At 42.5% G+C, this 121253-nt stretch overlaps 13 protein-coding genes and 1 pseudogene across 16 annotated transcripts in view; 7 read left to right on the forward strand and 7 right to left on the reverse strand.

The window, feature by feature from the left end:
* The window catches only part of LOC127784535 (protein ALP1-like), a 5295-nt gene extending 3045 nt beyond the window's left edge, over window positions 1–2250 (forward strand). For both annotated transcript variants that reach the window (XM_052311861.1, XM_052311862.1), the window contains 2 exons: window positions 1–169; window positions 245–2250. The exon at window positions 1–169 is cut by the window's left edge and continues 57 nt beyond it. In XM_052311861.1, the coding sequence (XP_052167821.1) occupies window positions 1–169; window positions 245–693 (618 nt within the window). In that variant the 3' untranslated portion in view covers window positions 694–2250. The remainder of the gene's footprint in view (window positions 170–244) is intronic.
* A 5442-nt stretch (window positions 2251–7692) lies between these two features.
* On the forward strand, window positions 7693–10121 carry LOC127784977 (uncharacterized). The gene is made up of 3 exons (XM_052312407.1): window positions 7693–8004; window positions 8499–9519; window positions 9633–10121. The coding sequence occupies exons 1-3, from the start codon at window positions 7914–7916 to the stop codon at window positions 9715–9717; spliced, it is 1197 nt and encodes a 398-aa protein (XP_052168367.1). The 5' UTR covers window positions 7693–7913; the 3' UTR covers window positions 9718–10121.
* Window positions 10122–11254: 1133 nt separating this feature from the next.
* On the forward strand, window positions 11255–12569 carry LOC127784336 (E3 ubiquitin-protein ligase RSL1-like). Its single transcript, XM_052311565.1, has 2 exons — window positions 11255–12178; window positions 12341–12569. Exons 1-2 carry the CDS (start codon window positions 11355–11357, stop codon window positions 12417–12419), a joined length of 903 nt encoding a protein of 300 aa, XP_052167525.1. The 5' UTR covers window positions 11255–11354; the 3' UTR covers window positions 12420–12569.
* A 15545-nt stretch (window positions 12570–28114) lies between these two features.
* LOC127784333 (E3 ubiquitin-protein ligase RSL1-like) lies at window positions 28115–29646 on the forward strand. The gene is made up of 3 exons (XM_052311563.1): window positions 28115–28412; window positions 28488–29097; window positions 29520–29646. The coding sequence occupies exons 1-3, from the start codon at window positions 28115–28117 to the stop codon at window positions 29596–29598; spliced, it is 987 nt and encodes a 328-aa protein (XP_052167523.1). The 3' UTR covers window positions 29599–29646.
* A 7258-nt stretch (window positions 29647–36904) lies between these two features.
* Window positions 36905–40199, reverse strand: LOC127784330 (uncharacterized; annotated as a pseudogene).
* A 3039-nt stretch (window positions 40200–43238) lies between these two features.
* Window positions 43239–46218, forward strand: LOC127784335 (uncharacterized). The gene is made up of 3 exons (XM_052311564.1): window positions 43239–43646; window positions 43731–44334; window positions 45614–46218. The coding sequence occupies exons 1-3, from the start codon at window positions 43376–43378 to the stop codon at window positions 45690–45692; spliced, it is 954 nt and encodes a 317-aa protein (XP_052167524.1). The 5' UTR covers window positions 43239–43375; the 3' UTR covers window positions 45693–46218.
* A 525-nt stretch (window positions 46219–46743) lies between these two features.
* LOC127784339 (uncharacterized) lies at window positions 46744–47043 on the forward strand. The gene has a single exon (XM_052311568.1). The coding sequence runs from the start codon at window positions 46752–46754 to the stop codon at window positions 47034–47036; it is 285 nt and encodes a 94-aa protein (XP_052167528.1). The 5' UTR covers window positions 46744–46751; the 3' UTR covers window positions 47037–47043.
* A 4623-nt stretch (window positions 47044–51666) lies between these two features.
* LOC127784332 (uncharacterized) lies at window positions 51667–56033 on the reverse strand. Its single transcript, XM_052311562.1, has 5 exons — window positions 55125–56033; window positions 53069–53126; window positions 52891–52974; window positions 52643–52784; window positions 51667–52409 (listed from the first exon to the last, which is right to left on the reverse strand). The coding sequence occupies exons 1-5, from the start codon at window positions 55654–55656 to the stop codon at window positions 51993–51995; spliced, it is 1233 nt and encodes a 410-aa protein (XP_052167522.1). The 5' UTR covers window positions 55657–56033; the 3' UTR covers window positions 51667–51992.
* Window positions 56034–61267: 5234 nt separating this feature from the next.
* On the reverse strand, window positions 61268–64498 carry LOC127784337 (uncharacterized). The gene is made up of 5 exons (XM_052311566.1): window positions 64300–64498; window positions 64131–64191; window positions 63189–63296; window positions 62189–62498; window positions 61268–61686 (listed from the first exon to the last, which is right to left on the reverse strand). Exons 1-5 carry the CDS (start codon window positions 64438–64440, stop codon window positions 61665–61667), a joined length of 642 nt encoding a protein of 213 aa, XP_052167526.1. The 5' UTR covers window positions 64441–64498; the 3' UTR covers window positions 61268–61664.
* Window positions 64499–68358: 3860 nt separating this feature from the next.
* LOC127784338 (ubiquitin-NEDD8-like protein RUB1) lies at window positions 68359–70335 on the forward strand. The gene is made up of 3 exons (XM_052311567.1): window positions 68359–68615; window positions 69652–69911; window positions 70055–70335. Exons 1-3 carry the CDS (start codon window positions 68523–68525, stop codon window positions 70161–70163), a joined length of 462 nt encoding a protein of 153 aa, XP_052167527.1. The 5' UTR covers window positions 68359–68522; the 3' UTR covers window positions 70164–70335.
* A 284-nt stretch (window positions 70336–70619) lies between these two features.
* LOC127784331 (BTB/POZ domain-containing protein NPY1) lies at window positions 70620–76379 on the reverse strand. The gene is made up of 4 exons (XM_052311561.1): window positions 75871–76379; window positions 73711–73780; window positions 71730–72896; window positions 70620–71493 (listed from the first exon to the last, which is right to left on the reverse strand). The coding sequence occupies exons 1-4, from the start codon at window positions 75930–75932 to the stop codon at window positions 70936–70938; spliced, it is 1857 nt and encodes a 618-aa protein (XP_052167521.1). The 5' UTR covers window positions 75933–76379; the 3' UTR covers window positions 70620–70935.
* A 19093-nt stretch (window positions 76380–95472) lies between these two features.
* LOC127784322 (deoxyhypusine synthase-like) lies at window positions 95473–99387 on the reverse strand. Its single transcript, XM_052311544.1, has 7 exons — window positions 99015–99387; window positions 98264–98431; window positions 97892–98110; window positions 97291–97374; window positions 96654–96759; window positions 96342–96577; window positions 95473–95871 (listed from the first exon to the last, which is right to left on the reverse strand). Exons 1-7 carry the CDS (start codon window positions 99258–99260, stop codon window positions 95785–95787), a joined length of 1146 nt encoding a protein of 381 aa, XP_052167504.1. The 5' UTR covers window positions 99261–99387; the 3' UTR covers window positions 95473–95784.
* A 344-nt stretch (window positions 99388–99731) lies between these two features.
* On the reverse strand, window positions 99732–113143 carry LOC127784321 (kinesin-like protein KIN-7I). 3 transcript variants are annotated; one of them, XM_052311540.1, is made up of 31 exons: window positions 112873–113143; window positions 112703–112792; window positions 112370–112488; window positions 111757–111870; window positions 111598–111679; window positions 111453–111520; window positions 111297–111371; window positions 111023–111168; window positions 110835–110937; window positions 110403–110483; window positions 110246–110314; window positions 110113–110172; window positions 109870–110031; window positions 109546–109602; window positions 108942–109166; window positions 108637–108810; window positions 108388–108495; window positions 108223–108288; window positions 107926–108075; window positions 106760–106873; window positions 106596–106682; window positions 106312–106515; window positions 105999–106166; window positions 105051–105257; window positions 104851–104940; window positions 104630–104767; window positions 103888–103982; window positions 102299–102371; window positions 101922–102041; window positions 101766–101837; window positions 99735–100344 (listed from the first exon to the last, which is right to left on the reverse strand). In XM_052311540.1, exons 1-31 carry the CDS (start codon window positions 112997–112999, stop codon window positions 100111–100113), a joined length of 3678 nt encoding a protein of 1225 aa, XP_052167500.1. In that variant the 5' UTR covers window positions 113000–113143; the 3' UTR covers window positions 99735–100110. The 3 variants fall into 3 exon arrangements, with proteins under 3 accessions (XP_052167501.1, XP_052167502.1, XP_052167500.1); XM_052311541.1 differs by lacking the exon at window positions 101922–102041 and having other exon boundaries at window positions 99732–100344; XM_052311542.1 differs by lacking the exon at window positions 101922–102041 and having other exon boundaries at window positions 99733–100344; window positions 108388–108492.
* An 896-nt stretch (window positions 113144–114039) lies between these two features.
* On the reverse strand, window positions 114040–118529 carry LOC127783925 (phospholipase D alpha 1-like). Its single transcript, XM_052311083.1, has 4 exons — window positions 117906–118529; window positions 117670–117817; window positions 114830–116729; window positions 114040–114750 (listed from the first exon to the last, which is right to left on the reverse strand). Exons 2-4 carry the CDS (start codon window positions 117772–117774, stop codon window positions 114302–114304), a joined length of 2454 nt encoding a protein of 817 aa, XP_052167043.1. The 5' UTR covers window positions 117775–117817; window positions 117906–118529; the 3' UTR covers window positions 114040–114301.
* Window positions 118530–121253: the final 2724 nt, after the last annotated feature.

The following is a 121253-nucleotide window of genomic DNA, read 5'->3' on the forward strand; positions in this document are numbered from 1 at the left end:
GAGCCTTCCTTTCGTGGTAGGAAGGATCATGCTACTCAAAATGTAATGGCAGCTATAGATTTTGACCTTAAGTTCACGTTTGTGTTGGCTGGTTGGGAGGGGACAGCACATGATGCTGTAGTTTTACGTGATGCTATAGAGCATACAGATGGCCTTCGTGTCCCACAAGGTAATGTAAGTCCAACTTGTGCATAGAAATATTATTGATAACAACACATTTCACCAACTTGTCCTTATATGTTAGGAAAATTCTACCTAGTTGATGCGGGATATGGAGCAAAACCTAGATTTTTACCCCCTTTTCGTGGTGTGAGGTATCACTTGAATGAGTGGGGGACTAATCCTGTACAGAATGAGAAGGAGCTATTTAATTTGAGGCACTCATCTCTTCGGGTGACCGTTGAGCATGCATTTGGGTCTCTCAAGAGGAGGTGGAAAATTTTAGATGATGCTACTCCATTTTTTCTCTATCCAACTCAAGTGGATATTGTGGTAGCTTGTTGTATTATTCAGAATTGGATTATAGAAGATGGTGGTGATGATTTTATCATATCAGAGGAAGAATGGATAGCCAACTACAATTATGCAACATCAAGAAGTGGGCAAGCTAGTGAGCATGCATACATGGTTCAGTTCAGGCAGGATACCGCATACCAAATGTGGGAAGATCGTCAAGCTCACCATGGAAATTGAAAATTTTAGATTTGTAGTCTATGTATTTGTATGGAACTCTAGGACTTATGTACTCCTTTTTAAGACTTATGTATTTGCTGACATGTATTTGCTTGCTGAAATTTATTGTTTGCTGAAATTTGTATGCTTGCTGATATTTTTAGTGGTTGCTGAAATTTATATGCAAGCTGAAATTTATATGTTTGCTAAAATTTTAGTGGTTGTTGAAATATATATATGCTTCCTGAAATTTGTATTGGTTGCTGAAATTTATATGCAAGCTAAAATTTATATGTTTGCTGAAATCAATTTCTTTATGCATGCTATGCAATGGAGGGAAGTGGACAAAGTGATAAGGGTAGACATGTTACATGGACATCTTCAATGTCTACCTACATGCTTGAATACCTCGAGGGTATTGTTGCTAGTGGGAACAAAACTTCCTCGGGGTTTAAGCAAGTCCACTTGAAGGCTTGTGCTAAAGCTCTGAATGATCACTTCAATATTAATTTGACTTCAGATCAGATTACTAATCACATTAGGACTTGGAAAAGGAAATATTCTAAGATAGCTGATCTGAGGAAATTGAGTGCTGCTCTTTGGGATGATGACAATTTTATCATATCACTTGATCATAAACATTATGCAGACCACATCAAGGTATGCTACAACCACACTTACACCATTTTATTCTTACCTGTAGTGGTTGCTGAAATTTATAGTGGTTGTTGAAATTTGTATTGGTTGCTAAAATTTGTAGTGGTTGCTGAAACTTATAGTGGTTGCTGAAATTTATAATGGTTGCTGAAACTTGTATTGGTTGCTGAAATTTTTATTAGTTGCTGAAACTAGTTTTATTATTAAACCATGTTGTAGGATCACAAGGCTGATGCTGAATATCTGAACAAACCTATTCACAATTATAGCAAAATGCTTGTCATATTTGGCAATAGCTTGGCTACAGGGAAATATGCAAAAGGATCAGGTGATCCTCTAGCCACTGAATCTATTCCCATTGATGATGATGAAGAAGAGGAAATTGGTATTGGAAGTGCTGCAGCAACTGGATCAGCTAGTAGAGTTCATGCCCTTAATGAGGAGAATGGTGCATCATCTTCAGCACCCAAACCCAAGAAAGCAAAGACTGCTGCTGCAATTGAAGAGGAAGGGCTGATAGGCGCATTTAAATCTGTTGGTGACAAGCTTGCTGGAGCAATAGTTGAAGTTGGAAAAGAGGCTACAAAATCTAACAATGAGCTGCCCGATAACCTGTATGAGAGTGTGCATAGCTGTCACGCCCAGAAATTCCCGAATAGAATTCCAAGCAAAATGTGCATTAAAATCCCCGTCCAGGACCGGCCGGGGTACACAAACGACAATGTTGACATTCAGATCCACGTCTTACAAACATCATAAAAGTCTTACATAAATGCAGCGGAAAAACGAAAGACAACAGGAGCTAAGCCTTGACTAGAACTGCAGCGGGAACACCACTCCAGGCATCCTCGACGGCACGGACGAAGCCTACTCCTCGGAGAAACCTCCATCTGACACATACTCGAACTCTGGGGTTGGGAAAAAAATAGAGCAATACTGAGTACTACCCACTGTACTCAGCAAGTCATACTGGAATAGGGGTATGATGCAGGGAATTATCAAAGGAGAGCTAGAGTGGTTCATTTGCATAAAGCGAGCATTTATAGACAGAAGTTGAAAGATTTAAACAGTTGTAATAATTAATTAATATTGATCATCCGCTGTCCAATGCTATCCCACGTTGCAACAGGCCCAAACATCCACCTATACTATCCAATTTCATTAGACTAAACTAGGGTGAGACTAATCATGGTGAATCTGGTTGACCGCCCATAACCGCGGGCATGGCTATTCGAATAGTTTTACTCTGATCAGAGGTGTACAACTGTACCCACAAGACACAGCCCCACGACACGTTTCCGTGTGCCGACATGCCACCATGACATACCGAAAAGAGGCCGTGACAGGACCCTTCGCATAACCCCCTCTAGCCAAGCACACCACACCTCAGGTTTCACCCCCGTCCCCAGCGGGCAACGGGTAGTCCCCTCTCGTGCCTAGGTGAATCCGGAAGCGACAGAGGCCGTCGCAGGGCCCGCCCCGCTCCATCACGCCCACCCTTGCCTGGATGCGTCGACTAGAGGAAAGCTACACTACAAGCCCAGCCGTTGCCCACGCTGGCTTGTGGTAAGTACGATAAGTTCTTCCAGGGCATCCCGCGAACCGGTCCTTAACTGCCATGGGTGCGACTAGCAAAACCATGCACCCACAGCCCACCATGTGATTCATTTTAATTAACCAACACCAAGACGGTGGTACTGAACCAAGCTTACCAATTGAACCTAAAGGCTATATTTTAGTGAGCTTTCCCCATTGTGTGCTAGTGGAACTAAGCATGGCTAAGCAATTCCTAGTCCAAAATCTATTCATGTTATAACCCAAGCTAACAAAGGAGCATGGTATCAAAATAGCATGGCTGTAACAATAGGTAATCACCCCGTAGTATCATTGCAAAACAAAATGCAGCATTTGAAAGAAAACATTAGGACATTTGCAATATAGGACCAACATGATCAAGTGACAAGCATGACTTGCCTTGCTCTGCTGCTGGAGGAACCTAGCGACATACAAGGCAAACATTGCAAACAGGCTATAAGACTACTGAAACAGAGAACAAAACCATTTTTAATGGATTCTACACATTTTTCTTGATTTACTGAGACTTGAATGGGCTTAAACGGAGCTCGGATGAATTAGTTATGAATTTTGGAAAATTCACTGTGTTTATTACTATAAAAGAAAAACCTTAATGAATTATTGCGCAATAAAGCCTTCCAGGGCTGACGTCATCAAGGAGGGGGGGGGGGGCGCCGACATGCGGGGCCCACCGGTCAGCGGCTCGGGGGAGGGAGGAGAGGGGCGCTGGCACGCGGGCCCACTCGGCAGCGGCTCAAAAGGGGGGGGTCCACCGTGGACCGGGACCATGTGGGTGGTCCATCGCCGGTCCATGGGACCGACGGCCCAGATCGCCCCCGGGGCTGATCGGACGGGCGGCGGCGACCCGGCTCGGCTCGGCTCAAGGCCGGCCGGCCGGCCACGGCGATGGCGTCGGCGCGCGCGCGCACGCGTTGCCGGCGACGGCAACCTGCGGCGGAGGCGGCGACGCGAAGGCGACGCGAGGGCGGCGGCGCTAAGCGGCGGCTAGGAAGGAGAGGGAGGGGAATAGAGGGGAGAGAGATGCCTCACCGAGAGTGGCCGGCGCGGAGGAAGACGACGGCGAACGGCGACGGCGACCACGGGAGGATGACGGCAACCGGCGGACGGGATTCGGGGTGCCCGTCGCACGGTGGGAACGGCGCTCCGGCGGCGAACCTCGACGAAGGAGGGGTGGACGGGGTGGGTCTCGGCCACGCGAACTCGACGGCGGTGACGGCGCGGTGCGGCGGCGAGCCTAGCGGCGGCTAGCGGCGGCCGGAGTGGCGGGAAAGGCAGCGGCGGGTGGATGCACGGTGCGGGAGCGATGGAGAGCTCGGGAGTGTTCGGCAAAATGGGGAAAAAGAGAGAGGGGGTGACGGCGGAGCTTAAATAGGGAGAGAGGGGGCCGGACGTGGCCGAGAGAGGCGAGAATCGCCAGCGAACGTGGGGGAGTGGGAGAGGAGAGAGAGAGGCGGGAATCGAAAACCGAATCCCGGCCATCTCGGGCGCGGGCGCGGCCGGGAGACGCGGGGAGAGGGGGCGGCGACGTGGCGTGGGCGCGGGCGACGCGGCGTGGGTGCGGGGAAAGCGGGGGAGGTGGGGCGCGGCGGCGACGGTTTCGGGGTTGGTGGCCGGCGCGGGCGGCGGGAGGTTGGGGGAGGACCCGACAGGTGGGCCCCACCTGTCGGCGACCCCGGGAGAGGAGTGAGGCGGGGCGGCCTGGCTGGGCCTCGGCCTGCGGCTGGCCCAGCGGGGAGGAGGGGGAGAAAAAGGAGAGAATGGGCCGGCGGCCCATTCGAAAAGAAAAAGGGGAAAAAGAAAAAGAAAAAGGAAGAAAAGGATTTTCCCTGGAATTAAAATATTGCATGCTCAATTTTAATTGGTTAAAATTATTTCTAGGGCTCTGAAAATTCCACTAAAAATCCTGTTAGTGAATTTCGACATGTAGAACTCAAGAAAAATTCCACATGCCAGATTCGATTATTATTTGTATTACTTTATTAAGGTTTTCTCTTGATTTACATAAGTATTTTCTTGAGACCATTTATAACTTCAATTTAGGCTTGGGAATGAACTTTGGGGTGTGACAATAGCATTCCAGGGTTTGAAGATGCACATCTTGCTCATTATCATGCACATCTAGTTGACAATCCTCCAACTGCAAGGGTGTTTGTTACCCTTGCATTTGCTCACAAGGTCACTTGGGTTGCAAGATATATTGCCACCACTTTTAATGGGTGAACTGTGTTGTGATGGTTGTGTGATGCTGTTGGTAGTTGCCCTGTGTTCAACCTTCTTTTGCATACTCAGACAATGAACTATGAGTATTGTGTGATGGTATATGTTAGATGGTAATAGGCCTGCATTCAACCTTCTTTTGCATACTCAGACATTAAACTATGAGTATTAAGTGTGATGGCATTTGGTAGATGGTAAATAGGCTTGTGTTAGCCTACTTTTGTCCCTAAACCAGTCACTTGTATGGGATGTATGGTTGATGGTAAAATTCAGATGTGGTGATGATGGTTAATTGATATATTTTTGCATATTTCATTTCTGGGAGCATATGGTGTGTTGTATGTGTGTGCTCCCCTCCTGTTATGTGTGCTAACTGGTAACACATATGCATGTTAAAAATTTCTGAAAAAAATTGTCTTGGGCTCATGATCCATGGACAAATATGCATACAAGTAACATGAACGCTCATGAGCATCTTGTTTAATTTTAATTTTCTGTTCTCAAGGTAGACAACAAATACGTTATGCATTTGATTATTTGTACATGCAACCATCCAATTTTCCAAAGTATACCAGATAGGAGGTATTCTCACCATTTCCATCCAAAAGGTGATGACAACACTCATCCATCCAACCAAACAAAAAATTGGCTCACCATATCCACCTTTTATCCATCCAACCAAACAAAAACTTGGCTCATCCCATCTATCCAACCAAACAAAAAAAACTGGATGGCCATATCCCTAAAAAACTGGATGGCCCAATCCCATCCACCCTTGACCACCATCCAAACACATCCTAAGTGACCAAACCATTTAACCATTTACTTTCTCAATGACATTTTATTAAGAATGTGCTGATAATTGAAAATTTAACATGCTAGTGGTCGAACTTGTATATGTTACCAGCTAAAAAGGTACCGAATTAATTCAAACAATCTAATCTTACCATTTTGTTGATTGCGGTAGTAGCAGATGAGCAAATGCATGGTGGGAAATTGATTCACGTTAGCTTAGCTGAGACCACCTTGGTTGCTACTCTACTACCTACTCGTCTCGTGATGCATGCGGTGACAGTAGTAGTACCAACTACTCCCTCTGTCCCAAAAAAGACAAATCCTGAATTTCCATGTCCAATTTTGATTATCCGTCTTATATGAATTTTTTTTATAATTCGTATTTTCATTGTTGTTAGATGGTAAAACATGATTAATATTTTATACGTGACTTGTCTTTTTAATTTTTTTCATAATTTTTTCAAATAAGACGGACGGTCAAATGTTGGACACGGAAACCAGGATTTGTCTTTTTTTGGGACGGAGGGAGTACGTTTTTACCTGATCGCATCACTAATCCAAGGGGTAGGTGGGGCCCCTACTTTTCCAGGGCTAGTGCGGTCGTCCTGCTGCCTACATCTCCTAGGGCTAGGCCTGATGAGCTCCGCCTCCACCTCTGTCGGGTAGCCGCGAGATCTGCATTTGTGGTGTGTGTCCTCCCGAAGCACCATCGCTTCCCAGCGCACCTATCCTCTACTGCCGCACCTCTCGGATCTAGGAAGGGAGAGTAGAAGGATGCTTGTGGTGTGAGTGAAGGGATTTGGGAAGAGAGAGATGGTGATAAGAGATGAGGTGAGCAAGGGAAGATGGGGAATTCTACTTGATCTTAGTGGTGCGGCCATCACCAGAAGTGTGTGAGAGAGATTTTGGCGAGCTCCTCGATCTCGAGCTTGAGGCAAATGTCGGTGGAGATGGAACTCAAGGAGGAGGTGGCAGCCGCGTTGAGGTAGAGCTTGAGGTCGAGCTCAAGCTCGCTTAGGGTGGCATATTTTTCCTTTGCCGAGCACATGGTGGTAGAGTAGGCGGTGGGGCTTGAGGAGATGACAATAGAGGCAAAGCTCGATAAGATGGTGGCGAAGGTGGAGCTCTAGGAGGAGATATTGCACGGAGACATACCTCGTCATATGCAACGAACTTGACGCTCAAGACAGCATAACCGATGATGATGGAAGGACGTGAATTTGGAGCTCAAGGTGACGCATTTATATTGTGCAACTCTAGAGAGTGATGTCGTGATGGCGGCTTGAGGAACTGGCAACGAGCTGATGGAGGAGGTGGGGCACAATGCTCGCGAATTGGAGGTAGTGGTGTTGACCTTACTCACCAAGATCGAGCTATCAGCAGCAATCGACAGGTGGCTAGTTTGATCTTGATGAGTGAGTGAGTGAAGATAAAGAGAAGGGAGAACCGTAAACAAGCGGCACATTAATTAACATGTGGGTTCAATGATTTTACCCAATTTTTTTTTACTTTTTGGTTCACTGGACTGCCACGTTACCATCAATGTACGCCAAAACCACTCCTATTTTGTTGTTCTCTCTTTTGGATTATTTGATGAGGGCTAAGATGGACTTATCCCCTCGCCGAAATAAGTACTAAACTTTTGGCCCATGTCTAACCTGATGACGGACCAGCCCAATTTCGCTGCCCGTCATGTGGCACGGGCCACCTTGCATTCCCCTCGAAATTGCGGCGTCCTTTCCCCGTTTCCTTCGACGCGTAGCGTAACCCAAAAATCTACCAAAAGCCAACACCGCCGCATCAACTCCGACGAAACCGGCCGCAGGTATCCCGATGGCCTACTAAGCCCCACGACGCTTCGGCGACCGGGACGACGACGCCGACGACGCCTCGTTCTCCTCCTCCTCCTCCTCTACGTCTCCCCCTCCGACTACTTCTTCCCCCCACGAGGCTCTCCCAGCTTGCGCGCGCGCACGATGGGATCGCCCATGTCGCGGCCGGCGACTGCGGATGGGAGCGCGCGCGGAGGAGGGCTAGCCTTGGCTATCGCGGACGAGCTCCCTCAAGGTACGTGTGCCGCTGCTTCGCTCGATCCCCGGCACGAACGAACTACTGTTCAGAGTTCAAACCCTAGGTACCCAGTTGATCAGTGTTGTAGTACTGATGATTGTTTTAATCTCTAAATTCGCATCCCTTAAACAGCTCTCCCTCCCAGCGAAACATCCTCGTTGCAATGCGACCAATGTGGGTAGAACGGTAGGTGCTAGGGACTGTACGAAACGTGCGACGTTGATCTCGGCGCCTGCACCGCTGTACGCACCATGTTCGATGAAATGCTTGCAAGGAGTTGTGTTAGCTATCAGTGCCAGTTGATTCCGTAGTGGAGTAGCAGCGGCAAGAACTTGGTTCCGCCTTGTTTTCTTGTAATTTTGACGCTTATTCAATATTCATATGGATTAGACAGAGATCATGGGTAACGATTAACGATGGCTGATTTGGTCTTGTAAACATGATTTGAAGTGAGACATGGCTTACTCTCCTCTTGTGTTTCTTTGCATCAGAGGCCGTTGCCAAGCCTGCCTTGATGAGTCAGGTCATGGCCGGGAACAGCTCTATGGTGGCAAAGATGGATGAGGTTTCCAGGGTAGCTGATGATCTGATGTTCGCTGAAGATCTGCAGCTGGAAGAGGTCATCCGGTTCTCAGCTCACTCAGCTGGACCGAACTGCGCGGTGTGCGGGCAGGCGACCCCGTCGGTGGATGCCTCATGGAAGCCTGACAACTGCGACCATGTCATGTGCATCACCTGCTTTGTCCAACTCGCCTCTGATTCTCACGCCGACGAGCTGCCCAAGTGCCCACTGGCATCTTGCCAATCCTCGCCGGACATCATCAGTGTCTCGAATGAAGAGACGGGCGGCGGCAAAGGGAAGGAGCTGGCGACATATGTCGTGCTTGAGGAGCACGGCGAATGCTCCCGTGGCGCGGCAGCCACGGCTAGCAGCAGTGCCAGCAGTGAGTTCTACTGCACCATCTGCATGGAGACGGTGGACGCCATAGAGCGGTTCGCCATCCCCGGGTGCACGCACGCCTTCTGCGCCAGCTGCGTGCGCCAGTACATCGCCGCCAAGGTGGAGGAGAACGTGCTGTCCATCGGCTGCCCCGACCCGGGGTGTAAGGACAGCGGCGGCGGCGCGCTGCACCCGGAGGCGTGCCGTGACGTGATCCCGCCGCAGCTGTTTCAGAGGTGGGGCGACGCGCTCTGCGACTCGGCGCTGTCGTCGCTCAAGTTCTACTGCCCCTTCAGCGACTGCTCGGCGCTGCTGGTGGACGACCCAGGCGACGGCGAGGAGGCGATCACGGACGCCGAGTGCCCGCACTGCAGCCGGATGTTCTGCGCCCAGTGCAAGGTGCCGTGGCACGGCGGCGCCACCTGCGCCGAGTTCCAGAAGCTCGGCAAGGACGAGCGCGGCCGGGACGACCTGCTGCTGAGGAAGGTGGCGAAGGACAGCAAGTGGCAGAGGTGCCCCAAGTGCAAGATGTACGTGGAGAGAGTCGAAGGCTGCGTGTTCATCATCTGCAGGTACATACAGCTACCTTTCTGCCTACTGCAATTCTTGCTAATCAGCTGAACTGTTCGATCGATCGATCACTGAGCGCAACAGCGCAAAATGACTTTTGCCAACTGATCTGCAGGTGTGGCCACTGCTTCTGCTACCTCTGTGCATCGCCAATGTCGAGGGACAACCACCATTGCAAGAAGTGCAAGCGAACGTGGTGAATGATCTGAAGCTGCAGAACTCTGATTGAGTCGAAGAAGTTACTTAAGTTCGTACTGTTAAAAATGGTCAATTACTGTCATTAACCTAGTTTCTACTTATTAGCCCGTGCCGTACTTAGCATTAATTAGCTCGTATATTACCACTCTGATGTCATTTGTCAATCAATATCAGTAGTATTACTCCAATATAAATATCAGCTCGTTGCAATGTCTATTATGTCAAGAAATGAAGAAGCTGACGGGTTTCTTGGGCAAGCAAAGCACACCGTGCATATGACCAAAAGAAAATTCCATGGGGAAACACAAGGACGGTCTTGTCTATCTTCTAGTTTTATGTATCTTTCGGTCAACACAAGTACGGTCTTGCCTGGTAAGTTAGCACCTGGTAACCTGCAATCAGTTTGTAGCTTCTTGCATATGACATGGACACCAAACATATGTTTACAGTTTAAGTTGTGATGTGGTCCTACGATGTGAATGGTTCAAAGGTAATCAAATCGAGGATTAATTAATACTATAATATATGAGGAGAAAGCATGGTAGAGGATTCTCTACCTTGTGAAAAATGTATTGAAAGGTTGTGGACAAACATAACTACATAAGCAGAATGCTCAAAGCTGACTGGATGAAGCTGAGAACACAGATTTAATTAGAACACATATTTGCGTTCCATTTGATAAGGGGAAGCTTGTAGAAGAATCCCTGAGTGATTAGAATCCTATTCTATGTTATGCTAAAATTAAATATGGTGCTACTTGGGGAAAACACTTTTAAACTTTTAATCACTTATGTCAACATCCACACATTTGTTGCATGTTTCAACTAAATAGTTATGAAAAAATTAATAAGATAGATTAATATGTGATATGTCACTTCATCAATATAGAAATTTAAATTCGACTTATACAAGTTATAACAAAAATAACAAACTAAACTCTATCATTATACAATATATTCACAGTTAAATTTGTTATTTTTATTACAAATTTATAGAAGTTAAATTTGACTTGTATATTCGTGGAGTGATATATTTCATATTAAATTATCTTCTCATTTTTTTTAACAAATTCATAGTATTGAGTTGACATGTATGGGTAGACATCTATGCCAGTAATTAGAATTCATCTCCGCCTACTTGAACGGTTGGACTGAGCTCACAGGCTCATAGCCAATGTTTTAAATAGCGGGCTAAATAGAGCTATAGCGATTAAATTGTACATGAGAGCAAATAGCTAGAACCCTTCTCAAACAGGTATAGCGGAGCGGGAGAATTAAAACCATGCTCACAGCTGACTGTCCTTCTGACTAGGAAAAATTAAAGTAACCGACCGATCGTGCCATAACGTGGAAATTTCGTTGATAGCTCGCTAGCTGCAAAAAGCAATAGGAGTAACTTGTACTAGTTCGACAAGATAACTAAAAAGAACAAAAAAGAAAAATAAGACTAGCAAACATGCGAATCCATTTCCACCTAGAAAACAACTTGTAGATGCCTTCATTTTTCTAGGAAATTAACTCTTCTTCCGATCTCCTTTCCTTTATAAGCATGATCATGCCATGATCAGATACACACTCTGGCTTGGCTTGTAGCTGCAACTCGATTAGTAGTTCTTCCATCTTAGAACAATTGATCAGGAATGGAGAATAAACGCGTTGACGTTGACGCCATGAACATTGACGACGCGTTGGCGGAGGAATTGCAATTGCAGGAAGCCATCCTCTTCTCTGCCTTCCAAGAAATGATCATCCAGGACACCGACGACGACGACTCCATCGGCAATCTGATTCTGATCGGCCAAGATCAGGGGCAAGAATCCAAGAAACCCTTTTCCGTTGCCGATCATGGCGAGTCCTCTTCGCCGTCGCCGTTGACGATGACGACGACTACCGGCGGCGGCGGCGCCGGCGAGTTCTACTGTTCCATCTGCATGGAGACGGTGCCCGGCGCTCTCAAGTTCAGCGTCAGCCCATGCCTCCACGCCTTCTGCGTGTGCTGCATCGGCCAGTACGTCGCGGCCAAGATCGGCGAGAACACCGCCGACGTCAGGTGCCCTGACCCCGGCTGCGGCGGCGGCGTCGAGCCGGAGAGCTGCCGCGGCGTCGTCCCCTCGGAGGTGCTCGACAGGTGGGGCCTCCTGCTGTGCGAGGCGGCGATCGTCGCGAGGAGGCTGCACTGCCCGTTCCGGGACTGCTCGGAGCCGCTCCTCGCCGACGCCGACGGCGAGGGCGGCGGCGTGGCGGAGGCCGAGTGCCCGAGCTGCCACCGGCTGTTCTGCGCGCGGTGTATGGTGCCGTGGCACGACGGCGTCGGGTGCGAGGAGTTCCAGGAGCTCGGGGAGGACGAGCGCGGCCGGGAGGACGTGATGGTGCGGCGGCTCGCCGGCAGGGAGCGGTGGCAGCGGTGCCCCCAGTGCAGGATGTACGTGGAGAAATCCGAGGGATGCATGTTCATGAAGTGCAGGTATGAGAAAAATGAGTCATAATCTTTGCTTCCTTTATTTGTGAAGTGCTTTCCGTTCCATTTCTCGATATTTCTCTATGGAAAATTTCGGTTTCTAGTCATGATTTTGATATTTTGATCTTGTGAAGGTCTTAGTTCTAGTGGTTTGATTTGTGTTTGTAGATGTGGATATTGCTTCTGCTACGCTTGCGCATCCCCAATGTCAAAGGAGCTCCATTATTGCAAGAGATGCAAGCGCTGATATCGTTGGCTAGGTTTTTTTTTTCGTTCAATTTGATGAACGCATATATGAGTGATATATGGAACCATGCTTTCACCATTACGTTTTCTATCTTTTTTTCCCCAGTTTCCGTCACATACCCTTTTATTTCCTCCTCCTTTGCTTTTCTTCTCCTCCCCATCGGCAAGCTTCAGGAGGCCGGTTCCGACGTGCATAGGGGTGGGGTGGCGTGGGGGGGTTGGGGGGGGGGGGGGGGGGGGGTCGATGACGATGACTACTCTTCCTCCTTTTCCCCCTCCGCCACCGCCGTTGTTCCTTCACGCATTGACGTGCTGCCGTCTGCAGGGCCGCAGGGGAGGGACCACCGGACATGAGCGCCAACGTCGACTTGGATGCCAAGAGGTTGGTACCGCTGAAGGCTTGGGGAAGATGCCGAGGTTGTTGGAGCTCGAGCTCAAGCTACCCGCGGAGTAAGATGGTGTGGCAGTGGCGGCAGCTCAGATCCTCATCGGCGAGCTTCTCAGAGTCACTGGGGAAGCTTCTCAGAGTCACTGGGGAGGCAGAGGTGGGCTTGGAGTTTTTTTTGGGGGGGGCGGGGGGGGGGGGGGGGGGGGGGGGGGGGGGGGGGGGGGATTAGAGGAGTTGGCATGGCCGGTGCCGGTAAAGTCCGCCCAAGCATTTCACGTGAATCTGGCCACCGGTGATCTAGGATTTGTGGAATGGTTGTTAGAGTGCGCAACCCGACCCACCAATCGTGGGCCACCCAGGTCATATTGGGTCTGCTCCACCACAATCCCAACCGGAGCCACAACTTTAGATTTTGGGTCTACACAACCTAAAAGACTAGTCTGATGGATGAGGACCGTCCCCACCTTTTAAGTCGTGCTCCCCATCATCAATTACCGATGTGAGACTAAACCCAACAATCTCCCCCGTCATATATCGGGCCCAACAATCTCTCCCGTCACACATTGGCAATGGTGGTCTAGTTTGGTCCAGATTGGTTGGGCTCAGGTGGTGGGCCAGAAAAAAAAAAGAAAAAGTGATTTGGTTTTTTTTTCTGGTTGGGCCAACAGCACATAACCATAAGGATCAATCTTTGAAGTGAGCGTGGGTTCACTAGTTGATGTCTGAGATCGGATCACAAGATGAGTCTGTGAAGACGAATACAGACTATATTGAGAAGGGCGAGTATTCTGGTGGCGATAGACCAGTTAGGTCGCGGGTTGGAAAGATGGCGCCGACAGGTATGAAATTTGATTTGGTGAAGTTTGACGGCTCCGGAAATTTTGGCTTGTGGCAAACCAAGGTCAAAGATTTGTTAGCTCAACAAGGAGTTTCAAAGGCTTTGAAGGGTGAAAAACCGGCCAAGATGGAGGATGACGATTGGGAGATGCAGTTGCAGGCGGCTGCGACAATAAGGCTATGTCTTTCAGATCAGGTCATGTACCATGTGATGGAGGAGACCTCACCAAAGATAATTTGGGAAATGTTGGAAGCTCAATTTATGTCCAAGACTCTGACCAATAAACTGTATCTGAAGCAGAAGTTGTATGGGCTAAAGATGCAGGAAGGGGCGGATCTGACAGCACATGTGAACGTTTTCAATCAACTAGTCACAGATTTTATGAAGATGGATGTGGAAGTTGACGATGAAGACAAGGCCATAGTTCTTTTGTGTTCGTTACCTGAATCGTATGAGCATGTGGTGACTACTTTGACATACGGCAAGGAGACCATCAAAACTAAAGATATCACTTCTGCGTTGCTGGCTCGTGATCAGATGAGAAAGAACAAAGAGGGTGAAACATCTCAAGCGGAGGGTTTGCTAGTCAAAGAAGATCATGTTGGGCATAAGGTAAAGAAGAACAAAAAGAAGAAGATGGTGCAGTGCTTCAGATGTGATGAGTGGGGGCATATAAGCAGGGAGTGTCCAACACTGAAGGGAAAAGCAAAGGCTAATACAGTGACTTCTTCAAATGACTTGGAAAGCGATGGTTGTGATCTTCTCACGATGTCCAGTGCACAGTCTAAGGATGCAGAAGCGTGGATATTGGATTTAGCTAGCTCGTTTCATGCGACGCCAAGGAAGGAGTAGTTCTCTTCATACAAGTCTGGTGAGTTTGGTTTTGTCTAGTTAGGCGATGACACAAGTTATCCGGCCGTGGGAGTACGTGAAGTCAATATCAAGCTAGAAGATGGAGGTGAACATGTTCTTCAGGGAGTCAGGCATGTACCAGGGCTAAAGAGGAATCTGATTTCGCTTGAAATCTTGCATGAAGAAGGGTTAATATTCCGCGGTAATCGGAATAGGAAGACCATGGAGATCATGAAGGGCAAGACAACTGTGATGACGGGAGAGAAGGTGGAGTCGCATCTTTACAAGCTGCGAGGGTGCACTGTTGCAGGTGGAGTCTAGGAGGGAGCGGTTGCTAGGATAGCAATTGTTTTTGGTGGCAGCGGGTCTGGCGCATACTCGTCGGGCGGCTTGCGGTGAAGCTGCAAAGATGACAACCCAAGTCTGGAGGACAGGTGGATCGGCATGGTGATTCCACTACTTCTAGGTGGCGTATATTCGTCAAGGTGGAGTTTGTTAGAATAGGTGTCGAATATGCTAGTCCTATTTGATTACAGTTGGACTTGGAGTTGTAATAGATGTTAGGGGGTTGAGTTAGAGTCGGACTCTGTGACCCGGCGTTTTCTCCTTCATAGTGCCTCCTCAATCCGCTGCACCTCCTGCTCAAACCAGCCAACAGGCCTTCTGCATGACTCCTTTCTGTCACATGTGCATGCATCTCACGCCCACCATTCATCATCATGCAATTAGTTAATTCTATAGGCAAACCTGAAATTAATCGAACTGCATATATGCCCGTGCGTGTGCATGGCTTGTATGACTTGCTCACTTCCGTGCGTACTGTACGCGTGTAGCACGTCCATACGTGTTGTCCGTGCCCTCGCACGCACCACAGTCACAGCCCTCGTGTTCACCGTCCACAGCACCATCGTCATCGGCCCTGCACGTCCGCCGCGCCACGCCACGCTCGCCGACTTCGCCCTTCCGTCACTAGCCTCCTTGCCATCGCGGATCCGCGATTGCTGCGTGCGTCTGGCACGCCATCCATGGCGTTACCCCTTCGATCTCCCCGGTCGCCTTCGGCCACGCCCGCGGTCACGTTCCGCCATCGCCGATCTGATCGCGAGCGAGATCGTCGCCTCCGCAACGTCCTCGTTGTCGCCATTGATCTCCTGTCGATGTGCGATCCCTACCTCATGTTTCGTCCTCCACATGTCTTCTTGATCCAATACTGAAACCTTCAGCTCTGATACCACTTGTTAGAGTGCGCAGCCCGGCCCACCAACTGTGGGCCACCCAGGTCATATTGGGCCTGCTCTACCACAGTCCCAACCGGAGCCACAACTTTAGGTTTTGGGCCTACACAACCCAAAAGACTAGTCTGGTGGGTGAGGACCGCCCCCACCTTTTAAGTCGTGCTCCCCCATCATCAATTACCGATGTGGGACTAAACCCAACAATCTCCCATGTCACACATCGGGCCCAACAATGGTAGACAATGGGGGGCATGCGCCGGCGCCGCCGCTTTTTGCCGTCCGTTCCGGCTCCGGCGAGAGGCTAGGGTTTTCGCCAACGGCCGGGAGGGATGGGCTTTTGTCCCTCCGGCGTTGACGCCCGGCTATCTGATCGAAAACCTAATATCGGATGGCTGGCATTGGATGGAACGAAACCGGCCCAAGTGGAGGCGCGTGCAGGGCGGCTTCCCCAGCCTAGGCCCAGATTGTGGCCCGAGGAGGGGGGAGCGCCTGCACGTGCGCATAAGAGGACGTGGGCCGACCGGCCAGGCCGGGAAAAAGTCTGTTCTAGGTCCTCGGCCGAAGAAAAGAACCAGCCAGGCCGGGAAAAAGTCTGTTCTAGGTCCCTCAACCGAAGAAAAGAAGTTTAATTTATATCTTAATCTTAACCAATTAAAAGATTTGTAACTTTTCGTTCGTCACAAGACGGACGAAGGCCAGAATTAAAAATAATAAACATTGAAATAATAATAGTGTAGAGTCATGGTCACCGCTGTCTTGGAAGGTAAGCGGACGGTCAGACGCGGCTGCTACCTACCGTGCTACGGTCGTTGATTGGTCTGAGGTTGCTCGTTGATTCGCTGGTCAACCGTGCTGCTGAGCCACCCGGTAGATCTACCCATATCTTTAGAGTCCATGTTGACTCGCACCGTGTAAAGGTGGAAATCAAACCGGCTTTTGTCTTTTTTTTTCTCTCCTTTTCTTCGGAACTATATTTCTCTCTATTATTTGAGACTTTTTCTAGCGAGCAAAAGTACTAAAGTAGTGTGAAAATAATTTTGGTTAAAAACAAATATTTTTAGTTTTAATACACTGTAGTGAAGCACGTGTATTTTGCTAGTTCCGCTCTCTTTTTGATTGAGTCATAGAGAGCTTGATATAGAACAAGCATAAATAAATGATCATATTCTTCTTTCTTTTGATGCAGAATGATCGTATTCCAGTACTACCTCCATATTTTAATGTATGACGCCGTTGACTTTTTGTCCAACGTTTGACCATTTGTCTTATTCAAAAAATTTATATAATTATCATTTATTTTATTATGACTTGATCCATCATTAAATGTTCTTTAAGTATGACATAAATATTTTCATACTTGCACAAAAATTTTGTATAAAACAAATGGTCAAACGTTGGTTGAAAAGTCAACGGCGTTATACATCTATTATATACTAAAAGTCCATTAATCTTCCTATAAACACTCCCAAGCTGCCACGTCGCACTCCTACAAACGCTCCTAGGTCGCCATGTGGCATAGTCTAATCTCACCGTCAATTTTTATTTAAATTGGTGGACCCGTTATTTTATACCGTTAAATTAGATTTATACATGACGTCGATTTTCGTTTAAATTAGTGGACCCACTATTTTACCTTTCTCCGTACTGTTTGCCGAAGGAATAGAACGTACGTACGTACATACGACAACCAAAATAAAACATATATGATTAGTACTATCAAAAAGCAAATATCTACAATATAAAGTTGAAATATATTGGCCCACAAATATACACATGCAGTTGAACTAATTTTAATGTTGATTTTCACTTAAATTGAGATGGATTCATTATTTTATCTATATGTGTTAATGATTTTCAAATTAGTGGACCTGTTATTTTGTACTATTAAATATGTAACAGATTTTTGTTAACGACCAAATTTAGTAATATCAGTATCAGAGATGAAGATTAGATTGAAGCGGGATCGATGTAACATCCTGAAAATTTCCAACAATAAAAATCACTAAAATTTCGAACTTTTTAAAACTTTTGCATCATGCTGGTTGTTATGATTGCTATTGCTTGCCAAACCGTAAATGATCACAAAGAAAGTAAAGAAAATATCTACATTTAAGGAATAGATATAATTTACGAGAATATGTTATTTATTATTAACCCTACAAATATTAGTGCACAAGAAAGCGAGCCAAATCAAGTATAAGTAAAATATTAATTTCTATTAAATCACAGATCAAATATTAAATATTTGCACCATGCTGATGGCTTGATGCCATGATTAGCTAAAAGAAATAGTAAAAATCAAATCTAATTCATTTGAATCCAATCTCACATGAAATATAAGAACACATGAAATGATGATCACCACTATAATGATCGTGTTTATAAATAAGTAATTCACCAGAATATATAGATTGATACTTAGAACATTTCACCGAGTTCCTCATAACATGAAAATCACTCATATAAAATAATGGTCATATAAATAAATTAAGCTTTATATATAAGTAAGAATATGTGAGTGTTTAATTAAACAATTAGATTAATGTTGTACTGAGTCTCAATTTATATTTATAGAATGAATAGACCCACGTAAAATGCATTGTTATACAAATAAGTTCATTCAATGTGCTATTGTAATAATAATGGCCACATTAGGATATTTTAATTAATTTTAGAACCCTCAAAGCCTCCAAAATTTTCTAGGTTAATTTTATAATTAGACCTCATTTAAATAATGCAATAGAAAAATATATATAAAAAAATATAAAATATGGGTAATATTAAAATTTGGTAAACTTTCATCTAAATTAAAACATATATTGGGTAAACTCCATTTGTGTGAAATCTAGAATTTATGGGACAAGTTTTAATAGGAAATAGGCCCTAAAATTGGATAAATAGGAAAAAGTCACTGTTCATTATGGCCTAGGTGCTCGATGTGGTTCCATAGCCCTGCCCCTCTTCTGCCGCGCGCCCCTAGCCACCCCGAGCCCCGCGCCAACGTCGCCGTCGCCGTCCTGTCGCCGCTGCTGCGTCGCGCACTGTCGCCATCACCGCTGCGCGTGCCGCCGCGCCCCCCGAGCCCTGTGCTGCCGCGTGCCGTCCCATTGCCGTCATGTCGCCGCCCACATCGCCGTCGCCATCATTGCGTCGCGTCGGCTCAAGCCCCTCCCCTCCGCGCGCGCTGTCGCCATCGCCCCCGCGTCGCTGCCGCCCGTCACCGTCACCCTCGCCGCGTCGCGCCGCGCCGTTGCCATCGCCCGTCGCGTCGCCGCTCCGAGCCCCGCGCCCCCACACCGAGTCGCGCGCGTGCGCCGCGCGAACATCACGTCGCCACGGCTGTCGTGCCGCCAACGCCATCGCGCCGCGCTAGCGTCCCGTCGCCATCTCGACCTCGCCTTAGCCCCGCCGTGCCTAAGCCCTAGCCCGGCTGGCGAGCTTATCCTCTCCGCCTCACCTATAAAAGGCCCCCAAGAGCCCCAAGCTCGTCCTCCCCTCTGAGCCTTTTCTACTCCCTCAAAAACATTTTGTCGAACACCTTGTGGGCGTGCTACACCTTCTTCTCCGTTCCACCACCGCAGCCGATCTTCGTCATTCTGCCATCTCTCGGTAATTCCTCGCTCCTGTGACATCTTACAGTTCCCTAGTATTTATTTTCCCCGTCAATTTCATCAATTAGGGCCATAACCATGCCAAGCCCGAGCTCCGAAGCTCTGCTCATGGAGCTCGCCGTGGGTAGATCACCTCGAGCGCTCTCCTTCCCACCTAGATAGTAAAACGGAATCCCCATACCCCGTAGATGCTCCCACGCCCATCAATTCGGTCAGAAATTATTGCTATCGCCCTAGCCTCATGTTGCCCGAGCTCGGCCATGGCGTGGCCGAGTTTAGCCACCTGTCCACACGCCGCCATGCGCCGTGGCAGCCTGCGGGTGGTCGCTGGAGTTCCTCCGAGCCTCCTCTGGTCGCCGCCGGGATGCCCTCGCCCGAGCTGGGCCGCACGCGCCGCGCCTCTGCTCCGCTCGATGGCCGGCGCGAGGAAGAAGACGACGGGAAAAGAAAGAACGAGAGAGAGAGCATCCGGGCCCACCTGTCAATGGTTCATAGGATTTGCTTTAGAAAAATAATCCGGTAGGAAAGCAAATACAATCCTAAACCCCACATGTCAGTCACTTGGAGTTTTGGATAAAGTTTAGGAATAAAAATAATTAATTAGGAACAGTACCTTTTTACAATTTCTCGGATTAATTCAAATTTGAATCTTTACACTAGCATAACTTATTCATTTTAACTCGGATTTGAGTGAAACTTGAACCTAAATTCATCTAAATTCATAAGCTTTCCAATGGTATATAATTCACTATTTAATAAAATATATTTATAATTATAAATTAATTAATATCAAATGATTAGATAATAGTTAACCTAAATAGTGTGCCAATAAATAAAAATGGATATTGTACAGTAGCATAATTATTTTTAATATGTTTTGTCACTGTAGCAACCACATAAATTAATTATAATCATTGTTTCAAATTAATTAAAGCATAGGAAATGCTAGTGCCATTTATTAGTATATGTCCATATATAATTATACCCATAACGTCCAAACTATATAAATAATGTTTAGCCTCATATTTTGTGACTAAAATATAAACACACGTTGATGAGTCTTTAACTTGTTTATGAGAAATAATAGCAGAGCTTGTATGATTAAATAACCAATGTGAAATTAATTAACGACATTTCCTATACAGTAGTATATGTTTAGGTTGGAAATCGACCCTTAAGTTGTATAGGCAGTAACTCACTCATAAATCCACTTAAAATCACATGTACTATATAGCTTAAAGTAAATAGCAGCTATTCAAATAAATGATTCAATATTAAGATATTGTGCACTCACATATACTGTACAGTCCATTATAGCTATACGTTGTAGTATTAAATCGCTTGATTGCATATATTAAAATTAAGGAGGATATATGACAAACATGTATAGTGGATAAATACTAATTATAAATCTTGGCCTCGTATAACTATAGTTCAATTGTAAATTAGGATTAATCATTGTAAAATTATGTGATGGGGTAATCTATAACCATAATATGATTAACCTAAACAACTCTAACATACAAAGCATGGATAATTATTAACCTTTTTTTTATTTATTGTGACAAGTAAAATATGTTCATAATTAAAGTAAAGCCTCCATCAATTAAATAATAATACAAATGATTTATTATTTGATTGACCCTAAATCCATCTAACAACAGAACCTCCAATATATAACCGACCTATTTAGATAAATGCATGTGTAGCCATAATCCTTCCATAGACATTAGCTAGACTAAACCACATATTAGCCCGATGTATATCTTATTTATACACTATTGGTTAACTCCTAAATAAACCACATTGACAATAGAAAGATTAAGAAACATTAGCCCCTAGCGTGATTGGAATCCATTAGCAGACACGAATAGTATGAGCAACCCTAGGTTCGACCCCGACATTTGTATTTTGGTTGTGCATATTTGCTTGTTGTTGAATATTGGTTTTTCTCACGTATTATAGAATTTGTGTATCGGTTAGTCGTGAGGCAACATATGCAGCTTTCAGGAGGTGAAGGTTGATCAAGATTATATCAATAATAAGGACGATTCTGAGCAGGCAAGTCATCACTATTCTTTGAACATGTTGATCCCAATTGCGAAATTGTTTTGTTTACAAATAAAATTGCATGCAATGATGAACATCCTACTTGTGATTATGCCATGCCTTGATTATTGTTTACCCCTTATTCCTTCGTAACCATGTTTACGTATGAGTCCCTAGTCAATTATGACAATTGCTTAGAAATGCTATTCTAGAATCATGCATACTCATATTTATCAAATGCTATATGCTTGGGCAATTACCTTTGGGGGAGGTAATTGAGATGCGGCATGTGGAGACATGAGCGCCACATTGCCACGAAATTGATGACATGATTTGTGAAAGAAAAATAAAGTGAAAACAACTGTTTTCGACTGGGGCGGACGGAGGATTTGGGTGGTATCTGGAAAAGGCTAGTACCGTCCCCGGTCAATTAAGGACCGAGCCATGAGTTAAGCATGAAACGACCCCCGTACAACCGCACTTCTCGTATGGGTATAGACCTAGCGGATTAGATAGCCGAACGGAGGCAGTATCCCTGCATAGATGGTTCAACCCTGAGTGAGGCAGGTGCGCTACGGTGGGACAGCCGTTGAGGTAGGGCCGAGAGGCGTGCCCTACATCGGTGTCGCCATTGGTAGGACTGCCATGAGTGTGTGTGAGAGAGAACTTAACTTGAACCATAATTTAATATGTGTGTGAGACTTCTCTTTCCCGGGAGCGCCAGAACTCCTCTCACTGCTAGAAACATGGACGCCTAGAGTATATGAGGATTTAAGTTCATGGAGCGGGTACTGCCAATGCGAGGTTATCGAAAAGCTTTGCCGTGACGCGTCCCATGTGTTGGGACGAGGCTCATGTGTTGGGCAGTCGCAGAGTGCGGGTAAAGTGTACATCCACTGCAGTGTGAGTAAACCAAATATATTCGAATAGCCGTGCTCGCGGTTATTGAGCACCGGGACGTGTATTACACTTGGCTAGACTCTAAATTCTTAACTTGTGTGGGATGGGATATTGCATAATGATTTTTATGCTGTTGGAGCCACTTCCTGAGAGGAGGGAAGGTGGACATCCTCAGAAAACCATGACGACTCAATGGCGGGAAGCTATCCTTGGGATCACAATGGATGGTGGACAGAACCGTCATTGTTTAATGTGAACATTGGTATTAAAACTTGATCAGTCTATGCTAGGTCTTAGGCTTGTGAAAAGATTTGCAAAACTTGCTTTGCGCAAAGGAACCTAAAGCCATTCCTTGAAATACCCTCTATCATATGCATCGTTGCTGTGGTGGCTTGCTGAGTACGATTGGTACTCACCCTTGCTGTTTATATATCTTTTAGGAGAGTGTTGAAGAGAAGCCCTTGTCGGTACGCTTGCGTATCCAACAAGATGATCGGAATGCGGTCTTGTTCTAGGTCTCGTCCCCCAGTCGACTGCCTGTGGCATGTTAACCAGGCCCTTATATTATTTTGTCTTCCGCTATTGTTCTCTGGTAGTTGTTAGCCTACCTGGCCCTAATGTAAGTATTTAACTCTTTTAGCCTGAATTCATTCGTGATATGTTGTGATCCAACTATGTATGTGTGTACCAACTATTGATCTAGGGATTGGTACGGATAAACATAGAAGATTTCCGATTTTCAAAATCGGGGGTCTACAATCGAAGATGAAGATTGTCGCGGAAACAGAGTAAGAATCGGCTGAAGTCTGGATCGGCTACGATTGGATCGGCTGAGTTGGAGTCAGACTTGGTTAGGTGATGCAGCCGATTCCAACAATACGACTTGGTGTACGACATCGGGTTGGGTTGAGGTGCTTCAAGATGATTGCCATGCATGGATAGAGTCCTGGGAAGGCAATTGTATCTATTAATTAAGACATTTTATGTAATTTCCTTAGAGATATGCTTGGGCAAAAGTCTGCCGTAAAGACTTGTGGTATCTTAGATTTTGTTAGAGATAATAATCATGTCTGGTATGGACATATCTTGTAATTCTCGGGTATAAATAGACCCTGAGCCCTATGTAATTAAACACACACGTTCAATACAATTTCGGTGCATCGCCACCTTTTTGCTTTAGTTTTATTTCGACGAGTTCTTGCTTTCGGGTTGAGCTGCATCGGTTTCGATCTTCAACAAGAGGTAAAACTTGTTATGATGGCTTGTGTTCTCGGGATTAGTGCTTCCATCTTTATGATACTCTAATCTTGTTTACGTAATTCGTCGAGTTATCATATATCGTGCATATTCTCTGGCAATATCACTATCTAACCTACAATCGGCTAACATCTGTTAGTAGAGGGCAGCCGATTAGGTTAGATTTTGATGTTGATTTAGATTATATAAGATATCTACCACTCTATGAAACTTCCAGCGGCTTGATTGTCTAGATATTGTTCTTCTCTTCATACTTAATGTTGCATCAGTTGAGTTTGATATATTAAGTCGTGCTTAGAATATCAATCTCTAGCCTGCCTTCTGGTTGCCAATTAGGGTAGTATCGGAGTTTCAACCGATCTTATCTGATTTAACCATATTCGCTCTATATGCTTCAGTGACATGTTAAATCTGCCCTTTATGTCAAGATCTTATTGTATTTAAGTATATTAAGCTTTTGTTTGATATATTATACTTGTTTTAATATCCTGATATAGAGTAGTATCGGAGTATTAGACGATACATGCTAGATCTATATGATCGGCTATGCTATAAACATATATAGTCTTGTTATTAATATATATTTCGATCCAAGTGATTTATACTGTCTCGGCATAGCGACCAATCTATCCCAATCACTTGATTTAAATATATATCGATATAAGAACTATATATTGGTAATATCTACAGCCGATCGAGTAGGTTTAGTTCTTTATTATCTATTTATAGTCGCCGATCGATTCACATATGACATCGGCTCAAAGATAAATGATATGTCATCGGCACTTAAGCGATCGGCTATCATTTATAGATTTAACCGCGATCTCTTTGTTTCTATTTCTTGTTGATTGCAGGATCAAATCAACTGGCATGCTAACACACTCGAAGGCGAGCTTTGGACCTGTACTGGAGTTAAGCAAATCTCCCAGGCCTCGTGTTTTACGTCAACACTTTCTCATGTACATAATATTTGCCGGAAGAAAAAAAATGCACGTACTTACTATAAAGATAGAGCCAAAGTAAAACATAAGTACTTAGTACCATCTGAAAAAATCGATGGCCTTTAAAATAGAACTATCTACAATATAAAGATGAAATATATTGCATGTAGTGTTAAACTAGATCTATAATATAAGTATCAAATATCAAATCAACCATCTATAAATGTTCATCTTTTAAAATTATTTTAAAATTATATATCTAATTTGTGATCCTACAAACACTTCTAAGTCGCCATATGGAGCTCTTACATATGCTCTTAGGCCGCCACGTGGTACTATATAGTCTCACTCTCGATTTTCATTTAAATTGGTACACCTGTTTAGACCATTAGATTAGATGTATACATAGTAACTGTTAAAAAAACAGTAGGATTGAAAAGGAAATAAAGTTTCGGTAGTACTGTCCGCAGCAAGAAAAAAATATTATATACTAATAGTCTACTAAACTACCTAAAAAAAATTCTAAGTTGCTATGCGGTGCTCCTACAAATGCTCTTAGGTCGTCATGTGGCACTATATAATCTCACTGCCAATTTTTATTTAAATTGGTGGATCACGTAGCATACAAATGGCTAAGTTGAGGTGGCCCAAGTATGTTATAGTACTCTATGAGGATGTTATAGTAAATTATACATTAAAATTGTGCTTCATGCTGATCTTGAGAGGACACAGCTACATCGATAAGGTACCCAACTTTCAAGGTAATAGATCACCCATTAGTGAGGCATTCATGTTTAACTTAAAGGTTGTTATCCTATTAGTCGGTGGAAAGTGATACTTTATAATATTTATATGTGGATTTGGAAATAAGTGAGACATGAAGACTTAGCTAAGTAGTGCATTAATGATATATTAGGCTTATTTTATTTGCACATATGCAATTTCATCTATTAATAGGTAATCAACTTTTATAATAGTGATAATGAGTTGTTACGATAAATGGAGAATTTATATGTGATCGGAACAAAGTGTTTTTTCACTAAAAGTCCATTAAACTTCATACAAATACTCCTAAGCCACCACATGGCACTCCTACAAATGCTTCTATACCGTCACGTGACACTTTCCTTTAAATCGGTAGACCCAATATTTTAAATTATTAGATTATTAATTTTCACCATTAAATTTTATCTTCCAAAAAAAATCTGTACGTTCCCCCTCTCCGAACACAAGTTCACGTAATACGTTTTAAAACGAAAAAAAAATGCGCACATGTATGTACGTACTCCCTCTCTCCCCGTCTAACCCTCCCCTTCCATCTTTCCAATTTTCTGGCTAACAACCAAATGTATAAAAATTAATTAGATAGCTAAATAATCTCTTGGTACATATATTTTTATATAAAAATTATAATACGTAACTTGGATGTATATACCCTTAATTTTCAGGGGCGAACTCAAAAATAAAATTATCAAGACATTACTTGGATATATACCCTTTGTTTTCAGTGGTGAACCCATAAAAAGATTATCAGGACACTGCACACACAAATTATTTAATTATTGATTGATATATTAATTAATAGGACATGAATTATCTATTATTATATATTAAAAGTCCATTATATGTCCTACAAATTCTCTTAAGCTATCACGTAGCTTCCTATAAACATTCCTAAATCACTATATGACGCTCTAATATATCTTAATATAAAAATTTTTGAGAAAAAGAAATCATCTTACCCAAACCAGTGGACCTTATTTTAAAATGTTAGATCTATATGTTAAAAATAAAACTTATCGATCGACCAGGCCGTTAAAATCCGTATGTACAATGCACATATCCACTTCCCTCCTCACAGATGAGACGAACCCACCGACTCTCGCCTCCTTTTTTTTCCCTTATGGCAATTAAATTAACCACCGGATAAAAGAAAATCCTAAAAATTATCCCTAAAAAAATCCACCTTAATCTTTTAATAAAAATGGTGGACTCAGTACTTCATATTTTTTTAATAAAAATGGTGGACTCATTACTTTATTATATAGTATTAGACATCTAACGACTTCTACTAACTTAATTACATCTCTCAACATATATACGAGGTCTATTTACCTATACAAATATGTAAAGCTAAATCAATCTACAAACGTACAAATAAATCTATAAATCCGTATATGAATGAAGCTCTTTTTAATTACTATGTCCATCCTATATTGAATCCTAAAATTTTATAGGAATTAAGGAAGAATGAAAAAAATATACTAAGATTCCCCTCTCTAAATAGGACTCATTAAATATGAGTTATGTGCAGAGTTAGAAGATAGTTAGAGTACTGTTGGATAAAAGTTGAATAATGGATGGTTGGATGGGACGAGTAGTATTAAAATCCTCTATATCTTAGGATAAAAATTGAATCCTTTAATTTATGGATGGAGGTAGTACAAGCAAAATGAAGTATGTAATTATGTTTTTAATTAGATAAAGAAGTCATATTACCATTTTTTTAATATGAAATTTCTTAACTTAATATATCCTAAAATCTATTAATACATCTTTAGTATAAAACAAAAAGTATTACTTAAAAGTTTAAATTAAGATGCTAAAATTTTTTTAAAAAGAAACACATGTAGTATAAATGATAGCTTCATATGAACCGGATCCATTGTTGCGACATTTTTGTTATAAATTTAAGATGACATGATTCAAGTAATTTTAGTTTACAATTTGTAACAACCCGTTCTCCAGAACAACACATCCCAGCCCATTCAACCGGCACGCCCACTTACAAATATCACCCACACTTACACTTTCATTCTCGCTTCATGTAAAATAGTCAACATGAAAATAATATGGTTAGAAGGGCAGTGCCTTACAAGTTGGTTGCACTCTTGCTTAACTAGCAAGACGATACTACTGAAGTGCACACAACGCTTATAGACAACACATATCACATTCTTTCAATAAAATATAGGCCATATCCTAATCGAACTAGGATGTCACAGACATCCCTCAAAGGACCTGACGTCCCCGTCGATCCAACATGTGTATAGACAAATGTCACAGACACCCCCTTAAAGGACCTGACATCCCCGTTGGTCCAACATGCATATAGACAAATATCCAGAAACATGACCCTTTTAGCACACGTTTGTTCGTCCAATGATTGAAACTAACTTAAAACATTCCCAAACAAATTATTGATATACACATATTTAGAAGAGAATTTTTTTAAAAAAAATCATATATACATAAACATTCATAACAAAATTTTAAACACCACTAAATAAGATGCTCGCACTGCTGATGCGCGGGCTACCTTCCTAGTTAAAATTAAAATACGGAGGGAGTACTACACAGCTAACTAAATTTGTAAAGGGAATTAAACTACGGATACGTTTTATCACAGCAAAGGCGAGACACGCGCTCATATTTCAAAACTGAAACCTTCCAAACAATTCAATCTGCAAAGATAATTGAAAAGTAAACTTGTTGACAGACGGAATCCAGCCCGTTACCTCTCCCACTACCACCGAATCCTACCCATACACGTGTCCCCAAAATCAATCTCTCCCCATCCCTAAAACGGCGGCATCTCCATCCTGGAACCAGACAGAACGCCGCCATGGAGAACTCCGCCGCCGACGCCGCCGCCGCTGCGGGTGGTGCCGACGTGATCTACATCTCCTCCGACGATGAGGACGAAGAAATCCGCATCCTCTCCGCCGATCCTTACAGTCCCGAGGAGATCCAAATACAGGAGGTCATCCTCCTCTCGCTCGACTACTCCCGCGCCGCCGCCGCCGACGCCGACACCGCCCAGTCCTCCGCCTCCTCCTCTCGCCCCTCCGCCGCCGCCTCCACCTTCGGTGAACCCTCCTCCCTCCCCGACCGTAAGGGCAAGAGCAAGCTATTATCGGAAGGTATGCCTAATCCCTGTGTAGATGCGATGTGGGTGCCGATTTGAGTTTGCTAAGAATCTATCGGTTGCAACGCAGATGGCCCGAGCGAATCGACGACGACGAGGCGGTGGCGGAAGCGCGGCTTCACGTGCATCATCTGCATGGACAAGGTCCAGGCCTCGGAGGAGTTCCTCGTCAGCGTCTGCTCCCACGCCTTCTGCAAGAGCTGCATCGGGGGCTACGTCGCCGCCAAGGTCTCCGACAACGTGGCCGCGATCGGGTGCCCCGACCCCGGGTGCGAGGAGGGGTCCGTCGAGATCGGCCAGTGCAGGGACATCGTCCCGCCGGAGCTGTTCGGCCGGTGGAGCGTCTCGCTGTGGGAGTCCTCGATGGGGGAGACGACGAAGTGCTACTGCCCGTTCAAGGATTGCTCGGCGATGCTGATCAACGACAACGGCGACGGCGGCGACGCGGAGGAGATCGCGGAGACGGAGTGCCCCCACTGCCACCGGATGTTCTGCGCGAGCTGCCGCGTGCCTTGGCATGATGGGATCGACTGCAAGGAGTTCAGGAAGCTGGGCAACGACGAGAAGGGTAAGGAGGATCTGATGTTGAAGAAGCTGGCTGGGAAGAAGAAATGGCAGAGGTGTCCTCAGTGTAGGATGTACGTGGAGAAATCAGCGGGATGCACGTTCATGAGGTGCAGGTAAAATAATATAAATATTATATTATATATATACTAGAAAAAATGTTCGTGCGTTACAACTGGTGACGGCTATATATTTTTATAATCTTATTATTGTTATATTGTTTAGTTAAGGTGGAATTCACCGGGGAAATTCGCTTGAATATATATTTTTTTAAGAAAATCATGAGCTGTAGATAAGAGTTCTTTCGTCTCAAATTGGTAAGTGATTTTTTTAAAGAGATTTCTTATACGACTCCTTTTGTATTTTTAAAAGTGAACGGAATTAAAAACCGACTTATAAATTAGTAGTAGTAATCTTGCTTCCTTTATGAAATGCTTGCCGCTCCATTTCTTGTTTAAATCTCCGTGAAGATGCTTTTCTTTACATGAATTTGATTGTGTGAAGTTCTTAATTTTCGCTGTTTGATTTGGATTTGCAGGTGTGGATTTTTCTTCTGCTACAACTGCGCAGCTCCCATGACCAAATTAGTGCATTACTGCAAGAAATGCAACCGTTGAATTCATGAATTTGACGAGCACGTACGCATCAGTCCAAGGTCGTAAAATCAGGTGTGGAATACTATAGGCATAGAAAAGATCTAAGAACTTGTTTACAAAATAAAATACATATAAGCTTTCATGCTGATGTCGTGCTAAATCTATGTGCCGGATCAAACTAGAATGTGAAGTTCTCTATAAATATATAGGTGACTCCGAATCTATGCCGGGTCTGGCGGCGATGGTGGCAGCACTCTCCCCTCCTCTCATACATGGCCATCGGTGATGAGATGGCGGTGACTTGTTTGGCAGGTGCTACCGGGACCGGAGGGATTGTTTGCTGCGGTGGTGGCTGCCCTCCCTCTCATGCATTGTGTCCGGCTGACGATGGAGAGGTGTATGGTGGCTTGGTGGAGTGGCGATGGCCCTTGCGGAGGAGCATGGCAACTTGGTGGTCGATGGCATCATGGCAGCAAGGTACAACCTAGCACTGGTGGAGAAACCCTTTGTAGTCCCGGTTCGTAACCCCCCTTTAGTCTCGGTTTTCAAACCAGGACTAAAGATCGAGCTGACCTTTTTTTTTTGCATGGCCCTGTTGCTGCATGGTTTATATATATATAAACCATGTTTCAGTACATATATGCATATATATATTATATTATATTTATATATGTTTCAATACATATGTACATGCATAATAATATATATATATGTATTTATACATATATATGTTATGCAAATGCATATATATATATATATATATATATATATATATATATGACCAAAATATATTTACATTATAGAAAATGTGTACACATGCATATAGAAACATATGTAGTCATGTATTAATTACAATCCATTATATGTCCTAGCTAGCTACGATTTCGACGTAGTAGTAGTCGCTAGCTCAGAAGCTAAGAACCTATGAATTATGTTTCCGTCGTAGTAGAATTCACCCTTGGGATCAAGGATTTGTTCGTTGATGAATCCCATGAGTTGTTCTTGAACCGCCGCGATAAATTCCTTGTGCGTGGTCAGGTTATCCCTCATGCTAACTATATGAATGTATGAAATTGATTAGTAATTAAACAAGAAATCGATACGTAATGAAATTTTGAATTTATTTGTACGTACATTGAGCTCTCTTGTGGTGATGATTTGGTCTGCAAGGCAGTGGCAATACTCGCACACGTAATAGCCGCACAAGTTAGTTCCCTTCTTTTGCTTTGCGCACTACAAATAAATGACAAACAACGAGAGATCTAATTAATATACACTTGTATGTATTTGAATCGGAGAAATATAAATGTAGAGCATGTGTACTCACAGGAAATTTGAATTTCCGCCTAAGTCTTTCTCTCCATTTGCCGCGGACCAAATGACGGAACCGATACCAAGCCCTAAATGGAGTTTAAAGCTATGATTCGTAGTAGCAATTAACATAACAAGATTTTCTTAATTAACAGAGGAACTTATGACGGTACCTGTCTATAAGTTCGAAAACCTTGTCAAACGTAGACTCTTTTTTATCCATTGAGTCATATACGTTGACGGTGCAAGCCGACAGGTCGAAGAGTAAAAGCACCCAGTGGAATCTGCAATGTGCGTGGGATGCATTACATATGAAACACTTAGCAAGTTCGTACGGGAATGAAATTTGGTATAGGAAGACAGTAAAATTAAACTAACTCTATGTTGTACGGCAACAGTATGAATGTCTTGTAATGCTGCGCCTTCAGGAGATGGACGAGATTGTCCTCTGTGGCTTGCGGATATTGGTCGAGCATTGCGACGTTTACTTTCCGAGGGTCGATGAATCCAGTATCGAACCCCCCCCTGCCGTCGGGCCCTTTGAATCTCCATTCTACAACGATAAAAGGGAGTATATTATTTTCTATAGTCTACTTATATACAAGGACCTAATTAATTAAAGGAGACGTAGTAAGAAATCTAACTGAACGATATACTTACAAAATCCAGCAACTCATAATAGAGACGTTGAGGGCGTCCAGCTGGTATAGTTCATAGATTCCCTTGAAATTGATCCAGAGAATGTCATCTCCTTGCAAGAAGTCCGTGTCCTTGATCCTCGCTCCGATCATCTCTCTACCGGTGGCGCTCATCTCCATGTACAGCTGATGGAACTTGTACATTTGTGTGGGTAGGGACTGCAGCAGCTCAGGCTTGACAAGCGGTTTACCGAGTTCGTACATGTATTTCACTTCCGCCTTTTCGATTGGTGCGACTCCTAGCAATTGATCCATAGTTAGACCGGTGTCAGTAATAAATTCTTCTATCGTCATTTCTTTACCGGTCACCAACACCTCGATCTCCTGGTTTGGTTGCTCTCCAAGCTGAGGGACTGGTTTGGACTTTCCAGAAGATGCTTTCTTCAGCGTTCGCTCATAGTCCGATAGCTTATGGCCTCCTTGGCAGGTGCAGACATACCCCTGAAGAAGTTCATGACACTCGGGTCTATTGGAATCTTCTTTTCTGGACTTCGAGGCTTGAATTGTCTCTTGACTTCTGATGCCATGTAAGCGTCAAGCTCCTCTTGCGTGCAATCGTACCCCGGGTCCTTGTTCTTGACGGCGTCAATTTTCGCCTTCTTTGTTGCCCTTCTGTGGGCAGGCAGTGGAGCTTGGGGGGCCCTTGACTTTGAAGGTGCCGGAAGAGGAGCTTGCGGAGGAGTCGGTGTAGGAGACCGAGGAGGAGTCGGTGCAGGAGCCTGAGGTGGAGACGGTGCTAGAGCATGAGGAGGAGACGGTGTAGGATCCTGAGGAGGAGACGGTGCAGGATCCTGAGGAGGAGATGGCGGAGCCGGAGGAGATGGTGCACGAGACGCCGCTTGTCGCCCAGGGAGGATGATGTACCGCCTGCGCCATAGAATAATGGCATGGCTTGTGTCTCGTAGATGCGTCTCACCGTCTCCTCCAGGGTAATCCAGCTCGAGGTCCTCGTACGCGCCTTCGACCAACTCAACTTCGACCTTGGAGTATCCTGCTGGAATCGGCCTGCAGTGGTAAGTATCTGAAGGGTCCGTTGGGATGGCCATGCCCGACGCCACCTTCATGTGGTGAGAGGTTATTTATTAGTAATTAACATATATAAGCAGCAACTAGCGGAATGGGCAAATCTAAAATATATAAACTACGAGCTTACCTTTATTGATAAGTTCTTGAAAGGAATATGCAGCTCACATGGTGTCCGCTGAGTGATTTCATCAACGGGGTAGGTGTATTCGTCCTGGGTTTGCATGGCGTCTATGCTCTATGATCCTACCTGCCCCGTCGAGGCGCAACTGCTACGGTTTCCTGACGGGCTCACCATTGCAGGAGGAATGGTCGGCTGGGGATCATTGGACCGATGTACGGCCATGCGTTCATCAACCTTCCTTGCCACCTCCTCTTGCATGCTGAGCTCGTAGCTCGATACCCTGAACTCAAGATCTGCAATCTTCGCCTCGGTATCTCTCTTGCTCCTCATCCGACTCCTGTACGTGTGGATGTCCTCCTTGAACCCAATCTTCCAAGGAATCACCCCTTTCCCTTGTGTTCGTCCTGGATGCTCTGGAGTCTGCAGGGCGAGTGACAGCTCGTCCCTCTCTCTATCCGGTCGGAACGTGCCCTGAGAAAAGGCTTCCACTGCGTCTGTTAGTCGACGCGCAGCCTCTCGTATCTGATCGCCGAAGACTAGTGAGCCATCAGCTGGGTTGAGCGTTCCACCGTGAGCATAGTACCAGAACTTCGATCGTTCTGGCCAATTAGCGGTGGCCGGTTCGATACCCCTCTCAAGCAAGCTAGCCTCCATCTCCTCCCACTTCGGCATCGCGATGCTATAGCCACCTGACCCCAAGTGGTGATGGTACTTCTTCTTGGCGGCATTTTCTTTGTTTCTTTCCATCATCGCCTGCCCTTGTTCACCTGTCATATATGCAACGAACTCGTCCCAGTGATCCCTTAGCTTTGGGAATGTGTCGAAGTTCGGTGTCTGCCCCTTCAGGATATATTTCTTGTACAACTCTTCCTTGAAGTTCTGAAACTGTTCTGCCATTTTCTTCAGAGTCCACCTTTTCACTTTGTCCTCTGTACCCGCGGTAAGGGTGAATGTCTCGAGCATTGTGGTCCACAGCATCTCTTTCTCCGAATCTGGGACAAAGCTCTCATGATCTCCGCGTGCCCTTGTTCTTCGCCAGTACACCGTACTGATAGCCACGTTATCCCGCACAACCCAACCGCTGTGACGTACATAGTTCTTGGCGGCTTCTGCCGGGGCACTAGGTCGTCCATCTTCTTCCACTTCCGTTATGATGTGCCGATCCTCAAGCTTCTTCGCGGCACCTCGTTGCCCACGTGCCCTCTTCTGTCCAACGGAGGGTTGACTTCCACTAGCCTCCTCCTCCTGGTTCCCCTCCACATCCCTTTCCACGTGCCCCTCCTGGTTCCCCTCCGCATCCCTCTCCACGTTCCCTTCCTCGTTCAAATACTGGTTTGGATCCTCGTTCCCCTCTTCTTCGTTCCAATATTGGCTGCTTCCCTCCGCGATTGTATCGTATAATATCTGTTCCTCATCGCGATCAGCCATCTGTTCATACAGGAAACATCTGCTAAGTCATGAGACATTTATGTTTTAACAATCTTATATTAAAACTCAAATAATCTTATATGCTAAGACTAAACGAACAGTCATGTATGCTAAGTGTAACTGTCATATATTAGAACCCTACACAACCTTAGAAGCTAAGTCTAATTACAAATCTAATATTCTTATACTAAACTCAAATAGTGATGATATATGCTAAGACTAGGTGACGTATATTATAGGACCCTAGCTAGTCAATAATTATATACTAAGTCTAATTACAAATATAATAATCTTATATTAAAACTCAAATAATCTTATATGCTAAGACTAAAATAGTCATGTATGCTAAGTGTAACTGTCATATATTAGAACCCTACACAATCTTACATGCTAAGTCTAATTACAAATCTAATAATCTTATAATAAAACTCAAATAGTGATGATATATGCTAAGTCTAGGTGACGTATATTATAGGACTCTAGCTAGTCAATAATTATATACTAAGTCTAATGACAAATATAATAATCTTATATTAAAACTCAAAAAATCTTATATGCTAAGACAAAAATAGCCATGTATGCTAAGCGTAACTGTCGTATATTAGAATCCTACACAATCTTACATGCTAAGTCTAATTACAAATCTAATAATCTTATACTAAAACTCAAATAGTGATATATATGCTAAGTCTAGGGGACGTATATTATAGGACCCTAGCTAGTCAATAATTATATACTAAATCTAATTACAAATATAATAATCTTATATTAAAACTCCAATAATCTTATACTAAAACTCAAATAGTCATGTATTCTAAGTGTAACTGTCGTATATTAGAACACTATACAATCTTATATGCTAGTTAAGTCTAATTACAAATCTAATAATCTTAATTGCATTACAAATATAACAATCATATATATATAATTACGTCACTTGCCTGGGCGAATTCCTTCGAGGGCTAGCTCTACCACTCCGGCTTGAGGGACGACTCCGACAACGTCTTTTCTGCAAGATACAAAAAGATGTATTAGGATAAACGCGAAGTAACATATATTGCATTTGACGTTCACGTTTCGTTCACGATATCGTTCACGTTCGCGTTCTCGTTAAGGTCACGTTTCATTCACCTACGTTTGTTCGTTCACGTTCATTAACCTGCCTATAATTGCATTTCACGTTCACGTTCGTTGGCTCATTCACGTTCGTCCGACAACGTTCTCGTTCACGTTCATTCCCCTTGTTCTCGTTCACGTTCGTTCTCTCGTTCTCATTCACGTTCGTTGGCTCGTTCACGTTCGTTCGCTCATTCTCGTTCACGCTCATTCACCTTGTTCTCGTTCACGTTCGTTCGCTCGTTCTCATTCACGTTCGTTCGCTCGTTCACGTTCTCGGTGTGGCGGCAGCGGGACGGCGGTGTGGCGGCAGCGGAGCGGCGGCGGGGCGGCGCGGTGGCGGCGTGGCGCCGCGCGCGGCATCGGCGTGGCGCGGCGGCGGCGTGCGGCGTCGTGGCGTCTCATGGCGCGGCGTCGTGACGAGGTCGGCGTCGGCGTCTGAAACTCGGCGGCCAGCGACAACCGAGAGGGAGAGAGAGAGATCGAGATCGGAGAGAGAGATCGAGAGGGAGGCGGCGCGTGGCGGCTCTCACCCCAGAGATGCGGCGGCGGCGGCGGAGGAGGCGGCGGCGATGACGACGAGCACGAGACGACGACGAGATACGGCGGCGGCGTCGGTGCGGGGATGCCCTAGGCAGTGGCAGCGAAGGAGAAGCCGAGAGAGATCGATCGGGCAAAAACTTCTAAGTGTTGGTGGAGAAGACGAGGGCGCGCATCGGGAATATATATAGCCCTAGATCTTTAGTCCCGGTTGATGAGAACAACCGGGAGTAAAGATCATCAATCGGGACTAAAGATATTTTCCCGCTATTTCCAAATTCTTTTTAAACCCGGTTAGGGTTAAGAACCGGGACTACTGATAAGCGCACTGAATATTATTTTCCATTACATATGTGTTTCTAAAATAGAAGATAATGCATTACAATTATTTAAAGTACAAAGATTAATGACAAATACTTCGAAAAATTATTGTTATCTGTAATAAATTAAGTGGATAAAACGTAATAAGCAAATATATAATTTAAAATTAATAAAAATTCTAATAATCATATATACTTAGCATATGAATGATATTATTAAATTGGTAAAAACTCTAATTAACATATGTATATACATACGGCATGATTTAAAATTAATAAAAATTGTAATCATCATATATACTTAGCATAGGAATTATATTAAATTAAATTGTGAAAAACTCTAATTAACATATGTAAATGCCACATGCATGATTTAAAAATTTTAAAAATTCGAATAGTCATATATAATTAGCATATGAATGATAGTAAATTAAATTGTGAAAAACTCTAATTAACATATGTAAATGCCACATGCATGATTTGAAACTTTTAAAAATTCTCTAGTCAATTATAATTAGCATATGAATAATAGTAAATTAAATGTTAAAAACTCTAATTAATATGAAATTGCCACCTGCGTGATTTAAAACTTTTAAAAATTGTAAGTATCGCATATAACTAGCATATACATGATTTAAACTTGTTAAAACCTCTAATACTCGTGCGTAATTAACATATGCTATACATCAATTGATTTATATGGATAATCAATATATCCAAAATAGTTTACATCGTGTACACAATAATTACGGCAATACATCGGCGGTGACGGTTGACCGCACGTACTTTCTCCTTACTATTGTTCCCTCCTTGTGATCGCTACGTGAGTAAGGGGTGTCTTCATTTGATAGGAGGATGCTAGGGTCAATCGTCACCATGAAAGGGGGTTGTCCATCCAACTTATCGTAATCCTCGTCAGTCTTGTCCTCAACTCCGACGATTTTTCTTTTGCCTGGGAGAACCACGTGACGCTTAGGCTCGTCAGGCCCTCTGCCCTTCTTTCCTTTGCTAGACATGTCCTTCACGAAAAAGACTTGCGTTACATCATTGGCAAGGACAAAAGGTTTGTCCGAGTATCCAACCTTGTTAAGGTCAACAGTTGTCATACCACTGTCATCAATCATTACGCCTCCACCAGTCAACCTAACCCATTGGCACCGGAACAGAGGAACCTTGAGAGGACCATAGTCAAGTTCCCATATATCCTCGATGGCACCGTAATACGTGGCAGTTGTTCCATCGTGTCCCATGGCATCGACACGAACAGCGCTGTTTTGGTTCGTGCTCTTCGTGTCTTGGGCTCTCGTGTAGAATGTGTACCATTGATCTCATATCCCTGGAATGTCGCGATCGACCCAGACGGTCCCCTCGCCAGGAAGGCAAGTTGTTGGTTGATCGACTCGTTACCCATGAGATGTTGTCGTAGCCACGTGGGGAAAGTATCAATGTGATGCCGTGTAATCCATGCATCGGACTTACCGATGTTCCTGGCGCGAACTAGAGCCAAGTGCTCCTCGATGTAAGGAGCTACCAATGAAGAGTGTTGCAGAACAGTGAAATGGGCTTTACGGAATAAATTTTTGTCTACCGTCATTATTGCTTTCCTTCCGAGAGTTCCCTTTCCCCGTAGTCTCCCTTCATGGCGTGATTCAGGTACCCCGATTGGGCGAAGGTCTTCGATAAATTCTACGCAAAATTCGATGACCTCCTCTGTTCCATAACCCTTGGCGATGCTTGCCTCTGGGCGAGCACGGTTACGAACATACTTCTTTAGAACGCCCATGTACCTCTCAAAAGGAAACATGTTGTGTAGGTACACAGGCCCGAGAATACTGATCTCTTTCACAAGGTGACAAAGCAGATGCGTCATTATATTGAAAAATGAAGGTGGAAATATCAACTCAAAACTGACGAGACATTGCACCACATCATTCTGAAGGGCTTCTAATCTATCCGGATCGATGACCTTCTGCGAAATTGCGTTCATGAATGCACATAGCTTTGTTATTGTTGCCCGGACATTGTCTGGAAGGATACCCCTTATTACAACTGGTAGCAGTTGTGTCATCAACACGTGACAGTCATGAGACTTTAGGTTTGTGAACTTCTTCTCCTTCGTGCTTATTATTCGCTTGATATTCGTGGAGTATCCAGACGGTACCTTTATGCTCTCCAAGCATTCAAACATACTTTCCTTCTCTGCCTTGCTAAGAGTGTAGCTGGCTGGACTCAAGTAATGGCTTCCTTTCTCCTTTGGTTCCGGGTGAAGGTCGCCGCGTTGTTCCATATGCTTCAGATCATTACGTGCTTCCAGTGTATCTTTCGACTTTCCGTATACACCTAGGAAGCCAAGAAGGTTTACGCAAAGGTTCTTAGTGAGGTGCATCACGTCGATTGCGTGGCGTACGTCCAAGAATTCCCAATAGGGTAACTCCCAAAATATAGAGTTCTTTTTCCACATTGCCGCGTGACCATCTTCGCTCTCTATAGGCTGGCTTCCAGGCCCCTTTCCGAACACTACTTTAAGATCTTTAACCATAGCAAACACTGTTTTCCCGTTGCGATGTTTAGGCTTCGTACGGTGGTCAGCCTTATGTTCGAAGTGCTTGCCTTTCTTCCGTACCGGGTGGTTTGCTGCAAGGAATCGACGATGACCCATGTATACAACCTTCCTACAGTGCTTAAGATACATACTTTCTGTTTCATCCATACAGTGAGTGCAAGCCTTGTACCCCTTGTTGGACTGTCCGGATAGGTTGCTAAGTGCAGGCCAATCGTTGATGGTTACGAACAACAGTGCTCGTATGTTAAACTCCTCCTGTTTGTCCTCGTCCCACACGGGGACACCTTCCTTCTTCCACAACAGCTTAAGATCTTCGACCAGTGGTCTTAGGTACACATCGATGTCGTTACCAGGTTGCTTGGGGCCTTGAATAATAATCGGCATCATTATGTACTTCCTCTTCATGCATAGCCAGGGGGGAGGTTGTAGATACACATCGTAACGGGCCAAGTGCTATGGCCGCTGCTCATCTCTCTAAAAGGATTCATGCCATCCGTACTCAAACCAAACCGTATGTTTCGTGCGTCATTTCCAAATTCTTTAAATTTTCTGTCTATGTTTCGCCACTGCGAACCATCGGCGGGGTGTCTCAGCATCCCGTCCTGTTGACGCTCTTCAGCGTGCCATCGCATCATTCTAGCATTCCCCTTGTTCCTGAACAAACGCCTTATCCGTGGTATTATAGGGAAATACCACATCACCTTAGCAGGAATTCTCTTCTTTGTTAGCTGCCCGTCAACTTCTCCTGGATCGTCTCGTCTAATCTTGTATCGTAGTGCTTTGCAAACAGGGCATGCTTCTAGGTTCTTATACTCCTCACCGCGATATAGGATACAATCATTCGGACATGCGTGAATCTTCTGAACTTCCAGTCCTAGCGGGCAGACTATCTTCTTAGTCTCGTACGTTGTCTCGGGCAATTTGTTTCCCTCCGGAAGAATGTTCTTGACAAGTTTCAATAAATCGCCAAATGCCTTGTCACTAACCCCATTTTTTGCCTTCCATTGCAAGAACTCCACAGTGGTATCCAACTTTTTGTGCCCCTGCTCGCAACCTGGGTACAACGAAGTTCTGTGGTCCTCTAACATCTTGTCCAATTTATGGGCTCCCTTTTCACTTTCGCAGTCCTCCTTGGCGTCCTGCAACATCTGACCAAGATCATCCGCAACATCGTTACCATCAGCATCCCTTTCCTCCTCGCCCGTTTGATTTCCTTCAAATCCAATGTACTGAGCAAAGTCCGGAATATTGTCGTCTTCCACTTCATCTTCTTCCATTTCAACACCTTGCTCTCCGTGGGATGTCCAACAATTATAGCTTGGCATGAACCCCGACTCAAACAAGTGGAAATGAATAGTCCTGGATGCAGAATACTCCTTCTGATTCTTACACTTATTGCATGGACAACAAATAAAACCCCTTTGCCTGTTAGCTTCGGCCACTCTCAAAAAATAGTGCACGCCGTCAATAAACTCTTTGGACCGCCGGTCAGCGTACATCCATTGCCGATCCATCTACATGAGTCGAAAAAAAATCGTATAAAAATAATTATTCTTACAATAATGACAGTCATACAATAATTATAAGATAATTACAAACTGTTTCAACAGTCATACAATAATGACATATCTTTATTCATACAAAAATGATAAAATATTACACCAAATAATTCTTATTTACTATTTCTAAAGTTTTAAACTAATTTTAATGTGTTTTACTTCTTTTAATTTTCATTTTAGTTTGTTTTCTAGTATTCAAGATTAACTTTCACTATAGTTTTCCTTCTCAACTATTTTATAAAACCTTCTTTAGCAAATCAACTAAATTTCTATATATTCTTTCTTCCCCACACAAATTTTCTCCCTTATCAACTTACAACTAAATTTTGGAGACAAAAAAGTGTGCAAAACATAGCTACAAATGTAATATGACAAAAAAAACATTGGAGGATGAAGTTGCAAACCTTTTAGGCACCTCCGATTTGTATGTAATCACCAAAATAAATTCACTAGAAATTTTGGCATGACCTCCCCTCTTTTTTGAAGAAATTTTGAAGCTTGCTCGGGCAACTGGAGGAGGAAGAAGACATATATATAGGGGTGGGACTTTAGTCCTGGTTGGTAAGATCCCCGAGATCTTTAGTCCCAGTTGATATTACAAACTGGGACTAAAGTTACGATCTTTAGTCCCGGTTGGTGTTACCAACCGGGACTAAAGATCCCGGGGGGCCTGACAGGCCCTGACAGCATTTGAACCGGGACTAAAGATTAAATATGCCCGTTACCCTTTTTAACCGGGACTAAAGATCATCTTTAGCCCCGGTTTTTATTGCATCCAGGACTATTGTGGAATTCGGCCGACCGACGAAAGATGGTTTCTCCACCAGTGTAGGGGAGGGCGGGGTGCTCGCCCTTGCGGTGATATGGTCTCGTGGAGATAATGGCGGGCCCATATCCATGATGGTAACGTGCGAAGAGCTACTTGGTTGCCATGCTTGCATGCGGAGGTTAGTGGATAGGCACCAGTCTACACACTCGTGGCGGGCTTGATGTTGGTGGGCAACGGGGGTGGCTAGGCGGCAGGTGAAAGCTTCGCGGGGTAGCTTGCTATGTAGCCAACGATGACATTTTTGAGTGTGTGATCCCTCTCGAGGGTGTTGCCTAGACGCCTCGCTGTTCCCCTAGTGGTGAACACCTGGTGAAAACCGTGTCCATTTTCCCTGTACAGGTGATGGCGGCACATTGGCATCACGTCGTCCATGGAGATGTTGCCAAAGAGACTTTGTTTCTGCCTTCGACACCTTAAGATGCCTCTGGATGGCGGCTTTTCTATATGAGGGACGAGTGGATCTTCTACTCTCTCGCCCACTTTACGACCCTTCTCGTTAGTGGTCCATAATGGCGCTCGGCCTCGCATTGCATTGGTCGGTGCGGTGCTACTTCATGGGTGGGTGTTAGCGTTGTCAGTGTGTGCTGGGTTTTTTTTTACCGTTTTCTTTTCTTGTTTGTAGCCTCTCAAGTCTGTAGTTTTGTAATTTTTCCTGTTATATTAATATGAAACATCACACTATTTGATGTTATTCCTCTAAAAAAAAGCATTGATAATGCTGAAGGAATGCATGCTAGGTCTACCCATAACTATCTTATATTGTACATTAGTATGGGGGCCGTAATGCGCGAATAATCACATGACTAAGCCATCGTGAATGCAATTTGATAAGCCCACGTGCCTTCGTAGCCGCCCTTACCTATGTTCTCTTCTTTTTTTTCCCTCTTCCCTTGTCAGCCAAATTGAGCGCATTGTTGGTTCCTCTCTTGTTGACTAAATTGAGTTCCTCTTTTTTCGTTGACCTAATCGAGTGAATGTAAGCATGACAGCCTCCCTTCAACGAGTTCTATCTGCCCTCTCTCGAACGAGCTCCTTTCGCTCTCCACCCGACGAGCTCATCCTCACAACAAAAGCTATGCCTCCTCCTTGGCCCCTACCATCTCTCCCACCTCCGGTGGCCAGCGGCGCCACCCTCTACCCCGCCCAACCTAACTGATTGGCAACCGTTTCCTCCACCATCCCCATCCTCTCATGTCTCTATGGCTTCAGCGTTAGCACGCTAAATCACCCACCCGTGTCATCACACACCACCGGTCCGTCCCTTCCCCAGCCGTCCCTCTAAGCCTAGAATCCTAATCCCATGCCTCTCCCAGCATTTCCCTCCCTCCCAACACAACCCTAGACGCTAATCCGTATGCTCGGTGTCACATCATGACATGATTGGAATCCGTTCGCGTGAATTATAGGTGCGTGTCCGTTTGCGAATTAGGTTTTTTGCATTAGTATTTTATATTGCTTCTCTATTTGGTTACAATAACTTTGTAGATGGTCTTAAAAAATGGAAATGCTAGCACACAAACTTGTGTACATCCATGGCACACGAATGCATTAGTCAATATCACATTTTTTTTTTATAACTATGCATATTTTGCCTTGAATGGAAAGTCTAATCATACGCGACTCTTCCGCAATGCCGGAGAAATAAGAGATCAAATAGGAACTTACAAAGATATAAGAGGTACTATATAAATCTCGAAAACATAGTAGGCATGATATGAAATTTAGGAAAACATAGACGATGGACCCTAATCCACGGAGGCACGTGTAAATATTCTCGAATTAATTAGGGTATCATATTATTCTCATATGAAAAATAAGATCATCTATATATATTTCATGACATGAGATCGTTTATATGCGCATGTAGAAAACATGTATAAACATTATTATTTATACACGTCTCACAGTAATTTGGAGGAAAGAAAGTAAACACACATGCCGAGTTTAGTTCCAAATTTTTCTTCAAACTTACAACTTTTTCATCACATCAAAGCTTTCATATACACACATCGTTCCAATTTCAACCAAACTTACAATTTTGACGTGAACTAGACACACCCACAGTCTAGGCCATTTTAGAACTTTCCAAACAATTCAATCTGCCAAAACTGAAATTTTGACCTTGTTTTACAGATACTCCAGCTCATTCACTCTCCCACTTGCACCACGGAATCTCACCCATCCACGTGTCCCCAGATCTCATCCCCATCCTCAAACAACGCCGTCCCCATCCTGAAGCAACGCCCAGCCAACCGCCGCCGCCGCCGAGCACCACTCGTCGCCGGCCATGGAGACCTCCGCCGCCGCGGGTGGCGCACACTTGATCTACGTATCCTCCGACGACGAGGAGGACGAAACACGCGTCCTCCTTGCCGAATCCTACAGCGCTGAGGAGATCCAGATCCAGCAGGCCATCCTCCTCTCGCTCGACCCCTCCAGCGACGCGGACGCCGCCCATTCCTCCGCCTCCTCCTCCCGCCCCTCCGGCGCCGCCTCCACCTCCGACGAACCCTCCTCCCTTCCCGACCGCAAGGGCAAGCGCAAGCTATCATCGGAAGGTACCCGCCATTTGCAATTCTCCTTGATGCGCGCCGATTTGTGGTTGCTCCTTGCCTAATTTGTTCCGATCTGTCGCAATGCAGAAGATGGCCCTATCGAATCCACGAGGAAGAAGCGGCGGAAGCGCGGCCGATTCAAGTGCAGCGTCTGCATGGAGAAGGTACAGGTCTCGGAGCAGTTCACCGTGAGCTTCTGTGCCCACGCGTTCTGCAACAGCTGCATTGGCCGCTACGTCGCCGCCAAGATCTCCGAGAACGTAGCCGTGATCGGGTGCCCTGACCCCGGGTGCGAGGAGGGTTTCGTCGAGATGGACACTTGCAGGGATATCATCCCGCCGGAGTTGTTTGATCGGTGGAGCGTCTCGCTGTGCGAGTTGGCACTGGGTGAGAAGAAGTACTACTGTCCGTTCAAGGATTGCTCGGCGTTGCTGATCAATGACAACGACGGCGCGGAGAAGAAGATCAGGGAGACGGAGTGCCCCCACTGCCACCGGATGTTTTGTGCAAGGTGTCGTGTGCCTTGGCATGATGGGATCAAATGTAAGGAGTTCAGGAAGCTAGGCGATGATGAGAAGGGGGAGGAGGATCTGATGTTCAAGAAGCTGGCTGGGAAGAAGAAATGGCAGAGGTGCCCAAATTGTAAGATGTTTGTCTCGAGGATTGATGGTTGTTTACAGATAAAATGCAGGTAATCTGTTTATGTAACTCCATATTTTGGTTTGTGTCCCTCCTAAAATTAAGAGAATGGATGACACCAGGACAAAAAGGCTGAATAGAGTTACAAATTGGTGTCCTCTGTTCATGTACACTGAAGAGATGAGGCAGTCTTTTCGCTATTATAGTGGTTAGAAAAAGAATAATGGCTCAAGCATAATGATTGCAGAATATATTAGAATCTTTGCTATACTTTACACATGTCAAATCAAATTTTGTGAATAACTTCCATTTCTCCATCTTTAGATAGTTTTGTTGGTGACGTTGATGTTAGCTAATTGGCAGTACATGTTTAAAGAGTTCACGTAAGTCATAGTGCACCATCATTACATATTTGGAAGAGTACATAGTACCTTTGGAGTGTTATAATGGAAATAGCAAGTCTGTAGCTTTGCTTAGGTTTAGTAGTGTTTTGGTGAATGCTATCTACTGGGTCAGGATTTTACTGGTATGGTTAGTAGCAGTTTTGGTTACTGACCTTATGCTCAAGATTTTTCTTAATAATTGCTGTTCTCATAGGTCAATGCCGGGATATACTCCCAGCCATTGTAGGTTTTAACCATGCAGACACTTCAAAACTGCCGTCAATTCAACAGCAAAATAGGGAAATGATTGAGCGCATGTTTGGTTTGTTGGCTGAATCAACCTTACAGATTTTGACAATGCCAAATTTTGGTGTTACCAAAATTTGGTAAGGTTAAAATGGTAGAATTGTTTGGTTTGTGACCTTATCAAATTTTGGCTTAGTTTTCTGAATGGAAGATTCCAGAATCACCAAATTTTGGTAGAGTTAGGCAATGTAAGGTTGTGATGGTAAGAGTTTGTTAGGTTCGTTACCCTACCAAAATTTGTTACCTTACCTAAATTTGATAAAGTTTATTTCAGTAACAAACTAACGGCCCTAAATTTCCCCCTTGTATGGGCATGAAACTGTTGACTACAGCCAGCAGTTTTTGTTTTTGTTGTGCATAAATTTTGTTTTTTTCATAGTTCCAACTAGAAGCTTGTGGTTTTGGTTTGGTTATCAGTAGATTTCTGCTGCACAGTTTGCTGCACCATTCTTTTCACTATGAATCTGGAAATTTGGTCTACCTGCCATTTCTGGTTTCTTAGATATGTCACAAAACTTAAGGGAAAATATTTTACCTTATTTGTCTCGTAAACACTGAATTCTAAAGATGTACTGTATAATGTTATTTATGCATTTTCAGTCTTCGTCATTTCACTAACACGTTTTCATGTTTGTCTTGAAGGTGTAAACAGTATTTCTGTTACTACTGTGCTGCCCCAATGAAGAAAGATAGTCACTACTGTAAGAGTTGCCATCGTTAGTGAAGGGTCTTATCTAAACACAGACTTTGTACATAGGTATAGGTAACATGTAATAAATATAAGTATGGTATCATCTCCTTGAAGTGGAAATACATTTTGTACAATGTTAATGATCTTAATGACCTGAAGAGCAGGTCACTGATCCAAGTCTCAGTGTCATCTTTTTATTAATCAATTTTGCGTGAACTTTGGATGGAATATCCACACTATGTAGCTAATAGCAATTCTGTAATGGTTGCATGGTTGAGGTTCTCACTTGTCTTTTTGAGCAGATAAGCGTTGCTGCATTGGGGATTCATGTTTACTGTTAATGTGCAACCTGAAATGATACAAACAATACTTTGTATGGCTTGATTGGCAATTTAAAGAGCCGCTCCTTTTTTGGACTAAAGGGAAATAAAAGGAAAGGAAGATCCTATTTTGGCTGGAAATTTTGCTTGCTTTACACTGTCACATATTATTGACTTATTGTTGCTTTCTCTTAAATTTAACTGGCTAAATTTCCTTCAATTGCCTAGGGCTAAAATGGAATTATCAATGTGTACGAACTGATAAACAACTCTGTCTCTATTTCTTAAAATTCCTACACAGTTGCAATATGTTCTCGCGATGTAGGTTTTTCTCTTTTTTTTTTCCTGATTAACATTGTAATAATTTAAGCTCTGAGAGCCAACTTAAAATGCATTATTTCACGGACAACGGCACGAAGAACTTTGGAGCCTTTTGAAGGCATCTAATTCGTCCTTGATTGGATTGCTTCATGGACTAGAGCAGTTCTTGCATGGAAGGAATGATCCGTTTAAATTATATATCCCTTTCCTCAGAATGCAAGCTTCTGATAATTACCTCCGTACATTAACCATTTCCTTCTCTATAAATACCCAATTCACTTATAACTCTTCTCAATATCAGAGTCCCAATCTAACTATAATCACTCGATCATCTCATTACAACTACATCGATTAGCATCAGCAAGCTGCAATGGCTGCTTCTGCTGCTCTGAAGATGGCTGCCCTGTGCGTGCTGGTTCTGTGCAGCATTGGGTCACAGTCACAGGCGATGATAGCCCACGCGTCATCGACTGCTAAGCATGACGCAGCCGCCGGCGCGCTGCTGCGTGAGCTTGTGCGGAACGTCGTCGCCGAGGAGCTAGGCCTCTCCGGCGGCGGCGCCGGCGGCGCCGGCGGCCGTGGCAACGTCGGCGACGCCTGCCCGGCGGCGTGCCAGAACTGCCTGATCCTCTGCGCGATCAAGTGCGTCCTGAAGCCCACCCCGGTCGCCTGCTACGCCGACTGCATTAGCAAGGACGCCTGCTTCAATGCTGGTGAGGTGGCTGAGTCATGAGACATGAGTTTACATGAATTTTACCCAGTTTAAATTATTGTGTCAACAAGTGTACTACTCCCTCCGTTTCACAATGTAAGTCATTCTAGCATTTCTCACATTCATATTGATGTTAATGAATTAGACATATATATATATGTCTAGATTCATTAACATCAATATAAATGCAGGAATGTCTAGATTCATTAACATAAATATGAATGTGGGAAATGCTAGAATGACTTACATTGTATGTCTAGATTTATTAACATCAATATGAATGTGGGAAATGCTAGAATGACTTACATTGTGAAATGGAGGAAGTACTAGCTGTATGCATATTTCGTTGGTACAAACATTATGTGTCGTCTACTTGTCTGTTTGTTTGTCTAATGTATTGTGTCGCGTACTGAAAAATAAAACTCCAGGATATGCAAGTGATCTGTGCCTAATAATCCATTCGGTCAGGCAGGGATTATGGATGATTAGTTTCCCTAATGACCTGAAAGATTGGGCATAATCCACGAGCTTTTGCAACTGCAAAGAACCAAATTCATCTATATACATGTCGTCATCTCTACACAAATCAACATACATAGTGTACTATTTGTGAATATATATATACCATTGGGATCGATCTTGATCTCTCCGAAGTTGTGTATATTTCATTGAACTCGGCTATAATCACGCTCATTCCTAAGAAGGAATCGCCAACCCTACTCAAGGACTACAGGCCGATCAGCCTGGTGCATAGCTTCTCCAAGCTGGCTGCGAAAGTAATGGCGTAGCGTCTGTCGACGAAGCTGGATGTCCTCATTCCCTGCTCCCAAACTACCTTCATCAAAGGGCGTTGCATTCATGAGAATTTTGTTTTTGTCAAGGGCCTTGTGCAGCAATTCCACCGGCAAAAGAAGGCAATGATGCTATTGAAGCTGGACATTTCCAAAGCATTTGATACTGTCTCGTGGGGTTTTCTATTGTCCACGTTGGAGTTAAGGGGATTTGGCCCGAATTGGAGACGATGGATCTCGGCTGTCCTCCTGACTGAAGAAACAAGCATTCTGATAAATGGGGTGCTCTCTGATCCAATTAAACCAGCAAGGGGACTGAGACAGGGTGACCCTTTGTCTCCATTGCTCTTTGTGTTAGTAATGGATGCCCTACAAGCCATGGTGAATCGAGCGAAGCAGGCAGGGCTGTTGTCGCCACTGAACGCAAGAAGGCAAATACCCCCCATCTCGGTGTACGCAGACGATGCAGTCCTGTTCTTTAGGCCAACGGCCGGTGAAGCAAGCACGATCAAAAGACTGCTGACGCTGTTCGGTGAGGCAACGGGACTCAAAACGAATTTCTGCAAGAGCGCGATCACACCGATACAATGCAACGATCAGCAGCTGGCGATGGTTGAGGCCATCATTTCCTGTCATGTGGAAGATTTACCCATCACCTACCTAGGCCTCCCACTAGGAACAAGGAAACCAACAAAAGCTGAAGTACAGCCCATCCTTGACAAATTAGCAAAGAAAGTTGCTGACTGGAAACCAAAGATGCTATCCATCGACGGCAGACTTTGTTTGATCAAATCAGTACTCATGGCCCTACCTGTTCACTACATGTCGGTCCTGCAATTCCCGAGATGGGCAATCAAATACATAGAGCGAAAATGCCGAGGATTACTTTGGAAGGGGCAGGAAGAGGTGAGCGGCGGACATTGTCTGGTCTCGTGGCGAAAGGTATGCTCTCTAGTGGAGAAAGGTGGTCTCGGTGTGAAGGACATGAATTTCTTTGGTCAGGCCCTAAGGTTGAAGTGGCATGCGAAATCACTGGAATAGAAGGATAGGCCCTGGATGATGGCGACTTTCAGGCCTGGGAATGATGTAGAGATCATCTTTCGCTCAGTGGCAAAGTACTCGGCAATGGGGAGAACACTGACTTATGGACAGCAAACTAGACCGGGAAGGGATGTTTTGCTTGGCGATGGCCGATCCTGCACTCTTATGCGGGGCGCACCAGGCTTTCGGTCGACAAAGCCCTGTGCAACAATCGATGCAGAATGGAGGTGACAGGACCCTCCAGGTGAAAACCGAGTCTAGCTGAATGGTAACGTTGACGTCTAAGACGCCATGGCCTTTGTCAAGGTGTTGTTTAGGAGATCCTATTCCTTGTCTTCGTTGCCTTCTCTCTGTTTGGTCGTCGGCAGTTTTAGGTTGTTTTCATTAGGTTGGGGCGAGGGATGAGTGGATCTCCTTCTCTCTCGCCCTCTCCCTCTTCTCAACCCCTCCACATGAGGATAACCGAAAGCTTTTTGATGCCCTTCTATGTTGAGTCGGTGTTTGGTGGGGCTTTTGCAACCCCTGGTTGCCCTAATGGCGATCAATCACACTTAGCGGTGGTCGGCTTGGTGCTAGTTTCCTCTCCAGGGTGTGGTGCGAGGAACTGCCAGCTCTCGGTGGCGGTGTGTTTGTTTTCCCTGTTACGATCTCCTAGAGTTGTAATCTTGTAATTTTTTTTCTGCTATTTCAATATCAATACGAACTTCGCATTGTCTGTGCAGTAATCCCGAGGCAATTATGCAATGGATCGAATATATAGTGAGCTGGGTGAGATGGACCATCTGGTATGGCAATATGGCATCCCATTACCTTTGGAATTGAGTCGGAAAAATGTTTTTATTTTTTGAGAGACATCTTATCATTTTTAAATATCAGATAGAGTAATTCTCCTTCCGTTTTAAACTACTTGCCATTTTAAATTTGTCCTAAATCAAATATATAAACTGTTGACTATTAATTCCTATAAGCTCATATAGTTTAATGTCTTGGGATTTATATTTTTAAATTCATCATGGAAAGTACTTTTATAATATATAATTCATAAGTTGTTAAACTATACAAAATTTTAAAAAGAGTGAATTGCATATTGGGTCACCATTTCTTACCAAACTTTCACTTTAGACCACCCCTTATCCTATGTTTTCACTTTGGACTAGCTAATATTTCCTATTGTTGCACTTTGGACCTCCATCTCTTTCACTCCGGTCTATCAAATTGCAGTGTGCTCGTGTATATGGGGTCGCTCAAGCTTCAGTAGCAGCGGGGCTTGGCAAGCTAGCTACCACTTGTCAGCTCAGTGCCTGAATAGAGGAAGCAAGGCAAGGTAAAAGGCTCTTGACTCTTGGTGGCAAATGGCGACAAGGGCAGTGGAAATCAAGGTGCCAATAAAATTCCTCTTTCGCTGCCTCCAATTGTTTTCTTGCTTGATTTCTCTACCATGTCCATTTCGAGTTCTCTCTGCAAATTAAATCCCCATCCTGTAATTCATCGAGCTCGAGCACATGAGCACATCATGGCTGCAGGGGCAGAAATCAAGCTTGTTGCACAAGCTTTACAGCTTTACCTCCACTACACCTATCCTTTCCAGCATATACATCGAACTGATTTAAGCTTGGCCGTTCTAAGTGAAAATATGTACTAATACCTGATCCATTGTGAAACTTAGATAAGAAAACCTAGCCCAAAATGCAATTCACTCTTTTAAAAACTAATAGTTAAAGATATACATGTTTGACGTAAAACAAATCCAGAATTACAAATAATTTAAAACGGAGGGAGTACGAGTATATCATACCATAAATATGTAAGTTAAATTCGACTTCAACAAGCTGTAACAAAATAAAAAATAAAAAAATATATAGTGAAGGTATGTAAACTAGTTTCGGTTTTTTTTATATAATTTGTAGGTGTCGAATTTAAACTTGTATATTTGTGGAGGGATTTATCTCATATTAATATATTTTATCTTTTTTTAGAAAATAACTATTTAGGTGATAAGAGAAGAGGATAATTCCTCGTGAGTTGAAAATCCATTTCCAAATAGTGTATAGCGCCGTGTGCTACTTCTTTTAATGAGTCCAGCCAAATTGGGTTTTTAGGCCGTGAGCTTAACGAGACAGCTTGTGAGCTACTTGTTTAATTCGTTAGTATAATAGATCACCATATTTTCATATACTTAGTGTTTTAAACTATTATTTAGTTTTTAGTTACAGCCAAACTATCTGTATTTAATGAGTTTTTTATTAGTTACATCCAAACTATTATTTAGTTTTTTAGAACTGATTAGGCTACCTGATGTTTAGTTTCTTCCTGTTTCCTCTGACTTGCAATAAATTTGAACTCCTGAGATGTAGAATACTTGAACTATGAAAATAAATACGCCCTTATCAGGGCATAATAATCCTCTCTCTTTCTTTTGGGTACAAAACTGGAAAGGTAGGATTGCGTGATAGCTGATTCTCCTAAAAAAATGTCCTGTTTGTTGGGGGTTTGTTACGGGTTTGGGAAGTAGCTAGGTACCCTAGAAGCTATACCCTAAGGAGTAAGGATAATGTGCCCTTGGCATGTAGACATTGTTCCAATGATTGGCAACATCACTGACCCATTCCAAAAGCATTAAGAGATTAGTAATTTAGCATAAATAAGTCTTGCCATTGTCCTTGCTCTCTTGTGCTCTATATTGCTTCCATAATTCCAAAGTCATGAGAGCGACGATGCAACAACCCAAAGCCTTTACCAGCATGGTTTAAGATATTCAGTCTCTGTTTGCTGTCACATCTGAGATCTGACAAAAGCCGGATAATCAGACTTTTTTATGGTTCTGTGCGTGTATCAGTTGATCAATTAGATAACACCAACATTGCAACTTTACATGATCTGCAGCCGGTAAGGTGATCAAATCGTCTGAAACTTTTTTTTTTTGGCTACCTATGTATGTATCTTTCTCTGAACCCACACAGTTCAAGCAAAGCACATATCACCCAAACCTCAAATGAACAATCATATACACAATTTCACAAACCCAATCTCTGACACGCCAAGAAAAACGGAGGCCACTGCAGCAAACTCACTCACTCTATACAGTGAACAAACTGTGAAGCTCCTACTGGATCAGTCGCCATTGCCGCCGTCGATTGAGCGAATGCTAGGAGATGCTGAGCACGGTGGTGGCTCTAGCTCTCGACGGCTCCAAGCTGACGCACTCGACCAATCCACAGATCATGTTCACCTCCTGATCTTTCACCATGCTCTTGCTGTGATTGTCAGCGCCATCCATGGCGGCGGCGGCAGGAGCTTCAGTGCTGCTGCTGCAGCTGCAGCACTCGCCGAAGCGGTAGCAGGTGACGAGGTGGTCGTTGGCCATGCCGACGGCCTGCATGAAGGCGTAGATCACCGTCGGCCCGACGCCGAGGAAGCCTCGCCGGAGCAGGTCCTGGCTCATGGCGTCGGCCTTCGGCGTCTTCATCGGCACCTCCCGCGGGTGCCGGAATCTGCCAACCATCGGCTTGCTGTTCAGGAAGCCCCAGCAGTAGTTGTCAAATGATCCAAACTCCTCTATGACCTATGAACAGCAACCAGAAAAGTTCAGAGTTCAGACATGTAATGCATGATTTTCAGAAAGAGGCAGCCATTAAGCATGCTGCATGAATGATTCAGACAGGCATTGCATGATTGCGAGAAAGAAGCAGATGTGTCATTAAGTGTAAGAGCAAATGATGGTTGCCAGGGCTGTTCAGGCTAATCATCAGGGTTAAGATGTGGACAGATCGATATCTAGATTGTCAGCTTACTTACCTTTAGGACCTCCTGTGCATTTTCAATGATTATACGCAGCCTATGCTCTGACAGGAGAGACCTTGCAGGGCTGCATGGCCCCAGAATTTTCCTCTCACTTAGCTTTGCTACCAATAGAGGATCAAAGTCCATGAAAACCTCCCTGTTGAATTAATTCATTAGTTTTAAGAAGTTTATAATTGTTAGATGTGATCAGTGAATGCAATTCTTCAGACAGTTCAGTGGGTAAAAGAAGGAGTAATACTTACTTGAATGTTTCCCTCTTGCTGAGAATTGCAGGCCATGTCATTTCAGCCAATGCACCAGACAGGACTAGCATCTCAAACAATTTCCTGCAGGTTCAGGGCTGAAAATTGTAACTTTATAATTTATCTGACTAGAATTCTAAGTAAAACTTGTATCTAATTTGATTGGGTTTAGACGTACTTGTCATCATGCACCGGGACTCCCCATTCATGGTCATGGAAGGCAGCATAGCATGGATCTGTTACAATGTCATGATCAGGGATTACCTCACGGTCAGATGAAAGCAATCGGTGAATCAAAGAAAACTTTGACAAAACTTGCAACGTTTTTAGGATCAAACACAATACTGATTTAAGATTTGATAGAGTGCTTCGGACTTCAGATTACAAGCAGAATGTTTTTGTCCATAAAGAGACAGAAGGGCCCCAACTAAACAGTTAATTAGGTGTAAGGTCAGCAGGCAGCAGGTAGGACTGACTGATGAGCAGAGCCAAGAACACAAGAAACTGAAGAGTGATGAGCCTCCTAGATCCTGCTTTGACGTTTCAAATAGTTGTTTTTTTATGGTTGACGTATACTAATACAGTATGTGGAACTGAATGATACTAGTTTTCAATAGTTGCTGTACTACAGTATGTGAAGCTAGAATAGCAGAACTCACTGCTACAACTAAGAAAAAGCAGCTAATAATTAATACCAATAAGAAAATGAGAATTAATACTAGAGCATCAGAGAGATTAAATATAGTGGTCATGGCTTCCAGCTGCCTACTGCACTGCAAAAAAGATGCAAAGTGCAGTTGTACGTACTTGCATAAACTAAAGAACAACAATGATAGGCATATCTTCGCAGCCAGCAAAAGGAAAATAAAAGAGAAAGATAGCCTGGGTCACCATTGTGGTATACACAATGCAACATAATATGATAATCCATGTCAAGGTAATTAAGCCTGTGTAGTGGAATTGGTTAATTACTTTTGGAGTACTAAAGAATTTTACTAGCCAGTATATGATCCGAAATTAGATATATATGTATGGGTGATCTGGTTTAACCACTGCAAAGTTATTAGGGTACTATTGCCACTTGATTCTTCAATTCAGTTGAGAGATTATTGGCTACAATTAGAGGCTTTTGATGAACTCCATTTGCATAAACTTTGCATTGCCGACAAGTTAGTGGGTAATGGAATCCTTTTGCAAGATAAAATTGACAAGTACTTGCTAGATAACAGACCTGCCAACAAACATTTGAGTGCATCTTTTATTGTACTTCTATACCACCTACCATATGTGTGATGTCATATGATCTAATTAATAATCATCACCCCCCAGGGTTGATTTGCCATAAAATTTACAAGTTGTAATTTTCCTTTAACAAGATGGAGGCAAAAATTTTGTTTCAGTACTTGGATAATATCTGCTTTGCTGAAGGCACTGTGCTAGTGTGCTAGCTGAAGAGAGTGAAGACTGGTGTTTGGAAGCTTTTGTCAATGCAGCAACAGCATTATTTGAGACAGTTATGTTACAGAATAATCAGGCTTGTTTGGATGCGAGCCACTGTTCGATGGCGACTATGTTGTTCTCCTTTCTGATGTACAGTGCAATACGCATGAAGTACAGAAGCACAAATGAGTGTGTCCAATTTGGTTAATTTTAATGGTAATTTTTTTTAGCGTATATGCATCAATGAAAACTTTAGAATACCTACTGATATGGAGTACGTTATTTAGCAAGACAACATATTTATGTATGGTGTGCCAAAACTCATCTTCTATGCATTATCAGTAAACTAGGATTCCTATATGTACTATATCTGATCCTGTAGTATAACTTAACCTGTATCTGAGTAAATAATGCCAACTTTTTTTTTTTTGGAAATTTCAGTGTATCGTCGTATCAAGCAGATGTTTCAAATTTTAGCAAGGTTAAACGGTCGCTTTTTGTAACACATTTTTTTTTGTAAAAAAAATAACATAAAACCTCAACTCCAAAAGAAGTCCTAGATTTTTCATGTACAATTGTCCCTACAAGATTACAAGAAGTCTAATCTATATATAAACACATGTTTTTAATTATTTCTGTATTAATAGTTATTTTATATAACGATGATCTGTATTGGCAGTTATAAAGAAAAAGTATATGCAAATTAAGAACGAACTCGTTATCAACTTAAACCAATTCATAATTAATCACCAAGTAGCTAGAGCAGGTTTGAATTGTGTGAAACTGAAACTTACCAGTGTTAGGAGTGACCCAGGGGCACCTCGGCGGCCCCGTCAACGCCGGCGCGGCCTCGCCGTTCGCCACGGCGATCAGCGACGCCGCGACGTCCGGCGCAACGCTGGCCGCCGCCTTCCGGGCCACCGGGCGAGCGGCGGGCGGCCCCGCCGACCCGGCCGCCCTCCGCCGGGCGTGCGCGGCGCCGACGCCGGGCGGGCCCACCGGCCGGCGCCCGATCCTGCCGGTGGACGCCCGGCTGCAGAACGAGTCGTTTGACGCCTCCGACGCGCACGACACGTTCAGCGACCGCGGCCCGCCGCCGCCGCCCGCCGCACGGCGCAGCAGCATGGACGGCACCCCCGGCTCCCTTGCGCCGGACGACGACGGCGGGTGCTGCTGCTGGTACAGCCTCCTCCTCATCATGGTAGTAGCGTCCTTGTCCCTGACGACGCTGCTTCCAGCAGCCGGCCTCGGGCCAGGAGACGGGGACGACCTCCGCGCGGCGCCGGCGCCGGCGGCCACCCTGGACGACGCCACCGGCGACGACATCACGGCACGGTACACGTGTAGCTAGCGAGCTAGCGAGGCGGACGAGCACTACTGTGTGAGCCTGTGAGGTGTGTGTGACGAGCTAGCTAGCTATAGGTAGAGTCGTTGGGGAGCGTGGCCGGCGCGGCGTCGTTATAAGAGAGGCTCTTTTGGGGGCAAGGTATGCGTATTACGTAGGTACGCCGCGCGCGAACGCGGACGGTGGGTGGCTGGTGGCGCGCGCGCGCGCGCTATATGCTACGGCAACACGTACGATCGAGCAAGGTTGGGTTCGCGCGGCGCGAGCGCTCGCGTGGGCGCGCGGTTGGTGCCGCGTCGTGGGAGGGAGTAGTGACCTCGTCGTCGTCCGCTTTTTCCTCGTGAGATCGCGGGGGGCGCGCGCGCGGCGGGCGGCAGCGAGACCGATCGATCACGATCGGCCGATCCGGAGTCCGGAGCGGGGCGACCGGGCGGGAGGCTCGTGATGGAAGTCGTACGTGAGGGCGACGAGACAGCGAGCGAGACGGCGGGCGAGGTGGGCAGGTGGGGGCATGCAAGAGGTGGACTACTACTGGCGAGAGCGCGCGGGGTAAGGTGTGGGTGAGTACACACACACGTACGCAACATGCCACGTTGGTCGTGTCGATCTTGATCGTCCGCGGCACGGCGTCACGCGGTGCTAATGGAGTCGGAAGAAGGAAGGCGAGCGAGACCGAAAGAGGTGCACGTACGGTGTCACGTACGAGGTGCTGAAGGCTTTGACAGCCAAATTTAGCAACTAAATTTCACACTGCCCTGTCCTCACACAAAGACCAGTCTTAACCGCCGGTATCAGAGAGGTCGGACTAGAGCATTTAACTGCGGGTTTGGGTGGTCTGACCCTTATTCCATCCCATCTTGATTTTTTTTAGATTTTAGTAAAAAAAAATTGCCTCCAACAGATCATTTATCTAGATCCTAATTTTTTTTGGAAATCCCTCCCCCTGTATCCTTCATTTTCTTCATTTGAGGAATAGCGACGATGCGTCTGCTGCCCCCAATCTCTCATTCGCGTGGGATTTTTCTCAGCGGGAGCGCTAGCAGCGCGCGAGGGAGGAAAACGGGGAAATCTGGTATCCTATATATCTATACAAGTCATTCCCACTAAGTACGATTTTCTGAGCTGTGGTACAGCCACATCATTATTTAGTTCTCAGCCGTTCGATTACATCTCGAGGATCCTCATTGCGTCTCCGTAGCGCCCTCGGAGCGACCAATGCCACAGGTGGATCCTGCCTCACGGCCGCATCGCCTCCCGTGGCCCCGGCGCTGTAGTTGCCACTTCCCCTTCTCCCCGCGATGTCGCACCCCTGTGCCACAGCTGCCTTCCCGTGCCCCCATCACCCGCCTCCCAACCTCTTCGCCTCCTAGGTGTGTCCGCGTGTGCATGAAGAAACGGAAGCGTCAGTTGGCGCACAGAGCAAGAAACTGAATTAAACTGCCCGAAGAAATTAGTCTCGTCTATTCATCTTCAATTCTTCATGTTTTCAAACGGTCGCTTGCATTACTCCAGCCTTTCTTTCCCATCTTATTTATGTATGATGATATACACAGCAGCTGGATCGATCTTCTCGGCCAACAAGCAGGTGCTGCTTCTCCTCCATACAAGAACGTCCCTGGATGGATCTGCTCGGCCAGCAAGAAGCTTCTCCTCCATACACAGATCCCTGGATTGATCTGCTCGGCCAACAAAGGGGTTGTTCCACTTCCACTGCTTGCTGATCTCAGATGTTTCAGTGTAGGTTCTTTCCCCATTCAGCTATAAATCTTTTTATAATACATCTTGATTGATGCTAATTGAGTAGTCACACTAATTTCTTCGATTCAATTATATATCAATTTTCAACCGAATTCAGTATCCCAAATCAGTCCCTTTCTATTTTCCCTGTACAACAGTATATGCACTAAATGACTACAAATAATTCTTATCACTAAGCAACATTTAGTGAATCAATGAGAATACACAGGCAACTGTATGATTCAGTGAAGCAATGACCTAGATGGAGATTTTTTTTATCATATATGCAACACAGTGCTCTCATTCAGAGTTCTTTTTGTGTGATTCTTCAGGCTCTGGCAATTTTTTCTACAACCATCAATGATGCAAGTAGCAGCAACAGTTTGTATGGGCCCTGTCTCCTTTTATTTTATTTACCAAATATTTACCTGACATCCTGACCTGAGTTTACAATTTAAGTAATATAATAGTATGATCTCAAAATTCTTAAATTAACTTCAATAAGTTGTTGTTTATGACCTCAAGCTTCTATTGATTCATCTATCATGTTTATCTTCCTCATGTGTTGAGAAAGGGCATAATTAATCAACTATTCATGAATCCCATTTCCTCATATGGGAGGTAACATCAGGTCAGCCACTCAATTTGCATAACGTTAGTCCGGAATCTTTGTATTTTAGGTGACTCCTGTTTATTTTTAGATATGATAGTAATCTCCAAACTTCCATCAATAAAACACATGAAAGATAAGGACTGTGTCAAGTATTTTCAGTATTGTTCTTCTCCTTGCCCCATAGATTTGGAAGTTAGCTTTTGATCAATAATAAACTGAGTTTCGGAATAGCAAGCTACAGTATTTGAGAAAAAAAAAACATTAAAAACCATTCAACTCTTGCCTCTGCAACAGGTAATAAGCTTGCTCTTTGCCATTAACCTTATCCTATTTTGTTCATCGTGCTTAAATATGATCCTATTTTCTGTCAAGCACTATGGTGGTGTTTTATATGAGATCTGAAACTCTCAATGTACTGAAAGTGAAGCATTGCTATTATTATATTCCTTGCAAAAGTTGCTACAGTATCATCCAGAATTTTAGACTGCAGTCTCTGTTGCGTCTGTTTCCCTTCTTTTCTTACTATTTTTTTTATCATGCAAAGTGTACTTGAATTTTTAAATTTTATTTTAATACAAATATTCCGCAGCAACGCGGGGTATCATCTAGTTAGTTTAACATAAGGGCCCATTTTTAATTTTGGGGATAAAATTTAGGGTTTATCTTGCATATATCAGTTTTTTTGTACCTATTTTCAGTTTAGGAAATTCAAAAACAAATTTTTGAGGAAGATTATATGTAATTTCTTGATGATGCTCTAAGTTACTGTGGTGTTTGAATGGTTTCACCGATAAATTCGGAGTCAATTTGACTCTTTACATATTCCATTATTTAGAGGCTGATGTTTGCCAAATGCCCAAGTTCTAATGCATCTTTAAGTCTAAAGGGACGTGCATAATTGATTGAATGGAGGTAGTGGAGAATGTTTTGCTCTTGCTCGGAATATTGGGAAGGTTGAATACTCACATTGGAAAGATCTGTAATGTCAACATGAGCATGTTCTCCGTTTAAGGTATCCTTTAATTAAGATCGTAGAGACGATAGATCTTTCCAAATCTCTATTGCTCGTCATCTATTATCTCTACGATCTTTATTAAAGGATACCTTAATGGAGCCTCGTCCTAGTGGACGTGCTACAATTAGTGTCGTACAAACTACTAGCAAGCTAGCCTCGCTAAAGAAACACATGGGGTGATATTCGCGTGTTGGCACAATTTGCCGTCAATATGTAAACTCTTAAGATATGTCATTGAAAATATGATTGACTATGGATTCGAGCCATAACACATGGTTTCATAAAATCTGTACGATTTTTTCGATCTAAATCGAATCACTAGAAGAAATAACCTTAAGACTTATATTATGCATGGAGCACTCACCTGTCACTGGAAGAAATAACCTTACCAGCTGAGTACTCCATTCATAACATAAGCTCAGGGCCAGTTTAAAACAGATAAAATTGTAAATGATAGATGATGGATGATCTGTTTACCGGGTTTAGTTAAATATATTATATAATATAATTTAAAATAGCTTAGAAAAGTAATATATGTTATCTTTTTAGAACTATATAGGCTACTATTGGAGGTATTGTATTTTTGAAAACATGGTATGAATAATCCACATGATAATCCATAATTCAATTTTAGCTATACCGAACTGGACTCGTGAATGTATCATGGTCTGAAGACTCCAATATGGTCATTGCTGCATGGTGCATGCTTCCAATTTCCAAGATCAGTCACTCCATGAGAGAGAAGTTTGAATGGTCTCGTCATGCGAGAACTCTTGTGGTCATGTATATGAAAAATTTGTCGGTCTTATTAGCACACCTTTGAGGAGTGATCCTACTAAATACAGGTCAGGGATCGATCATATATAGGAACCTATTCACAAAACGACTTGCAACATTTTTTTTTTTGCTTGATAACTGATATTTTAATCTCAGTTGCTTGTTTATGCCAAATGTCGTGACCTAAACAGCTAACAGGTTTTAACATCAAAAGAGACTCGGGTTAATTGTTATTCTCTCTGATCCGTGTTGATCGCAAGCCCCATTTTGTGTGATGTGGGTTTGGTGCTCTACTGCTTGAATATTAATTAGATCCATGCTTTACACGATAAAAGCGTCCATACATATGGAGTTGTACTAAAAAAAGTAATTAGTCTTAACACTTTGTATCACAGAATATATCTTGGCTGCTGGTCATACCTGTAATCATAAGCAGAGGTTGTTACGTACCTCTTGCGTGGGGACAATGGGGCCATTTCTTTCTGTCTCTTTGGACTAAAATACACCCAAATGCATGAGTTTATGTTATCTTTATCCAATGTAATACTTGTCAAACCCAGATATGTTAATGGGCGAAAGAGCATATCAAATTAAACAAGGAACCATGGTATATACCTTTAATTTTATAGTTATGATTGACACATCCGTTATACAATGAGATGTGTTAGCAAGACATCAAGGGACTTGACGTAGAATTTTGATTGGAATTTTTTTTATTATCGAGAGCATATATAGCGTTGATCTTTTTTTAAAAAAAAGAAAGAAGCGCACTCATTATTGGAAGAACAAACACTATATTGAAAATTTGCCGTACTTTGTTTTGAGCTTGTTTTAGCGAGGGTATGTCCAGTTAATAGCTGTCTGGTTATATTTAATCGTATCTTGCATATTAATTGGAGCAACTAAGTATGTTTACCAGAGGGTTATTAAAGCAGAATCAAGTAGGCTAACTCTTCCCATCAGTTAGTTCGCAGGTCGGATGATGCCGGCTTAATTAACGCCGGGAAGGCTGTTTTTAAAAAAGAGAAGTCTAAACACGATTTCATAACTTATCGGTATGGCAGATGGCCGTACAAGAGGGGGCAATTTTTCTTGTGCAATTTGAGCTTTTCAGGCAGGCGGTTGTTGAATACAAGTGTCTAATCTTGACTCGCTAACCCAACAGCAGCAGCTTAGGTTATTGCTCCTGAATATTGTAATGCCGAGGGGCCTGGCAATTCTGGAAGCTGATGCGTTCTCACTTCATAATCTATGCGTGCATAAATAGGAAGGTACCGACATGTTCTTGCTCCTCTTAAGCATTCTGAAATTTGTAAGACGAAGACCAGATAGAGAGCCTTTCCATAATTGTACGATGTCCATACGATGGCTGCAGCTCTCCTCCTATCTCATTTTGACTTCACGTCTACTACAGTATTATTAGTAAAAGTGATCGACAAGCCGAAGCCAATTCAGTCAAGGAGTGGTTACTGGTTAGTGCCAACAGACTCAGATTTACATCGCTTTTTCAAAAAGATTGTGCATAAGACATCATTTCATAGGACCAATATGCATGAGAACAATGCACCTAAAAAAAACTCCAGACAAAGGCAGCCAGGTTTGCTTCCAATGTACATGTAATAAGGGGATGCTAAAAGGTTTGGACACGCATTCAGTTAATCAGATTGCTCTCGGTGCTGCAAGGGCTGTCTGCACAAGTACAAACATGAAAGCATTTAATCCTTTCATAGGTTAATCAGATTGTCTTAGATGTTGAATGTTATCGCTGATTCTGCAAGAGCTCTGTCTGCAAGCACAAAAACGAAACCATCTCGTTCTTTCATAGATGTGGGACCATGGCCCGTTGTTCATAAGATTCGGAAATGGCATCTACAAGTATAAGAAACCAACTTGAAGTTAATAAATCAGCAGCAAACAAGGAAGAATTAGGTAGCTTATTAACTAGCACATAATAAAAATTGCCAGCTAGAGATAATATGCTCGATTCCCTGTGCCGAGGTATTGGTAAGATAAACTAATAAACAGCAAACATAAGAAAGAGGCAGTCCTACTACTGAAGTACTGATAAGTTCAACAGGTGGCATACCTACTGGCGAACACACTAGAATGAGACGCAAAGAGAAAAAGGCCCACAGAATACCACAAATGCTTACGCAAAAAAAAAGTGTGAAAAGAAAATTGTAAGCTGGTGCGTTTTCAGTGTGTGTAAATGGACAACTAAAGCTAAACATGATTGGCAGTTTTTGGCTTTATTTCTGAAACATCCAAATAGAAGCAACCAAAATATTCACACTGTTCTTGGAAAAGTAAGGTCAAACTATGACTGTTTGCTAGCAAACGCAAGCATAACAATCGATGCAAAGGTGCATACCCCAAAAGTCCTCTTCCGTGCCACTTTCTTGGTGTAACAGTTAAGTTCATTGATGATCCCTGACGAATGATGACTAGAGATACTTGACAATCCTCATTGGAAAGAGCTTCAGAGACAAGCCTTTCTTGCAATCTATCACCTGCTTCCACATTTCCAAACTTTACTATCTCATCCCAAAGCTGCAAGCCATCCACAGCAGCAGGAGAACCATCTGTCAGTTCATCAATTATGGCAAAAGGAAGTCTGGTCACAGCATCTTCTTCCATAGGATCATTTTGAGATAACCCACTGTGCAATGAAGCAGGTGTGCCTGCACGAAATCAAATATGATGAGAGATCAACAATCCTAATATCCTTTGCATCATGATTTAACTCATGCTCTGGTGGTGAGGTTAGGACCTTAATTTTATGTAGCAGACATTTAACAGAAGCTTAGCCAATGCTTTTATATACTATGTGCAACGCACCACTTTCCATGCACCGGTTTGCACTCTTGCCTTTAAGATACTTAAGATGATTGGCAAGAAAAAGAGAATAACTCACTTTATGTTGGTTATTCCATATTTATATCATCAAGGAAAACAGAATACAATTGCCAAGCCATCATTTTGTCACTGAGGGTACTTTTATGTTGCAGAATTAGTGAACATGTAGAAATTGCAAAATTGAAGGTATTGGTTGGCTATAGTGAAGATGACTAATAATTGATTCGTATGAGAAATCATAGCACATCAAAGTATGGGAAAGAAACCTATGATCACAGAAAGTATGCTGATTTGAATTCTCATGATCTCCAAGAGTTCAAGGCACATCTTTGACTATTACAAAGTTACAGAAGTACAGTATTTATGACATCTGGAATTCTGGATCATCTGTTCATATTATCTTCATGGGACCAATATAGAATTTTGTGATAAAATGTTGGCAAAAAAATCTAAAATTTTGGCTGCAGCTCCTACGATGAGAAATTTTATATGAACAGACGGTGATTAAAACTTACCAGAACTTGCAGGGATTGACGCTTCATTTCTTGACAATTTTGTTGAGTGCAAAACTTCCAGATTCTTCTCAATTTTGTTCGTAATATCCTTGTGATCATTCCGCAATTCTGCAATGAACATAGTACAATATAAATACCAACTACAGCATGATATGTATAGAGCATTTAGTATACATACATCATATGCCAGCCCAAAGCCCCAAGCCACAATTCTAAACGTAGTCCACTATTACCCAAGGCTGAACATTGCCCCGCTGGACCCACACGTTCTGTAATATAAGTTTCCCTCGAACCTTCAAGAAATATAATTTTCCCCCAAACATTTAAGAAACTTCCTATAACTGGCACGTACTGTAACTGTCTCTTGTTTCATTTACTGCCTATTTTCCCATTCATCTACATATTAGTCCTCTTTTTCCTTCACCCCCATGTTTCATGTACATTTTATATATATATCGATAGTAGCACCCTAGTAGGTGAACTTATCACAATCCCATCCAAAATATGAAGAGACTTTCTGATACTTGAGAGCAAAACATAAATGAGTCACAGAGATCCATTAAAAAAAAGGGTTTCCTGAACACATTGACATGCATAAGAATCATGAGAAAATGCAAAAAGAAATGCTCAAGCTATAAAATTCAAAACATTCAGACCAAGGTCACATAACACAATAGCCATCATGTATATACGGGTTGCACAATTTCCATCCTCGCACCTCATTAGAACAGCCAAATTCTAAGCACCACACTATCCAGCCCCAACACACTGATCTTATCACATAGTACATAATACTGACCCACCCCAACTTCGCTAGAGAAACCCATTAATTCATTATAATCAAGCATCCCCATTGCTGGTCTTAAATGGAGTTCATGCATAACCCCGTACCAAACAGATCACAGTAATCGGTAACAGAACAAGCAACGGGGGCAACCATACCGGCGAGCTTGCGGCGCTGGGCGAGGACGGCCGGGATGTCGATGTCGGACCTGGGGAAACCCTAATCCAGAGCCAGAACAAAATCGATTAGCTAACCGGAGGCAACCCCCCCCCCCCCCCCAAAAAAAAAAAAAAGCTAGGGTTTAGGTTAGGGTTCTGGGTTACCCACCACCGCGTCCACGAGGCCGCCGGTGATCCCCGGCCCGACGGGCACGGAGAGGGCGGCGATGATGGCGTCCATCTCCGCCTCCACCGCCGCCCGCCGGTCCATCAGCCCCACCGTCTCCGCCTTCAGGTTCGTCGCCACCATTGCTTCCCTCTCCCTCTCTCTCTCTCTCTCGGCTGCTGCTGCTTCTCGTGGAAGCGACGCGGATTCGCGAGGCGGTATTATTCGTTGTAGAGTTGTACTGGCGGTTCGGTCAAACAGTCGTGGACCGTTAGATCCTGGACGGACGGTCAGGATCGGACGGCGCAGGGGGTCTCTTCCTTTTCTTCTTCTTTCTTCGGGAACCCTCTCGCGTGCGGCGGCGGCGGCGGTCTCGGCTCGGCCTCCTCTTCCGCACCCTCCTCCAGGAGCGCGAGATCCGGTAAGCCCTAGATCTCTCCCTCGCTGCCTCGTGCACTGGTTGCAGCTCCGCGATGAGGGATGGATGATGAGGTTGTTGTTTGTTAGGAATTGAAGGGGGTTTTTTTTCCCATTTTTTACGTTGCTGGGTGGGGAAGGATGGTGTCGATTGCGTCTGCAGGATTCCGCTACGAGTTTGGTTCTTCCTATTGTTTTAGGCTGTAGATTCTAGTAAGATTAGTTCGAACCTGAACTGTGCCGGTTGCGATTGAACCCTTGAGAAGCTGAGTTGCTAGAGATCAAACTTCCATGCCGTGTGAGTCCCCTCTCACCTAGAGAGTGTGTGGATTATGCAGAGCGATATTCTCGAGCCCTTGTAGAGAGAATGAGGAAAAGAGTAGTGATATTTCTCAACATTGTCATGTAAACAATTCAGTGGTGCATTCTGTAAAGATATGTGAAGCACACTGCACACGCTGAATTTGGCCATTCATAAGCATTTTGCCACATTTGCAATAGTACAATTATAAATCGCTTAGTGCCCTAGCCTGGAAGCTTGCTTGAACTTCTTAACATTGACTATCCATGAGAAGTCTTAGGGTCTTAAAATAGCATTCATCTTTAAAAAGGGAGAAAAGAAAAACTGTCTATGCGAATCATGAAACAGAAGGATTCTGAAACTAGAGAAGAGATTTTATCCTAAGCTTATGTAAGAACTTATTACAGAAATATTATAATTTTATTTCTGTTAATGGTTTAGAACTTTTAAAGTATATTGCCATTTGCCCTGTGCTGTGAGCTCCAGTACCACTGACCATAACACCACTAATTTAATCATATCAACTTCTTGAATTGTATCGACGACACTGTTTTGTTACATAGCCAATTTTGATTGGTTACAGTAAGTTTATATTTGTAGTTTTCTGTGCTTACAATTTACCACTCTCCTTTTCACCGGTGACCGATTCTGGTGATCACTGTGCTTCTGTTGATGCAAACTTCTTTTACTATGTTGCATTGTTACTAATGAATTCTTTTAGCTGAATACTGTATACACCTACTCAAATAAATACAGTATACATTGGAAGCGATCATACAAAATTGCACTGGAACAATACTGTATGCACTGAATGTCTGAAAGTGATAGTATCAAATAGCACCTAACTGTTTCGATCTTCTAAGCAATCATCAGTCATCACAAATCAGTTGTTCAAGATGATCATGCTAGTCTCTTGATTCTTCTTGGAACTGATCCAATGCTGTTCAATTTTGTTTTCAGAGATGGGGAACACTGCATCTGGGGCGACTGAAGCTTCAGATTCGACGGAAAAAACAGAACAAGCTCCTCCAGCTGACACAAAACCAAAAAAGAAGATCTGCTGTGCTTGCCCAGACACCAAGAAGTTGAGAGACGAATGCATCGTGCAGCATGGTGAGGACGCCTGCGGGAAGTGGATCGAAGCCCATCGGCAATGCCTGAGAGCCGAAGGTTTCAACGTCTGATGCCATGCCCCCATCATAGGCATAGCAAAGTGATATTTTGCTCTTGTCATAATCCGCTTTCGATCCTGAACCAACATGATGAATAAAAGATTCTGTTAGATCTCTAGGATGAACCCCCTGTTTCACTTTCGGAAAAGGGGACAAGTCACTGAACATGCCAATTTGCAAGAGGGCATATGTCTTTTTCCTAAGCACCATTGATGTGCAATTGCCTCAATTGATACTGTACGAAAGAAAGCATGCTTCTTCTTGTCCATTGACTGGACTTAAGATTCATTTAACTTTTATGCTTGGATTATTGCTCTTCGAATCACCACATTACCAGTGGTGAATGTACAAGATGCTGTCAAACTCTCTCTGTAAATCTTTTTACCGGTGCATGTTGCTTCAGTTTTCTGGTCACACTGCGTGCTTGGCGTACTGCCATACACAATGCAGTGGTGCTGGGCTTGTTGCATTTGTGCTCTTCGTGCGGATGCTGTGGATTCTGGCACTTTTCCAATATATATATTTCTTATAAAAAAAACTCACTTTTCCAATATCAGGGTCGCGTGGTTTTTAAGCATTTCGGTTCGATTCTGTAGTCTCCAGTTTTGCTTTTTATTCCTCCTTTTTTATATTCCAAATGATTTTGTGGAAATTGTGGCAGAGGATTGCCTCAAGGTTCCTTACTGCTGTCTCATGCATGCATCATCCAACTGCATCGCCATCGTTTCGTTTATGCTTATCTTGCCATCGTTTCGCTTATATTTAGCTTTATCCATACTGTTTATGTAGTCAAAATAAAATATATGGATAAAATTTTTATATGCATGTCTTTAGGGATTCAAAAATAAATTGTGTAAAATAAAGTAGGGTGAAAAAAAAATACTAAATCAACTCTAAAATTAAGTTTGAAAAAATAAATTTTAGCTTACAATCATAAGCATAAGCACAAATGAACGATGGATGCACCAATAGAGTCAATATGATTATTAAATGATGTACTTCTTGTTAATTTAGCGGTAATAAAAGAATATTCGCTCCGTCCCAAAGTAGATATCACTTTAGGATTCAAAAATTGTCCCAAAAAGCTTGTCACTTTAAAGTTCATATTTGTCATATCAATCACATCAAATCAAAATTTTCTCCATTCTACTCTCTGCCTACCAACCATATACTCCCTCCGTTTCATAATATAAGTCATTCTAGCATTTCCTACATTCATATTGATGTTATTGAATCTAGACATATATATCTATCTATATTCATTAACATCAATATGAATGTGGAAAATGCTAGAATGACTTACATTGTGAAACGGAGGAAGTATCATTTAATAGAGAGTATTATACTACCTCCGTTTCAGGTTATAAGACTTTCTAGCATTGCCCGCATTCATATATATGTTAATGAATCTAGGCACATATATGTCTAGATTCATTAATATATATATATATATATATATATATGAATATGGGCAATGCTAGAAAGTCTTATAATGTGAAACGGAATAAGTAGTCATTTTTGCTAAATAGAGAGTATTAGCGGAGAAGGATGATAGGTATATTGGGATGGAGGTAGTAGTATAGTAGCCTCGGAAATATCTACAGTAATCTAACCTTGTGGAAATTTATACATATGAGGTTCCGTAACACGATGTGAATTTAGTTATATGAAGAAAGATTTCTTTAAACTTGTCATTACTCTTCCCATATGAGACGTATCCTAGATTATTATATTTTAGAACGGAGTTAGAATTATTATGCCACGCTTACAATCTCTTAAAACTTTCTAAATCAAACCTTACTTCAATAATTCTTTAAGCTATTTATTAACTTTGTCATATTTGTTCCATTTATACGACTAATTTTTCTGTCTACAATTTATCCAATTACCCTGTCGGACCCCGTCCTCTGAAAACAAATCATCCTAGCAACAAGATCTACTGATCACCGAGCGCGAATCTTAAAGCTTTAGAGTATCGGAGTCAGAAACTGATCACCAGGCGTGAATCTTAAAGCGAAAGCGAGCCGAAAACAGGGATATAATCCGAACAATAACCAAAGCCACCAAAAAACGTGAAAAGTAATTGAAAACCTAGTTTACCCGCACCGTCCGATCTCCCGAGACGACTCGCCGACCACCGTCCGTTCTACCTATAAATCCACGCGGCCCGAGCCACCGAAAAATCCAGCCAAGAGGTGAAAAAAAAAGGGAAGGAATTTTTTTCTTTTTTTTTTGTTCGCCTCCGCTTCTTCCTCACGCAGCTCTCGCCTCGCCTCGCCGCCCGCCACTAGAGAGGAGAGGGAGAAGGAGGAGGAGGCGAATCCCAGCAAAAGAAGATGCAGATCTTCGTGAAGACCCTGACGGGGAAGACCATCACCCTCGAGGTGGAGAGCAGCGACACCATCGACAACGTCAAGGCCAAAATCCAGGTTTGATTCCTCCAAGCTAGGCTATAGCTGTGAATGATGCGACGGCGTTGGATGGATCGCTGTCGCTGGTCGTGTTTCCCTCTTGGGGGAGGGGCTTGATCGACCGATCGATCGATCTAGCCCGCGCCCGTGTCGCGCGATGGTTCTTGCCCTAGTTAGTTATTTGCTGTGCCATCAGAGTTGGGTTTTGTTCAGGTTCGAATTGGGGGAAGTGGTTTTGAGAAGCTGAAGCTGTATATTTTTGTCCATTCACAGTTTGTAGATTAGTTGCACTAATTTTGAGCTATGCCTAAAATTAGATCAAGCACGAAAGGATAATATGTTCGGGGAGAAATTAACATTGAGGATGAATACGGTAGTAGGATAATATGTTCGGGGAGAAATTAACATTGAGGATGAATACAGTAGTTGCTCCTCTTGAGGTTGAGATCGCCGAATTCGTGCAAATTTGATAATGAACGCTCCATTTCCATGTGATTGCACAATGTTTGTCAGGTTGAATAGTACTGTACAATTCAATAAATAATCAATAACATCGTCCCTTGCTATGAAATTTGACTTGTCGTCTAGAATTAAAGATGCTTTGAGTTGTGTGTTGTATTAGTATATAGATTATTAGTCAATAGTCAAGAAATAAAGATAGATGGTAATCTTGAAAAGCTGCCTAGGATAGTGGAGAATATGTCAAATGGTGTGGTCCAATGTGCATACTCATATTTTATCTCATTATTTATGACGTTGTCCTTTATTTCTCCTAGACATGCGAACCTTACTGCCTTTATGGAATTCATTCTTTCAGTGAAGGTCCCCATACTCTGTGTCTAATGATTGATCGATTCCATGAGATTTAGAAGCGCATCATTGGTCTATTGGTCCTATCATATCGTTTGTTGCCAGTTTGATCAGAATATCATCCATAATTCTGCGTTGTCGATGCCTGTCTTACAATTGTAAAAAACAAGTGCAGTGACAGTTTGTAGCAGCTACTTCGGTCAGTGGAAACTAAGCTAACAAGTTATTTTGTTCACTGTCGCAGGACAAGGAAGGGATCCCTCCAGATCAACAGCGTTTGATATTCGCCGGCAAGCAGCTGGAAGATGGGCGCACACTGGCCGACTACAACATTCAGAAGGAGTCAACTCTTCACTTGGTCCTCAGGCTCAGGGGTGGCACTATGATCAAGGTTAAGACCCTCACTGGAAAAGAGATTGAAATTGACATTGAGCCCACCGACACGATCGATAGGATCAAGGAGCGTGTTGAGGAGAAAGAAGGCATTCCTCCCGTGCAGCAAAGGTGTATATTCTTGGAACTGCATTTCATATTCTGCTCAAACCAGTTTCTAAATTTTTCACACATCGGTGCAAAGGTGGTCTGCTACTATATATCTAGGACTAGTATTATCTGAGCTGACAAAAGTATTTGGTTTCTTCTTGTAGGCTTATCTATGCTGGTAAGCAGCTTGCCGACGACAAGACTGCGAAGGACTATAACATCGAAGGTGGCTCTGTCCTCCATCTTGTCCTTGCTCTGAGGGGTGGTTATTAGTAAAGCTAATGTGCTAGTACTTAGCTCAATACCTTCGAATGGCTGAGAAAAGTTACTCTTGTTGGCATGGAACTTGCGAAGGGATAATAACATGCTAGCTTTGCACATTTGCCTAGTGGGAGAGGTTGTCTTCCATGTTATTATCTTATATGATTTGAGGCATATTATTCCAGATTCACCAGTCTTCACTGTTGGATGTGCTGTGGTTTTAGCTCCGTTGATATTTCTGAATCTTCTGTGGTCGCCAATTCTTTTGCTAAATCAGTGTTCAGTGATAGCTGAATTTGGAGATGTCACGTAGTGTTATGATTTTTGTGATGGCAAATAGTGCAGTAGCCAGACAAGTCCAGTGCAAAAATCAAGTCCACTTATGCCAACATGCAATCCATTACTCTTAAGTTCAATGTCATGCCTTGCAAAGTTGCAATCTCAAGTATTCTGGTATAAACAACAGGATAAGTGTTAAACACCAACCTCATGAACCCTTTTCATTAGTTTTTCGCTTCTTGTTCATAGACATTTCCAATAAAAGGCCCTAGCAAATCTCTCTCAAGTCAAGATGACACTATAGTAAGCTACAACTTGATAAACATACAGAAAGCAGCAGGTAGAACAAGTGCTTAGTGCTTAGTGCTTACACCCTTACCCCCACACCTTTCTCTTCACTGATCTGAGCAAGGATAAAACCAAAAATGATGTGCAGCCAGCTGATCAACTTATCTTTTCTGTACAACCTAACCCAGAGCTAAATTAAAAGAAGTAAACAAGAACCCTATGAAACAGAATATCTCCTGTTCCTAAGAGGTGGGAGGGGAGAGGGCTTCACATCTGCAGGCTTAGCCGACAATGGCGGGCTCTGTGAGCTACCTGACGTCTCTGAACCTTTGCCATTCTCTCCCTGCCCCTTGCTGCTCCATATCTTGTCAAAGATCCTCCTGGACCTTGACTGCAGAAGGAAGCCGCCAAGCTGGTCCTTGAAGCTGTTCCTGCCTCCTCCCCTGTGCTCGCTCTTCCGGTGCTCGACCTCTCTCGCGCTTAGGCTGGTCGCTTGCTTGTTCAGCGAGTTTGGATGCCTTGGTATCCGTCTTTCGCAAATGTCACTCTGATCCTTCATAATAGGCTTTGCGCACGTGTGTCCTCCACCGTCCGTTAGAGCAAGCGCATTGCTGGAACCCGCCCTCAGCTGTTGGAAGAAGAGGACCTGCACCACCAACCGGAGCGGTAGGCGGTCGTTTTGCGTGGCGTGCATGCTTGCATCTGTTGAAAGCTTCTTGACATCTATCAGACCGCAGATCTTCTTCTTGTCGGCTTTACTTATGTTTGGATGCTCCTGATTAGAAAGAAGCAAATGATCAGATGCCGTTATAAGTTATAACATACAACATTTACAGGGGTTGAGTTGGATACAAGTGATTTATCAAGTCTGCTTCTATGCCAGAGCAAAAGAAAAATAAAAATGCATTAATCTTGAGTTTTAGAAGAGTGCAGCACCGAGTAACTTATTGATGAGTCACAATCCCAAACAGGGTAGTACTATACACATATTTGTAAGTGTTATGAACATACCTTGAGATATGCATCAACAGCTGAGTACAAGCTGTCATGAACAGGTCTAGCTGCTTCTGGAACCGCTGTTGCTAGTTCAACAAATGTAGACAATGAAAGGTCTGGATCTGAAGCTACTTCAGATAGATAGCCATCAACCAGCTCTCCTAAAGCCAAAGTGGATTCTTGTTCAAAGTTAAGCTCAATCATTTTGTCATCAGATTTCTCAACAAAACCACCATTGTGGGACATCGCTGTTCTTGCAACAAATCTCTGCACAAGATTATGGACTAACTTAACATCGTGTGCGCCATCACTGGGTGAAGCAGCAGGTAGTAAGAGATCCTTAACCGAAGCTTTGTGCAACTGGAAACTAATCCTTCTCATAAGTTCTTCCTTCACATGTTGCCCAGCTCCAACCAATATAGCAACTTTCAACAGTTTCAAGAGAAACCTGCAAGAACAACCTGATGTCTTATCTGACGGCAATAACCATATTATAGTCTCGACTAAACATTGGTTCCTTCTCATGTAATCCTCCGCGACCAAAGCATCATAAGAATCTGGCAGCCATCTGACAGCATATGCTTTAAGGGCTTCCCCTATCAATTCAGGTGACATTCTCCCCTTGGATTTGACAGCAACCATCACTCTCTTGTAGAGGTCAACATCGAGCTCGCATAAGTCCTCAACCCACCAGTCTTTAGGAGCTATTGATGTTCTTCCTGTTGATTCAACTATTTCAGTACAGCTCATTCCTTTCCTGCTGTGACTGTATGACCAGGTTACATTAGCTGGATCCACAGATGTCTTTGAAGCAATAGCATCTATACATCTGCCGATGACCTTCAGCTCTTCGGACCAAGGTAATAGTGCTTTTGTGCTCTGGAGAACAATGATAGAGTCTTTCCAGCTACGGAGGATGCTAGAATTTATGAAGACATCGATTTTGAATATCAAGTTTCCCTTGTCCACATCTTCAGTCATTTCAAGGTACTCTGCTGCACATCTTGCTGCAACAACATTGTGAGGACTGAGGGTAACAACCATCCCATAGCAGAACTTAGCGCATATTTCGAACGCTGTCACTCCTCCAGGAAAGCCATCTATGTGGACCTCATCAGTCCCCTCCTCGGTGGCCTTAATAACTAACCTCTGAAGCTTGCTGCTCTTGGACAGAAGGGGAAACTGCACAAGCAATCAAAATCAAAAATATTTTTTCAGTTATGTTTGTCAATAAGACATTTCCCTGAATACCAATCATCACCATTCACCAGCAAGAAAACATAAACATTTATAAGAAATAACGTTTGTACAATGCAAAATGTCGGAGTTTGTTTTTTCTTAAAAGGTGGAGAATTGCACTAGTCAGTGTATCCCTCTTATTCCAAGGTACTGTTTCTTTAAGTAGTATTTTCAGTCAAATAATTGTTGTTGAAACAATCTGATAGTCACAGCAGGACTTAAATAGCTATCTCACACAACAGTAATTACTTGCAAAAGGGTTGCTAGCACAGAGATCAACTGATCAAGTACAGAAGTGGTCCATGCAGCCTATTATTTACTTGATTCAACAGCTTTTCATGCAGCATAGATCACTTTCTTTAAGCTAGAAACTTTCCATGCAAACGAAAATATGACAAGGTCACTATAGTTCTAATATTTACAAATAAATACTAATCACACCAAACATTTATTGAGATACTGCCAATGAAAAATTTAACATGAAACAGTATGCAGCTTATTGGAAAGCGATAGGGCAGCAACAATCAGATGTGAAACATAAATGCTGAATAGTGAATATGCTCTGTTACTGAGAGTATGAAAATGAAATCCTAAGTTTGAGCACCTATGCGGCTAAGCCTCAGGATATACTATATGTAAGTTGTAATACATGTCTAGCAGCAGTGCTTGTTTCTACCTTTGTCACTATTCTAAAGAAAAGATATAATACTTTTGAGTTAACTTCAGTGCAGTTGTGGAGAAATATTAGGAGCCCAACCTTATGTAAGTAAAATTTGACTTCGCTGACATGCACAATGACATCTGTTGCGAGGTCTGAGATCACATATCTGCATGCATAAAATAGAAACTGTAAGCAAATAATATTGCAAAAACAAACATATATTTTCCCTAGATAATATAATAATAGTCCTAAAAAATTCTAATAATAGCTTTTACCTAGTTTTAACGTTTCTTATGGAGTTATTTTTTTTCAAATTACACACATCAATGGTGGATAACCATAGAATGGTGCAAAAAAAAAAACTAGTATATGAGCCTAAAGGCAGTCTCAGATCAAGATTCTGAAATCAAATGCGTATCCAACCAGCATATGGCTGCCCATAAATCATGAACAGTCGCTCTCTCAAACAAATGACAACAACAAAACACATTCCTATTATCCTAAGGTATAAAAGGTCTTGCCAAAGACATGCACTGTCTATCGACAATGGACGAAAACATGAGGTGGCTGTTAAATAGACTGCACATTTGCACACCTCGCTTTCCGGTTATTCCAGTTCACTAAGAAAAGCATGCGAAAGGCGCCACTAGAGTTGGTAATCAGGACACGCATGCATCTGTTAGCCACTAATGTCCAAAAACCTATCATGTTCACTTAAGATTAGCACCATCCCTTTCTCTCTTTTGAGGATTATCTGTACAAAAGGATGACTTAAGCTCAGGTTGCCTTGTTTTCATCAGGTTAGCTTGCTACGAAAGCATCTTGCCATAAGATCCCAACATCACATTCTGCTTTATGCCTCTCATCACTATGTTATTGCACACCAGATTGTTTCAAAAGCCGGCCGTAACGAAGCAACTTGCAGTGTGGATTCTTTAACTGAAGGGAAAGTGAACTCCTATCAATTATTAGGAAGATGGTGAGATGACCATCGTTTTCTTCTTTCCTTAATAATAAATTAAACCATCTAACTTTACCAAGTTGCCCAAAACAACAAAACATAGTGGTGCCTACCATATAATAGTAACAGAGTGAAGCTTAATTCTCCTAACCCTCAGATCTATTCTGCACTAACCTAGCGCCCTAGCCACAAAGAGGAGGAAAAAGAAACAAGTACATGCTCAGATATAGCAGGCATAAACAAAGCCTTTCTTTTTAGTCGACAAATGACTTTGAGCAATCTAATTCAAACACAACCAAGAAACAACTGCTACCAAGCTACGGATACCAGGAAGGCAATTTGGCTTCAGCTTATGCCCAATGATTAACCGCATCACAACGAGAGTAATTTATTTAATCAGATGATTGCCCATCACTGTAAACTAAGACGTTTAACAGCTAGCATATAGAATCACGACAAGGAGATAGACACGAAAGAAAACTAATCCCAAGAGAAACAAGGAATGCCAGCTCGAAAGATCAGAAGGAAAAACTTTGGTATGTGATGGATCCAGTTCACAAAACTGTAGAGAATCACGCATGCTATACATTAGTACAAAGGACACAGTTTGCAAAAAGAAAAAAGAAAAAAAAAAGAAAGAGCAGAAACGATAAACAGCTTAGCACTTCCCAAGAATCAGTAGTCAACTCACCCAGCAACTTCAAATGGGAGACCATTTTTGGGAAGAAAACAAAAGTACAAAGTACGAACAAATTTGGTATTAGCAATCGAACAGGGGACTTGTAACCAATACTCAAGCATAATGTGAGGTCCAAATCCATGAACAAGCCACAAGATGACAAAAGAAAACATAGCTACTCCCATTCTATTAATTAAGAGAAGCTATAAAACTGATGCAAGAAGAGAACTTTCCAAACGACTCCCATTCTATTAGCTGCCACCTTCACTCTCGCAAAACTTCATAAACACAGAGAAGCCATCAAACGAACGATTTCTATTGCAAGATATCTCCCCAAAAAAGCTTCAAAAAAATCGTTCTTTTACACCACTACCCAAGAAAGAATCCAATCCAATAATTAGCAAACCAACATGATGAACAGCAACCAGACACGTTCGTAATCGACGCCTCCCATAAACAAGCAAAGGAAAAAAAAAAGAACAGATTTTGACTACCACCTTTGCATCCTAACAACGTTATCAGAGTCAGACACCCAAAGAAACGCAAGAGAAGATCACACTTTTCTTCACCCAAACCGAAGCTAAAGATTGGAGAGGAAACGAAGGCGGCGCCTCACCTGACGTCGGCGCCGTCGGACTGGAAGGCGTCGGGCTTGGAGCCCAGCTTCATGAACTTCATCTTCTTCTTCTTCTTCCTCCTCCCCCCTCCCTCTCAGAGCCTCCTCCTCCTACTCCTTCCCATGCACGCACAAGCAGCTGAGCTAGCTGCCTGAAGAAAGCAACGCAGCAGCAGGAGGAGAAAGAGAGAAAGAAAGAACAGTGGCGAGTGCTGCTGCTGCTGCGGCAACTATACACCAACGGAGAACGAAGCGGTTGGTGAGGAGGAGAGTGATTAAACGCAGCAATTAAAGAAACGGATGTGGTTGAATGGAATGGAAGAGAGGAGTTGCCAATGATGCCGTGGAGTGTGAATGATGGGATATTATTAACTCCTCTCACTCCTCTTTCTCTCTCCTCTGCCGAAGCCGCCTTCTCTTCGACTCTCACTAGCAAATTGCAATGTCAATATACTGCTCCTCTCTCTCTCTCTAGACTTGTTGCCTTTCCTCTGATCTCTGCACCTCTTTTCTTCACTTCAACGCACTAATAATAGTACTTACACCATGACCATGCTCTTAGCTGATGCTCCGAGATGATTACTTTCGCTGTGGTTATATATAATACCGTACTTACTCCAGCAATTAGCTGGGCTAATCACTTGTTTAGTAGGGTGCTTTTCTTTGGTAGTAGTGTTTCAGGGTGCGCCAGCCTTTACAACGGATGGTAGTGTGATTTTGCGCGCAGCTGCACAGGTCGCTTTCGGTGTGCGGCGCGGTTCAGAGAAGCAAACAATTCTTTCTTTTTCTCGAGAGAATTTTGAGGGGAGCAAACTTAACGATGTAGGCTGTGTTTAGTTGGATCTAAAATTTAGATTTTGGTTGAAATTAAAGATGATGTGACTGAAAAGTTCTGTATGTATGACAGGTTAATGTGATAAAAAAGGACTAAAGTTTGGATCTAAATTTTGGATCTAAACACAGCCGTAATGACGTATACACAATATCCATACTGGATCTAAAGTTTAAATTTTGGTTGAAATTAGAGATGATGTGACTGAAAAGTTCTGTATATGACATGTTGATGTAATAGAAAAGGACTAAAGTTTGTATCTAAATTTTAAATCTGAACACAGCCGTAATGACGTATACATAATATCCATACTCTCTCTCTCTAATCTCTCTCTCCTCTTGTCATCTAGAAGGCTCCTCCACGTCGTTTTTGCAATACAAAAATGGAGAGTCTCCTCTTTTCTCTGAACTTGTACTGTTGTACATATGTTATCCTAAGTTTGACATGCAACATGTATAGTGACATTTGTTTATACAACTCGAATACCTATGTACTTGTTTTTTTTTAAAAAAAACTACTATGTACTACAGTAGTAGAGTTCAGTGATTGACCTTCTAGCAATTTACTTATGGAATTCTTTAGAAAAATATTAGCTCCCCACCCTTCATTTGGCTTGGTATGTAACCTATTTCATCCGTCTTAAAAAAAGGCAAGATAATTATGGATATCCAAATTCGTTATACTATGAGGGGTCACATCCATCCAAGGTTTGTCATATCTCTCTAAGGTTAGCCTTTTTTTTAGGACAGAGTGAGTAGGTTCTTAGTTCTTTAGAAATAAGTGTGATGTCCTGGAAATCTTAAGGGAAACTCAAACCTTTTGTATTGAAAGCCGAATTCCTCTGTAAAAATCTGATTGGTTAGAGTTGAAAGTTCAAAAATGTGTGCTAGGTGTAAGTTAATTGTTTCCGGCACAAAAGCCGGTTTGTTTGAGATAAATGAGCAAATGTTTCTCTGAATTTTGCTTGGTTTATACAAATTGATCCCATTTTGGATTGAAAGTTACGGCAGACAAAGAGGTTGGTAAGGCCGCAGCGTCATGCTACATGCAGAGAGGAGAGGGACGTCCATGAAATGTGTACTTCACAGGACCAAAGGAATATATGCTAAATACTTGAACAGAATGTCAGATCAGAAAAATCCACGGAGAAGTACTTTATTGGAAGAACACATTTTGGAAAGTGAATCTGAATTTTAAGTAGCAAGGAAATTGATGGAGCTATTATTTTAAGCACAAGCGTGTATGCACTCATCTTTTCTTGTGGAAAAAATAGTGGCAAAAAAAAGAAGATAAAACATTGATGGTTGTGTCATTATCAGTTCACAAATATACAAGAACACATTCAATCAACTTCTCCTTCTCCATGTGTAAAATAAATTCGATCTTGCATGGTTGTGAGGAATATGTAACATATATGTACAATGATCTATGATTTCTAGTCATATCATATTTTTTTCATAATTATTTGAACATTGCGTAAAAAAAGGAGAACACATTCTCTCACAGGTTTAAAATCCCCTCTAGGTTGAGCATCACAGTTTTAAAAAAAACAGTAGCTGTTTTTATCTGATCTTGAATCGGTCAAGTAGTGTATTAATATTCGCTTGGAATCAGATTAACACTAGAGCAGCGGAAAGCTAGCGGTTTTTCTATTCTACAGTTCCTACAGAAGAACAGCAGAAACTAACAAATTAAAAATGATTGATTGCAAATTGATCATATTTCAACTGGTTATATTTTCTTTTGTAGAACTAGTCCGGCCCTTATCCCGATTTAAATTCTAGATTGCGTAACCATCGATAGCGAGACATCCGTGACGATTTCGTCAATTTCAACATATGTCAGCCCAAACTTTTAGAGGTATTCACAGGGTTAGGAAGTATGTATGTATTTATGGCTATAAGTGTGTGTATATTGTGAGCTTTTGTGCTTATATCGCTTTTCAAAAGAAAAATTATCCGCAGATTAGCAAAACAGCTAGCTTAGCTTCCCTACATTGTGACTAGTGTCAACCACCTTTTCATGGGCCAAACTCTATTTGCTTAGCCGATAAGCCCCCCCTAGCTAAGCACGTCACACCTCGGAGGACCAAGCTCTGAAAAAGATTGGGAGGATCACCACATAACAATATGTTACAAAAAGCTTTGCCCAAAAGCCACCGTGACCTCCCCCTCCGTCGTACCACTATAATACTCCCTCGCCCCGTCACCTTTCTGCTGCCCCTGCCGACCCCCGCCGTCGGCCTCGCGCCCGCCCGCCCGCGTTTACGTTGCCGACGCCGCGAAACCGGCTGCCGGCCGCTTGATTTTTCCGCCGATCAACCACGCGCGCGCCGCGCTAACGTACGTACGAATGTACGATACGTCGCGGAGACTACTCGCGGTGGCGGTGCCCTCTCTCAAAAAAATTTTTAACCGAGACACCGGCGTGGCACGGTCCAAGCCATGTGACGCGAGGCGCCGCAGCGTGCGTACGCGCGCGCGTCCACCAGTCGCGCCGCGCGCGGTTGGGTTTTCGCGTGGTTTTCTCTCGTGATCCCGCGGTGTTTCTAGCGGGGCGTTGTCCCGGTGGTGATGGTGGTGGTGGTGGTGGTTCACCACCGCGCGCCCTGATCGCGTGGTTGGTGATGGTGGAAATCACGTACTCCTACTGTGTATGTGTACGCGTGCCGCATGCGGCGTCAGTCGATCGAATCCTGATGTGCGATGTGCTTTGGTTGGTTGGTTTAATTAATGGGGGAGAATCTTAGTCAAACGACGACGAGGGGGAGGCGGTTAACTTTGTGGGTAAGGCGGGAGTGATTAATTAAACAAATCGCCATCAAACCGACGGTGCGAAAGGCGCGATTAATTAGAGGCCTAATTAATACGCCACTACTCAGGTGTTAGGGAGGTTTGGTTGAGGGGGGGGGGGGGGGGGGGTGTAACATGGGGATGTGACTGTGCTTTGGTTAGCTTGTTCGATCAAGGAGTTAAGTGGGTATAGCTTTGTATAGTTCGTATTGTACTCCCTCCCTCCAGTCCTATATTAATTTCCTTTGTCGTTGAAGCATTTTACTAGGATGAATAATGAAAATGCTCTGTCGTTGGAGAGATTAATACTCCCTCCATCTATTTTTAATACACATATTTCTAAATCTAAATAATTTACTTTTGATAGATATATTTCAATCCGGCCACATATCCTCTTAATGACTTTATCGGATTTAATGTGTGACTCTTCATTATTCCACACAAGATTGGCTACATGGGCATCGAGAAATGTAAATATTAATGAATCGCTTGTTTAAGTGGAATAAATAGTAGCATGTTTAGCGAAAAGGGCTTGTAATCTAGTGGTTATAAGAGCATCAGTAGCACTTTAGGTCCTGGGTTAGACTCCCCATGGGAGCGAATTTTCCAAGATTTAACGGCATTGTGCTTTCAATGGTAGGTGACATACCCGTCGACAGCGAGGCGCCTGCGGTGACTTCGTCAATCTCCAGGATTTGCTGGCTCAGTCTTCGAAGATACTCATAGGGGTAGAGTTTGCGTGCGTGCGTTCATAGGGGTGAGTGTGCGTGTGTTATGAGCGCCTGCGTTGTACTGTGTAATTCTAAAAAAACTAGTAGCATGTTTGAATGGATGATAAGTAGAATTACTTATTCTTCGTCATTGTGCCAAGATGAAATATGGCTATCAAAAATAGATGAAAGGAGTATAATATAAGGCATAACCACCCATAACCCAAAACCAAGAAATAATTAATATCACATCATTATCATGAACCACCCTAACTAGTACAATACATGCAACCAATAGAATTAAAGATCTTGTGAGTGTATAATTTAAAATAATAATAATTTAGAGGAGAGAACATGCTAATTAATTATATGCATGCATGCACGTCTTATATTATGAAACAACTTTAAAAAGTATTTGTACCTTATATTTTGGAATTGAGGGAGTATAAACATTTTGGATGAGTTTACTCTTATATAGTTAATGAAAAGTTGTTGTTTCTCCAACGACATCTCTCCTATGCTTAAAATGTACTCCCTCCGTATTTTAATGTATGACGTCGTTGATTTTTTTTACCAACATTTGACCATTCTTTTTATTTAAAAATTTTGTGCAAATATAAAAATATTTATGTCATGCTTAAATAACATTTAATAATAAATCAAGTCACAATAAAATAAATAATAATTACATAAATTTTTTGAAACAAATGAATGGTTAAATATTGGTAAAAAGTCAACAACATCATACATTAAAATACGGAGAGACTACTACTTAGGCCATTCCCAACCCAATGACTAGTATGGTATTCATAGCATTAAATAGACTGCCACTTAGGATGAAAAATGATGTGGCAAGTGAATAAATGAGGAAAGAGAAGGAAGCCATGTCTTGCATGAGACATAGTTTCTACACAACATCCAAAATATCATGTGAGATAAGTAGCATTAAATTTAAGTATGGATAGTGGTGTTCGTATTGGAAAAGTAGTGTCTAGTACTAGTTTCTTAATGATGTGGAGTTTATGGGAACTATCTAAGCGTTTGGGTTGGGAATGGCCTTAGTAAATAGACACCTTAAATAATCACTCGTGAGTACTCGTGAGTAAATGAGGTAATGTTTAAAACGACAGGAAATTAATACATATATGGAACTGGAGCGAATTACTGTCCTTCACATTCGTGCTACTGCTAATCAGATCAGCTAAAGTTTTCGATTGGAGTGTTACGAAATGGACGGCTAGCAACTAGCGAGATCTTGAGTTTAGCCTTAACCTCTTTTTATTACGTAAAATCTAAACAGTGTGCGCTCTCGTTTTAGTCTAATCGCGCGACGCACCTCCGACCGTCCGATCTCACTATCTATTTATTTTCGGCTTACGTTATCGCTTTCTCCACTAGTATTTGACTGTAGAGAGGCTGACACACCCACGTAGCAGGAAGGACTGAGATAGACATGTATGCCTTTTTTTTCTCTTCAAATAAAATTTTCTCTCAAATTACTTATTCGATCTACAATCCAATTACACCATTGTGTTCGTTACAATTAAATCTTCACAACAAGATCTTACATGATTATATTACGATGAAAAAATATTTATATTTGTAAATTACTTTTATTATATACGTAAGTTACTTTTATCATATATATAAGTTACTTTTAGATTTGACTAAATTACTTCTTAGACATATAAAAGTAAATTTAATAAAGTCTAAAAGTAATTTATATATATTATAAAAGTAACTTAAAACAAAATGGAAGTAACTTTGTCACGACATTAGAAGTAAATTCATTGTAGGGATAAAATATGAATTTATATAGAAAACTTTATTTAATCAGTACAGATCAACACACATAGGTTTAACAAATTTTAAAAGTAAGTTCAATGTTAACTTCAACACACATAAGATACATACTATTGCATTTTTCAAATTGAAAGGAGACACTAGATGGAGTATAAACCAGCTACGACTAGTTGTGTAGTCATGTCCAATGAAAAATGCATGGATTAAAGTTACTTTCTTTTGTTCTAAGTTACTTCTATAATATATATAAATTATCTTTAGGCTTGGCTGAATTTACTTTTATATGTCTAAGAAGTAACTTAGTGAAATCTAAAAGTAATTTAGATATATCATAAAAGAAATTTATGATTTTTCATCAAAATATAATCATGTGAGATCTTGTTATAAAGATTTAATTATTACGAACACAATGGTGTAATCGGATCGTAGATCGGATGAGTAGTTTAAGAGAAAATTTTATTTGAAGTATAGGTGGATAGAGTCTCTTATAGATAGAGTGATAGCTGGTTTAGACAAACCAGCTACCATTAGCTGTGTAGTCATGTCCTTTTTATTATGCGTTTCCGTCTTTCTTCTAACAGGGAAAAATGTATGTACGGTGAGCCAGGTTCTTGTGGATGGGAACGACCAATAGTGGTCCAACAATTTGCAATTAATTCTGTGCAGGAGTATGGTTTTTGAGGACCCTGATATAGGCCAAAGTGGTCTATCAAGAAGTTAATCAAGATGCGCATCATTAACTGCTAATGATTAGCTAATTAGAAAGGTAACATCTCAAGTTGTTGTAAGCAACCAAAGATAGGTCACATGCATCTCTCCATCGATCAGCTATCACAAAGGCTGTAGCAGAATGTAAATATGCATGTAGCTAGCCATCCCCCTCCTAAAAACCGAAAGCCCAACTCTTTGGTTCTTTTTGTAGGGCATATGCACCGGCATCATGACACATTTTGCCGTTGTGATTATTTAACTGAGATTAAGCTGCGAGTTGCGGCTGAAATGATTAAGTGTTATATATCAGGGATTTATTTATCTGGCGCAAGCTGATGGCTACGTGTGCAATAATGATGTAAACTCTTTTTCAATATATAAGAGATGACCATATAAACTCATATATTGATATAGATAGTGTGAGTGTAAAGTACTACAAGTGATTTTTTTTTTCAATTATATGGCAGATGCACACACAAGTATACAACACCATGCTCACACATCTCGAATGTACCTCTAACACACGCTTAAAGAGAGGAAAACCAAAGGCACAGACACATCCTTGATCTCATTAAATTTATTATATTATTAAAATGGTTTTAAAAGAATTCAAAGTACCATGTTCATTGTGGAGGCTAGAAATTCTAACATCAATCAGAGAAAAAAAATAAGAGTTCAAGTAGAAATACAATTTAGAAATAACTGAAATTCAGAATATTGAAATAACAATCCATCCAGAATACCAAATGATAATTAATTAAGATTTGAATTAAAAAATAATAATTTCCAAAATGACAAAATAAAAAAAGATTTTTAGTAGGGATACAATATAAAAATAATTGAAATTGGGAATGAAAATAAGGGGTATTAAAAGAACAATCAATCTAAAATACAACATGAGGTTAATTAAATCCTGATTTTTAAATAATAAATTAGAAAAATAGAAAACAAAGATAAGAGTTCAAGTAGAAATAAAATTTAGGAATAACTATAATTCAGAATAGAAATAATGAATATTAAAAGAAAAGACCATCTAGAACCCAATATATATGAGCTTAATTAAAATTCAGAATAGAAACTAAAATAAATTCTGAAATAAGAAAAAGAAAAATGAGAGTTCAAGTAGAAATATAATTTAAAACTAACTTAAATTTCAAATTTAAAAAGGAATATTAAATCATTTGTGTGTGTATAATATTTGTAGTGATCAATTGGGATTTGAACCATGATAATTGGAATTATATATGCATCTACGAGTCTATTACTCAAGTGGTTCCTTTCAAGCGAATAATTTATTATGGATCATATTTTTAGGTCTTCCTTATACACCTCTTAATTAATGAATTAATTTATGAAACATTGGTGTTTTAACTATGTCTATCCACGTGCGGATATAGAAACCGAATTTCTATACATTATTAAAAAAATAAGATGTTTCTTACAAAATGTATGATATACACTAATGACCATATGACTCTTTTTAAGGTTTATGGATTTACCTAGTATCGATCTCTCTACCCGTTGAGTGCATGTAAGAAAGGGTGCACATATGATATATGTGCATGCGTGAATGGTATTTGTTATACAAGTTATGACAGGATATATATGCAACGTGCACATGTGTGTATAATTGAAAAAACATATATTAATCAGGGATGGACACACCCATAGGGCATAGGGTGGGGCGATTGGCCAACTATATATGGTCCACGCCGCCCCCACACCCCTATATCATCACCAATTGTCATCTCGCACTGGTGGAGAAATTGTTTTTAGTCCCGGTTCGTAACCCACTACAAATCCGGGACTAAAAATCCCTATCTTTAGTCCGGTTCAAATACCCGGGACTAAAGATCGATCTTTAATCCCGGTTGGTGTAGATGGGAGCGGCAGTCCCAGTTATTTTCTTTTTGTTTCATTTATTGCTACTTACTACTTAATCTCTAACTTATTTTCTCCCAAATTGGGTGGGATGCATATCCCCAAATTAAACTCCAAATCAAAGTAACATCCCAAATACACAAATCGTATACACTATAGATTATACATCCCAAATCAAACTCCAAATCAAAGTAACATCCCAAATACACAAATCATATACATCACAGATCCATGCGACGAATCACATATTCTCAAAAAAGAAATTATACATCTCAATCCATACAATGAATCACAAATTCTCCATCTCAATCCATACAATGGATCACAAAATCTTCAAAAAAAAAAAAGGAAAGAAAGCGAAGCCGCTAGCCGGCTCAGCCGCTGCCATCTCCCCAGCCGCCGCCGCGCAGGCCGCTGTCCGGCCCGCCCTCCCCCTCCTCCTACGCACTACTCAGCCACACACGACTAGGGATAAGGAAAGAAAAGAAATAAGGAGGAATGAAAGAGATAAGGATTAGAGATGAAGAGAGAGAAGTTTGTGTAGACGGGAAAAGAGGATGAGTAGCGTTTTGATATTTAGTACCGGTTAGAAACACCAACCGGAACTAAAAATCATCGTGATCTTTACTCCCGGTTGATAATACAAATCGGGACTAAAGATCCTGGAGGGCCCTGACAGCGTAACACCAACCGGGACTAAAGATCGTGTAGTCCCATTCTGCTTATAAACCGGGACTAAAAACCATCTTTAGTCCCGATTTTTATTGCAACTAGGATTATTGTGGTTTTTGTTCGACCGGGTAAAGATGGTTTCTCCACTAGTTTCGTCTTTACTACTAAACTTGCCACCTCGCTCGTGTAATGACTATTCATCTCCTCCGCTAACTCGCTTGACACGATTCGTGCGATGCTAGTTTTGTGACCTCCTTACTATGGTTTGATATGAGTGTGTTCTATGTGTGATTATGGCTATGTCTTTGTCCTCTGCGGTGCATCTGTTCTATGTACGATCATGGCTGCGTCACTGTCCTGTGTGGTGCATCAGTACCATCTTAGATGTTCTTTTGTGTCTTAATTAATTGATTGTACTTTATTTATATGCTATTACAATATAATAAGTCCCGTTATTTAATTTTATCGATCATTAACCTGTATTTTCACTGATATTAACCGAGAAATTAATTGCTGTTCTAATTAAGTTATGAACAGGATGGTTAAGCGATAGCCTACCAAGCACGTTGCCATATGTAATTATTTGTACGATATACGCATCTCACCGGCAGACGGTCGGTTTGCTCCTGGCTCCTGCGCGTGAGCATCGTTCTCCGGGAATCACGTCTGCACGTCTGCATGCAGTACGTACTATCGTTTGTATTAACCTAATTAAGCACCGACCATGATCAAACCACACAGCCTAAACATGTCAACGTGATCACCTGCTGTCAGGCTAAATATTCCGGGTGAACTGCGCCAATTCTTTGATTACATATTTCTTGGGGCAGATCTAGAAAATTTATGGTGCCAATATCACAATGCACTGGTCATGCTTAAGTCATGGTGCCCTGACAATTTAATCATGGATTTTGCTGATATCGAGGTTTTGTTAAATTTAACAATTTTAACCATACGCGTGCCCAGCCTGCTCCTAATTGTTTCGGATGTATGCTGTTGTAACGTACTCCGATAAAAAAAAATCCACTTCTAGCATTCTAACAAAAAATTAGTGAAGATAAAGAATGACTAAAGTACTCTTGGTTATTAAAAAAACAGTAAGAGTGATAGATAGGTAAAGGGTATTGAAGTGATAAAACTTCTCATTTTACTAGTTGGGAGTAGGTAAGATGGTACAAGTTGATTTTTTTAGACAAAATTTAAACAGTAGAAGTTGATTTTTTTTTATGGAGGGAGTATTGTTTAGGAGTTAATTACCTCATACTTTTTCCGTCGTAAGATATAAGACAACCAATTTTTTCTTCGAATCTCATAATATAAAATGTGTATACCGACATACATTAACTAGACAGAACTCTTTCTCCTCTAAATTTTGATTTGTTTTAAATCTTCTACCTTCAAATTAACATCAATCACACTGCTTATATGCATTGAGATGATTTAATCGAGGAGGTGATTAAATTATTTTTCTTGATATTTACGTTAGTGATGGTTATGCGTTACTCCCTCTGTCCCAAAAAAAGACAACCTAGTTGGTGATTTGACATCACTTAGTATAACGAATTTGGACATGAGGTTGTCCAGATTCATTGTTCTAGGTGAGGTCAAATCCCCATCTAGATTGCTTTTTTTTAAGGACGGAGGGAGTGTATACTCCCTCTTTTTTTTAATAGATGACGTCGTTGACTTTTTCTCATATGTTTGACCATTCGTCTTATTAAAAAAATTTACGTAATTATAATTTATTTTGTTATGAGTTGTTTTATCACTCATAGTACTTTAAGTGTGATTTATATCTTATACATTTGCATAAAATTTTTGAATAAGGTGAATGGTCAAAAATGTGAGAAAAAGTCAACGGCGTCATCTATTAAAAAACGGAGGGAGTACTTTAGAACGAACGGAGGAAGTAACTCTACCACCTGCAGGTGTCCGTACACACTTGTGCGTATTCTATATGAATTTCCTCTTAAGATTTATTTTTCTTTCGTGCAAAATTAGCTCAAACTATGGCAATACACATGCATGAGGTCCGGACAAGCCGAAGACATAGCACACATGTTGGTCCCTTCCACACTCCAATGTGCTTACTCTCACCTAGTAGCAGATGCCTCATGCATGATCTGTAATGTCAACATGAGCATGTCAACCCTTGTCTCATAAGTTCGAGCTATCAAGTGGCAACTTGGCGTCCTATATCAGTATCCTGCCGCAGGATGTGCCGGCCTGCTTGTACCACCACTCCTGCTAACAATCCACTTGCTGATCAGGTCGATCGATCGCCTTACCGATCTTCAAGATCTGATCAGGATAACAACAAGTCGCGAGAGTACGATCGAGATATATACTGTTATTTATAACCGTTGAAATGAGGCTGTAATGCTGAAACGACGAAGAATCTTCTTTGATTTGCATTGGCTCCTCCCTTTCAAAGCTGCATCGGGGAAAAGATTAACGCTGGTCATCAGCTGTCATCTGGAGTGATACTCGTACGTGATGCAGTAATAGCGTCATGTCCTTTTTGTTTTTTTGGCCATAATCCTCGTGAGCGCTTCTTGCCCACGAAACACTAGTGCTTTGTATATAGTAATTTTTATACAACATATAACTTGGTTGGTATGATCTGTGAAATGATCTTGGTGTTTAGTGAACAAAATTTATCTCACAACACAAATAGCTACACGGATACAATTCATTTCTGATCACATGCATGGATATGTGCATGTTATAATTAATTATTTGATTATAAGATGCAGACAGCTAATAGACAATCTATTATACCAGTAGTTAGCTTTAGCCATAATCTATTAGACAGCAGTGGGCTATAGTATTGACATTGCTCTAAAGCACGCACGCATTCACCGGTTTTGTCTTTCCTCCTCGGATTCGACGGCACGCGCACCGGTGAATCGGTGATGCAGTGTCTGGCTGGCTCGGCCTCGTGAGGCGTGGGAGTCGCTTCCTTCACGTAGAAGCCAGCACCATTAATGGCCGGTCGGGGCCTGGACGCGTGAACTGCGTGTAGTAGCATCGTGTTCACCCAGCCACCCAGGTCCCAGGGGCCTGTCTGGTTCTCTCGGTGTCTCCTCATCCGCATCCTTGTTTTAGCTGGGAGTTTTGATCTCTTTTTTTTTTCTCCACTCTACAAGGTATTTGACTATTTATCACTTTTAAAATATAATAATTAAAAATTTATAACTCATAATTCGTGACGCGTGAGTTCTCACGTGTTTATGATATATGAGTTCTCATGTATCTATAATATATTAGTTTAATAGTAAAAATTTTAATTGAATACGTAAGAGTGATAAATACTTCTTTGGTGAGCCATCACCACCACCCAATCAGCCACCCACGGTCCAGCCATGGCGTGCCGTGCCGTGCCGTGCATTGAGCCTTGCTGTAAGCCCTATGTGACCTTGTTTATTCATGCGTATTAGAGCATCTACGATTTAAGATATTCATTGAGTGTTCTCACTAACTAAAAACACTTATATAGACAATCGTCTCACAATGGAGGCCATAGCTAGATGGGTTCCTCAAAATCTATGGGTACCCCTACCAAAAGGTCATCGCATTAAATTTCCTCATCTACCCTCGGCAACTCCTCCCTCTCTCTCATCGCTCCCCTCTCTCTCCCTCTCTCATGCGCCATGGCTCTCTCCCTCATCCTCTCTCTACCGCCGCCGCGCCTCCCTCCTCGCCCTCCCCAGCAACCGTCGCCGCCTCCCTCCTCTCCCTCTCAAGCCGCTGTTGCCGCTTTCTCCCGCCACCGATGCCCTCCTCTCTCTCCCTCCGCACGGTGGGACACGGTGGCCGTGCGAGCGGAGCGAGGAGGACGCGGCAGAGCGAGATCTGGACACGGGGAGCCACGGCCCCGCCTCCTACTCCAGCCCAGCGCGCCGACGGCTCGGTGAGCGGCGCGCGGATCCGTGGTCGCCGCCAACATCGTATCCCTGTCGTCGTCGGCATCGTCTCCGCCGCTCGTCTCCCTCTCCCTCTCGCTGCCGACTCTTACCTCTCCCCTCCACCCTCGCCGCCGCTGTTGGCCTCTCTCCCTCCCTCTCTCTTCCGTCGCCGGTGGCCGTGAGGGCGATGAGTGAGAGGGGCGAGGGTGGAAGAGGAAATTTTTCGGTAGGAACAGTGTCCACAAGTCACACCCTCGCGCCCAACACGCCCCTTCGGCTGTGTTCCTGCAAAAGCGAGCGAGGGACACATTCCCTAGCATAGAGACGTGTTCCATCGCATAAGGGGGTGGGGCGCGGAGACGGAAATGCTAACGAATGGTGCTAGGGAACACGGGCCGAGGTATTGGTGATGGCCTTATGCGCCACCCCTCGTGATTCACCCGGGGCAAAGCTTTGGGGCCGAGGGCTGGGAGAGTAGCTGCTGCTGGTTTGCCGAGGCCCACGCGATGTGTGGGCCCCACGGCCGCATGCAGCAGGATGGATGGCAATCTGACTTCTGAATTCCGATGAGCTCTCTGACCTGATCACTCGAACAAACCGGGCTCCGGCTAGCCAGGGCCAGGGGTTGGGATGCAGCCGTGCAGGCAGAGAGAGATCAATCATTTGGGCACACTTTGAAAGGAGCCAGCCAGCCAGAGGCTTGTTCGCTTGAGCGTGATTGACCAGCTTGCGAAAAATGGAGCTGGAGAGCGACCTTACAAAGCATGCCACACTTTTGTAATTCTATAGCCCGTGATAAAGCGTACGTGCAGCTACGTACTACGTACCCCCCCATATGCATGATGCACGTACGGATGAATAGACCACGGTGGATCGGTGGCCTAGGCGCTGGACGTCTGGCCTCAACGACGCGGACAAAGGCAACCGCTGTTTGGACGACTTTTGATCGATCGCCTCGCCTAGCGCGCGCGCTGGTACAACACTGTACGCTGGATGCATTAGGAGGGCAACTCGCGAGCCCGGGACCCGTCATCCCGTCCGTGTCGGCGTCGACGACCCCTCGGAGTGCCGCGCGTGTGTCAGCGACCGACGCGCGCGCGCGGATGCGCGGAAAAATGGACACGATCGATGGGTGTGTGGGTTGATCAGTGGGTGGGAGGTGAGCGTCCGTGCCACTGTGCCAACACGTGCGCGTGTGTGGAGGATCTAGCCGACCTGACGAACGATATGATATCTCCCTGGCGATTCGCCGTGTGTTAGTTTGTGCTCCTCCGATCCCGTCGTGCTCGCCGTCGCCATCGATCGATCGCTCATCGGCTTATGCCCTTCCGGACAATGACGAGCTCCACCAGTGCACAACGTACTCCTGCTATATACGTACTGCGTGCATGCGTGTTGGGGAGGGTTCACAATTCCGACGAAAACCGGTCCATCGAATTTTGCGAAATTTTAAGGTTTTGACGATGCTCGAAAGTAGAAGCCGTCTGAGATTTCAATGAGTTTAATCCAAATTCAAATTTAAATTGATAAAAAAGAAATAAAATCAAATAAAATCTTATAAATAGTATGATATTCATTTAATCTATTGGGATATACATTTTCGAAAAAATTGATGTATTCCGTATATTTACTAAAATTTACAGCAAGAAAGAAAAGAATAATGAATTAAAAAAAGGAAAAAAATTCAGTTTACCTTTTTTCTAGTTACCGATTGAAATTTCGATGATTTCGCTTGGAATCTCGCCTAAGCCAACAGGTTTTCGCGAGCTTATTGATAAACTCGAGGAATTTATATTCAAATTTTGGTTTATGAAATCTATCTATTATATTATTAAAACAGCCTTGAAAGGAGGCACCACGTTCGCTGTGGAGGCTAGAAATTCCCACAATAATCGGAGAAAAAGAAAAAAATAAAAAGAGAGTCCAAGTAAAAGTACAATCTAAAAATAGCTAAAATTTGGAATTAAAAATAAGCAATATGGAAAGAGGAGTTCATATAGGAACCCAATACGTGATTAATTAAAATTCAGAATAATAATAAAATAAAATCAAAAATTAGAAAAGGAAGGAGAGTCTAAGTAGAAATACAATTTAAAAATAGCTGAAATTTGGAATTAAAAATAAGCAATATTGAAAGAAGTTTCCATATAAGAACCCAATACGAGATTAAACAAAATTCAAAATAGAAAAATAAAATCCAAAATTAGAAAACAAAATGAGAGTCCAAGTAGGAATACAATTTAAAAATAGCTGAAATTCGAAATTAAAAATAAGAAATATTAAAAGAAGAGTCCATATGGACCAAATACGAGATTAATTAAAATTCAGAATAAAAATAAATAAATCAGAAATTAGCAAAAGAAAATAAAAGAAGAGTTCAAGTAGGAATACAATTTAAAATTAGATAAAATTCGAAATTAAAAATAAGAAATATTGAAAGAAGAATCCACATAAGAACCCAATACGAGATTAATTAAAATTTAGAATAAAAAATAATATAATATTCAAAATTAGAAAAACTAAAATAGAGTTCAAGTAGGAATACAATTTTGAAACAACTTAAATTGAAAATAAAAAATAAAAACATTAAAAGAACACAATACGGTATTAACTATTTTTTTAAAAAAAATCTGAAATTAGAAAAATAAAATTAAGATTTTAATTAGGAATACAATTTATAAATAACTAAAATTTGTGATAAAAATAAATACAATTTATCGAATATTTTTATAACCCAATACATGATTAATTAAAATTCAGAATAATAAAAAATAAATTTCAAAATTAGAAAAAGAAAAAAAGAAGATTTCGAGTAGGAATACAATTTATAAATAGCTGAAATTCGGAATTAGAAATAAGAAATATTGAAAGAAGAGTACATACGAGAATCCAATACGAGATTAATTAAAATTCAGAATAAAAAAAATAAAAAAATCTGAATTAGAAAAAAGAAAAGAAAATAAGAGTTCAAGTAGAAATATAATTTAAAATTAACTTAAATTCGGAATTTAATATAAGAAATATTGAAATGAGAGTACATATAAGAACCCCATAATAGATTAATTAAAATTCAGAATAAAAATAAAATAACATCCGAAATTAGGCAAATTAAAAGGAGAGTTAAAGTTGGAATATAATTTTGAAACAACTGAAATTAAAAATTAAAAATAAAAATATCAAAAGAACATAATAATAAATAAAATAAATTCTGAAATTAGAAAAAGAAAAAAGATTTCAACTATGAATACAATTTATAAATAACTAAAACCGGTGATAAAAAAATAAGACAAATGAAAGAAAATACCATATAAAACATATGACGAGATTAATTAAGTAATAGGCCTATAGTGGAGCAGAGAGGTGGCGGTTGATGAGACATCTAAAACTATTAATAAATGACCAAATAGAATTCTAATGACGATTAAAAGGAAAGACGACGGGTAGGTCGTGAAGCAATCAGTCAAGGCGGTTGGCGGGGACTTCTAGAAAGTAAAAAAAAATAAACCCTAATGATAATCATATTTAATTTTTAAAATCTCAATTACAGTAAAAATGAGACGCAGCGGGCGGGTCGCATAGGAGTATAATGGTAGAGCCGCGCGATGGTTGGTGGGTCTTCTGGAGGAGTAAAGTGGCAGCGTTTGACGGGATTTCTAAAAATTATAAAAAACATGAAACCCAACGAGACAATAAAACTCTAAAAACTATAATGTTCAATTTTTAAAGGTTCAAGCTTCTAAAAAGTAAAAAGAAATCCCCAACGATAATCATGTTTGATTTTAAAATCTCAATGAAATTAAAGAAGGGCGGCAGCGGGCGAGCTGTAGAGGAATATAGTGACAAAGTCACTAACGTTTTGGCGGAACTTCTAGAAAGTAACAAAATAAAGCTAAACAATAATTATGTTCGATTTTTAAAATAACAATGACAGTAAAAAGAAGATACAGTGGACGGTTGTAGAGGAGTATAATAGCAGCGTTTGACGAAACTTCTAAAAATTATAAAAAAGAAGCCCAACAGGACAATAAACTCTAAAAAATATAAGTTTTTAGATAAAGGTTCTAAGGAGAATAAATAGAAACAATGGTAGATCGAGGAAGCTAATAAAAAATAATATAACAGAAGTAAAGGGTAGCAACTGATGTGTCTTTTAAAAACTACGAAATTAGAAACACGAGGATAATAAGGTTTGGTCTTTCAAAATCTTAAGACAACGAGATAACTATTTAATAAATTTTAAATAGAATCATATTAAAAATATATAATTTTATATGGGTGTTAGTCGCGTAATTGCGCGGACCACCCAGCTAGTTTATTCGGAATCTACCGGCTTTCCGCCGGATTTCACGAAAACCGTCATTACGCCATAGCGCGAAACGGAAGATCATCTCAGAATCGTAAACCCTGGTAGCCAACCGGCTGTGCAGCCGTTGTGTTTTTTCACCCGTGCTCTCTGCTCGATCTATGTGTGATCTATTTGTCGATCAATCGTTTGCTGGTTCTCTCTGTACATCCGTGTCTAGTAGTGGTACTCTGTACGTGCCACTGTACGCATCTCACGCATGCTGTTTGGGGAGCTTTTTGCGTGGAACAGTGGACGAGAAGCTAGCTGAGACAGACGGATCACGGACACCGACCTGGCGCCAGCCACTCGAACGAAGCTACAGCACTGCTCGTGGTCATTGTCGTCCCTGGCCGTTTCTGCCTCTCGGGAACCGGAACACGATAAAGAAGCCAAGCCAAAAAAAAGCGTGAGAAGAGGGGCATCATCGATCTCTCGGCTCGCCCAATGATTGCCGGAGTAAAGCGAAACCCCGGCGGCCACATGGGGGCCCCGCCGGCCGGCCGGCCGGCCGGTCACGGCGAGCTCAGCTCGAACGACGCGCGGCCACTCGTTAGTCATGATCATCGTCTCCACCGGATTGATGATATGCTCCTGATGATGAGTTTGTTTCAGATGGAGACGAGAAGGAGGCTAGCTGCAGCCCCGCAGTGCGTTGCATCGCCGGCATCACGAGCAATCATGCAGCCACACCACACACACTTCCCCTCTCCCATGGAATCTCTACTCTCGAGACGCTAACCTATTATTCATCATCAGCGATTACCTTAAATTAGGCCGGGATACTATGTTCCATTATCTAAAAAATCGATTACCTTAAATTTATGTTGCTCCCGGCGTGAAATCCCGACCGTTCATCGGCCACGGACGGCTAAGATGAGACCAATCTCCCGGTGTGGGACAGTAATAACGTACTCACTCTGTCCCCAATTATAAGGTCTATATTTTTTTACACGGTTTTTAATAACATACTTTAACTAGTATTTTAACAAATATAAAATTAGTATCAGATGAAAGTACTTTAAAGTATTAATCTAGTGATACAACATACTTAGTGTAGATATAGTTAATATAATTATTAGTTAATAGCTACCGAGTTTGATTTTTCTTAAAACGGTGATGCCCTATAATTTGGGACGGGTACTAGGGTGGACACGGGACAACCTGCTATAGTTAGCTAGCGTGGGGATGTCTTGGTGTCTATCTATGATTGCGTATTATTTCACTCGAGAAAATCTGTCTTTCGAGAGTATCTTGGAGACGGGATCAGCTTAGCGGGCGTGATTGCGCGAATCATGGCCATCCATTTTCACGCTCGCGTGAGGGAATCGACGACCGACAAATTTTCTCGGTTACTTGCCCTGCGGCTGCATGCCGTCGCCGATCATTGTGGAGGTGATCAACTTTGTGATGTTGCCTTGCACAGGCTTTGGAATGGAGGCTACTGCTTCCTTGGGTCACTGTCGCTTGATCATTAGGGGCCCATGCGTGCTAGCTAGCTCCAGTTCCAAAGATTCTGTACTTAGTTGTACCCTCGTTTGTTTTACGAGACAGTGCCAAGTCGTGCCGGTGCCATGCTTGTTTTGGCACGCCCTGCCGTTGTGGCCGCCCAGACACGGCCCGGCCCATTAGCCAGCCTGCTACAGCCGTGCCTGGGCCGGCAACGATTTGGCCTGCCTTATTTGGACAGCAGTACAGCACTATGGCCAACTGGGGATATCCAGAAACCAGAGGCCCATATGAGTTGTACAACTAAAAACATGCTATCATAGATCAACCAAAAGAGAGCATGTTTATACACACTGCAACCGTTTACAACTATTGATCAAATTCAGTTGTACGTGGGTTAGACAATTGGGTCATATGCATTGCAATTTCCGTCCCAGATAGAGGAAGAGGAAGAGAGATCTAGGCGCAAACCGATAACTAACTCAAATGCACTTGCAAACAATAGAGAAAATATCACTTATTGTATCGCACTAACCAGAACTCAAAATCACCCGATCGGTCACAATTTGCAGTTATTGTACAATGTAAGCCTCCACTGCAGCACGCAAAATTGCCAAAGGGGGCAAAAACAAAGCTGCTACCTGATGTTTAACATGAAGTGTACAAGGAACAAATATGATTGGGAAGGGCGGTACTGTTCGTGAGTTGGTACCAACAAGACCTTGCCACTGCATCATTTGCAAAAAGCGTGCAGTCTAACACCCAACGTGAGGAGTTCGACAAGGACCGATTTAGCCCACAGCACCCAGAAAATTTAGTAGGTTTGTTTCGTATCATGCAGCTTGCGTGCGAATGTTGCAGCCACGAGTAACGGGAAAGCGATCGTAGCATCACAGTGCACCTGCATTTCCAAGAGCCGCGGTATTAAGATACGGCTTTACAGTAATAACCAGTCGTAATGTATTGAATTAAATAAAAGTGCATTCATATGATCTTTTCGTGTCACAATTTCTTACATAGATCATGCCGTGTCATAATTTCTTACATATATCTTCTATAGCAGGCAAAACAAAATCATGTCAACCATGATCGCATAAATCATTAAACAAAAGTAAATGGCTGCATGCTTCAAGGCTTTAATGCATCACATGTGGTATTACACAGAGCAAAAGCTATACACATAAATAAAGGTAAGTTATGATGGTTAGGATTAGAATCTAGTCCAAGATCATTGACATACTTCATCTCAGGTGAAATCAACAAAGGCATTTTTACGTGCAGCATGATCTTTGATAGACACTTTTGACTGCCTAGATGTATGTAAAACATTAAAAAGATCATGTGAAAATTGTTCAAGTTACAGAAACATACCTTGACAGGTTTGGCTGAACCCTTTATCTTTCCCCATGAAACTGCTTCATCAGGCTGTGCTCCAGAATCACTGCCATCAAATTCTTGAGCTGTGTTGATATAGACTACAAAATCTGCACCATTGCGAAACATATTGGCGTTGCATATATGATGCTTCGGTAGACCTCCACCAAGAACTATAATCCCGGTCTTCCTTGGGGTTGCATGAATGGCTTCCCCATTCATCAATCTTATATCTGCCAAGTTTTTCAAGCATAATATGAGAAAAACAAAAGTGATAGCAAAAGCAAGAAAACCAAGCACACAACTTGCCTTGTACAATGTCAATAATTAGGCCAGGATTGCGAACTGCATGACAGAATAGCATGTCTCCAAGTGATCCATCAGTCAATGCTGGGCAGTATACAGGAATATTGTTCTGATCAAGATTTGGAGAGTCAGTACTGTCTCGTTTTCAGTCTTTGAGTTACAGATCATAACATTGCACTTGGCCATATGAATTTTAAACCAAGGAACATGAAAATACCATGCTATTGTAACATCAAGAGGAAAAGAACAAGTATCTTGATCAAATCCACTCAACTATAACTCTAAAAGTCAAAATAAAGCTTCAAATATGGACACCAAGTACATTAGATTAACATCAGTAAGCACAACTTTAAGGATGGTGGCACACTAGTTCCTAGGGGAAAAGATGTACATATGGCACTATTATGAGGAGTTTCCACATTTAGACAACATTAATACATACAAAAATAACTCAAATAATAATATAGTTTATTTGTTTGTTTTTAAGGGAACTCTGAAAAAAAATTCAACAAGACTACCTAGTATATCATTGTGTAGTGTACTCAAGATAAAGATGCAGGGGCTTTATGAACAGGATTGATGGTTTGTTCTCCCACTTGCACTTTGCAAGGATATGCAGGTGAGTTAATAAATATGTTACCTTATATGCCCAATAAAGGTAGGAACTTTCATCGTTTATTTCTTTGCCAAGACGGCCAATGACCTTCGATGGTGTCCAAACATTCTGCAGGTAAGTAAAACTGATTGCGCTTCATGAACAGAAGAGAGAGAAGCACAAAAGTAGTTGGAAGAGTTGCTTCTGAAAGAAAGACGCATATCTGATAATTGAATAGTTGGACATCAAGGGCATAGCAGTAAAGCTTACAAAACATATCTACCAGTGTGGAACCTTTTCCTTATTGATTCTTGGCAAGTGACCAGTTGTACAGAAACTATACCTGGTAACCTCATATTTCAGTGCTATTTGGATTATGGATTTATTCATGTACCATTACTACGTAAATTCACGGAGGCCAACTTGAAACGGAGCTAATGAAGACTGGTTCAAATAATGACAACCTTTTTGTACCATTACATTAGTGGATTTCTAAGCACTATAAGTTAGGCCTTTTCATATTACTGCCCCCTACATGATGCCTCCACTTTATAGCTAATGAGCCATAAGCACATGTGCGTCATATAGAATCAAACACCTTGTTGCAATCTACTGGGCTTCAGCCAGAAGAAAAATGTTATAGTACCTCCCTGGATTGCTCTTGTAACATCTGGTAAAAAATTGGCATGATCCAGTTCTCAAACTTGCAGTAGTTATCATTAGGAACCAATAGATTTCCAATCCGATTCAATCCCTTTGACCGCAGCAGCGTTCCAGGTAAAGAAAAATCCCCTCTGTAAGTAGGAGCAAGACATTTGATGAGATCCTCCTCTATACCACCAGCAGTCGTAACAATAACATCAACCTAAATAACACATTTTTTTTCCATAGGGAATTAGCTAAATCATAGGGATGAGATCTCAATCCTTTTAATAATGCTAGTATGTTACCAAAAGCATGCCAAAACGTGTCTAACAAACCAGTTAATAAAAGGAAATTAAAAAAGTGGAGTATTCACCATGTGATGCTGAACTAGAAAACGGACAACATCCCGAATGCCAGAAGAGACAAGGTTTGAGGTGAATCCCAGGAATATTTTGCACTTCACAGATTCTCTATATGTAGGGTCAAGCTCAGGTTCATCACAGTCCTCACGTGGCTTCTCATGGGACAGCCTCCATTCTAACTTCAATGTATTCAAGTACAGAAAAGAAAGGGTTAGGAAATATAGGAATTAGTAACCTCTTAGGCATGTAGAAAAATCAGTACAAGCATGAAGATGGGGAAAAAAATTAAGGAACACACATGTAAGATTATAACAGAGATATTTTTTTTTCATCTGGATTACCTCCAGGTTATACAAGAGAAAACTCAAATATATACAGTTTGAATTTGTCCAATAAATTCACGATGTAAATAAAAAAAGTGTGTAGCATTTTTTTTTATACATCTACTCCATTCCAATCTACTAATAACGGTTTCGTTTCACAGAAATTATCGAGAAAACCAACAGTAGAGTGTTAGCTTTAGGATGAACAATAGCTGCAAGGTTCCCATTTTATTTTACAGCAGGCATAGCTATGGCTTCACCTCCTACTCTCCGAGTACACCAACAACACAGCAATAGGCCCTATCTAGTCCAAAATGCACTTCATCAGAAGCTCCACAGATCCAGAACCACAACAATTTCAAGCTACAGTATCCCCCAATCTGCCTCATCTCTATCATGAATTGTACTAAAAAAGGCAGCAAGGGAGTAGTAACGTTACCATCTGGTTGACGACGTCAACGGCGTCGCCGAGGTTAGAGGCCTGGAATCCAGTGGTGGCGAGCGACGCGAGCATCCCGGAGAGCCCGAGTCCGGCGTCGTTGAAGTCGGCGCCGGCGATCCTCGTGAACCGCCCCTCGTCGAGGGACTCCGAGGGCTTCAGCACGATCGAGCGCACGCCCTGCAGCGCGTCCATGTCGCGCGCTCCTCCTCCTCCCGAGCCGCCGCTGCCTCCTTCCCAGGCCATCGCCCGCGAAGCCGCCGCCGCCGCCGCCGCCGCGAGCTATCAGCTTCGAATTACTTTTTCCCGAGAAAAAAAAATGTGCAAAAGAAGAATCAGAGGTTCAGCGTCAATCTACTTCGAACTCAGCCCTGCGCTGCGACTCCTCCCGCCGCCTAGGCTGAAAATCTAGTGTCAATTCGGCCCAACATGGCCCATGTCCCCTCAGGGGAGGCCCAACGTCCGAGCACAAAAGCCACGGCCCGTCCCGATTGCACCGGCGTCGGCAGGCCGTGTGTTTCTGGGCCATCGCTTGGCGTCGTCACTAGATGTTCCGATCCGATGAGCTTCTCTTCTCACGTGATTTTCATTGGTGTCGCGTCATCTCCGGCACCGGCTGCACGCCTGCACCCGCGAGAGCGACGAGACCACGTTTCAGATGGAGACGGCGAGCGGCACAAGCAGCTTACACTGCTCTGCATCACCGGCATCATGCGCAATCAATCATGCGTCCACACTTCACCACTATACTCGTAAGAACTGTAGTAGGTATATACTTGCTACAGACCAGAACCAAACGAAAAACCAGTATCTATATGTCACAATATGAATAACTCACCCTATACCACAGACTCGCAGTGCGAGAAAGGCTGTTAAAAGTTCTAGACGGTCCACTACTTTATAATTTGAGTCAGGTGCATTAGGAAGTAATGATCTACAGGGAATTGTAGCACTATACACCTACCTGAAACAAATACACTAGCAGTATACAAAAGTTGTATGAAGTGGCATTGAGGCAATACCAATTGTTTGTCATATGGTTAGTACTACCACGAGTTTCTCCACACAAGAATTACTCAGCAGAAAGATTTCAGGGTCAAGTTGCTTTAACTTGTGATTCTTTAAGCTGTTCTTTCAACCTCAGAACCTCACGACAGTAGAAAGAAAGGTCCTTCTTCAGCTTGGTGGATGCTTCCAGATACTTTGTGTCCATCAGCTTCATCTCATTTATTGCTTCTTTAAGCCTTCCACGGTGTGCATCAAGTTCTGGTTGCATCCACCGAATCTGCATCCTAAGCTTTGTGTTCTCTTTGTTATAAGCCGAAGCATCCTGCAAAAGAAAGCATGTTACGGAATTACTGGATACAGAAAAGTGCAAGTTGTCAGAGGAACAACTAGGGCCATCGTTGAATTGCTTTTCAAAATTAAATGACATGGAAAACTGAAATAAGATACATTCAAATTGGAAAATGATTTTCCTCTATGCAAAGCTATCACTTGGATAATTAACAAAGCAGGAATGATAGAGTCACTGCTCAACAGTAGTTATTTCTTCAGGAAATGCAGTGCCTTTTAAGTGCCTAACATTTTCTCTTAATATAGGAATTATGGCTATCCAGGTTCTTGAGGATGCCTTGGCCCTTGGGATTTATAGTTTGCAGTACACTGATTGAGTTATACTGTATGTATCTGTGCTTATCTACTACATGCCTGATGCATCCACAAGCTTTGCTGGCAGACCACCCTTATCCCAGGCTTCCCAACAATAAACTAGATCCCATCGGTTCACTGAATCTGGTGTTTTCCAGTTATTTGGCAAACTTTTATTGTATTATGTCAAGCTTCCATGTTTTCAAAATGCAGGACGAACATAAATTACAATAGTCCATCAAAATAGCAACAGAACATATGCAGTCAATTTTGCAAATGTTTAGGTCAAGGCTTAGAACCAGCAGCCTAAAAGGGGCACAGCAAGTTTCAACTGGGGTTTGCAATTCCAAGCAACCATAGAAAGGAAAGTTAAATTAGATTACTAGACAAGTAGTTCCATGCTGAAGCTCGGAAACAGACTTTGGTTATAGACGTTCATAATACACAGAGGCGGAGATGGTTTGGCGAAAGGCAGCAAGGACCAGTTCCAGTTCTCCCCTTCTCCCTCTCACGCTGTGACAGAAAGATTATGTTCTCGTTGAAGATTGAAGCTAAGTCTTCTAGTAGCTTTTCTTTTTTTGTGTCTTTTGTGTTTTCCCTTGTGCGAGGTTTAGAGTTTAAGAACTCGTGTATGTTTTGGCTGTGTATATCCTTCATGAATACAGAGGCCGGATTAATGAAAATCCATTATCTAAAAAAATTGTAGTTCCTGTGGTGGTCCATTGGTAATTTGAAAAAAAATACTTCGACTGTGCAACAGAAGCAATTTTGGCATCTGTTCTGGAGTTCAATTGAAACTCCTGGACTTTTTATTTTATACAGTTTTGGTTTTGAAGTCGTACTCCCCCATGTTATGGAAAACTTTGTGACATTCCTTGTCTAAAAAAATGAATAAAATCAGATAGAAATATTTGTTGATAACAAATGCACATGCTCTTATGAGAGGCTGCACATGGAACCCTACTCACAAAACATTCATCTATTCCTAAGTTTGATAATGGTAACCAGTAACTCTGCATTCGAAGATGAAATATTTTAAACAGCAGCTACAGTAATAATATACTTCCATTAACAGTAAATGACAAGTACATTAATGCTTACATTTTTCATTTTGGCTTCCACGATAGATATCCTAGAACTCAACTCATCTATAGTAGCTTTGGCCTGTATTAACTGCACAAATAATCAAAAAGCACATGAGAAAACCACTCACTCACAGAGATAAAGTGCAGCAGGTCAACAATAAACCTAACATGCCTTTTTACTATGATTCTCTTTTAAAACCTCTGATTCATTGATGACTGAATTCATATATTTAATCTCAGAAAGTAACTTGTCACGTTCTTCTGTAATCGACAATAGTTGTTGGTGAAGTTCCTGCTCAAAACAAAATGAGAGAAAAACTGCAAGATAAGTTACTGCTCAATTGTTTTTTCACTAGGAAAACAAAGAATGTCCAACATCGAAAGTTCGAAACATTGTAGCTTCCCACGTGATGGTTTCTCACGCATGTATAGTAATTGGTCATGACTTGTGACTATATGATTTAGGATGAAAATTCTTCCATTTGATTTACTCATGTTATAATAAGACTTTTCACAATGGAGGGCAAAAGGAATAGACTGAAGACTTACATTTTCATTCACACCGGTGTCAATGTTTCTTTCTTTCTTCAGAAGTCGTTCTGATTCTTCAAAAGTCTCCCTGCTGCACAAACTTTCTAGTGTCAGTAGTAAATCAGCTAGCCGAACATTTGAGCCTACGGCATATTAAACAACAGATGGCGATGTATTTGTTTTCTTTTTTCGAGGTAACGGAAGGGAGCTCCTACATTACACTATAGAAGAAGAGAGTTGATCCAGTTTATAAGGAAAACCGGACCCTAAAACCTTACAACGGCACGGTTAATTTATGGAAAACCAGCGAAAACCCCGGCAGTGACATACTGAACCCAAGAACCTAATAACAGCAGTCCAACAAGGGAAAAACTCATAAAACGAAGCCTTCAAGAAGAAAACGCCGACAGAACGGCGATATCGCCTGATCCTAACGAATCTAAGGTTTTAACCGGAGAAATCCCTTGATCAGGAGTTGAACGAGGGCTCCAATAGCAACGCCTTCAACAAGGTAAACGACGCCCGATGGCGTCGCCGTTGCTAGCATCGGCAAGCCGAGCAACGCTTTCACCTCGGAGTCCCATCCAAACATAGTGTCCGCAACGGAAGCCACCAAATGCCACCTGCACACCGCAACACCTGCACAACAACCAGACAAGCGTTGTTGACAACCTGCTCTGCCACCTCACCCGGACCGGCGGAGCTCCACTGAGCTGCGGAGCTCATCGGCGCCACACAGGCCACCCACCCGTCGATGCCGCCGCCACGAGGGGTCCGGCCTCGCCCAACCCCGACTAGGACACATCCAAATCTGGACCTAGAGGGGCCAGATCCAACCGTCCCCCTTGCTGCCTTCACCACCGCCGTCGGCCGCCGCCGCAACTCCAGCCTCTCGTGCCAGGGAGACGCGCGGAACCCGCCAGAGATGCGCTGGATCTGGACCTAGCGTGGCTAGATCATGCCGTGCCCCATGCAGCCTTCACCGCCACCGCGGTCCAGGATGGGAGGCCACCGGTGCCGGACGTGGGGAGGGCCAAGCTCAGGAACGACGTCCCCCGGGTCACCTCAGATCTAGAGAAAAGGAGGAAGGGAAAAAGAGAGAGGAAGAAGGAGAAAGGACGAAGGAGGAAGGAAATGGGAGGAAGGAGGGAGGCGCTGCCGCCGCCGACCATCACTGCAGGTGGCGGCAAGGCCGGCAAGGCACGCTGGGGAGACGAGCTTCGCCTCCCGGGTCGCCAAGAGAGGCCGTGATGTATTTATTTCCTACTAGGACAATTTCACCTATCTGTTCCTATTGCTCACAAACAGCTATTGGTTCACCCCGTCAAACATTTTTATGTTTATTATAACTGTCCTTTTAGCACATCGAAGATATGTGCTTGTTAGATAAGGCACAACCACTCCAGTTTGTTCATTTTGTATATTTTCAGAGTAACTCCTTTAAAAGAATATTTTAAACTTCAGGCTCAGGACTAGAAAGTATTGCAAAAGAAATATTAAAAGTAGCTTAAGGCATGCTCCTACATGGTTGTTGTATTACTTGTTGTCCCGATCATACAACACTGAAGCACAATATGTCAGATTGATGGAATTACTACAAGACTAACCAGTATTTCTCCTCATTTGTGTCATTCTTGGAGAAAATCATTTTAGCCTCAAGAATACTGTACTGTTCTCTGCAACACACCAATTCTTGTCTCACCTAGCAGTATATTGCAATATCAGTAACAGAGATACCAAAGTTCTTCAAAATATTGGTGAAAAAACATTGAATGTGGAGGTTGCTTGACTATTACTTTGAACAAAAAAAGAAAAACATTAGGAAAATGAAACTAGTCGTCTAGGGCAAGACAACATTAGAAGAACTACATTATGTAAATCAACTCAATACAAGACAACTAGGGCATGTCTAGTTCTTTAACAAGACGCAACTAACCTTTCTAAGTTGCTGGTAGGAAAGCAAATTCATGCTAAAGAGGCGAGCTAAATTTTGTCTCCCTTAAAAGAAGGAAACCCTTGTCCAGAAAAGAACCAAACAAGGAAACCAAACATGCTTTCTTCCCCACTAATGTTGCTAGGCAAGAAAAGAAATGTGCAATAAATATTTAAATAAAAAAGATCATAGCAAACAACCACAACAGGTAAGTGCAGCAGTACATATGACACATTGATATTCATAGCATGATCCAAATCTAAACAGTATTGACACAAATTGATATAGCATGATACAGAACTAAACAATATTGAGTTGTTGATAAAACCACATAGCATGACTAGTGACTGCATACATAAAATGGACTGGGCACACGGGAGATGTGCAATGATCAATGGGAACTCTATTGTTGTTACCTTAATCAAATCTTCTGATAATTTGCAATTGTTCTCATTGCAGATATTCAGTTTTTGTTTGGCTTCAAGATAAGCTTTCTCCTTGGCAGTCCACGTTGATCTTTCAGACTCCATTTCCAGAAGAACATCAGTAAGTTCCTGTATTTTACAGCAGACAGAAGTGCAATAAGTTTCAACTTTCAGCTAACATCAATCAATTTGACATAAGCACAGAGCTATACAATTCCCATGTCTTCTTTTTCCCTTGATAAAGAACTAATAGAAGCCTCAAGTTTTTTAGAGATAGATTCAGATGCATCTAACTTCCTAGTCTGCATCAAAGAGAAACACAACAAAATTTCATGGTGTCAAAACATTTAGGATTAGACAAATAGATGGGAAACAAATCTTCCAAAATATGCATAAGACAAATCAAGTATACCAAGACAGCAGTCTCCTCAAGCAAGGAACTAGTCTCTGATTCTGCTGAATTCAACCTACTTTCAAGATCTTCCACTGCTGATGTGAGAAGCTCCACTCTAGATAATGCTTCTTCCTTTTCTGCAATGGTAGTAACTAAAGCTTCTTGTAACGAAGCAATTTCAGCCTCCATATCAAAAGCATGCATCTCAAGCTTTCCGTAGTCCTCCTGAAAAGGATAAAAGAGCCATCACTACATGCATAGCATAGCTAGTTAGGTCATCCTACAGATGTAAAACTCTCTAGTGTTATGCTGGGATGATATGTGAATAGACAGTATGACTGAAATTTCTTCTTCCTCACTCAACATGGCATCTTTGTCACTGTTCCCTAAATGATATCAGGAAATGACCTTCTGTTTCAAATTTACTATATGTAATACTGAAATAGACAAAAAAAAAATGGATGCTCTTGAGTGTTTGTACTTTGTTGACTATAAGTCCACATCAATACTGAAATGGTGAACATTCTGGATGTCAACAAAAGAGATTTGGGTTATAAAACATGCAATAAAAGCTATGCGGAACAATAAATAGATTTTTTTCCATGATTGCAGGTTGCCAAGTTGTGAGACCAACGAAGTGATAAACCATCATAAACCAGAAACCAGAGAGATGGCATATTTTATGAACCACTAGCCCTGTACTAGAAATATTGAATCCACATTAGCACTTGGTAGCTTCAAACCACCACAGTCTAAAACACATATTCTGGAACAGTGGAATCGCATAATGGTATGGTCTGTGATTGGGAGCATATTGGCCAATATTATTGTCGAGTGACTGTTGTGATTTATTAGAATTATTATTGCAAGTTGTAACAATATTATGCCAGTACCCTGAATTAGTCAATTAGATCAGTTTCCTACACAACAAATTGACTGAAAAGTAATACAAGGGATGATTGTAACCTGAATCTGGACAGCTTGATCATAGATACCGGCAAGCTCCTTCGACTTCACATTCTGTTCATGTCTTTTGTCAACAGTAAACGAATCACGTTTCCGTAAATCACGTTCAAGAAGAGTCCTTTGGCTCTGTAGCTTCTTTATTTCTCTCTGGGCCTCAGCCTTTTCACTCTAGGGGAAATACATATTGATAGTTCATCAGTAAAAAGAACTGGTTATTAGCGAATAATGTAGGGTTTTCTTGTTTACACATATAAAATAATTAACAAACTTGAAGTACCACGCATATTAATAATACTAATTTCAACAAACAAACCTCAAGTTTTATCTTCTCTTGAATGGAATTTTTAAGTTTGTTCTCGGTCTCTTTTAACTTTGTTTTTGTTCTGTCAAGTTCCTTTCGGATAGACTCCTTCTCTTTCATCAAAGAAGATGATGACAAGTATACGACTTCCTTTTGGAGAGTTAAGAGCTCCGATAGAATGCTATCTTTCTCCAGCTCATTTTGAATATTACAATCCTGAGTACAAGCAATGATTTTAGAACATAAACAATACATAAAGAATTTAATCACCAAATAGGGCTTAAGCAGTCACAGACCTCCATAGCTTTCTCACAACTTTCTAAGCTAGATTTCAACCGTTGAAGTTCATCTTTCTGATCTAGGGATTGTTCATCTAATATTTTCTGAAATCAATGGAAGCCAATGAGAGCTGCTTAGAATGAAAATCAAACAATGGGTAAAAAGAACTTAAAATGCATACCTTCTCCATTTCAAGTTTGCTGAGTTTTTCTCGCAAACAGTTTGAAATGTTCTCGTAATCCCTAATGACAGAACTGAACTGTGTAATATCTCCACAAACAAACTGCTTTGCTTCCTACAGAAAGGACCAATGACATAACATTTGAAACATATACGACAGAGCACTGTGTCCAGCCATAAAACTAACTACAGTAGTGAAAACTAACTATAGTACTATTGTAAGACAGCTTAAATAGATTAATATGCAAATGAAAAATGGGCATAACAAAGGGCTCTATACTATATATATTAGATATTTTTGCCAGATCATTTTCATATTAGATTTCAATATAGTACATTTCAACCAGACAATTTGCATATTGGAAGTTTAAAAAATGACATGTTGATAACAATTTATAGCAATGTAGCTGGCTCATGACCCAAAAATGTTGATGGTACTACACACACGAAAATTTCTTTGAGTACTAAATACTTGTCTCTATTTCAAAATACAAGATATTTTTGTTTTGTCCTAAATCAAACTTAGAACAAAGCCAAAACTTCTTAAGATTTTATCCTGCATTTGATGTCAAAGAGCATTTTCCGGTGGGTTGATAGGTTTTATGGGAATGCAACAGTTTAGGCATAATAAATTAGGAGATTATCTAGTTGGTAAGGAGACAAGATTTATTAGTACATTACAGACAGTAGATTGGTTTCTACAAAATTAGATATTAGTTCCTTATATATCAAGTTAGTCCTCCCTATATATAAAGGTACCCGATGTACTCTATTATCAATCAATCAATGAATCTCTAAAGTTAGTCTAAGCCTCACAACCTCTTTTAGCTTATTAGATATTAGTTCCTTATATATCAAGTTAGTCCTCCCTATATATAAAGGTACCCGATGTACTCTATTATCAATCAATCAATGAAGCTCTAAAGTTAGTCTAAGCTTCACAACCTCTTTTAGCTCAGCAAGGAGAAGCCCTGCTGGTGCGAGGGTGAGTGTCCTATCACCGATCTTCGGACCCTTACCATATCCAGTCCATAGCACTAGGTCAATATATATAATGGAGCAAAATGGTTGGTAATTGTCGATGTTAAACTTTAAATAGACAGCTAATTCAACAAATGGCATGATTATCAAGAAATTGGGAAATAGACTATGGAGATACTGTCATACAGTGAAGTTTTTGGCCATCATGAAGAGATTCTGGAAGAGCTCTTCAATGAAAGAAAGAGCATTGTCAACTGAGCGTGTTGATTGATCCATTTGCACAGCTATGCTTTCAGTCTCCACAAATATACCAGTAAGGAATTCATATGCTGCTTCCTGGGATTCATACAAATGTTTTATCCAAGAATCATTCATGTTAATTAATCGACTACGAAATCAAAATAGAAAACAGATTAAGTGTCCAAAATATGCCATTTGTGAGGAAAGGAGAATTGCTATAACTGGAAGAGAATAAGAAAGTACTTGTTTGGAAAGCTTTTCATTAGCAATTTTAGCTTGTTCTTGTGCAACCAGAGCATTCTGCTGAAGCTGTAAACAAGCAAAGAATATACACAATTTAGGATTTACAAGAATATACACAGCACTGGACATGTTTGAACTTTTAACAAACAGGATAAGATTATTCACCTCTTCGTACTTCTCATGGAAAGAAGCTTTCTGCTGAGTTGCTAATTCAAGAACATCATCCAAGTTATTTTGAAAAGAACTCTTCTCTAACTCCAGCAACTTTATCTGCTTCGGATTTTAAGGAAATGTTATGGCAAAGTCATTGCATAATAGCACAATAGTGGGGATGAAAAGTCATTGCATAATAGGGCAATGGTAGGGGGAAAAGTCATTGTGTGATAGGATAATAATAGGGGAATAATTAGGCACCTGATCTTCAAGTTGCTTAATGACAAGAATTGCTTCTGATTCTCGAGCAGATAAACCATTAACACAAGCTTTGATGTTTTCCTGACTTTGTGTGGTGTATTTCCAGTCATTAAGTTCTTGGGGAATAATTCGTTCACTCGCCAACCCCATAAGCTGTTCTTGATCTGATTTTTTCTGGCAAGGCCACGTGTTTCAACAGTCAGTAGAAATGTGACCAATGAAAAATGATAACTATTTTATTAAGAAATATAAAATTCAATAATGATGCGTTGACATTAATAAAATTAAGATAGAGAGTCAGTCACCATCGTATTTGGCTTTCTTCGGCTGGTAACATGTAGCAAAGCATGTGAATCTGGAAGAGAATCATCTTCACAGGATAAACTACCAGATGAGTAAGCATCAGTATAATGTTTAATACTGCTTTCACAGCTTTCTTGTATTAACTCTTCAAAATGCAGTGGCATCTCCATATTACGTCCATGCCTAACTGTGCTGCTCGGAGGGTCTTCTTGCACAGACTCTAAAACCTGGACATTTGTAGATATGTCATTCTTAACAAGATCTGGCGTTCTATGTAATTTGACAAACAAGTGCAATGGATTAAACATGAAAAGGATTTAATAGCGAGCATTTACAAAAGCATGGCATGCATCAACAGACAGTACCCAAAAGTTGAAATCATGTAATCTACCCCATCACGCAAAAGAGAAATTGTAGTAAAAAAAGGTAAATCATTCACAACAAAGCAATCTAAATGAACATTTTGGGAGGATATCTTAAACAGCAATTTGGAAATAATATGAGCAACAAACCAACAATGCCATGTTTATCCGAAACAAACAACGAGACTTTATATTTTCAGCATGTTGATCAAAGGTGTGAGCAAGCATCACTGATAAATCATACCTGACCATCAAATTGTCTAGAGAGTAGTCCAGGACACCATGTCAACCGTCTTTTGTTCTGTTTGAACAGCACAAGTACAAAGCCATAAGACTATTATGTTCCCCTGTGTAACTGAGGTATACTTTCATTACTTCTTATGGTTATTTGTCTAAAAATTGTTGCCCTCTTGCTAAAAATGTCTAAAAAATATTCACATTTTTTAGTAGAAAGGAGGGTAGAGCAATAAGCTAAATGGAAATAAAGCACCAATAAGAAAGAAAAAAACATGAGGTTCAAGTGCATTTTATGGCAAGTGCTGGTAAGATAAATAAACTGCATTCCTACCTTACTAGAAACAGTAGTTCTATCATCCCTTTCTGAATTTAATACCAATGAACTAAGGTTTTCAATTTTCTTTGCTTGCTCAATCAACCTCTTATCACGCTGTTCTTTGGCTTTCTTTTCCTCCTCCAGCTCCAAAGAAATTCTCTCCTTTTCCAGTTCACTCTAGACAAAATAGTCAGATTATTTAAGGCGCTACATAGCAAGTAACAGAGACCAGAGATGCTTAAGAAATAAGAAAGGAACCTGCAGTAGCGTGTTTCGCAAATTCAGAATTTCTTCCTCCCAATGTTCACTTTGCGAGTTCTATGATCACACAAAGTATAAGTTTTGCATGATCAAGCTGTACTAACTTAAACAGAGCTTTTTCAATACATACCCTTAGTTTCGCTCGAAGTTCTTCAATTTCTTTCCTTTGGCGTTTTAATAATGCAGCATCTGTTAAAATCTTTACAGAAAGATGCGTTTCAAATTTATATATTTTGCTCTTTGCACAGAAAGAGTAAAATGATTGGCATTAACAGATATTTCAATACCTCGTTAACACATGCACAATTTGTAACACGTAATGCTCTACTGGCAAATTGTAAGCTGCTTTTGGTCTCATCTGCATGGACCTGTAACACAAAATAAAGTAAACAGCGAGGACATATGCTAAAAGGTAAATCAAATAGGAATGTTTGGATTTAAGACTATAATATTCAATGATACCTAAAAAATTACTTCAGTTGTCCAAATTATGCTACTAAATACATTGCTTAAGCATAGTTTACATATTGTACACATTACTTGAGAATATCAATCAAGCAGTAACCTGAATAGATAATACCAAGCACAACAATCTAGCAACATTTTTAAACTAATCCACCAATCTTCTTTCATTATGAGGGAGAGAAAACTAGAAGAATTTATGTCTACTTCCATTGTCCAACAATACAGGAACATGATGGATAGAAGAGAGCTGGTACCTGTGCAAGAGTTATATTACATATAATGGCTGTATTGGCATTTCCACCCAGAGCAGGTTGCAAAATCCTTGTCAACTTACTATCTCGGTAAGGAACATGCCCCCTGATAACAAATTCCATTAGTAATCAGCTGAACCACAAACAACACAAAGCAACTAAAACCACTAGTTAACAAGTTAATAACTTACCCCTGACCTTCTATGCCTTCGCTTAGTTTCTTGATGACTGTACCAAGGGTCATAAGACTTTTGTTAATGTGAGAGCCCTCCTTAAGTCTCACACCTTCAGCACCAGTCTTTGCAGCACGTTCTGAACCAGCTAAATCTACCAGATTCTGAAAAGTTCAAATGAGCATAAATTACAGTGTGCAAAAACTCAAAAGCCCATAGTTAAATAAGTACTACATCTCATACAAGACACGCTGGTTAGTTTTTTGTTTTTTAACATTGGACAGTTATCTACCAGAACAGATACTCGAACAGCATCACACGACTCTCCCGCTTCACTTTCATCAACCTTTTCTCGACTCTCGATTACCTGAGTAATTAGTGATGTGAGAATTCAAGGTATGATGTTGTTTTGTAAGACAACAGATAATACAGTGGAGAGTAAGCATACCATGCGAAATATGGTATGAGAACGACTGCTGTACACATTCATGTTTGTTTCCCCAATATGACGGTGAGCTGCAGTTTTGCTCATAATTATTAAAAATCATAAATCATGAATAGGCAGTGCAAGCAAGCAAATAAAAAAAGCTCACATTCTCCAAATGACATAAACTCCAGTACTTGTTCAGGACAGGTAACAATTTCCTCTCTTAAGCCAGCAACATATATGCCCCTCTTCAGAAGAACAGCATTGCCATGTTATTAAAGAATGGAAAACTTATGAATTTCATTATAATATGTGGATTGTTTACCTCGATGCTTTCATGAATCTGCAATTTCCGATGTTCCGGGACGAGAAGATCATTTATTTCCTCATTATAAATTTCCATATAAGACATGCGGAGAAGAAATTCTCTGTCCAAATGCTAAAAAAAATAGTGAAAAAAGTTTAAGTTAAAAATAAACTCCCAGGTTAAGAGTAGAACATATGAAGGAGATCCCATATCGAAGACATAATGGGATAAGGGTATTTTATAAAGCCTCTGTATATAAACTTAGCAAGTCTTTTTGGTCTTTAGGAAAGGTTACATCAGCATTGTTTTGGTCTTTATGAAAACAACATCAGGATCAGTTTAGAAAGCAACCAAAGTGCTAGAAGATCACAACCAAACACATCAATATATAAATAAATATCTCCTGTTGTTACCATCATGCAAACAAAGGATATGACAGCTACTCCCTCAGTTTCAAATTACATTCCATTCTAGTTTTGTGCTAAACCAAACATTTATATCTTTGAAAATCAATTTCTACAAATTTACATAGTTCAACATCATAACGTATATGTTTATAGATTCACCTTGAAAGATACTTCATGATATATAGTTCGCATGCTGTTAAATTATACGAATTTCTAGAATTTACCTCTTCGATAGTCCTGAATAGATCATGAACTGCAAGAGGTATTATCCCAGGTTCATTACCAGACCCTCTCATTGTATAAGTCTTCCCACTGTTAGTTTGTCCATATGCAAAAACTGTGCCTGTTATGCGTGAAAACATATGGTTAGCTTTTAATGCATGTATAGCTTGGTTGAGAAAAGAAGCCACTGTGCCTATAGTTAGCCAAAAGCCCAAAACAACTAATCTAAAACACACACAAAAAAAACTCAAATAACTAAAAGGCACGACCTAACTAGCTTCCCCTAGAAAACGCCGCTATCAGCAATAGGATGCAGAGGTACCACAGATTATTACCGTTGAAACCTCTTACTGCGGAGTCGACGATGTGCTTGGTGCGGGCCCCGTAGACGTCGGCGGTGCGGCACTCCTCGCCGAATATCCTATCTGCGAGAAACGAACCCTCAAGCCAAAAGGAATCGAAGCTGGCAGCAGAGCAACGGGGCGGAAGGGTGCGAGTTCCTCACCGAACTCGAAGCGGATGGAGGGCTGGGTGGAGAGCGCGATGGCGTTGCCGGAGACCCGCCACGGGCTGCTTCCAGCGTCCTCCGCCGTGAGCGGCCGCGCCCGCACGGCGACGTGGATCCGCTCCATCGCCGTCCGGTCCGCCTCCGCTGGCCTAGGAGGAGGAGGCGCCGCCGGGAAGCAGCGGCGGCGGCGGGGCTCCCGTCGGAGGCTTCAGCGGCCGGAGCGGAGGGCGAAATGGGGGATTTCGACTTTTCGCGTGGGTGATGCCGATTTTGGTTTCCCGCTAGAAGAAAGGAGAGAGAAAGATGAAAAATACTAGTAGGAAGGACTGAAACGGGTTCGTGTTGAGGCCCAAAACTTCGAGGAGCCCGGCCCTTGGTTTTCTTATTTAACGGGCTGAAATCCAAACAAGGCCACATTATACGCTCACACTTGCACAGAGTCGGAGTTCAGATTTCGCACGAATATTGCTGGATTTCTAACAAAGATCAGCTAAGGCGAATTTAGCTCCAAACTTTTTCTTCAAACTTTCAACTTTTTCATCATATCAAAACTTTCCTACACGTACAAACTTCTAAATTTTCCGTCACATCGTTCCAATTTCAACCAAACTTCTAATTTTGGCATGAACTAAACACACCCTAAACTTTTGTGAAATTCAGGTTTTGTTTTTTTTCCCATGTCCCAGCTCAATAAGGAGTAAATTGCATCGCCGGTACACGAACTTGTCAAGTGTGTACAATCTAGTGCACGAACATGTAAAATGGTCATTTCGATGCATGAACTTGTCTGGTGTGTGCGGAAGAAGGCAAAAAGGACACTACATGGCTAATCTTTTTTATTTAGGGGCTGATTAGAATACTATGTAAACATATATCTGAGAAGGTTGCTATTAGACATACACCTCTTCAATAAAAAGTAGAATAAGATATAGTGATAGTAGAAAAAGATTAAAAAAAAACTAAGCAAGATACAGAGTTAGAAATATATGAAATTCACCACTTCGATGATGAAGGATAAAGTAGAGACCAAATTTATAAATATTACATGTCTTATATATGTCGCACTATACGTATGCACGTCACATTCTAATCAACATCAGCTTCGTAAAATTAACGTTGTCAAGTTATTTTGGTCCTCATCTGCACGAACTAGACAAATTCGTATACTGAAATAAACATTTTATAAGTTTGTATATTAAATTGCACCCACCTAATAAGTTTATGTACCACCACTACAATTTACTCAAAGGAAAACTAGATTATTTTTTGGTGTCACTCAGTGGCTATCACGAGTGACATATCTTGGATTCACTCAATATAAACTCGGCAAGATCCAATCCAACATGTACACTTGTTCGGCTTCGCGAAGAGACGATCGTTGCGTCAAAGTTTTGTACATGCGGCACGGCACGGTAAGCTCAGGGCGTCACGTGGTCAGAATGGCGGGAAGCTTCAACGACCTCCTCCCCTTCACCGGCGCCGTCGTGTCCGGGAAGCACCCGTCGGCCGTCAGGTCGGCCACCTCGCCGAACTCGGACACGGTGATCGGGAACGGCAGCAGGTGCCCCGGCAGGTCCTCCATCGTGTCCCGCGTGTACGCGTCCCACGTCGCCTCCGCCGCTCGCCGCACCGCGCGCACGCACTCCGCGCTCTCCGGCTCCAGGAACACGCTGCCGCCGCCGCCGGCGTGGCCCATGAGGTGCTCGTGCCACAGCGACATCCGGAACGCGTGCACGAGCCCGCGCGCGCGGCCGCTCGGGCCGCCGTTCAGGTGCGCCGGCTGGTAGCTCCCCTGCGCGATCTCGCTGTCCCGGTTGCCGGCCAGCGACCGCTCGTTGAGGTTCGCCGAGCCGACCATGACGTACTCGTCGTCCACTGCGGAGAAGAAGACGGTGGTGAGGCGGCGGCAGAGGTGAGAGCTCCCGTGGCAGAGGTTGAAGAGAGCTTGGCTTACCGATCATGAGCTTGGCGTGCACGTAGATGGGGAACCGGCGGTTCACCTGCGCGCGCCAGTAGTCCGTGTCAACGTCCGGCGTCTCCGGCGGCGAGTACTCGCCGGGGCGCGGCGCCTCCCGGTTCCCGAGGCAGAAGAAGTTGAGGTAGTCGCAGGGGTGCGCCTGGCCGCGCAGCCCGGCGTCGTCGATGGCCTTCGTGACGATGCCGTACATCATCTCCACGGTGAGCCGGTTCCACCGGAGGATGGCCTGGACGGAGTCGCCGGCCGGCTCGCCCTCCGGCCACATCGGCGTCACGACGTACGCCGCGAACCGCTCGCCCCGCCGGATCTTGGCGGCGACCTTGAGCGCGATCTCGACGGGCACCAGGTTGAGGCAGCCGGCGTCGCGGTCCTCGGCCCACGACGCGCAGCCGCCGAGGAAGTACTGGTTCTCGACGTAGATGAACCGCCGCGCCCGGCGGATGGCCTCGACGTAGCCGGCCTGTATGCTCCGGTCGATCGTGACGTCCTTGCCGTTCGTCAGGCCCATCGCCGCCGCCGCCACCGGCTCGGCGGGGAACCCGACGACCGACGCGTCGTCGATGGACCGGAACACCTGCACGTTCCACGGCTCGTCGTCGCCGAAGCTGCCGGGGTCAGGGAGCTCCGCCTGGCTAAGGTCGAGCAGACAGCCGGCCATCTCCGGCGGCGCCTGCTTCCTCCACCGCTGCTCGAAGTTGGCGAGCACGTCCCACGCCGCGCGGCCCTCGAGCCTGCAGTGGACGTCGTGCCACGGCTCCCGCGGCCCGCCGCGCCGCAGGCCGGCGTGCTTGAAGTTGTTCTGCATGAAGTCATGGCGGTACGTGGTGTCGAGGTCCCGGAACAGCGTGTGGTTCTCGTCGTCGTACCGGCCGTCGCAGAGGTCTATCCCGCCGATGAAGCTGATGATATGGCGACGGCTGCCGTCCGCGTCGCCCGGCGAGGCCGCGGCGGCGTCGAGGGTGACCGTCTTCTGGTGGTGCGTGAACTCTGCGGCGACCTCGATGCTCTGCACCATGGTGAGCGACGCGTCGGCGTTGCGCGGGCAGAGGAAGCAGCGCACGTTGGTGCCCTCGAAGAAGCGCCGCGTCTCCTCGTCGTGTGTCCTCATGAGGCCCCCGTTGCCGAGGAAGGAGACGGACGTCTTGTCCTGCCACGGCATCACCAGCACGGCCACCCCCTCGTCGGCCTTCCGCCGCAGCAGCTCGCCCAGCGTGACGCCCTCGGCGCCGGGGACCATCCGGGACGCGTCGCGCACCAGCGTGATCTCCGCGTTCACCGACCACCCGGCGACGTACACGAACCGACGCGCGTCGCGGATGGCGACGTACATGTCCTCCCACAGGCGCGCCGGCCGGTACGCCCCCCCGCCGGCGAGGCGGACGCCCGGGTCGAACCCGCCGGACAGGTGCGAGTTCTGGTACAGCGTCACGCGGCAGCCGCTCCTCTCCGGGAAGAACGCCGGCGTGACGCCGGCGAACCCGGGGAGGCGAAGGCCGGCGTCCCACCACGGGTCGGACTCCACGCCCAAGAACCGCAGCCGGACGCGGAGCTTCGGGGTGTGCGTCGCGTGGCCATGCTCGCCGCCGCGGAGGTCGAGCCAGCCCTCCACGGGCTCACCCGTGGCGACGCGCGCGGCGGGCACGCGCGCGGCGCCGAGGACGCCGGCGCCGACGAGGTGCTGGCTCTTGACGGTGAACGCCACGGGCGCCGCCGGGTAGGCGCAGTGGAGGCGGAACGACTGGTTCCAGACGGGGTTGGTCGGGTGGAACTCCACCTCGCGGGTGCGCGCCACCCTCGCCGCGCCGACATCGACGTCGACGTAGATCCTGTGTGCCAGACGGTGCACGCCCAGTGACTCCTTCAAGCTCTCCGCCGCCTGTTCGCCGGCGAACCACGTGGCACCACCATTAATTACTTCACCATCACGCACAAAAACTATTCACATAACTCTTGGATGAAATTTTGGATACTCGTGGCACGCTTTTAAACTGCTAAACAGTGTATTCCGTACAGAAATTTTCCATATGAAAGTTGTTCCCTCCATCTACTTTTGATAGTTATATTTCCAAATCTGAAAAATTTATTTTTGATATACATATTTCAATCCAACAACCTATCATCTTAATAACTTTTTCAGATTTAATGAGTGACTCTCAATTCCTCCACACAAGATTGGCTACATAGGCATCGAGAAATATAAATATTAATGAATCGCTTGTTTACGAGGAATGACTAGTAGTATGTTTAAATAGATGATAAGTAGAATTACTTATCCTTGTTCTATGTGCCAAGATGAAATATGACTATCAAAAGTATATGGAGGAAGTGTCAGATTAATCTATTTTTCAAGTTTATAGTAATTAAAACTCAATTAATCACACGTTATTACCATCTCGTTTTACGTGAAACACTTAATCTTTATCTTCATCTTTATTATCAGGAGATTCAAACACCACCAAACTTTTCCGGTTTGCTCACTGTTCGAACTGCCACTAGAATATCAGTAGATTTCAACGGACTCAAAAGGATTTATATTTAAAAACTGTGCACTTGTGCAGCATAACTGCATCAGCAATTCAGCTTGAGAGAACATTTCGGTCGGGACAAACAGATGGACCAGACTGTTAGTGGCAGTAGGTGATCTCTAGCTGAAAAAGAGAAGGGCATCCTTGACGGCCAATCCATTAGCTCATAAGCAAGAAGAAACCATGAGAGCCAAGCAAGCGAACACCACTAGGTCACGATCGAGGAGAAGGAAACCAAAAAACAAAAGAATCTAGAATGGTTTGTGAGCGTGAGTGTTACGGTAATCGTACCTTGATGATCCGGCCATGGATGGCGTTGTGGAGGTCGTCGGCCTCGTACACCGTCAGTTCGAGGACGCCGTGGAGATGGTCGGCGGCGGCGCCACGAGAGCCCATGCCGTTTGGCTTCCTTCCTTCTCTGCCACCTCCTCCCGCGCCGCTGCGACAGAGAACTGCTTTTATAACGAGAGGAGTGAAAGCCTCAAAGGGAAGAAAACTAAACCTTCATTTGCTCTCGCATCATGCACCTTTTCACACCACCATTCCGCTGATTCCCTACTAATTTTTATACTTAGCCAATGCAATTAACGTTGTGCAGTACTGGTACACTGCTAATCTCTCCCGGTAATTTTGATTAGCCAATGTAATTAACATTGTACTACTGTACTAGTGTATGGCCGGCTAATCTCTCCCAACGATCCAGGATCCACACGACAATGCAGCGTGGAGGAGAGAGACGTTTCCCTGAATTCCTAGGCAGCACTGCCGGCCACAAAAGCTAATTATTCTTCAGTGCCGAAATCATCAGGAGAACTTTGTTGTAGGAGTTTCAATTTGTGTGGATGGTTTGGATTGGTTAAGCAGGATCGTGAACAGGTTGAAATGGAGAGGTTAATGATGAACATGGTAGTGGTCGTCCGAGCAGGAACACAAGGCACTCAAGTTCAGGATTACCGGTAAAAAGACAAGCAAACTTAGGTTCCTATATCGATAGTGCGCCATTTGAAAGGCCAAAACTAATCCAGATAACTAGAGGATTTCCAAATCAATTAATCCACTCAAATTCAGCAGTTAGGCACATGTCATTTTGTGGCTACACAACAGTGGTACAATTTTCAAACCTTGGATTATTTTGCATCTGTTTTACCGTATTGAAGGAATACAACACACCTGGAGAATAAAAGATATATATGGCTTTATATGAAGGGTGTGTAATGTCAGTCATCATGACATGAAAAGAGTGCTGCTCGTTATACAGAAGCAATACGCATCATAACAACTTCCACATGCGGATAATACCACACCAAACGAATGAACAACACTCAACAGCTTATTTAGTTCGATGCCGAACAACAAACGCATCATAACAGAGGCATCCACAATGACATGTCTCAAAGAGCATAAGCTGTTACAAATATATAAATAACAAGCTTCACAAAATGCACCAATGTTCAGTTAGAAATGCAAACCTCCTTTTAGCTAAAGGGAAAGACACCTTTCTTTGAATTTTAAGGAGAAAAGAGAGCTTGTTACCCTAGAAAATCACGATCTTAAAACAGAAAGATAACAGAGAATCACAGGAAAGCGAGATCAGCGCAACGGCATGTACAATGGTTGTTAATAGCGGACTCTTGGCGTTATTAATTAGGAATATTCGTTGACATGAAAGAGCGAAAGATGAGAGATAAAACATCGGTGCTATGGGTAACAACAGCTCAACAACGACTCTTAGCCTATATAATATGGAAACATGGTTGCATGAGGGTGAAAAAATGGAAAGAATAGTAATAAGAAGAATATTTTTGAGTAAGATCATTTTCGTCTCAACTAATATAAAAACATGGTCTCTAAATAATCTTGTATTTTATAAAAGACTAGAAAAATTGTCTATGCGTTGCAACGGGAAGAAAATACGAGAAAATTTAGAAAAAATCGATAAACATTTACATTATTTAATTAATTAAAATACATTGTTTTGGGAATACTTGGGTATTTCTAAGTAGGAAGGTCTAGAATTAAATTAATTTACAAGTAAAGTAAAGTATGTGTGAGAAATAAAATTACATGGTTGGGTTTAATTTTATTAAATTATCCATGATTAATTACACTCTCTAAAATTTTCTCGGAATTTTTGTAGGTCAATTGCTAATTTTAATAATACAAACACCATTTCAATATTTATTTAAATAAAAATCAAACCCTCCTTTCTATCTAGACCATTTTGATCCCATTTCCTTCCTCAGTCTGCAGCCGAGCTGGCCCGCTTTCCTCCCTTCTCCTCTCCTCCCCTCCGCCTCAGCCCGCAATCGCACATCCGGCCCATCAAGCAATCAAAAGTCTAATCGGACTCCCCTTGCTCCTGTCATTGTCACGTAGGGCCATCGCTACAATGTCACAGAGTCCCTCAGCTGCCTAACGCCTCTCCTTTGTAAAATTTGGCTGCAACCTTGGAGATAATCCAAAATTGATTGAGGGTTTCTATCCTTATCTTCCTCTCTTCTCGTTTTTCCAATAATCGGACCAAATCTGCTTCGTATCGAGCCAAGAGGACCCTAGAGTTTAGTATGCTTTGCTTGAAGAAAAAAAATCGCATAGCAGATGATGACAATGACGGACAAAAAATCATCCCGGATGCGGTTATTATTCCCTAGAAGTAAAATGAATTACTTTTAGTAGTATGGCAAGGGGGCTCAAGCCCCCTAGCCCTCTGACCAGTGGAGCTCCCTTCTTTTTTCCCTATCTTGTGATGCATTTTGCAGTTCTCTATGTTTTTATATGAAATTGCTTTAAGCTATAATGCCTGTCTAGTATGAGAAATAATGATACAATCCTAGTATGTTTAGCCCCGAACTATCTTTTCCTAAGTTCACTATCCCTAACACACTGCAATAGTGGAAAAATTATCTTTTCCTAAATTCACTATCCCTAACTCATTGCAATAGTGAAAAACGTGGTCATAGGACAGTAACATCACATACACCCTCGTCATATCCTCAAAACATAGCAAACACTCTCTACTACCATCTACTCAAAACACAGCAAACACTCTCTACTACCATCTATTGGTGTATCCTGTATATATGCAAAAACGTCAACAGAGGTTGTATGTCCCATACAATAGGCAGAAAGACCCTCCTCTCTATGGCCGTTGGAGTAAATAGATTATTAGGCCATGCCTGACAGATAAGGTAAAGTAATATCGTCGAAGCTGAAGGAGCAACCCCAAAGTGTTGGTCCAATCATTACGAATAACACATAAAAAGAACATTTGTAATTTATATCACTCAATTTATTTAAAGTGTTAGTAGTATGTTCTCGGCTACTCAAATTTTAGACCGTATACCCACTGTTGGGTTGGGACACAGGGATTCCGGCCTAATCTTCGCATCATCGGATCCTCTTCCTCTTCTCGCGGACAAGATAATCCTCCTCGTTCTCTCCTCCCCCTCTCCTCCATGCCGGATCAACTATGGGGACAACAGAGTCCCTTCTTTTTTGCTATCTTGCTATGTATTTTGCATTATTCACCTATGTTTTCATATGAAATTGTTTTAAACTATAATGTTTGGTCTAGGCCCCATTTGGTTAATTTGTTGAGCGAATTATCTACTTGATTATAGAGATATTTTTTTCTAAACAAAATTAACCTAACATATATCTATAAACAAGAGATTAAAATAATACGATCGAACAAAGTTTTTAAAGCATTGAGCAAATGATTCATTTTAATAATCTGATAAATAATGTAAAAAGGAACAGAGCTAGTATGCGAAAGGAAAAAGTACGAATTACCCCCCTGAAGTATTGGGTGAGTACAAATTATCCCCCTAAACCTGAAAACCAGTTATTTTTCACCTTCAACTATCGATACCGGA

Source organism: Oryza glaberrima, chromosome 9 (assembly GCF_000147395.1).
Source record: "Oryza glaberrima chromosome 9, OglaRS2, whole genome shotgun sequence".
Taxonomy (NCBI): domain Eukaryota; kingdom Viridiplantae; phylum Streptophyta; class Magnoliopsida; order Poales; family Poaceae; genus Oryza; species Oryza glaberrima.

Bases quoted from the DNA above. Each gene is read 5' to 3' on its own strand.
- LOC127783925 (XM_052311083.1), bottom strand. From the start codon at position 117,774: ATGGGCTCTCGTGGCGCCGCCGCCGACCATCTCCACGGCGTCCTCGAA. The intron at 116,730-117,669 runs GTACGATTACCG...GCCGGCGAACAG, and splicing joins TCCATGGCCGGATCATCAAG to GCGGCGGAGAGCTTGAAGGA. The intron at 114,751-114,829 runs GTAAGCCAAGCT...TCTTCTCCGCAG, and splicing joins GCACGCCAAGCTCATGATCG to TGGACGACGAGTACGTCATG.
- LOC127784336 (XM_052311565.1), top strand. From the start codon at position 11,355: ATGGAGAATAAACGCGTTGACGTTGACGCCATGAACATTGACGACGCG. The intron at 12,179-12,340 runs GTATGAGAAAAA...TTGTGTTTGTAG, and splicing joins TGCATGTTCATGAAGTGCAG to ATGTGGATATTGCTTCTGCT.
- LOC127784977 (XM_052312407.1), top strand. From the start codon at position 7,914: ATGGGATCGCCCATGTCGCGGCCGGCGACTGCGGATGGGAGCGCGCGC. The intron at 8,005-8,498 runs GTACGTGTGCCG...TCTTTGCATCAG, and splicing joins CGCGGACGAGCTCCCTCAAG to AGGCCGTTGCCAAGCCTGCC. The intron at 9,520-9,632 runs GTACATACAGCT...ACTGATCTGCAG, and splicing joins TGCGTGTTCATCATCTGCAG to GTGTGGCCACTGCTTCTGCT.
- LOC127784332 (XM_052311562.1), bottom strand. From the start codon at position 55,656: ATGTCGTCGCCGGTGGCGTCGTCCAGGGTGGCCGCCGGCGCCGGCGCC. The intron at 52,785-52,890 runs GTAAGTATTACT...TTAATTCAACAG, and splicing joins AGCAAGAGGGAAACATTCAA to GGAGGTTTTCATGGACTTTG. The intron at 52,410-52,642 runs GTAAGTAAGCTG...TGCTGTTCATAG, and splicing joins ATGCACAGGAGGTCCTAAAG to GTCATAGAGGAGTTTGGATC.
- LOC127784322 (XM_052311544.1), bottom strand. From the start codon at position 99,260: ATGGCCTGGGAAGGAGGCAGCGGCGGCTCGGGAGGAGGAGGAGCGCGC. The intron at 98,111-98,263 runs GTGAATACTCCA...TGTGTTATTTAG, and splicing joins TTCTAGTTCAGCATCACATG to GTTGATGTTATTGTTACGAC. The intron at 96,578-96,653 runs GCAAGTTGTGTG...AAAACTTGGCAG, and splicing joins AATTATTGACATTGTACAAG to ATATAAGATTGATGAATGGG.
- LOC127784333 (XM_052311563.1), top strand. From the start codon at position 28,115: ATGGAGAACTCCGCCGCCGACGCCGCCGCCGCTGCGGGTGGTGCCGAC. The intron at 28,413-28,487 runs GTATGCCTAATC...GTTGCAACGCAG, and splicing joins GAGCAAGCTATTATCGGAAG to ATGGCCCGAGCGAATCGACG. The intron at 29,098-29,519 runs GTAAAATAATAT...TTGGATTTGCAG, and splicing joins TGCACGTTCATGAGGTGCAG to GTGTGGATTTTTCTTCTGCT.
- LOC127784335 (XM_052311564.1), top strand. From the start codon at position 43,376: ATGGAGACCTCCGCCGCCGCGGGTGGCGCACACTTGATCTACGTATCC. The intron at 43,647-43,730 runs GTACCCGCCATT...GTCGCAATGCAG, and splicing joins GCGCAAGCTATCATCGGAAG to AAGATGGCCCTATCGAATCC. The intron at 44,335-45,613 runs GTAATCTGTTTA...TTTGTCTTGAAG, and splicing joins TGTTTACAGATAAAATGCAG to GTGTAAACAGTATTTCTGTT.
- LOC127784338 (XM_052311567.1), top strand. From the start codon at position 68,523: ATGCAGATCTTCGTGAAGACCCTGACGGGGAAGACCATCACCCTCGAG. The intron at 68,616-69,651 runs GTTTGATTCCTC...TCACTGTCGCAG, and splicing joins ACGTCAAGGCCAAAATCCAG to GACAAGGAAGGGATCCCTCC. The intron at 69,912-70,054 runs GTGTATATTCTT...TTCTTCTTGTAG, and splicing joins ATTCCTCCCGTGCAGCAAAG to GCTTATCTATGCTGGTAAGC.
- LOC127784337 (XM_052311566.1), bottom strand. From the start codon at position 64,440: ATGGTGGCGACGAACCTGAAGGCGGAGACGGTGGGGCTGATGGACCGG. The intron at 63,297-64,130 runs GTATGGTTGCCC...TGTTCATTGCAG, and splicing joins CCAGCGCCGCAAGCTCGCCG to AATTGCGGAATGATCACAAG. The intron at 61,687-62,188 runs GTATGCACCTTT...TTATACTTGTAG, and splicing joins CACGGAAGAGGACTTTTGGG to ATGCCATTTCCGAATCTTAT.
- LOC127784339 (XM_052311568.1), top strand. From the start codon at position 46,752: ATGATAGCCCACGCGTCATCGACTGCTAAGCATGACGCAGCCGCCGGC.
- LOC127784321 (XM_052311540.1), bottom strand. From the start codon at position 112,999: ATGGAGCGGATCCACGTCGCCGTGCGGGCGCGGCCGCTCACGGCGGAG. The intron at 111,871-112,369 runs GTAAATTCTAGA...TATTTTTTTTAG, and splicing joins TATTCAGGACTATCGAAGAG to CATTTGGACAGAGAATTTCT. The intron at 110,315-110,402 runs GTATTGAAATAT...CTTTCTGTAAAG, and splicing joins ATTGTGCATGTGTTAACGAG to ATTTTAACAGATGCTGCATT.
- LOC127784331 (XM_052311561.1), bottom strand. From the start codon at position 75,932: ATGAAGTTCATGAAGCTGGGCTCCAAGCCCGACGCCTTCCAGTCCGAC. The intron at 73,781-75,870 runs GTGAGGCGCCGC...TTATGCATGCAG, and splicing joins TCCGACGGCGCCGACGTCAG to ATATGTGATCTCAGACCTCG. The intron at 71,494-71,729 runs GTATGTTCATAA...CTTTCTAATCAG, and splicing joins CTGTTGATGCATATCTCAAG to GAGCATCCAAACATAAGTAA.